This window comes from Erinaceus europaeus, chromosome 1, assembly GCF_950295315.1.
Source record: "Erinaceus europaeus chromosome 1, mEriEur2.1, whole genome shotgun sequence".
NCBI classification, from domain to species: Eukaryota; Metazoa; Chordata; class Mammalia; order Eulipotyphla; family Erinaceidae; genus Erinaceus; species Erinaceus europaeus.
This window is the reverse complement of record NC_080162.1, coordinates 176,050,955-176,195,133: the sequence shown is the minus strand read 5'-3', so window position 1 is coordinate 176,195,133 and position 144,179 is coordinate 176,050,955. Positions and strand designations below refer to the sequence as shown.

The window sequence follows — 144,179 nt, the reverse complement described above, 5'->3', positions numbered from 1 at the left end:
TTGGAATGTCTTTCTTTACTAGCATTGATATAACTGACAGTTTTAGTAGTACTAACTCACAGCTCTAGAATCCTTTTTAATCAATGTATGCAAAAGCTTCAGGTGTTTAGTAGTTATAACAATGGAGTCCTCAGTGAAATTTTAACTGCATGATATTTAGGGTAATACTGTGAATAATTATATCAGCATGACTTATTTTACTCCTGGTTATTGTCTACTCAATACTCCAATAGTTCCAAGGCTCCTTTGAACCTTCAACTAAAGGCAAGAATAATACAGATGAAGATTTGGTGTCTCCATTTTGGAAAAAGCTATTAGATCTATTTTAGATATATTCCAAAGGACCCATAATTTTACTAGTTTTTGCCTGAGCCTGACAGGTAATATGCAGGCGGACCCAAGTTATTGTCTGGTGAGATGGTGTCATAGTTGGAACAAGGACCAGCAAGCTGGATCAGGGAAGTGAGTAGGTCCCAGATATGGGGAAAGTATATAAATATTGTTAACTGTAAGCCCCATCAATTTCATCTGGGCTCATAATCAGCACAGGAACCTGTGTGACCTCTCCATCCCTGTAGGTGTGAGCTTGCATTCTGTGGTCATGGCTAGAACATCCCAGGCTGCACTAATTTCAGGATCCATCTTCCTTGGATAGTAGGTAGAGCATACTGTCCAACCTCTCTTCAGAGAATGGAATAGTCCCTACCATTGTTGATCCACATTGAGGGCAAGGTCCTGTAGGGGCCCACAAAGAGGTTCATTATGTTGTTCCTTATGGAGATGACCAGTGACAGTGGTGAGAGGGATCTGTTAGAGGTCTAGGCCCATCATGTCTGTGTGGGAATCCTTGACTCCCTGACTAGGGCCCCAGGTGATGGGATGGCCTGGTAGTGACCAAAGAGTTGTCATTAAAGTACAGCGGTCTTGCCCTTATCCTGCTTTTGTAGTTATTACTTTGTCTGACAAGGTTAGCTTTAGAGTGAATGAAGGAAGTGAAATAGTAAGTAGGTGAGTGGCGTATCTAGGTCTAAGTAGAAATTATTTGATTAGGAATTTACTGGCTATACATTTCTGTTGCTTGCAACCAAGAACACTGGTATACTTACAAACTAGATTTAAATCCCTGAGATAAGGGACTACTTATTTCTTCCCTTTTTTGTGATCTAAGAAATGCTTCTTGGGCCAGGCAATGACACAATCATTTTGAGCAAACATGTTATCATGTTTAAAGACCTGGATTCAAATCCCTGGACCTCACATCTATGGGGGGGTTTCAGAGGCAGTGAAGTAGTGGCTCAGATGTCTCTTGTTCTCTCCTTCTTTACATTTCCCTCCTCTCCAAATTTCTCTCTGTCTTGTCAAATAAATTAGAAAAAAAAAGTTGGGGGGGGGGTGGAAGAGAAAATGGCCACTGGGAAAGATAGATTCATTGTTCAGACACAGAGCTCCAGAGATAATCCTGTCAGTAATATTAATTAATTAATTTATTTATTTATTGCTTCTTGCATTCATCCATGGATATAAAAATGTGGTTCATATAGTTTTCTTTTTTTTCTATTTTCTTTTTTTGGTTTGTGTTTCATTTTGTCATTCTCTTATATTTTTCAGTAGAGTGGTTAAATTTACAGACTTGGAAGTCAAAATACATGAATTTTACTACTGGCACTAAATTTTATCTGTGTTTTGACCTTAAGTACAGCACTAAAATTCCATATAGTCATTTTATTTTCATATTTAAGAATTGTGTGATTGTAGTATCTAGTACAAAAAGTACTGAACTTTAATCAGATGACAAAAATAAATGACTTAATTCTCATTCTTAATTAATGACTTAATTCTTAATTGTTGCTGTTCAAACAGTCATTTATAAACAGTCTGCTAGCTTTTTATTTTATTTTTAAAGGGAATTTTTATACCATGTGATTGCACTCCAGTATAATGTCCAGTGTACTATACATCTATAAAACATATTTTGTTTGCACATTGTAATTCTTAAAAATAAATGCACTTGTATAATTTTTGTAAGTAAGAGAATATATTGTTTTCCTGTCTTAGGATGAAATTTTTCTATCTGGGAACAGTATAGCCCAGCTATATGCAGACAATTAGAGAATCTGATGGTCTCATTATATGTTTGTCTTTATTACATTTTGCAACAGCTGTTTACAGGTTTAATGTTTAAAGTTATCCATAAAGCACTTAGATGGGAACTAATAAAGACAACTTATACAAACAAATAAGATACTTGAAAAGACCCTAAAATTAAATATGACCACTGCTAAAATAATCTAATGCAGGAGCATAAAATGTGTATGAAATTATGTAAATAGGTTGGAAAAAGTTTTCTTACTAAAGCTGACTATTATTTTTCTGAAGTTCTGCCAAATTCCAAATAAAGGGTTCATTGAAAAGAATGTTTAGACATCTGGATACTTTTTCTTTAAATTCCAGGAAAATTTTCTGCATTTGGTTTGAAATGTGGCTACCTAAGTTGCTATTTCCACTACAGTCAAAATAGTTATTCTTTGTAATTTCCTGTTTGTCATATTACTTCTTTTCAACCAGCTGATGATCAAAGATACTCACAATATTTTTTTTAGACTGTTTTTCCTGCCTAGTTTTCTAGTTAGTGTTTTAACAGGCTTGCATTGGCAAGCCAAATTTTCCTTTGACCTGTTCAGGCTTTCAATCTTGAGACTTCACTCTGCTGCCAGAGCTATGCAATTTATTAAAATTAAATTGAACACTGCAAAAACTATTAACAAAGTTCAGCAGTTCACCAAACTTAATGCTAAAAATTATTTTTCCAGTCATGTTCATGTCACAGGAAATTCTTTGAATACTGAATCTGTCTTGGGCAATTTTATTCTATAATAAAACCAGGAAGTAGGCTTTATACCATTATGTGACTTTCTTCTTTAAAATCCAGTATACTGACCTCTGGGAAACTAAACATGTTTAGTTTAGTTTAGTTGTTACATGAACCACATTTAGTACCCTTATTATTTTGCTAAATTCTCTCCAGTCTGAGCCCTAGCTTATGCAACATTTACTTAATCACATATTAATAAAATACAGACAGGACAGTATTCAAGACAAGGATTTACATAGTTAATCCAACTCTAGAATAAAGAAAGTAGAATTCACACAAGTTAAACATATGTTCAGTGGAAAACAAAGTGTCTTCACAATGTGTTCTAAGTGATATTTCTCACTTGCTTTCAAATGGCAGTAAAAATACACAAAAACTAGCATATAAAAGAATGCTCCATCTAAAAACAAAAAATTCTTGCTCATCTTAAAACTGTTGAATTACCTATGTCTGGTGGTACATAAAGAATATGTTTGTACTTTATTATATCACATAGTGTTTTCCGAATGTAGTCTTTACGGGAAATATTAATATTAAGCCCATGGATTTTTTTTCTTTGGTCACAATAACATATCACTACCAGAAATCTCTGAGGTGTTTATTATTTTGGTAGAGAACTAACTATGCACTTAAGAAGCAGTAAGTGTTTCAATAAATGGCACATACATAAAAATACTCAGAAAAATTACGTGAGTACTACTGCCATATAAGCATGTTCCTTATTCTTTGTAGAATATATCACTTAAGAAATCAAATAAATGAAAGTACTGAGCAAAACAATAAATCTATCGTATTTTAGCAGACACAAGAACAATAGAATGGGAGATGAAAGGAGAGTTAGAGAGACATTAGGGTATAAAGTTCTATAGTAAAGGGACATGACACATCGGTATTGGGTGAGGTATGCTGATACATAGTTATTATAAAATTATACTCCTATAACAACAGTCTTATAAAAGATAGTTTTTGAAATAAATCAAAAATACAAACCAGGGAAAAAAGTGAAATTTAAAGAAATAAACTTGGTGTTTCATAATTTTGCTCCTTAATATTGGATAAATTATTAAACAAAATAGAAAAAAATTCTTGAACATTTGATTTTGAATCTCCTTAGAAGAAAATTGTAAATTAGTACAGTCTTCTATTTCTAAACAGTAAAGACAAAAAATAAAAACTTAGGACCTGCTAAAGAAGAAAGGCCTTAGTCAGTTGTCATCCTCATATGTGGAACCCTTAGAGCACACACATTGATTTTTAAAAATCTTATTAGTGATTTAATATTTGTTTACAAAATTATAAGATAATAGGGGAATAATTCCATAAAATTCCACCACCAGAATTCTGTGTCTCATTCCTTCTATTGGAAACTGCATAAGAGTTCCCAAGATCATCAATATGGGCTGATTCTATAACTGTGTGTGTGTGTGTGTGTGTGTGTGTGTGTGTGTTTGTGTGTGTGTGTGTGTGTGTGTATTTTCCTTCATTTCTTTTTTTCATCTAAGATGATTTTTATTTATTTTTCTTTTAATTTTTTTTTAATTTATAAAAAGGAAACATTGACAAAACCATAGGATAAGAGGGGTACAACTCCACACAGTTCCCACCATCAGAACTCTGTATCCCATCCCCTACCTTGATAGCTTTCCTATTCTTAATCCATCTGGGAGTATGAACCCAGGGTCATTATGGGTGCAGGAGGTGGAAGGTCTGGCTTCTGTGATTGCTTCCTGATGAACATGGGTGTTGTCAGGTCTATCCATACTCCCAGCCTGTCTCTCTCTAGTGGGGCGGCTCTCTGGGGAAGCAGGGTTCCAGAACATATTGGTGGAGTTGTCTGTCCACGGAAGTCTGGCTGGCATCACAATAGCATAAGGAACCTAGTGGCTGAAAAGAGAGTAAACATATAAAGCCAAACAATTTCTTGATTAATCATGAACCTAAAGGCTGGAGTAGTGCAGATGAAAAGTTGGGACAGTCTCCATTTTGTAGTTAGTTAATAGGCCTATATTCCCGTGACTATGTTTTATTTTTGTTGTTATCATTGTTGTTGATATTTTCCCTGAGTCTAAAATTTGATATGCCAATGGATCCAAGTTATTGTCTGGGGAGATGATATCATGGCTGGAAAAAGGACCAGAAAGCTGGATCAGGGAAGAGAGTAGCTCCCTAATATGGGAAAGGTGTATAAATATTGTTGACTGTAAACCCCATTGATTTGATGTGCTCTGGGGCCCATAGTAATTTTTGTAGCCTATGTTACCTCTGCATCCCTGTAGATCTGAGCTCACATTCTGTGGCCATGAGTAGAAACGTTCCAAGCTGCCCCAACTTCAGGACCCATCTTCCTCAGGTGTAGCATAGAGTATGTCGTCCATTCTCCCTTCAGAGGATGAAACATTCTCTACTGTTGTTGATCCAAGTTGAGGGCAAGGTACTATGGGAGCCCACAAAAGGGTTGTTGTGTTGTTTCTGAAAGTGATGACTGGTAATATTGGGGAGAGAGACTTATTTGAGGTCTAGGCCTTTTAAGTCTATTTGGGAATCTCAGGAAATCCTGAATAGGGCCCTAGCTAATAGCCTGATAGTGAAGGAAGTGTAATTGGAAGTAGGTGAGGAGGGTATCTAAGTCTAAGTAGACACTACTTCATTATGAACTTTATTCTCACTCACTGCAGATAATTGTGTACTTTTGTTCTCAGGTATATATTTTGCCCTAACTTATGGATACATGTGAACATATGCTCTATCTTATGGGGACTGGTCTATATCTAGGCTTTGGGACTTTGTTAGGAAGTGAACCACCTGGAATGGAGTTAGAGAATACTATGAAAGGTAAGGTCTCACTGGAGTAATGAGGCTAAAGGATTAACATTCCATACATGAAGTCTCTGGACACAGTCTGAAGTGAAGCATGCTGAGGTGGTACTCATTCCACTGGTTAGGGTAGGATCAACAGATGCAGTATCATTTGGTATGAATTGAGAGAAGCATGCAGGAAAGTGATCCCCACCCTATAAATTCCAGGACTGGAGGAAATATAGGCTCTATAGAGGAAGTGGGAGGTTCCTTCTGTCTTAGGGTTTAAGATACAATAAATAGTTATTGTTATAATCATATTATTTGTCAATTGGTTTAACTTTGAAAAATTCATTTTTTAGGATTTGCTGGATCATACACATCACCATAATTTATGTCTTTTGTCGTTATTTGTACATAGCGGTGCCACAGATTGCTTCTGTTCTCCCTGGACTAAGCTTTTAAGAGAGTCAACATATCAAAGACTCAGCCTATGATCTGTGCATTAAAAAGTGTGAAACATTCAATTTTCCCCTATCATATTAATCAAATAGTGATTTGTATGACTACAGACTAGTAGAAGTGTACATAAACACCATTCCTACCAAAAAAGACTATGTCCCATCCCATTCCACCCCACTCCCCAACCAGTGAAGACTAACTTCCACCTGTATCATCAACCCAGATATTTTTACTTTGGTGCTCTACTACAAATGCATTGAAATCCTGCTTTGAGTTTCCCTCTCTGTTCTTCTTTCTCAACTTATGTTTATGAGAGTGATCGTCCCATACTCTTCGTTGTCTTTCTGACTTAGGTCACTTATTACAATTCCTGGGATAAATTCTACTTGTTCATCATGATTTTGTTCATGATTGTTCATCATGAACAAAAGATTGTTCATGATGAACAATCTTTTTGATATACTGCTGTATCTGGTTGACCAGGATCTTGTTTAGTATTTTGGCATCTTTATTCATCAGAGATACTGGTCTGTAGTTTTCCTTTTTTGTTGTGTCACTATCTGCCTTTGGTTTTAGGGTGATGTTGGCTTCATAAAAGGTTGAAGAGAGTGTTCCTGTTTCTTAGATCTTGTGGAAGAGCTTTAGAAGTATAGGTAGTAACTGTTTCCTGAAGGTTTTGTAGATTTTGTTTGTTAATCTGTCTGTTTCAGAACATTTGTTGTCAGGTCTTTCATTTTTTTTCAAAGGTCCTGCCTTCAATCACTTTCTAGCTATCCCCTATGCCTATCACTACTTGCAGGTATCATTCCTTTTGTGCTTTTCTCTCTCAGATAAGCAAAACTGTGACTGACTTCCTCTGGTGTATTCTGGATTCTCTCCCCTTTCCTTGGTGATGACAACTGCTTCAGGTCCTGATGGAATGGGAGTACAGAGCCCTTTATCATTTACCCCTCTGGAAATATGAACCAAAATTATTTTATGGATTGCAGATGGAGTTCTGACTTCTGCAATTGCTTCTTTTCTATACAAAGCAATGGCAGTTTTATCCATAGCCCCAGCCAGTCTTTTTCTATCTTTCCCTATTGGTGTAGGGCTCTGGAGAGTGAGTTTCTAGGAAGCTTTGGTGAAGTCATCTGCCCAAGGAAATCAGGATGGAATCATAGCAGCATCTGCAAGTTGGTGGCTGGAAATCCACACAAATGTTTAATAATAACCAGAAAGTAGAAATAGGGGAGTCGGGCTGTAGCGCAGCAGGTTAAGCGCAGGTGGCGCAAAGCACAAGGACCAGCATAAGGATCCCTGTTCGAAACCTGGCTCCCCACCTGCAGGGGAGTCACTTCACAGGCGGTGAAGCAGGTCTGCAGGTGTCTATCTTTCTCTCCTCCTCTCTGTCTTCCCTCCTCTCTCCATTTCTCTCTGTCCTATCCAACAACAACAACAACAATAATAACTACAACAATAAAACAACAAGGGCAACAAAAGGGAATAAATAAATAAAATAAATATTAAAAAAAAAGAAAAGAAAGTAGAAATAGAGCAGATGAAAGTAGGGACCTTGGGGTAGAAGGAAGCTAGGAGGTCTATTTGAAAATGATTTTAGGAGCCTATATCTTAATTTTTGCATGAGCTTCCTAGTTAACATGGAAGTGGACTAGAAATATTGCCTGGGAAGATGGTGTCTGAATAGAGAATAGAATGAGGAAACTTTATTAGGGCATAAAGTTGCTCACAAAATTGAAGAAAATATCTAAATTCAATTAATTGTTTACCACAGTGACCTAACTAGTGGCCATATCCATATTCAGTACTGGAAACTATACAACCTCCAAGTCCAGGTAAGAATAAGCTCACAGTCCATAGTCACAACTAAGAACATTTTAGGCTGCACTTATTTCAGGACCAGTATTCCTTTAGTAGCAAAGTCAGATGACCTAGACTCCCTTTAGAAAGTGAAACAGTCTCTACTAGTGTTACTTCATAGTGAGGGAGAGTAAGATACTAAAGATGCCCACAACAGGACTTTATAATTTTCACAATGGATGTGTCCAGTGATGGTAAAAGAATAAATTATTGGAGCTCCAGGCCCATATTATTTATGAGGAAATACAGGATTCTGTTTGGGATTCTTGATGGGATTGCCTGATAGTGACCAAAAAGGTCATCATTAGGGAGTCAGGTGGTAGCACAGCTTGTTAAGTACATGTGGTCCAAAGCACAAGGACTGGCATAAGGATCCCGGTTTGAGCCCCTGGCTCCCCACCTGCAAGGGGGTTGCTTTACAAGTGGTGAAGCAGGTCTGCAGGTGTCTATTTTTCTCTCCCCATCTCTGTATTCCCCTCCTTTCCTTATTTCTCTCTGCCCTATCCAAGAATGACATAAATAACAACAATAATAACTACAACAATAAAACAACAAGGGCAACAAAAGGGAATAAAAAAAGATCATCAAGTGAGCCAGTCTCTTGACCTTAGCCAGCCTTTGTAGTCACGTCTTCTGATGAGTTTAGACTTTCTCCCAGTTGTTAAAGAATTGAGTGCCATCTGTTGTATCCAAACCAGTATTAGGTTTATGGGATTTGGCCTCAAGTTAGGGAGGGAATAGACCTTGGATTTTAGTGGGGTCTTAGCTTCAAGTTTTTAAGCATTTACTTATTTGATAATTCTAATAAATGTTGTGATATTGACAAAGATTTTTAGTATTTATTTTTTTTACAATTTTTGTTACCTTTATTTACTTATTAGAGACAACCAGAAATTGAGAGAGAGGGGGGTGATAGGGAGAGACAGAGCACATGCAGCCCTGCTTCACCACTCATGAAGCTTCCCCCTGCAGGTGGGAATCAGGGGCTTGAACCCAGGTCCTCAAACACTGTAATGTATGCACACAACTAAGTATACCATCACCCAACCTCCAGTGTTTTTTTCTAAAGCTTTTCAGTGGTAACAATACTGCTGATGCTATGTCAGAAGAGATTAAAAATTATGGAAGAATATTTCTTGCTTGCTTTCTTTTGTCTAGATACTTCCTTTTCAGTAGATAGAATTATTGAGGAAAGTGAAGTAAGGGGAAGGAGAGGAGGGTGTCTGAGGTTAAGTAATATTTAAATATTTTAAAAATAGAATTTATGAGGGGCTAGGTGATGGTGCACTTGGTTAAACATACGCATTACAATCCACAGGGACCCAGGTTCAAGCCCAAGTCCCACCTGCAGGGGGAAGGCTTCACAAGTGGTTAAGCAATGCTACAGGTGTCTCACTGTCTCTCTCCCTATATATCTCTCCCTTCCTCTCGATTTCTCTCTCTCTCTCTCTCTCCATATATATATATATATATATATATATATATATATATATATTAAAAACTTTTTTTAAAAAAGAGAATTTATGATGTCTTCTTTAGGTCATACTGGAATTGCAGGCTCTTTTTGTCTACGTATAATCACAGAGAGCTATCAATCACTCTCACTAGAGGTATATAATTGCCATTTTCTTATGAATACATGTATACATGTACTCTAGGCCATAGCTTGTGCCTAGCATTTGTAACTTTATTAGAAAGCGTGCCGTCTGAAATGCAGCTTGATAGTCCTGTGTGTTAGGAAAGATCTCACCATATTAGAGGAATTGAGAGGCTGACATATCAGACTTGGTGTCTGCAATAACAAGTCAATAGCAGCATAATATGGCATGGTGTTACTGGTAACATTGATTTAGTTGAAGTCATTAGACGCAGGTGGTATTTATTTATTTATTTATTTATTTATTTATTTATTTATTTATAAAAAGGAAACAGTGACAAAACCATAGGATAAGAGAGGTACAACTCCACACAATTCCCATCTCCAGAACTCCAAATCCCATCCCCAACCTTGATAGCTTTCCTATTCTTTAGCCCTCTGTGAGTATGGACCTAAGGTCATTGTGGGATGCAGAAGGTGGAAGGTCCGGCTTCTATAATTGTTTCCCCAATGATGAACATGGGCACTGACAGGTCAATTCATACTCCCAGCTTGCCTCTCTCTTTTCCTAGTAGGGTGGGGTTCTGGGGACTCAGAGCTTCAGGACACATTAGTGGGATTGTCTGTCCAGGAAAGTCTGGTTGGCATCATGCTAGCTTCTGGAACCTGATGGCTGAAAAGAGAGTTAACATATAAAGCCAAATAAGTTGTTGGCTAATCATAAACCTAAAGGCTGGAATGGTGCAGATGAAGAGTCAGGGGCATCTCTGTTTTGTAGATAGCTAGCAGGCATATTTTAGTTATATTCCAAAGGGCCTGTGACTATACTAGTTTTTTTTTTTTTTTTTCTGAGTCTGAAATCTGATATGCAGGTGGATCCAAGTTATTGTCTGGGGAGATAAAATCATGGCTGGACAAAGGACCAGAAAGCGGCATCAGGGAAGAGAGTAGCTCCCAAATATGGGAAAGTTGTATAAATGTTGTTGACTATAAACCCTATCAATTTGATCTGATCTGGGGCCCATATTCAGCTTTGGAGCCTGTGTGACCTCTGCATCCCTGTAGATCCGACTTCACATTCTGTAGTCATCAGTAGGAACATCCCATATTTGTATGCTGAAAACTATGAGCCACTACTCAAGGAAATAGGAAATGATACCATGAAATGGAAAGACATCCCATGTTCATGGACTGGAAGAATTAATAACGGTTTTTTAATTTGTAGTTTTTTTAATTGTGCTTTTTAAAATTTGTGTAATACTCCAAACTCAAAGTCTTCTTTGCATTTCCCTTTCTGTTCTTCTTTCTTAATTTCTGTTTATGAGTGGGGTTATCCCATACTCATATTTCTCTTTCTGGCTTATGTCACTTAACATAAATCCTTCTAGCTTTATCCAAGATGGGTCAAAAAAGTTGGATTCATTATTCTTATTAGCTAAGTAGTATTCCACTGTGTATATAAATCACAACATTCTCAGCCATTCATCTCTTGTTGGACACCTGGATTGTTTCCAGGTTTTGGCTATTACAAACTGTGCTGCTATGAACATAGGTATAGACAAATCTTTTTTGGATGGGTGTGTTTGGTTCATTAGGATAATCCCTAATACAAGAAATACTGGGTCATCAGGAAAGTCCATTTCTAGCCTTGTGAGGGTTCTCTAGACTGCTCTCCCACAGAGGCTATACCAATTTACATTCCCACCAGCAGTGCAGAAGGGTTCCTTTCTTCCCATAACCTTTCCAGAATTTGTTGCTGCTGTTGTTTTTGATGTGTGACATTTTCACAGGGTTGAGGTGGTTTCTCATTGCTGTCTTAATATGCATTTCTTTGACAATAAATGACTTGGAACAATTTTTCATATGGTTATTGGCCTTTTATATCTTTTTTTTAGTAAATATTCTGCCCATATCCTCCCCCTACTTTTGAATTGGGTCATTTGCTATTTTGCTGCTAAGTTTGGTGAGATTTTTATATATTCTGGTTATTAGCCTCTTGTCTGATGTATGGCATGCAAATATTATCTCCCATTCTGTGAGGAGTTTCTTTGTTTGGGTGATGGTTTCTTATGCTGTGCAGAAGTCCAATTGGTTTATTTTTCTTTTAGTCCTTGCAATTGGGTATGTATCATCAAAGATGCCCTTGAGATTTAGAGGGGAAAGAATTCCACCAATAAAGTCCTGTAAGTATTTGATAGTTTTTGTTCTAAAATACAGGTCCTTGATCCATTTGGATTTGAATTTTGTTTCTAGTGATATAAAGTGGTTCAATTTCATTCTTCTGCACGTTTCAACCCAGTTTTCCTAGCACCATTTATTGAAGAGATCCTCCATTTAATAGTTTTGGCCCCTTTTCAAAAATTAGATGTTCTTAGGTGTGGGGTTTTATTTCTGGGCTTTCATCTTTTCAATTCTGTTCACTGATCTGTATTTCTATTTTTTTGTTCCAGTACCAGGCTTTTTTTTTTTTTTTTAGATTTTATTTATTTAGTAATGAGAAAAATAGGAGGACAAAGAGAAAGTACCAGCTATCACTCTGGTACATGTGCTGCAGGGATTGAACTGGGGACCTCATGCTTGAGAGTCCAGTGCCCCATTCATTGTGCCACCTCCTGGACAACCAATACCAGGCAATTTGATTATGATGGCCTTATAATATGGTTTGAGATCTGGGATTGTGATGCCTCCATTATTATTTCTTTCTTCAAGGTTTTTTTTTGCAATTCTAGGTGTTTTCTGGTTCGAGACAAACATTTGCAATTTTTGTTCCATTTTCTTAAAACAAATTAGTGAGGGATTCGAGCCCCTGCATCCCCCCTGTAGGGGGGACGTTTCATGAGCAATGAAGTGGGGCTGCAGGTATCTCTGTCTCGCTATCTCTCCATCCTCTCTCAATTTCTCTCTGTCTCTATCCAATAATAAATAAATAAAAATGTTTAAAAAAAGAAAATTGGTGAGACCTTGATGGGTATCACATTAAATTTGTATATGGCTCTGGGTAGAATATTTATTTTGATGATATTAATTTTTTCAGTCCATGAGCATGGGATATCTTGACTTCATTGTTTGTTTGTTTGTTTTGAGATGGCACACATTTATTTTCTTCACACCCACACATAGTAAATCACCACACTCCATCATAGTTCTGTACCCCTCCCTCATGGTCTCCATAAGTTCTCATAAAGTCCAAGAGATTTTTTTTTGCAAGCTTATTTGGCATATTCCTCTATATTCCACATAGAAGTAAAGCCATTGGTTACTGTCCTTCACATCTTTACCTATTTCTTTAATTATTATTATTATTTTAATTTATTTATAAAAAGTAAACATTGACAAAACCATAGGATAAGAGGGGTACAACTCCACACAATTCCCACCACCAGAACTCCATATCCCATCCCCTCCTGATAGCTTTCCTATTCTTTAGCCCTCTGGGAGTATGGACCCAAGATCATTATGGGATGCAGAAGGTGGAAGGTCTGGCTTCTATAATTGCTTCCCCACTGAACATGGACATTGACAGGTCAATCCATACTCCCAGCCTGCCTCTCTTTTTCCCTAGTAGGGTGGGGCTCTGGGGAAGCAGAGCTCCAGGACATATTGGTGGGCTTGTCTGTCCAGGGAAGTCTGGTTGCATCCTGATAGCATCTGAAACATGGTGGCTATAAAGTGAGTTAACATACAAAGCCAAACAAATTGTTGAACAGTCATGGACCTAAAGGCTGGAATAGTGCAAATGAAGAGTTGGGGGGGTCCTCAATTTTTTAAGTAGCTAGTAGGCATATTTTAGGTATATTCCAAAGGACCTGTGGCTATACTAATGTTTTTCTTTTTTTTCTCTCTCTCTCTCTTTTTTTTTTCTTTTTCCGTGAGCCTGAAATTTGATATGCAGGTGAAGCCAAATTATTGTCTGGGGAGATGATGTCAATATTCGCTACCATTGTTGATCCAAGTTGAGGGCAAGGTCTTATAGGAGGCCCACAAAGTGGTCTATTTTATTGTTCCTCATAGAGATGACCAGTAACAATGGAGAGAGGGATTTGTTTGAGGTCTAGGCCCATCATGTCTGTTCAGGAATCTGAGGACTCCCCAAACAGGGCCCCAGCTGATGGGGTGGCCTTATAGTGACTAAAGAGTCATAATTAAAGAATAGCATGGGATATCTTTCTATGTATCATTTTCTGTTTCCTTGAATTGCAACTCATAGTTTTCAGTATATAAGTCTTTTACTTATTTGGTTAGGTTTATTCCTAGATATTTTATGATTTTGCTGCTATAGTGAATGAGAGTGACTTCTGGATATCTTTCTCTTCTGACTTACTGTTTGGTAAAGGAATGCCACTGATTTTTGTATTTTAATTTTGTAGCTTGACACCTTACTATACTGACTAAAATTTTCCAGAAGCTTTCTCCTAGATTCTTTATGTTTTTCTATGTATACTATCATGTAATCTGCAAATAGTGAGAGTTTGACTTTTTCCCTTCCAATCTGCATTCCTTTGATTCCTTTCTCTTGCTGATTGCAATGGTTGAACTTCCAATACTATGTTGAAGAGTAATGGTGATAGTGGGCAATCCTGTCTAATACTTGGTCTCAGTGGGAATACTTTCATCTTCTGTCCATTGGATATGATGTTGGCTGTAGTTTTGCTGTATATGGACTCCACTATCTTAAATATTTTTCTATCTTCTCCCAAATTTTATACTGTTTTGATCATGAACAGATGTTGGGTTTTGTCAAATGCATTCTCTGCATCTATTGAGATAATCATAAGGCTTTTCATTTTGCTTTTACTGATATGGTTAATCATATTGAAAGATTTATGTATATTGAACCAGTCTTATATTCCTGAGATAAGTCCCACCTGAGTGTCTGTTTTTGGAAGATGAGATGAAGTGTCTCTTGTGTTAAATTTAAGTGGGAGGTTTATGATTGGAACTCCAAAACCACACAAACAAAACACCACACCAAACCAAACTCTTCTCACAAATGATATCACAAAGAAATTACAACCAATACAACAACAACAAAAGGAAAGACTGATCAAACCAGAAAGAAGGAAAAGAAAGAAAGAGATAAAAGAGGGGAGTAAAATCACAGGTACACCCTCCCTCAAAAGAAGTCACAAGGAAGTTCCAGTAAAAACAATCAAAGATTGATCAAATCTGACATAAGGGGAAAAGCAGAAACTGAAACAGATAAACAAATGGAAAAATAAAACCTAATGTCAAGCAACTTGTAAACAGTCAATACAACAACAATAAAAGCAAAGACTAATCAAACCTGAGAGAAAGGGAAAAGCAGAAACAGAAACAGATAAATAAATAGAAAAACAAAACCTAATACCAAGCAACTTGTAAATTAAACCAATCAAAAAGACTCATCCCCCCCCCCAACCTAAACTAGGACTTGTGGGCTTGTGAGTGTCTCTAGTACTAGGAGGGTTAAAACCATAGGACGTCAAACTTCTCCCCCAGAAGAAATCACTAAGAAATTCTTGCCAATACATCACCAAGCAACTTTCAAATTAAACCAAGTGAAAAGATTTCACCCCCTACCCCCAGTTTAAACTGAGGCTTGTAGTAGTTTCTAGTAATGTAGGTTCAAATGGCTCCTCACTGAGCTCTGACAAATGGTTCCGTTTTGTAATCTTACTTGATGAGTTTAACTCTGGGTGGGGGGGACTTAATCTCCAGTGGCTTTTCTTTAACCTGTAAACCACCTCTGAACTGAGTTGGAGGGTGTTCAGGGGGAATACTAATCACCTGCTCACTCCATTTGTCCTATTCAGCACATGTTTGTCAATTTATAATTTTTATAATATTCCACTGTGGCTGACAGCTAATATGCAGGTGGACCCAGGTTATTGTCTGGGGAGATGGTGTCATAGTTGGAAAAAGGACTAGAAAGCAGGATTAGGGAAGTGAGTAGATCCCAAATATGGGGAAAGTATATAATTACTGTTAACTGTAAGCCCCATTCATTTGATCTGGGGCCCATATTCAGCACAAGAGTCTCTGTAACCTCTATATCTCTGTAGGTCTGAGCTTGCATTCTGTGGTTATGGCTAGGAACATCCCAGGCTGCACTAATTTCAGGATCCATCTTCCTCAGGTCACAGGTAGAATATGTTGTCTAACCTTCTTTGGAGAATGGAACATTCCCTACCATTGTTGATTCATATTGAGGGCAAAGTCCTGTAGGGGGCCACAAAGGGGTGCATTATGTTGTTCCTGATGGAGATGTCCAGTGATAGTGGAGAGTGGGATCTATTAGAGGTCTAGGCCCATCATGTCTGTGTGGGAATCCCTGACTCCCTGACTAGGGCCCCAGGTGGTGGGGTGACCTGGTAGTGACTAAAGAGTCAACATTAAAATATGCCAATCTCTTGCCCTTTATTCAGCTTTTGTAGCATTTTCTTTAACAAGGTTAGCTTTGAAGTGATTAAGGGGCATGTAATAGGAAGTAGGGGAAGAGGGTATCTCGGTTTAAGTAAAATTTATTTCATTAGGTTCTTTATGGTGTATTTTTAGGTCTTTCTACTTGCTTGCTTCATGTATTGACTGCAAACTGTAGTGCACTTTTGCTTTACAGTATGTATTTTACCCTGACTTATGGATGGATGCATGTGCACGAATGCCCTATCTCATGGGATCTTGTCTATATCTAGGTCTTGAGGCTTTGTTAGGGAGTAGACCACCCAAAATGGAATTAAGGAGTCCTATGAGCTAGGAAAGATCTCACCAGAGTAATGCAGATGAAGGGTTGACATTCCAAGTCTGACTTCTCTGGACACAGTTCAAAGTGAAACAGTTGCATTGCTTAGGTTGGGATGAGCAGATGAAGTATTTGTTGGTATGAACTGAGAGAAGCTTGTGGGAAAGTGAGCCCCAACCTAGGGCTTCCAGGCCTGGGATAAATATGGGCTTTATAGAGAAAAGAGAAAGCAATAGATAGTTATTTCTATAACCAAATGATTTGGCAATTGGGTTAACATTGAAAATCCCATTGTTATGATTTTCTGTATCATAAAAAGACTTCACCATAATTATGTCCTTTTATGCTATTTACTTATAGTTGTATCTTATAAAGTAATGCCACCACTTGCTTCTGTTCTCCCTGGTCTATGCTTTTAGGAGATTCAACATTTCAAAGAACAAGTCATTATTAGAAAATATTAACAATTTGAGCCCACTGTTAAAATTCAATATGATTACCAGTCTGAAGTATTAAGTGTTTAGACTGAAGAAGCATATATTCAGAGCTATGTTCTATGAATCAAAAAGTTTGAGACACTCGATCCATTTTTCAACTATCATATTAATTAAATAGTGATTTATAAGACTATAAGTTAATAACAGTGTACATTAACACCATTCCCACCACCAATGGCCATAATGTTTTTAAGGTCCTGTGATGGTGATATGATTGTAAAACTGATAATAAAGACAAAAAAAATTAACGGGATGTTCATTAATTTTCTCAGTACATCAACATGTATTATGTGCCATCCTGTATGTCAGGGATATGGATATATAACAATAAAACAGTTAGATGAACTCTTTGAAAGTTAAGACACATTTTATGTCACTGAAGTAGGGAAAGAATAAATAGATATGAGGACTTTTTGTGTAACACTGTTTTAGTTCAAATGATGATAAATAGATTGTGTGAGTCTCTCTATTCATAATTTTATTAGTATTCACAACAGAATATACAATAAGACCTGCTGCCAATCAGTCATTAGAGCATAAATGATTACTAATATTGAAGAAACATAGGAGTTACTCTACTTAGCTTCATAATGTGTAAGAGGAAGAATTTCAAAATAATATTATCTAACCCTGACTTGGTTCACAACAGATAGTAAGAATCAAGGAGTTCTGTATACAGGAGTTTATCATTTAAAAACATAACAGATTCATACATGGATTTAAGAAAAGGAATTAATTCAAGAGTGATGGATGGGAATGCTATGATAAGATTTTAAAAGATAATCTTTCCTTTCTAAGTTGATGAACTGCCAAAAATTAGATTTTTAGTTAAATTAATATTTTTTATTCTGAAAAAAACTATTTCTCTCAATTTCTATCTACTCCTTCCCTCTCAATATTTCTATCTCTATCCAATAAATAAATACTTACTTATTTATTCATTAGACAGAAAGAATGAGAAAAAAACCAAAGCACACTGGCAATAAGATAATTTAACACTCTCCATATAATTATACTAAATGTAGAAAATGGCCAACAGGTATGAATTCTAATTGTGTTTAAATGGAGGGACAAAAATGCCATTGTCATATCAAAAGGTACAGGAAATAAATTTGACAAGATTCAACATCCTTTTATGATGAAACTATAACCCTAACAAAATAGGCACAGAAGGAATATATCTCAATATAAATAAACTCACAAACTCACATTCATTAGGAAAGGAAATCTTTTCTAAGATATAGAATAATTGCTATTGAGTCAGTGTTGGTAGTAAAAAGAGAGACTGGAAAATACAAAGATATATGAAGCATCCAAACTGGAAAAGACTAAAATTATCATCACGTGTTGATGATATAATAATGAGCATGTATAGAAATTCCCGAAAACTACAGCAAAAAAAAAAATCATTAGAAAATATTAAAGCACCAGAGTGCAAAATATGTTATGTCAGAATGAATCCAATGTGTGATCTATAATCATATTAAATAATTAAATAACTTGGCATAAATTTAACCAAGGAAGCTAAATACTTACACTTAAAAAATTAAGACACTGGGAGTCGGGCTGTAGCGCAGCGGGTTAAGCGCAGGTGGCGCAAAGCACAAGGACCGGCATAAGGATCCCGGTTCGAACCCCGGCTCCCCACCTGCAGGGGAGTCGCTTCACAGGCGGTGAAGCAGGTCTGCAGGTGTCTATCTTTCTCTTCCCCTCTCTGTCTTCCCCTCCTCTCTCCATTTCTCTCTGTCCTATCCAACAATGACGACAACAACAATAATAACTACAACAATAATAAAAAAACAAGGGTAACAAAAGGGAATAAATAAATAAAATAAAATATAAAAAAATTAAGACACTGTTGAAATAGAACAAATAGAGATGAAAAGAACATTTTTCACCATAGAATGAAAAAAATAACATCATAATACAAGTCTTTAAACCTGCTTCTTTAAAATAATTGCAAGGTATTTAATTATTTTTGGCATGATTGTGGATGGCATTACCTTGTTGATTTCCTTCTATTTTGGTTCATTGTCTGTACACAAAAATGCAATAGAGTTTTGTATATTGATTCTCTCTCATGTCCCTTTACTGTACTAACGTACTGTTTCTAGCAGATTTTCAGTACAATTTTTAGGGTTGTCCGTTTTTTTCTTTCTTGTTTTTTAATATTTTAAATATTTTCTTTGTTTTTTGCTCTTGTTTTTATTGTTGTAGTAGTTATTATTGTCGCCGTTGTTAGATAGGACAGAGAGAAATGGAGAGAGGAGGGAAAGAGAGGGGGAGAGAAAGATAGACACCTACAGACCTGCTTTACTGCCTGTGAAGCGATTCCCCTGCAGGTGGGGAGCTTGGAGGCTCTAACCTGGATCCTTACATTGGTCCTTGTGCTTTGCGCCACATGCATTTAAATCGCTGCACTACCGCTCAACTCCCTTCTTCCTTGTTTTTAAAATCAATGGTCTTATATGTGTGCTTAGCTGATTTCCAGAGCCGTGGCTATAGCGCAGCAGCAACTGCAGTTTTGCTCTCCCAGATCAACTAAGAAAAGCAATGAAAATCATCTGAAAACTCAACAAAATACAAACAGAATCTCTTAAAAAAATCTCACCAACCGGGAGTTGGGCATTATCGCAGCGGATTAAGCACACATGGAGCAAAGCTCAAGGGCAGGCATAAGGATCCTGGTTCGAGCACCCGGCTCCCCACCTGCAGGGGAGTAGCTTCACAGAAGGTGAAGTAGGTCTTCAGGTGCCTTTCTCTCCCCCTCTCTGTCTTCCCCTCCTCTTTCCATTTCTCTCTGTCCTATCCAACAACAACAGCAGCTATGGCAACAATAACAACTACAACAAGTACAACAAGGGCAACAAAATGGGAAAAAACAGCCTCCCCGACCAGTGGATTCGTAGTGCAGGCACCCAGCCCCAGCAATAACCCTGGAGGCAAAAAAAAAAAAAAAAAACTCACCCGCCCACAGGTGAGAACAGACACCTGTGGCTTGTGGGCAAAAAAAAAAACGGTTAGGGAGCAATCCAGGGGATAAACTTTACTCAGGAACAGCTAGGCCCGGACTGGGAGTTTGGCAACTGAAGTGCACTACTTCCGGTCTGAGTTCAAGAAAAGACTATGAAAGAAAGAAAGAGAGAGAGAGAGAGAGAGAGAGAGTGAGAGAGAAAGAGAGGAGGGGAGAGAGGGAGGTGGAGGTGGAGGTGGAGGTGGAGGTGGAGGTGGAGGTGGAGGTGGAGGGGAGGGGAGGGGAGGGGAGGGGAGGGGAGGGGAGGGGAGGGGAGGGGAGGGGAGGGGAGAGGAGAGGAGAGGAGAGGAGAGGAGAGGAGAGGAGAGGAGAGGAGAGGAGAGGAGAGGAGAGGAGAGGAGAGGAGAGGAGAGGAGAGGAGAGGAGAGGAAGACAGAGAGAAAGAGAGAGAGAGAGGAGAGAGAGAGGGAGAGAGAATCACTAAACCTAAACCAAAGATAAGGACACTTGTTAGGAGTCCTGAGGTAGTGCAGCTGGTTAAGTGCATGTGGCTCAAAGCGCAAGGGCAGGCATAAGGATCCCAGTTCCAGCCCCTGGCTCCCCACCTGCAGGAGAGTCAATTCATAGGCGGTGAAGCAGGTCTGCAGGTGTCTATCTTTCTCTCCCCGTCTCTGTCTTCTCCTCCTCTCTCCATTTCTCTCTGTCCTAGCCAACAACAACATCAATAATAACTACAACAATAAACAAGATAAACTACAACAAGAACAATAAAGGGAATAAATAAGTATAAAAAAATGAAAAAAATCTTTAAAAAAATAAAAGAACAGACACTTGTGACTTGCAGACTGAAAGAAGGCAATTCCCAAGACCAAAACCACTGTTCAGAGTTGGCAGGTGAGACACACCATTTCCGAGTTTGAGTTTTAGCAACAAAAAGACTATTTAAAAAGCCTCACCAATTTACAATTCTGACGTTCTCCATTGCTATTGTCCCACAGAAGCTAGAACAGCAGCAGAATAACTCTATATTGAGGTCAAGATCACAGATTTGGTCAGGTGAAACAAGATAAAGCTTCCTTTCTCCCACCAAGATATACAGGCAATGAAATCAAGCACCTTAGCCACAAAAATAACACTAAATGAAGAAACTAAGAAATACAAAGACAGAAATGAGAAAACCCCAAATGACCAAACAAATTCAGACCTAGAAATCATTAATGGCCTGGTGTATGCATGATTTCAACTCTCCTGGGTAGCTTTTAAATTTAGAGATAAAGAAAGATACACAGAAGAGAGACGCTGCAGTGCCAGAGCTGTCTTCAGTGCCATGACACTCTCATGTGGTGTGAGGACTTAAATCATGGTTACATGTACGGAAAATCAGGCTCCCTACTTATCAAAATACTCCTCTGATCTTTAGCATTTTATGTGCCTATTACAATGTCATCTGAAAATAAGAAGAATGTTCTTACTTTGCACTATTTTTATTTTTATACTCTATTGGTTTTCCTAGGATTTGCAACACTACACTTAATGAGGCTTATGGGTTTTGTTTGTCTGTTTTTTTGCTAGTCTGTTTTCCCACTGAGTATTATGCTAGCTGTGAGTTTATGGCCTTCACTATGTTGAGGTAAGTTCCCTTTAGTCCATATTCTTGAAGGTTTTATCATAAATGGCTGTTACATCGAAGGTTTTTCTTGCATCTATAAGAAGCAGCAACTACACAGAAGTGGAAACATGTTACATGGACTTGGGTTGGGAGAATTAATATTGTTAAAATGATTGTCCTACTCAAAACATGATACAGATTCAATGCAATCCCTATCAAAATCCCAGTGGCAATTTTTAAGGCAATGAATCAAAAATATTTACTTCTGTTTTAACTACAAAAGACCCTCAGTTGCCAAAGCAATCCTGATAAGAGTGATAAAAAATGGAGGTATTATATCCCTAGAGTTCATAAATATGCCACAAAGCTGTACCAATAAAAACAGTATAATTCCCACAATTCCCACCACCAGAAGTCCATATCCCATCCCCTCCCCTGACAGCTTTCCTATTCTTTAGCCCTCTGAGATTATGGACCCAAGGTCATTGTGGGCTGCAGAAGGTGGAAGGTCTGTCTTCTGTAATTGCTTCTCCGCTGAACATGGACATTGACAGGTCAATCCATACTCCCAGGCTGCCTCTCTTTTTCCCTAGTAGGGTGGGGCTCTGGGGAAGCAGAGCTCCAGGACATATTGATGGGGTTATCTGTGCGGGAAGTCTGTCTGGCATCATGGTAGCATCTGCAACCTGGTGGCTGTAAAGTGACTTAACATACAAAGCCAAACAAATTGTTGAACAGTCATGGACCTAAAGGCTGGAATAGTGCTGTTGAAGAGTTGGGGGGGTCCTCCATTTTGTAAGTAGCTAGTAGGCATATTTTAGGTATATTCCAAAGGGCCTGTGGCTATACTTGTTTTTCTTTTTTTTTTTTTTCCCTAGACTGAAATCTGGTATGCAGGTGGATCCAAGTTATTGTCTGGGGAGATGATGTCATGGCTAGAAAAGGACCAGAAAGCTGGATCAGGGAAGAGAGTAGCTCCCTAATATGGGAAAGGGGTATAAATATTGTTGAATGTAAACCCCATAGATTTGCTGTGGTGTGGGGCCCATATTCACCTTAGGAGCCTATGTGACCTCTGCATCCCTATAGATCTGAACTCACATTCTGTGGTCATGAGTTGGAACATTCCAAGCTGCCCCAATATCAAGACCCATCTTCCTCAAGTGTAGCATACAATATGTTGTCCATCCTCCCTTGGGAATATGGAACATTCGCTACCATTGTTGATCCAAGTTGAGGGCAAGGTCCTATGGGGGGTCCACAGAGAGGTCTATTTTGTTGTTCCTGATAGAGATGACCAGTAACAATGAAGAGAGGGATTCATTTGAGGTCTAGGCCCATCATGTCTGTTCGGGAGTCTCAGGACTCCCCAAACAGGGCCCCAGCTGATGGGGGGTGGCCTGATAGTGACTAAAGAGTCATCTTTAAGGTATGCCAGTCTTTTCACAGGCAAGCTATTCTATTATAGTGGCTCCAGAGATGTCTTTAGTGATTTGATTTCACTGATAAAATAAAATAAGCACATGATACTACATCAGACTAAAAAGGTAATGCATGACCAAATAAACTATAAGGCATCCTAGTTAATGAAATAAATTTTTCTTATGTTATATATCTGACAAAATGTTATATACCCAAGATATATAAAGAACACATAAAACTCAATAACAAATATTATAAACTAAACAATCACATCAAAAATTGAAGAGTACCGCTGAATGTATCCATTATCAAAAATATGTACAGAGGCACATTAAGCAGATTTTAAAAACCCATATCACTAATCAAGAAATTGTAAATCAAAACAATAATGACTTTCAACTTTACACCTGTGAAAATGTCCTACATCAAAAGGGCTAGAGACACAACTGATTACCTTTATGAAGAAAAAGAACTCACTCTAATTGTTGGTTTTGTGAATGAATTCAGCCCCTATGAAACAGCATGCAGGTTTCTCAGAAAATTAGACATATTATTACCATAAGATTTAGCAATTCCATTCCTAATTATCTATCCAAGAAACCCATAAACACTTACCCCAAAAGATATATGCTCATCTATGTTCTCTGAATCATTATTAACAGTAGCCAGAGTATGGAATCCACATAAGGGCACAATGACAAAGGAGTAGATTAAGATGATGTGATGTAGCCTCTTGAATAGGGTGCTCATTTGTCAAGTGCAGGACCCATATTTGAGTCTGGCCCCTACAGCATCAAAGGAAGCTTTGGTGATGCAGTCTCTTTCACTCATCATATATGTAATAAATACTGAACAGCTATGAGAAAAGATTATATCTTGTCCTTTGCAATAACATAGATGGAAGTAGAGCATATTATCTTTAGTTAAATAAACTAGAAAGGCAAATACCAGATCTTACTTATATGTGGGACAGAAAAGCAAAACAAGGGGAAAAAAGACAAAGGAAACAGGCACTTAAAAATCTTCTACAGAATTGATATCTCCAAAGGACTTATAGAATAAATAAGTAAAGGAAATCCAATAACTTTAGTAGATGATAGTATTTTGATATTGGGCAGGGTATGGTAACATACATCTGGAATTAATGTGAAACTGTACCCCTAAAACATATAGACATATAAAAAAACATTGCTTCATACCCTCCTCCTATTACATGTACCTATTACATATACCTATTACATATACCTCCTATTACATGTCCCTCAATCATTCCACAGCTAAACTTGTCAAAGTAAGGACTATAAAAACTGAATAAGGGCAAGAGACCGGCATACTTTAATGATGACTTTTTAGTCACTACCAAGTCACCCCTAGGGGCCCTAGTCAGGTAATCCTGGGATTCCCATACAGATATGATGGGCCTAGACCTCTAATAGATCTCTCTCGCCACTGTCACTAGTCATCTCCATAAGGAACAACATAATGGACCCCTTTGTAGTTGGCTATGAGGACCTTGCCTTCAATGCAGATCAACAATGGTTAGGGAATGTTCCATTTTCTGAAGGGAAGTTGGACAACATATTCTACCTACCACCTGAGGAAGATGGATCCTGAAATTAGTGCAGCCTGGAATATTCCTAGCCGTGACCACAGAATGCAAGCTCAGACCTACAGGGATGTAGCAGCACAATTACTGATACATTGCATATGCCATACACATTATATGTCTCAGTTAAAGAGAAATATGCAGAAAAAGTATATATTTTGAGTTAAAAGACAATGAAACTTCAACTTATTAGAATGTTGGGGATCTATAATAGTATGATGAGAAGGAAATGCATAGCATTAAATGGATGTATTTGAAAAGTGGACATGTGGTCCAGGAGGTGGCATAGCAGATAAAATGTTGAACTCTCAAGTATGAGGTCCTGAGTTAGATTCCTGGCAATACATGTATCAGAGTGATGTCTAGTTCTCTCTTTCTCTCTCTCTCTCACTCACTCTTTCTCTCTATCCTCCTATCCCTTTCATGAATAAATAAATAAAATATTAAAAAAAGAAAAGACATTTCTAAAATTGATAATGTAAGTTGTTATCACAGGAAACTGGAAAAACGTGAAAATTTCATCCAAAGTAAACAGAAATAAATATATAATCAAACAGAGCATAAAATTATTGACTATAGATACTAAAAAAAATGCTGAAATGAAATTAGGCCAGAAGTATGAGATAAAATAGTCAAGCATACAGAAAACATTGTGAGTAGATTCACAGGGACCTTGGACAATATCAGTGTAGAGCACTGAGTCATATTTTATAAAGTCTTACTTTCTTGCAGACAAGCAAGCCTTTTCAACCTCATGAACAAAAGCATAGATCTGGTTGTAAAATTCTATCTTAGTGTTCATAAGTAACACCTCATGACAACAAAGAACAAAATGACAAAAGTAACTAGAAAAATGATAAAAATCAAAGCCTGGCTCTGAAGTCCCAGGTTCAACCCTCCTCCCCACCCCACCACCCGCCCACAGCACTACCATAAGCCAGAGCTGCACAGTGCTCTGGTGTTTCTCTCTGTGTCTTTCTTTCTCTGCGTCTCTCTCAAAAATAAGAAAAATAAATAAATAACTTAAAAATAATTAAAGCCTGGGCCTTCTAAGTCATCGTCAAGATCATTCCAAAAGAGTCCACCATAGAGGGAAATGTTCAACAGCAGGACTGCTAGATAGAAATGATACTATTAACACACTAAAGTATAGCATGCCTGGCGGAAAGCAGCAATGGGTAAAACGAGGCTTAAATTCTCTGGAAACACTCATTTATACTCATTTTGTATGATTTTGCTTATAAAGTAAGCACCCAATAAATCCTTTTAAAATGAAATTAGCTATAGGAACAGATAATTAAGAGATGTTTTGTTTTTTAATAATGTAATTTGTATTCTTATTCAACAGTTATCAAGGCTATAAGTTCAATTTTGACTTTTTATTTAGCTTATTGCAGTTGTACATTCAGAACTCTTTGTTTATCCATTTGTGTAATTATTCATTTACTCATTCTTTATTAAACAAATTATGAAACATTTCTCATGAAGCAAGAATTGATTTGGGTTTTGATTATGTCATAGTGAATACAAAGTGACATTTCTCTAGATTTTTAAAAATGTTTTTAGTCTGGCCATTTATTGCTTGCATATTTTCTATATGGTTGTAAAGATATATATATATATATATATATATATATATATATATATAATTAGTAGCAATTAAACTGATTTCTCTAAAGTTGGTAAAGAATATAATCCTAAATAAAATTTTATCAGCCCATGCAAGGAATAAAGCTAGGTAGTTTTTCCTATTTCTTATTAGTATCATTACAGTGTGTTAAAATGCCAATGGGGAAAAACAGGAAGTTTTCCCCCTAAAGTCTAGAACCAGACAAGGATGTCTACTATCACCATTATTATTCTGGAAGCCCTTGCCATTATAATCAGGCAAGAAAGTAATATCAAATGTATACAGATTGTAAATATAGAAATAAAGCTAGCATTATTCACTAATGACATAATAATACACCTAGAACATCCTAAAGACTCCAGTTTAAATTTAAAAAATTAAAAAAAAAAACTACCCAAAAAAATTTCACTGAATTTGGAGTATTGCACCAAAGTAAAAAAAATAACTCTGGGGGTTTGGGGGGGAGGGAGAGGTTAGATTTTTCAGCTTCACTATAGAAAGGAAGGGAAAAGGACACAAACCTTTAGTGGTGGGAATAGTATTAATATGCACTCCTACAAATGTATAATATTATAAAATCACTATATAATCAATATGAGAGGTGAAACAAATTGAATGTATGACAATTTTTAATGCATAACCCCCAGTTCAGAGTATTTATTCCTTCAGTTTAAATATTTAAGGTTTCAAATTAGTAAGCTGGTTGAATTTTAACACTTGGCTGAAACTGTTAGTTCATTTCTAATAATGACTTTAAAAAATAATATCAAGTCACCTATAATCTTAGACCAGGGAGACCAGAAGCAACTGCTTGTGTCACAATATAAGATACAGTTAGATGTAAATAACATTAAATTACATAAATCATGGTAAGGTCTTGTATGGTACAGTAAATAACAACCAGGGTATTTTCAAAGTAAACCAAATTCCTAAATAACTAGGTTACAATAATAACTATTGATTGCCTTATTAAGCTCTACATCAGCAAGGAAGCTTCCTCATTCTCTATAAAACCCATATTTTGCCCAGTTCTGGAACCTCTGCAGCTTTGCTTGTTTTCCTTCATGCTTCTCTTGATCCATACCATTTGCTATTGCACCTGCTAATACTAACCAAATCAATGCAACCAGTGCCACCTGGATATATTTCACTTCAGAAGGTGTCCAGAGAGGCCAGATGTGGGATGTCAACCTTTTAACTCCATTACTCCGTTGACAACTTTCCTAGCTCATAGGACCCCTTAATTCCATTTCGTGTGGTGCACTTCCTAACAAAGCCACAGAACCTTGATATAGACCAGGGCCCATGAGATAGGGCACATGAGCACATGTATCCATAAGTTAGGGAAAATATACACCTTAAAGTAAAGGTGTACAATAGTTTCCAGTGACTCAATAGGTGCAACTAGCAAGTAGAAAGACCTAAAAAAGATACCACAAAGTACAAAATCAAATAGTTTCTACTTAGACCTAGATACCATCCTTACATACTTTGTAGTTCACTTCCCTTAATCACTCTAATTTAAACCATATCAGATAAAGTAAGGACTACAAAATTTGGATATGGGCAAGAAACCAGCAGACTTAAATGATGGCTCTTTTGGTCACTGCCAGGCCGCCCCATTATTCAGGGCCCTAGTCAGGGAATTCAGGGATTCCCACATAGATATGATGGGCCTAGAACTCAAAGATCACTCTCTCCACCACCACTGTCATCCCCATCAGGAACAGCGTTGTGGACCCTCTGTGGTCCTCTACAGGACCTTGCCCTCAGTGTGCAACAATGTTAGGGACTGCCTCACTTTCTGAAGGGAGGCTAGGTTAACATTCTTTTTCACTCTGGAAGATGGATCCTGAAATGAGTTCAGCCTAGAATATTCCTACCTATAATCACAAAATGTGGACTCAGCTTTACAGGGATGCAGAGGTTACAGTCTCCTGTGCTGAATGTGAATAGACATGGTCCCCAGATCAGATCGATGACATTTACAGTTAATGGTATTTATAAGATTTTCCCATATTTGAGAGCTACTCTATGCCCTGATCCAGCTATATAGTTTTATTTCATACTCTGACATAATCTCCCCAGACAATACCATTGGTCCACCTGCATGTTGGCTGTTGGGCTGAGGCAAAAATTGGTAAAGCCATGGGACCCTTGGAATATTCCTAAAGTAGACTTCCTAACTTTTTCCAAAACGGAGGCCCCAAATTTCATCTATTATATACTTACTTTTAGGTTCCCGATTATTAAACAATTTGTTCTGCTTTATATCTTAATGCTTTTTAGCCACCACGTTGCAGATGCCAACCTGACTTCCCTGGGCAGATGACCTCACCAATGTACCCTGGAACCCAGCCTCTCCAGAGCCCTGCCTCACTACAGAAAGATAGAAATGGGAGTATGGATTGACCTGCCAATGCCCATGTCCAGTGGAGAAGCAATTACAGAAATCATACTCCTCACTTTGGCACTCCATAACAACTGTGGGTCTGTACTCCCAGAGGGATAAAGAATAGGAAAACTTCCAATAAAGGGATGGAATATGGAGCTCCAGTGGTGGGAACTGCATGGATTTGTACCCCTTTTATACTACAGTTTTGTTGATCATTATTAAATCAATAAAAATGCACTCTAAATAATTAATAAATTCAATGAACTAGTGTGGTGACGCAATATGACCCTGGACAGAAGCCCCGACACAGTGCTGATGTCAGCCTTAGTGACAGGAGGCTGACAGAGTATGCAATGATCTGTGCAGGGGCATGATGGACTGTAGGTGGATCTAGACTGTGCTGGTGTGCAAAGCACTGTGGGTAGGCAGAATAGACTTAAAAGGACAGCCAGTCTGAACTCTCACTCTCTTTGGCTGTGGCTTCTTCTTCTGGTCAGATGCCTCTCAGCAGAGGTGCTCCAGGCATCCATCCACCATGTCCACTTCTCCTGGAAACTGAACATGTGTGACGCTGCTAGCTGGTAAAGTTTTAGACCCCTCTACAGCCATCAGCAACCTTTACCAGAGCTTATAATTGTTTATCTTATAGGACTAAACTTTGATAACCATATTCAGACTTTATAGACCTAGCGTACACTTAACCCTTGATGATAATTGCTTATTTTGCCTTTTACCTGTTTCACCCTAATAAACCGTGTATTGATTAAATCAGTTCCCAGCTCCCACAGTGAATTCCTTTATGCGCCTCAACAGCAGCTCCCCACCTAACCCCATTATCTTTTAATATTTTACAACAAACTAGAATACAAAATTAACATTCATAAATCTGTGATATTTGTATATGCAAATGATCAGTTAAAAAAAAGAGAATCAAAGAACTTAATCTCATTATAATCAACCCCCTCAAAAAATTTATAACTCAGGATGAACTTCACAAAGGAGGTGAATTACCTTTACAAGGTAAAATATTAAGGCATAGCTAAAAGACATAGAGAAGGACACACAGAAATGGAATAATATTCCTTATTCCTGAATTGGAAGAATAAAGACTTTTTAAATAGCCATTCTACCAAAGGCAGTCTAAATTTCAAAGCAATTCCTATCAAGATCCTAAGAGTATTTTTCAAGTAAATTGAATAACTTATCCAAAACATTGTGTGGAACAACAAAAGCAACAACAACAACAACAACAATATATATATATATATATATATATATATATATATATATATATATAGCATTTTTGACAAAATAAGAAACAAAGTTAAAGGCATCATGCACCCCAACTTCAGCTTATATTACAAAACTGTAGTAATTAAAACAGCATGGTGCTAGAATAAAAATGGACACCAAGATCAATGAAACAAAATTGAAAACCCAGAAATAAGCCCATACAAATATTATCACCTAATATATAATAAAGGGGAGAAAACCATTCAACGGGGACAAGAATGTCTCTTCAAAAAATGATGCTAAAATAAATGGATGACCATGTGTAGAAAAATAAAACTAGATTACTATCTAACACCATACACCAAAATCAGATAAAAAGAGATCAGAGATCTATCTAGACATTAGGCCAGAAACTTTAAAATATAAAGAAGAAAATATTAAGGAAACACTGGAGGATCTTAACATCAAAGACATATTTGTTAACTCAAGATCGTGGGCATGTCAAATGAAAATACGTATTAAAATGGGACTATATCAAACTAAAAGGCTTTACTACATCAAAAGCAAACTACCCAAGGATAACCAGGCAACTCAGTAACTGGAGAAAGTTATTTACACAACACATACCAAAGGATTGATATCTAACATCTATAAAGAACTGGTATAGCTTAACAGTGACAATAAAATTAATAATAACCCAATAAAAATGTGGGTCAAATAACGTGACCTACAGACATATGAAGAAATGCTTCACCTTATTTACTGTTAGAGAAATGCAAATTAAAATTAAACTGAAATTCTACCTCATACCTGAAAGAATGACCAACATCAACAAAATAGGAAATGACAGTTGCTGGATAGGTTGTAGAGAAAAAAAAAAGGGGGGGAGTCGGGCTGTAGCGCAGCGGGTTAAGCACAGGTGGCGCAAAGCACAAGGACCGGCACAAGGATCCCGGTTCGAACCCCGGCTCCCCACCTGCAGGGGAGTTGCTTCACAGGCGGTGAAGCAGGTCTGCAGGTGTCTATCTTTTCTCCCCCTCTCTGTCTTCCCCTCCTCTCTCCATTTCTCTCTGTCCTATCCAACAACGACAACAACAATAATAACTACAACAATAAAACAACAAGGGCAACAAAAGGGAATAAATAAATAAAATAAAGATTAAAAAAAAAAACTCTTCTACCCTGCTGCCTGCTGGTAGCAATGAAAACTGGTACAGCTCCTTTGCAAGATAGTATGGAGAGTCCTTAAAAAAATAAAAATGAAATTACCATATGACCTGGCAAACTACTTTTGGACATTTATTCAACTGACACGCAAACATTCATGCAAAAGGATTTATGTATCCCAATAGTCATAGCTGCATTGTTCACAGTGCCCAAAGAGTAGAAGCAGCCTAAATATCCATTGAGAGATGACTGGGTAAAAGCTATATGATATGCATTCCACAGAATAATACTCAACAACATTTTTTTAAAGATGATATTTTTTGCTTTTCAGGACAAAATGGATGGAACTGGAAGTGATTATTTCTAGAGAAATAAGTAAAGAGATGAAAGACACTATATTGGTTTCACTCATGTGGAATCTGCAGAAATGATACACATGTCCTTACAATACACACACAGAGAAGCAAGAAAATTATTTCTAAGACTGGTGAAAACTGTGGTGGTTCTCTTCTGAAGATGAGAGGATGGGAACACAAAACTTTGGTTGTGGGTGTATTGTGGAACTGTACCCTGTTATTCCATAATTACATAACCCACTATAATCACAAATAAATAAACAGCAAAAAAAAATGTTAGGTCAGTAAGATCTTTTCTTTCTTATATTTATTTATTTATTTCCCCTTTTGTTGCCCATGTTATTTTTTATTGTTGTTGTAGTTATTATTGTTGTTGTTGATATCGTCGTTGTTGTTGATATCGTCATCGTTGTTGGATAAGACAGAGAGAAATGGAGAGAGGAGGGGAAGAAAGAGAGAGGGAGAGAAAGATAGACACCTACAGACCTGCTTCACCGCCTGAGAAGTGACTCCCCTGCAGGTGGGAAGCCTGGGGCTGGAACTGGGATCCTTATGCTGGTCCTTGCGATTCACACCACTTGCGTTTAACCCAGTATGCTACCACCCAACTACCAGATCATTTACTTCTTAATGATAGTTTTTATAACAATTTTTAAAGAATTTTTAAAAATATTTTTTACTTATTTTCCCTTTTGTTGCCCTTGTTGTTTTTTCATTGTTGTTGTAGTTGTTGTTGTTATTGATGTCATCGTTTTTTGATAGGACAGAGAGAAATGGAGAGAGGAAGGGAAGATAGAGAGGGGGAGAGAAAGATAGACACCTGAAGACCTGCTTCACCACTTGTGAAGCTACCCACCTGCAGGTGGGGAGACGGAGGCTTGAACCGGGATCCTTACGCCGGTCCTTGCGCTTTGCTCTATGTGCACTTAACCCGCTGTGCTAGCGCCAGACTCCCTATATGTCAATATTTTCTAGTGACTATTTACTAATGCTGTTTAAGCAACCAAATGTGTATAGGTTAAATAAGAATTTTTGTGTTGCTTCTGTGACAATATATACAAATACTTAGTACTTTTTATCCAACCCCTTAATTCATTCTTGTCAGATAAAAAGTGACAAAGGAGCAAACAACCTTATATCTGAAGAATCCTAGAGACAAAAATATAAATAGTTAGGGCCTCGGGCGGTGGCGCAGAGGGTTAAGGGCACGTGGCGCGAAGCACAAGGACCTGCATAAGGATCCGGGTTCAAGCCTCTGGCTCCCCACCTGCAGGGAAGTTGCTTCACAGACGGTGAAGCAATTCTGTAGGTGTTTTTCTCTCCTTCTCTCTGTCTTCCCTTCCTCTCTCCATTTCTCTCTGTCCTATCCAACAGCAACGACATCAGTAATAACTACAACAATAAAACAACAAGGGCAACAAAAGGGAATAAACAAATAAATATTAAAATATATATATAGTTATAACTTCTTCAGAAGATATATTTAAACATATGTAGAAGACAAAAGGCCAAAACTCAAGGAAAACTTTTATTACTATCACATATGAGGAAACAAATAGCAATATCAAAATAAGCAAAACAACAGACCTATTTAGAATTTGACTTCCTAGTGATAATAAACATTAGTTTATTTTCCCCAAACTAAGCAAGAACACAGACTACACGATTGCTTTTTCATAATCATTAGTTTGTATATGTTTAATTTTATGGGATAATCAAAATGATTTTCATCTCTGAATTTCTTGTATATTTTAATTTTCTAGAAAAATTTTAAAAGCCACAGCTTTTCTGTGTCTTATTCAGAGAAGCTTTGCCTGGCAATTAATTGCAGGTATAGTTTACTGAAATTACTTCACCAGATGACTAACCACCTCCTGCTTTTCATTTGGAGGGTACACATACCAGATGTGGTTAAACTGTGTCTCTAGTACATGGGATTGAAAATTGAAAGCCAACCCAAAAGAAAATTCTGAGACTCAATTTATAGTTCAGCTTTAAATAATATGGCTGTTTTTAAGATTAAACTTCTCAGTGTTTTCCCAAAGGATTTAGGACTATTTGAGATTGTCTAATACAAGGTGTCCAAGCAAAGCATGCCTTTTATCATGGGTGATGTATCATATGGGGACAAATTGTGCTACCTCTCATGAGAAAAGACACTTTCTTTAAAGTCAGTCTGCTGCACATAAACCAATAATGCAGGGAAAAGTATCAATCTCAAGTACATGAGAAAGAGATCGTGTATAAATTATCATTGGTATTTTTTTTTAATTTTGGGATTGCCAAGACAATGTTATAAGTACATTACATATCAAAAACATCCTAATCACATTTGTATCTTTAGTTTTAAAGCTTCTAAGTCATCATTTGTTATTATACTTGTTGCACTGTCAAAGGACCACTTATGATTAAGATGGCATTGACAATCAAATTCAGAAGCTGTGGTTAATTAAGAGAAATGGAACTAGAAAGTAGAAAATACTCAAGGTCTTAGTCTTGGTATTGTGAAAATGGCATTATCCTAGTATGTGTGGCCAATATTCATGGTACTGCAAGTATACAACTCTATTCACAGTTTGTTTGTGAAAAAAATATGAAATTTTGGACTGAGTGGAACTTAATTATCTCTGGAAGGTCTGTCACTTTCACCTGTATGCAAGACTACCATGTTTTTTTTTTTTTTTCTTTTTAAGCAGTAAGAGGGAGAGAAAAGAAAAATCAGCCATAAGTATTTGTTGGCAAGATACTTCAATGTCCATTTCAAAAGTTACAGATTCTAGTTTAAAATGGAATCCCCCTTTTGAACAAAGAAGGGATGGTTATGAGAAAATACAGTTCGCCGTTATCGTTGTACAAAGCCAGTTCTGATTGCCTCTGTCCTGCAGCTCCCCCACATGCAGCACTTGGATATTGCCTAAATCTCTGGATTGAAAGAGAGATGCTTCAGTCATAACTCTTCCCACTGCTGCTATGAGCTCTCAGCTTGAGGAGCATCACATCCAAATTCTGTTTTTCTCATTTAATGTACTTTATGAACTGCTTGTCAGGTGGTCTCTGTGTGGTTTGCTCAGCTAATCCCAGAAACATGCAAAAACCATACAATCTATAATTTAAGAAAGAAAATAAAGTCAATTGACCATTGATTGTTCATTCCCTTTTTATACTACTACTAGTAAGAGCAGCCAAGTGTAATGATTGTGAACTCAAAAAGTTTCTGTTTTACTGCCCTTTAACTTTACTGGTTATAAAGTTAGTGGTTTCACCTTTGTTTCTCTTGTCCTTCTTTTCCTCCTCCTTTAGCTTTCCCTTTCCCTTCCCCCTTTCCATTTCTAAAAACCACTGCCATATGAGACAAGTAGTGATTACACAGTTCTAGTAGTAAGGGTTCCCTTCCTTCAGTCCTTATCCTTTAGCAAATGAGGGAAGGGGTTACAGAAATAGCAGTGGATTTCTTGCAGGGCTAAGTATATAATTTTATCTGAAAAAAGTCATATAAAGAGCATACTGATAGTAGCACTGACTTTTTCCTGATTAGCTATAACTATTAAGAGTACTGCTTATATTTTACATTGTAGTTTTTCCATTTTTTAAATTTTTTATTTATAAAATGGAAATATTGTCAAGACTATAGTATAAGAGGAGTACATTTCCACATAAATCCTAACTTCACCATTATCTGTGCAACAAAATAATATTAACTTGTTTGAGATTTCTTTATTTTAGATTGTGAAGGGACATGAACAACTTCCATGAGTATGCTGTGCTGAATACTAAAACTGATGACTTAAAGAAAAAAAAAAACTTTGCATTTGCACCCAATTTTCCATCCCTCTTTTCTGGGTGTCACTATTGATTTCTAAGCATATTTATCTGAATTTTGTTAATTGCAATTTAAAATTCCATTTTAAAAGATGTACATTGATACTATAGTAATTTTAAAAGCAACCAGTTTTTTCATTGGGTTGTCACTCTTTCCAGAAATCAAACCCTCCCTGTCACATATAAATAGATTGCTTGATATACATGCAATATCCTGTCGGTGTCATGTGCTCTTTTCTTTAATCTGACTGACATGTCACATAATAAAATGCTCACTTCAATATATGTCTGTTGCATTTTGTCTAATTCTAGGCTTAGTTTAATACTAGTCATGAATATTTCCTCCAAGTAGACATGAATTTGAATATATATAAGGCACAGTTTATGTTCACACTAAAGCACAAGCTCTAGCATTGTTTTTTTTTTTATATTGTTTTGCCTTATTTGTGGTGAATTAAGTTATCTCAAGGAAAAAATGGAAAGCAACAGGGACGAGAACTGTTATCTTTATCTGCAGGTCAGGTAGAGTGTGAGTGGGTGAAATCCAGCTGCTGTGCTTTACTTTCCCAAAGCATCAGAGCTGAAAGTTGGAGTGAACTGTTCACTGGGATAAAAATGAAAAATAAAACCACATTATTTCTGGATTTTTTTATAGGCTAAAAAAAGTCACAGTTGTATTGAATGCTTCTAACAATAGTATCTTTATTTTATACTATATGCTTTTTATCATTGATAGTTTCAATGGTATTTACTACTACTATTTTTTAATCTTCTCAGATAAAATTAATTTACCAGGAAAATAATTAGAGTGACAGTTATGTGAGTACATAAATGAATACCAATGCTTTCAAATACCTATAACACATTTGCACACGTACATTAATAGGTGCTTATGTATATTAATCTAAATCCCAATAATGAGCAAATTTCCTCAAATGAAATAATTAATAATAGCTCATGCACCCTTTTTCTGTTACCTACCATTATTGTTTTCAGTGTTATTGTTTCAGTCATTATTGTTTTAAGTCCCAGAATAGTGGATTGGTAGATCTTAGTTGTACACACTTTGTAATGTCTATAAGACTGCAATGTTCCATTTAAAATGAGAAATTTACATATTGTGATTTGTATTTGCGAGTATGATATTGCTACCTAGTGTACTAAATAGAGTCATACTCAGCAAATGTTTCATTTTAGGGTTCCAGCAGTAGTACAACTGATAGAGGACACATCTCACCATAAGCAACCTATCTTTCAGGGGAGATACTTTACTAGTGGTGAAGTACTGCTGCAGGTGTCTCTCTTTTTTCTAACCCCCTCTGGCACACCCTACTCCATTCTCAACTTTTCTCTGTCTCTATACAGAAATGGCTACCATAGGAGTTGAATTCCTTCAGTCAGCACTGAGTCTGAGTCCCAGAGATAACCCTGGTGGAAATTAAAAGACAAATGCCTCTATGTTATGGTGTCTTACTATCCAATGTGTTAAAAAAAAAAAAGCCTTAGTGTATCTTGCAAAGCATATCAGATACATTTCTACAAATAACAAAGATTAAACTAGTACTATTCATCAACCTCTAAATTTACAATAAAATTTCATGCGTGTCATAGATCTTATGTGTGTGCACATATGTATATGTCGTGCTTCTGGGGATACTTTTCTCCTTAGAGATTCTTCGGTGCCATATTTATTTCCCATGACTATTTGAAATAATATATTTCATACTTGAGGCAAAATTTTACACATTTCTACAAAGAAATAGAGCACATGTTGTTTATACAATGGGCTGATTGAACTCCCAATGGAGACAGACAATAGATAAAATGAACTAGTGGCTAAAACAGATTAGATGCCAAACTCAATTAGTTCTTGCCTAATTCTATAAAAGTATGTCAGTTAGGGACTTACTTGACCTAAGGAAAAATCAAATCTCAAAACAATATCTAAGCTGATTACTTATTCAGACTTATTTTGCTGCAGTCTCGGCTCTTTGGAACAAAATACCACCATGCAAACTAGGCCATCCTTTGGCCAGTCTGCATAGAGGAACTGCCATTCCAAGGTATATTGTGTAATGATATCAGCAGCATAGAGTCAATTTATTATAAAAACAAACTGGTGAAACAAATTATATCCTAGTTACACACATTTCTGTAAAAAATTTTCATTGTTGTTGTTGAATGCATTTTATATGCTTGAAGAGTTTCACAACATCATTGTTCTAAAAAATCTTAAGATCATCAATAGTTATTAGCTTAATGTCATGAGTGTTATTAGATAATTATGTATGACACCTAAATGTGAGGATGCTTAGAAGAACTGGAAAAACCAAATATTTTGGAAAATATATACCTACCAGTCTGAATATCTAAGCCCTGTGTGGGAAATTATTGTATATGCATATAGGGATTACTGTTCTATGGGTAGGTATTCTAGCCATCAAATTAGATAATCTAAAGGGGATGAGAAGAGAGTTAAAAATTGAAAATGTTATTTCAGGAAATAATGCTGGGTCAAGTACTATAAGAGAACTAACAAGAGTATGAAATATATTATAGCAACTTTTTTTTTTTTTGAAAAGCTGGGCATGGTCTCAGGTAAGCCTATTGTTCCCCAAAGGCCATTCACAGTTACTGTTAACACACTGCTGTGCTTTCACCACAGTCTTCAGTGCTTGCAAATTTGATGCTCATGACAAGTCTGTCTGCTTTTAAAGCATGTTAAGAAAACTGAGCACTATTAATGATACTAATGGAGAGATTACCTTTAGCTCTGATTTTTTTTCCTCCTTTGAAAATAGAAGCGGGTTAGTTTCAACACCCTGCCATTTTCATAAAGGTTGAGGAAGCAATTGAACCTTTCTGCAAATGTCTTCCATTTCAAGTTTTCTTCTTAATTAAAGCACTGCATTTACTTGGTTAAAAGTGAAGTTTTCCTTAGTGTGATTTTATAATATAAAACACAATAGTAATAAAATTAGCAGTAATCCTTCTTCAGAATACCTTAACTATTAGACTGTATAGACAAAGGAACATCTATATTACTTTAAAAGTACCCATTAAAGAGGCAACATTGTGTCAGAGCATTCTTATTACCGCTGTTTCTTCTGCAAGGATATCATAAAGGCCACATAGTAGTCAATTAGATAGAATTAATGTGCAAATTCTTGCAGAAAAATATGTAAGCAAAATATTTAAAGAACATTCAGAATAAGCAAAAGCAGAAATTGTTAAGAAAAAAAATGCTGTAGCTTTGATAATGCCAGTAGGTATTGTTTCAAACCTTATAGATAATACTTAATATAGACATGTTAATTATTTGACAAAAAGATACAATACTTTTTAAATGGTCTTTTAAAAATAAGATCCCTAAGTTCTCCATACTAATTACAATTAACTCTCAAATAAAGAAATATCTTTCATAGTTTAAAGAAATATGGTATACATAGTTCAAGAATGTCACAATTCTTTGGCAGTACTACCTCTTTGAAAATTAAGAATAAAACTCACATTCTCCATTGCACAAGAGGTTTTTTGTGTCCTATCTCTATTTATGTTTTTCTAAAGCTAAAAGTTGAACAATCATTTTATAAGACAAAAGCAGGAAGGTTAAATTGTTTTCCCTTTATCTGAAATGGTCACTGAACCCTGGCGTTTGTCTTCTACATGTGTTGGCATTCTGCCTGCTTTTTTCTTTTGTCGTGGGTTTTAGCTATAAAGTCTGTTCGTCTTTAAAACTAAGCCTCACTGTGTCATATGTTCAACCCTGCTCCATATAACCCAACACAACTTATCACACGCTGACAGCTAATATTTAAAAGAGAACACACACATATTTTGAGGTTTGATAACTGCTATCAATCTCGATAATGGGTATCCAATCCAAAATTGTGACAGATATCAAGTGGATTGAACATCTACCACGAGCAGCTAATGTTGAAGTGAATGAATCAGTGAGGCAGCTATTTCACATCTATAATTAAAAATAAAACAGCACAAAAATAACAAAGCTCTGAGAGTTCTGTCATAGCAGCAAAAAACACCACAGGATAGAACTTAGACACAATTTTCAAATTTAGCTTTTTAAAAAAATATATTAATATATAAAATTATCATTTTTTTCAAAAGGCTTCTTCTTAATGGCTGAAATATCAGGATTTTCAGTTCCATTTGTCATTGCACTTTTTTTTTTTTTCCACAGAAGCTGCCAGCAGAGATATAGTGGACTCTGAAACAACATGACTTTCATGCTTAGAAAATGCTCTCTTAGCAAAGTAAATCAAGGTACAGTGACCTCCAAAAGCTGAATTGTAAAGCAGTGTGTAATGGGTAATGCTATGTAAATTGCCATGGATGCAATTGGGGTGTTATTATAGCACGACCAAGTAGTAGTAGTAAATGACCTGGACATTTGATTTCTAGGTGATTTTATTTTATTTTTCCTTGATTTTAAAATATATCTATCACAAAGAGTGGCTGTAGCACACTGATGAGCTTGAATAAAATGTGACTTTTTCTTTAGTGATTATTGTGACTTAAATCAACCAAATGTGAAGACTGTTACTGGATAGTAAATCACTCTAAAGTTTTTATATATCTATCTGCATATATCTGCACACACATAGATATGTAAATAGATGCATGTAAATTCTATATAAAATACTATGCTGGTATATATGTATATTAGTAAAATATTAAATTTTTATTTTTAATTTAAAGATAAATTTGAATACACAATTATTCCTGTAAGGATACTATGATGCCTGGATATGTGTTCTTGACCTTTAAATTATATAGACACAGAAAAGAAAAGGAAGATAGACAGAAATATGTTTGTTCTCATCTTAAAGTAGCCATTCCACACTGAGTAGTAAATTATCTCTGGATGGAAAAGACTGCACTGTGTATTCTTAATAGCCATTCATTCTAGGAAGTTCAGTTATTGAACATTGTGGAATCATTTTTGTAGTTGAAATGAGTTTCACTACATAGCTGGTACATTTTTGTTGAGGTGAAAATAAAATGAAAATGTTTCACTATGAAATCTTCCCGTAACTCCAGTTAGAATTTTAAAAATAAATCATCACAAGAACTCCAAGAAAATATTTATTGTTCTTCCCAAGCTTTAGAAGAAATGCTTGCTTTGGACCTGTCATTCAGAATACATCAAAGTACTGCTGTTCATACAACAACAAAAGAAACATTAAAGCATTGTCAAGAGTAAAAAAATGTTTCATTTATAATAATTATAATGAAATTAATAAATTTTAAATTCATTTAACATTCAGGATATTTGAAACTGATTGTACAAGTAATTATGTATAATTTCATTTGTGCTGAATCCTATGTGAGTTCAAAATAGTTTTAAAGGATTTTATTGTAGATTATATGATATTGTATAGGTCACACTTGACTACATCCCTAAAAATGCCATGGAGTTTGTACTGGTTACTCAAGTGTGTGTGTGTGTGTGTGTGTGTGTGTGTGTGTGTGTGTGTGTGTTATAACTACATGTTCAGAATAATTCTCCAATTCTCCAAAAGTTGGTATTAGGGGATATATGCATATATACATATTCACTATCAAGTTGCCTTGCTTCCATTAAAAAACTTAAAAGTAATTACATTGTTCGTGAGTTCAACAGACACTACATTTTTAGTATTATTGAATTGTCATTATATCAAATACTTTCTACTTTAATAATTGCAATCCATAATGTAATTTTATATCTAGAAGGAATGTTCTTGTCCTATGCTTGCTTCTATGTCTCATATATGCTCACTTGGATTTGCTTTATATCTTATTATTGGTTTAGTTCAAGACAAAATAAATTAAACAATGAATAAGCTACAGATATTTCCCATGGGGTAACAGCAGTTGATTTTATTTTTCCTTCCTCCTACATAATATTGCAATAAATGTCATTTGAATTGTGTTGCTGTCTATGTGCTTCTCTTTTCTTTTATTCTGAAATATAGTATATGTATAAGTAGTATTGGACACGAAGACTTTTTCATTAGACATGTTTGCACATTAAAATTACTTGGGTAAAATTTTAAATACATTTTGGTTAACATAACCCTTGTGTATTCCTGTAACACAAGATAATCCCCCCTGCACACATTCTCAGAGAGACTGTAACAAAGGAGCAGCAATACAAACCAGAGAACAATTCTACTTGATTTTCCTTTGCAGTCATTTTATCAGGGACAAGGAATATTCCACAGTGGTACCCAGATGAAGGCTGCTTGCAATCCCAACATTGCATTGTAGAGAAAATGAAAAACCTAATAGCATTTTGATGTATTCCAGTTAGGTTTTCCATTAAGAGAAAAAGGTGATATGTTCACACCATTTGTCAGGAAAAGAAGAAATGAAGAAAATGTTGACAATTTCATTACACTCTGGTTACAGGGTGATCTGAACTTACCTATTACAAGATAAAAAAAAAAACTATTCCAGATATTATTAGTTGAAAACATTATTGTTCATAGTTACTTTAATATTTTCTATAACTACAGAGTTGATATAACTATATAAGCTCAGATTTAAAAGGAGATATTTTATATTATTTACAATGTTGCTCAAAAATTTGTTTCCCTTTGCATGCTATAACATCACACCAAGTCATGTATTGCTGGATATTTCCCTGATAAATCCAACTCTAAAAGAAAATATACTGATACTATAAAAAGTGCTTCAAACTTTATCATTTTTCCTTGACCTATGTATTTATTCAGAATACTTTTTTCCCATTTCTCATATTTTTCTTTTATTATTGACTATAGAACTCTTGGATTTTCTGCGGAGAATATTTCCCTAGGGAACACAATCTTTGTCCACATAAACTTAAAGTTAAAGAAAAAAAAACAAAAAAAAACACTGAACATTTTATCCTGAGTGCCAGAGATAAGTGGTGGATTCAATCTGTTTAACTGGAAATTGAGAATAACCCACACAGGCTTATTTATGCTTCTTTTAGAAATTATTATTAACTTCAATATAAGGACTTTTTGAATTAAAGCACTTGCTGTATATTTACTATAGCACATTTGCTAAAATCCTATTTGATTTTATACTTTTTTGGAAAGAAAATTCATTGAAAGTGTATCAAATGCTTACCTTGAAATATAAGGAGCATGTGCAACTGATAAAGAGACATAATATATGTTTGTCTGTGTTTATTAAAATGTCTAGCTCTTTTTTAAAATCATTTAATAGCTTTTTAGTTGCTTGTTAGCTAAGGATAGGTGTGCATATTAATCATGCCACACACATATGTTAACAAATATTACTGCATATTTGCAAGAAGCCTGGAACACTAATCAGTTCAGAAAGCATAAAATGATGTACTTGTATAACAATTAAGAAAGTTTCCAGGTAAATAGAAACATAGGGTATGAAAGTAGTCAGCAGAGAATGAAGAATGACAGAAGAACTAGTTTGACCATGAACCGGTTTCCCTATCAGGGTGGAAATCAGATAGGTTAATACTAATGTTATCTTTTTACAACCTCATACTATTTGTGCTGTGTTTCTGGCTAGTATATTTGAATTCTATGTGGTGCTCATTTTATAAGGCCGATTATCAGACTCACAGATTTCAAATCAAGAGGGGGAACCCAGAAGGGCATCTATTAAAACTAGTTTACCCACAGCATCTACATGAGTTCTGTAAGTCTCATTCAGAAATAAAGTACTGGGCCTGAAGAGGGTACTGAGAAATAAACTATCAGTTTAGTTTTCCAACAATGGTGCAATAAAACCTAGAGGCAGCACGAAATGTGATTATTTTAGGTAAAATCCAATTTCAATCTATATGTTATACTGACTTAAAAAGATATGAGCATAATATAAAAATGGGAATTGGGGGAAGGAAATGTGACAACAACGATTCATCTATGCAAATTAAGCTACTCATTTAGCATCATAAAAGTGTTACTATTGAAGTGCTTTGTTTTTAAGTTAATCAAGCAAGTTTTCATATTAATCAGTATGTTCTATTTCCACTCAATCTATATTTTAATTTGTAAAAGTTTAAATAAGCTTAGAAATATAACTATTTTCTTATAAGCAACTATAATAAAGCAAACATGTCAAAATGTAATCAAAAATTAATTTTATAAATGCACCCATTATCTATCTATAGCATTACTTTTCTCTTTTTTCCTGCTTTATTGACAAACTGAGTCTGAGCATCAAGTGAAGCAGTTAAAAGGAGATAAAAACAAACGAACAAACAAAACAAAAACCAAAACTAAACAAGAAAAAAAAAGGCCGGGCGGAGTTGCACCCAGTTAAACACACATAGTAGGAGGGCTAAACCGGGAACAGCTGCTGGCTATGATAACATCACCCCAGAACTCATTCTTAACCTGGGTCCCACGGCAAAGAAGTGGCTCACTTCATTCCTGTCCCACATCTTGGAATCTGAGTCTATGCCCAAAGTTTGGCGTCGTGCGAAGATAATAGCGGTTTTGAAACCAAAGAAAGACCCAACACTGGCCACCAGCTATAGACCAATTTCTCTCCTTTCCATGTGTTACAAACTCCTTGAGAGGCTGCTTCTGTCACGTATTTCTCATCTTACAGAGAAATTCCTATCACCCGCCCAAGCTGGTTTCCGCCCAGGAAGATCTACCTGCGAACAAGCCCTGGCCCTCTCAACTTACATTGAAAATGGATTCCAGAAGAATTTAAAGATGGGTGCTGTCTTTGTTGATCTCACAGCAGCCTATGACACGGTCTGGCACCGTGGTCTCCTAGTCAAGATCTCAAGATGCCTGCCTCCATGTGTGGCCAACACTATATCGTTTCTTCTCCAAAACAGAAGATTCCGGGTGCATCTGGGTGACAAGTCTAGCAGATGGAGACTTGTCTCAAGTGGCCTCCCCCAGGGCTCTGTTCTGGCTCCTACGCTATTTAATATTTACATCAATGACCTCCCAGAAACTTCTTCAAGGAAGTTCATGTATGCCGATGACATCTGCTGTGCAACTCAGGCATCCAAGTTCGACATCCTCGAGGAAACACTCACGAAAGACATGTCTCTGATATCTGATTACTATAAAAAAATGGCGACTAATCCCTAGCACTGCAAAAACGGTATCATCTGTTTTCCATCTACACCATGCCTTGGCCTCGAGTGAGCTTAATGTGCAGCTTGGCGATACGAGAATCCGGCATGAAGCCCAGCCAGTCTATCTTGGCGTTACTCTTGATCACACTCTGTCATTTCACAAACATTTCATAAAAACTGCAGCAAAGGTGGGCGCGAGGAATAACATCATTGCAAGACTGGCCAGCTCTTCATGGGGCGCGAGCGCTTCCACACTACGATCATCATCTCTGGCATTATGCTATTCCACTGCAGAATACTGTGCCCCAGTATGGTTCCGTAGCCCCCATGTCCACTTGGTCGATTCCAAATTATATTCCTCCATGAGGATAATTTCTGGAACCATCTGTTCCACCCCGGTTCCATGGCTGCCAGTTCTTAGCAACATCACCCCACCAGATATTCGTCGGGATGCGGCATCATCTAAGTTCATTTCCCAAGTCTAAGCTCTACCGGACCTGCCAATATACGCAGATATCTTCGCCCACCCTGTCTCGTCACCCAATCTGGTCCCCTACGCCTACACTGAACTTCTCTGTTCCAGACTCTTGGAAACAGAGTTGGCAGTCAGCTGAGGTAAAGAACAAACACCTCATCACAGACCCCTGCAAGCGTCAACCCGGCTTTGACCTAGCACGTTATGATTGGGCCCTCCTCAATCGCTATGGAACAGGCCATGGCCGGTGCACCGCTATGTTCCATCGCTGGGGAGCCAGAGACGACCTGAACTGCCCCTGCGGCTACAGACAGACTATGACCCACATAGTCAACGACTGCCACCTCTCCAGATTCAAAGGAGGTCTCGAAACTTTACATCAGGCTCAACCTGACGCTGTTGACTGGCTATGGAAGAAGGGCAAACACTAGAAGAAGAAGAACTGTGCTAAGCTCTTGCACAGTTTATCTCCTGTTGCTACTGCCAGTAGATGTAGCTGGGAAATCATGTAAACAAGATGATATTTATTCAAGCAAAATCATCCAATTCTCTATGTAGAAAAAAAATTAGAGACCCATGGGAAGCAGTACCTTAAACATACTGAAAAACTGAATGTACAATACTTTGGGACTTGGACAGAGGTAGATAGCATAATGGTTATGCAAAGAGATTCTCATTCCTGAGGATCCAAAATCCCAAGTTTAATCCTATGCACTACCATAAGCCAAAGCTTAGCAGTGCTCTCATAAGGAAAAAAATAATAATAATAAATAATAAAATCAACTCTGTGAAATCATATGAACTTTCTTCTTGGTCAACTAAACAATGAAGTTATAGCCAGCACTAATTAATGTACTACATTAATTTCTAGGTCTTTGTTAATATAAGTGAAACTTTAACTAAAAATAGAAATGGGGGATTTTTGTGAATGGTCTTGACTAAATTATATATGTATTTATTTACTGATTCTGGATCATTATCAGTAATAAAAAAGCTAAAGTTTTAAGAAGAAGCAGTGTTCCTAATAAAAAATTCTGTACGGATAAAGTAAGAGTCAGTATGTTCTATCACAGATGACAAAGAAATATGTATAAAGTATAAAATACTGATACTTATCATTTATTATCACATTAGCCCACGGTGGTGAGAGGCAGAAACATACAAGTTAGCAAAATGGACTACATAGGAAAAACTATGAGGATAATGGACTCATCTTTGTACTTCTGTTTATATATAAAATCAATCATGTATCATAATAAATTAGAGATATGCAACTTTACATAAAAACAGATACTACAAAATGAATAATAGGATTTGGAGTTTTCCATTAATCTGTATATACAGTATGGCTCTTCACAGCTAGGAGACACTAGATGTGTGTACTGTTCCTGTGTCCTGTCAGAGGCTCTTCTTACTTTCTCAAAACTGTCACAGATCAGACAGAGTAATATATACACACCTTCTTTGGGGAGGCTAAGGAAAAATATTTATCAAGTTGATTGTGAGTTTGTTTGAAGTAGAACATCAAGTTTAGTGCAAATAATTAGTCACTCAAGTTAGTATAGAAACAAGTTATAAATAAAAGTTTGAAATTCATATAGACTAAGACAGACCACTGCTGGTGAGTTTCTTCAGTATGCAAATATAATAGACAACTCACCACAGGGAGAAGTTTTGAGTTGTCATACCCCATATAGAAATGTTTAAGGGAAGGAGTGTGTGGGGGGTGGGGTGGTACATTTTTAAGCAAGGAACTGAATCTAGCAACATAACTATGTAAAGCAGTGAAATGTTTGATCAAATTAGTAGATACAGGCCAAATTTCTCTCAATAATGACCAGAACATCTAAAAATTGTGTGTGGGTCAGTGGTTTAGATCAACAGATAATTGATTAACAGCTGTGTTTTACTGAATCAATAGCAAACAGAACTTTTGGTAGCATATACATATTTGGATATACAAATAACAAATTACTTTTAACAGCAAAATTGAATTTCACAAGTACTTGGATATTGAAATTTACTTTGAAAAGTACTTTGTATTGAAATTTATAGTAGCTGACTATCTGCCTAACATGCCCCCAATCTGTCCATGATATAAATTCTTGAAATCTTGATACCAAGAAGTATATCATCCTATTAAGGCAGAATTGCAATTATAGACTGATGAAATCTGAAAGTTGAACTGAGATATAGGTTGCCTAAAATAATTTCTCAGAATAAAAAAAGAAAATATGATTAAAATGTAGCTTGCAAATGTATAAACTCAAAAGTATCTGGCATTTAAAACAGTGCCACAGTTGGGCCTGGAGAAACAACTCAACTGTGCCAAATCACTATCCTAATATACAAGACACCCCAAGGTATTAGCTGTTCTCAGATTTTAGAATGAGAGAGGATACTTCCTAACCTTCAACTTCACCTTCAAGTTAACTCATATTTAAAAGTTTATAATGGGGATCCAGGTGGTGGTGCACCTGGTTGACCACATGTAACAACTGCAAGGACCTGGGTTCAAGATCCTGGTGGGTACCTGCAGGTGGAAGCTTTGTAAGTAGTGAAGCAGGGATGAAGGTGTCTCTCTTTTTCTCTCCCTCTCTATCTCCCCATACCTTCTTGATTTCTGGTTGTAACTATCTAATCATTAAAGCTAATAAAACTATTTAAAAAGTTACAAAAGTAAGAAAGCTACAGGCAAGTGACAAGGGAGATGACACAGTGGGCAAAGTGCTGGACTCTTTTCCTTTACTGTTGTTATCTTTATATTGGCATCATATGGAATTGATATTACAATGTTAGTACTGGTGATTTTCCTTTTTTTAACTTTTATTGGGAGGTTAATGGTTTATACTATAGTCTTTAAAACATAGGTAAAACCTCTCTTCTCACCTTAATAGGTGTCTAGGAGACAAAACAAAATCTCAATGTCCCTTCATCCTGTCCCTTTACCTTCTTCCCCAGAATCCTTTGCTTTGTTGCAATATACCACATCCAGCCCCAGTCTCACCATATATCTTTCCTTACTGTTCTTCATTTTTTTTTACTGAGAAGGAAAAAAAATATGTATCTAATATTTGTATAAGGAAAGGTGCCTAAGGCAAGTACTTACACTCCTGACCTTGGCCCCACACACTCAAGTCTTATAAAGCTATAGACAGAGCAGTTGGAGCTGAAAAGAAAGGTAGAATAGAAGTGGAAAAGGGTCTGGAGTATGAAGATAGAACAATAACTCCCATGCTTTAATTCCCTGCAGCAAATCAGAATGATGCCAACCAAGTCTGCAATGGTTGTTGAGCCTGTTATTGAAGCAGGAGAAAGAGTTCAGCACTAAGGGAATGAGTAACAGTGAAGAAGACTGGGCCAGAGCCAATGTTGGAATACCAGATTTTGCTGCTTGCATCACACAAGCTAGAGAAATCCTACTTTTTGCACTGGCTCCTCCACCACCTTGACATCCTCACCACACTGTATCCTCTCAGGGATTGGAGATCCCAGCTGGACACGCCACTCAAGGGTAATGCTTGGCAGTTGTAGTTCTCTACACTGTCTTTTTTTTTTTTTTTAATAATGATTGGGTTAGGATAGGAGAGATCTGTAAAAAAAATTTTAAAGTAGAGAAAATAGCAAAGCTGCTGCCATAATAGCAGCAGCAACCAGTTCTTGGACTTTTTTCTTCACTGTCAAAGTAGTCAGTCCTCTCTGTGGACATAGGGGAGCTGTCCCAGAGAAGTCTCTGCTGGTGCCAAGAATCACCTGGGTGGTGGGGAGTGTCTTTCTTGGGCTGGCTATGCAAGAAGATTCCTTAGGTCTCCTTGAGGACATTCATCTTGGTATAGATCTTGAGTGCGGTGCCCAGTGATTGATGTCCATGGTACTCATGAGATGTTCTTCTTTAAATAACAAAAAGGGCCTGTCCATCAATTTCCTATGAGTGAAACTCTTCTGAAATGTCTTGTCAGACTTGTCAGGAAGCAATAAACTCATACAACTCCTCTACATCCCAATGGCTGGGATTACTGGAAAGGAACACAGATTGATCCCATGTAATTCTGGTGTCGGTGGAGTTGTGTTGGGGTTCCCCAGGGCCCTATCTCCATGCCCAGCTCTTACTGACAAAGCCCCAGATGTTAGAGAGTGTGCTTCATTGTAACTGGAAACCTGGCTCAAGTCCTCTTGACCTCTTGACCCTGGTGGCATTTGCCCTGGATCTTGGCATGGGCAATGTCTCAGGAGCTGTGGTGAGGTCCATGCTGGCAAACTCGGGCATAACTGGCTTCCTGAAACTCTTTTTTTTCTTTTCTTTCTTTTTTTTCTTTTTTTTTTTTAACCTCTTCAGTCGGAACTAGTGGCTACAGCTCACATTACACCTTTTAGTCACAAGTCATCTCTTGGAACCATGAAATTGCTCTGCAGGGCCATACTTGCCTCAGCATTCACACTTCAGGAGGTTGGCCTTCTTTACTTCTGCAGGTGGGCTGTGCCCTTGACCACCTGACTGATTCTCAGTCCTGTGAAGAGGCCCATAGGGACTTCTCAGACTGAGTATCTGAGAGCAACCCACAGGGAACATTTCCACTCCCACCTGGATAACAAAGCCTTCAGTGATGTGGGTAAGGGTTTGGAGCTTCACAATGGCCTATAGGGATTTGGAGTCACCTGTCTACCTGGAAATCATGGTGAGCCTGGGAAGCGGGACTCGTGGAGCTGGGGCCAAGATCACTGCTTTGAGTATTTTTTACACTGGTTCAGCTTTCTCTCCAAGACTGCTCTTTGGGCTCTCTGCCAAAATGAAGATACTTTGGCAGGGAGCATTGGCCCCAAAATCGAGACATCGTCTCTCACCTCCTCAGACTCTTCAGCTTCGCATTTGACAGCTAACATCTGGGGTTTGCCCGGCAGGGGCAAGTGCACAGACTGCATATAGAAAGCTACAGGGACCTGGGCAACTACGGCGAGGAGGTGGTAGCCCCACTCTTCTTTACCACATGGGCTGTCCCCTGCACCAGCCCAAGGGTCATCCCTGTGGCCATTCTGGGGGAGGGAGGTGGGAGCACTTCTGCAGTGCGCCTGGAGCCTAGGACAATGGTGGCGAGGAGACCAAATGGGCCTGGCCAGGCTGTTGAGCTGGGCAGCCCACGTGGTGGCTAGATTGATTGAGGCCTGCATAGTGATGGTCTGCTGCTAGACTGTGCTGGTTTTTAGGGAGCTGGCCTGCCAAATGGCAGCAACTACAGCCTGCTGAACGGCTGCTAGGCTGCGCAGTTGGGCATTGCTGAGCTACCGCTAGTTGGTGGAGATACTGAACTGTGCTGGCCTGAAGCTGTATGGCCTGCAAAGCCTGCACCGCCTGGCGCTCATACAGGGACTGCTGTGGTAACTGGGGCTGAGTGTTGCCTCCAGAGCAGAAACCCCCCGCTGGTGGAGCCAGAGTTAATCTCGCTCTCATTCTCCTTGGGAATGGTCTAGGTCTCTAAGGTTGGTGCTCTGACTCAAAACCTTCGCGCTAGGCTCCGGGCCCAACGGTTCCCAGGAGGCATCCACCTCATGAGTCGGGGTCCCTCCCACCCCAAGTCGCCAGGCTGGGAAGGGGCTCTCTCTTGTCTGTTGGCCTCTGCCGCGGCCTGGCACCCCGCCTCCTCCGGTTCCTGGAGGGGCAGGGGCGCCCAGGGAGGGTTGGGAGCTGCCTTGGGGGTGCGATCGTGGCCACTGTTCTTTATTCTTAAGTTCCACTTATAAGTGAGATCTTTTTGTATTAGTCTTTCTCTTTCTGGCTGTCTCACACAACATAATGCCTTCAAGTTTTGACCAAGATCTTGTAAAAGAGATGACTTCATTATTTTTATAGCTGCACAGTACTTCTTTGTGTAAATGTACCACAACTTTCTTAGCCATTTACTTGACATTGGGCATCTGGGTTGCTTCCAAGTTTGCACTATTACAAACTGTGTGGGAATAGATTTTTGCAGATAGGTGTTTTGATTTCCCTTAGGTATATCCCCAGGAAAGAAATTGCTGGGCCATAAAGTAGGTCCATTTCTAGTGTTTTGATGAAATTCTAGGCTGTTTTCAATAAGGGCTGAACCAAGTTATAATCTCTCCAGTAAAGTCCCATGCCCCATCCCCACAAGCTCTCCAATAGTTGACATTTCTGTCTTTTCTAATGCATGACATATTCACAGGTGTAAAGTGGCATTTAATTGTTGTTTTTATATTCATTTCCCTGATCATCAGTAACTTTGAGCTTTTTTTCCTTGGCCGATGCCTCTTTGGCTCACTTGAAAGTACTGGACTCTTAAGCATAAGGTCCTGAGTTTGATCCTAAGAAATGCATATACTGGTGATTCTCTCTCTTCTAAATAAATAAATAAATAAAATAAATAATCTTACAGATTGATATTACTTATTAATATAGATGTGATAACCATGTTCCATAAATATATGAAAAGAAGAATACATTATGAGGAGAGATTTATTACTAAAATCCAATGTTTCAGATTTGAAAAATAAACAAATATAAAATAGCACTTAATAGAACAAAATACATCAAGTTTGATAAAAATTGCACATTTTTCATGATATAATTTCTCATTTATCTGAGTAATTTTCATTGCTCATAAAACAACTGATAAAAGATATTATAATTCATTGCAATAATTTATTACAACAAGAGTTTGTAAGAAAATTGAGATATTGGAGCCATAGTACATTGATGATAGATTTTAAAATGAAGCAAATCTGGGAGATACCATAATGCTTATGCAAAACTATTCCCATGCTTGAGACCCCACAGTCTCAAATTCAACCCCCCACACCATCATAAGCCAGAACTAAACAGTGCTCAGGTAAAAACAATCAAACAAACAAAAAGGTAGCAGTTATAAAACATAGATTTACATATGAGTATAAATTTGGGGGTAGTTATATACGAAAGATAAATGGAGACATATATCAAAAGAAAACTTATAAAAATAATATTCACAGTACCATTATTCAAAATAGTTAAAAATGAAAATAAACACATTTTATAAACTGATGAATAAGTAAAAAAAAAGTGCTAGATCCATATACTAGAACATTAGCTGGTGTTTATTTACAAAATGAAGTATGGTTATGAGTATAGTATTGATGAATCCTAAAAATGCAGTGTCAAGTCAACATGAATTTGAAGCATTTCAGTGCTGAGCAAAGAAGAAGATATGATTCTTAGATGACAATGGCACATAAAAACTTTTATCTTGACAACACTGACAGGGTTGAATGCGAGTGTGGGAAGGGAGTAGTATACCTTTACAATATTGAATTTTCTACAGTATTAAATTTTGGTATGGGAACTATCATATGAAAAAATGGCAGAAGAGAAAGAAAAGGGACCTCACAGAAGAGAGAAGTGACACTTGAGAATGTGATGTTTCTCAGCAGCATGTTGAGAAATTCCTAAATCAGAGATTACACAACAGGAAACTGAAAGTGGCATGGTCTTGCAGTTCAGGGATTTATTTTATCTCTGACTAACAGGTGTTGCCCATGATTTCTTTGAGTATGCAAAGCAGACATATTCTAAATAGCCAAAGATCTGCTTACTTGGCTGGATTTACATATAATAGTTTGAAACTGATGTCAGCGAGTATTCGAGCTAACCACTATACTGTAATGAAGAAGTAAACACCGTAGGCCAGAGGGTTTGCAAAATATTTGTAAAATATAAGTTAAAAAGTGAGTGATAAAAAAGTTATATAGTCAAATTTGTTTAAAATGTTTGGAATAGGCCAATACATAGACAAAGAAAGCAAATTAGCTGTTCCTTTTGTCATAAACTGAATGCAGAATAAAGTGGATTTGATTGCTAATGAGTACAGGGTTTAAAACCACTCTAAAGCAGGTGATTTTGATGGTCATACTACTGAAATTTACACATTAAAAGGATAAATTACAGGGGCTGAGTGTTGGTATACCTGGTTGAGTGCACATGTGACAGTGTTCAAGGACCTGGGTTCAAGCCCCTTGTTCCCACCTGCAGTGGTAAAGTGTCATGAATGGTGAAGCAGGGCTACAGTTATATCTCTGTCTCTCTAAGTATCTCTGTAGAACTCTTGATTTCTAGATGTCTCTTTCCAATAAATAAATAAAAATAATAAAATAAGTATAAATTGCCTGATATATTAGTTATATATCATTTAAACAGTTATTTCAAAACATGTAATAGTCTTCAGAGTTGCCACTCTATCTTAATGTGGCATCTTCTATACTTTCCAGTGTCCATATAACCTTGTTCTCTTTTTTTAATTTACTTATTTAAAAAAGGAGACATTAACAAAACCGTATGATAGGAGGGGTACAACCCCACACAATTCCCATCACCAGATCTCTATATATAGAACCAAGGTCATTGTGGGATGCAGAAGGTAGAAGGTCTGGATTCTGTTATTGCTTCTCCTCTGAACATGGGCGTTGACTGGTCAATCCATACTCCCAGCCTGCCTCTCTCTTTCCGTAGTAGATCTCTGAGGAAGCTGAGCTCCAGGACACATTGGTGGGGTCATCTGTCCAGGGAAGTCTGGTTGGCATCATGCTGGCCTCTGGGACCTGGTGGCTGAAAAGATAGTTAATGTACAACGCCAAACAAATTGTTGAACAATTAAAGCTAGAATAGTGCAGGTGAAGTGTTGGGGGGTAACCACTGCAGACTATTGTGTACTTTTGCTTTCAGGTATATATTTTGCCCTAGTTAATGGATATGTGTGAACATACGCTCTATCTCATAGGACCTGGTCTATATCTCTTATTTTCTATGTTATTTCTGCTCTAATTTTAGTGATATCTGTCCTTCTAGTTGCTTTAGGGTTCCTTTGTTCCTCTTCCTCTAAAGCCTTAAGGTGTGCAGTAAGTTCGTTTATTTGTGGTTTTTCTTGTTCTTTAATATGTGATTGTATGGCTATGAGTTTCCCTCTCAATACTGCTTTAGATGTGTCCCAAATATTTTGATAGATTGTGTCTTCATTTTCATTTGTTTCCAGGAACATTTGAATTTCTTGCTTGAGTGTCTCTCTGACCCAGTGGTTTTTAAGCAGTATGTTGTTTAGTTTCCAAATTCTGTGTCTTTTAGTAATTTTCTGTTTGTTTTTAAATGTTAGCTTTACTCCACTGTGGTCTGAGAAGATACTTGGGATGATTTCAATACTCTTGAATTTGTTGATGCTGTGTTTGTGGCCTAGCATGTGGTCTATTGCCAGGTGAGCATGGGGGTGTCTCTACCGGAGACAGCCTGGACTGCTACTCACTCAGGGACGTGACGGAGATGACTCAGGAACCAAACACATGGCAAAAAGACAATGAAATATCTTTATTGATAAGGGAGCACAGGCTTTTAAAGGGCAGACCCAGAAGTGGCAAAGTCTGAAACAGAAATCTCTAGGAAAGGGGCGGTGGGGGCAGAGAAAAGCAAAATGGAGCTGGGAAGGTAGAAACTTCCTTAGCAACTGTTGTGAGGGTTTTAACTGGTAGGATTAATATTACCCTGCAGGCAGGGAGGGTCTCCAGGGTAGAAAGAAGATAGATCAAAGGAATGGATTAGGTGGGGATCTTTCAGGCAAAACAATGATTATATAGATATGCCATAGTATCAGGAATGCAGGGTGCTTTGTGAGGCTCATCACAATTTCCCGACAGTCTATCCTTGAGTATGTATTGTGTGGATTTGAAAAGAATGTGTATTCTAGTTTTTGAGGGTGAAGAACTCTGAAAATGTCCAGGAGGTGTAGTTCATCCATCTCTTCATTTAATTCTCTTGTTTCTTTGTTGATTTTCTGCTTTGTTGATCTAAGTGTGAGAATGGGGTGTTAAAATATCCCACTATTTTTGTATTACTACTGATATATTTTTGTAGTTTTTTCAGTAGATGTTTGATGTATTTAGATGTTACCTCATTGGGTGCATAGATGTTAATAATTGTTTAGTCTTCTTGGCTGATTGATCCTCTAATCATTATGTAATAGCCTTGTCTATCTTTTATTACTTTGTTTAATTTAAAATCTATTGTGTCAGATATGAAAACAGCTGTTCTGGCCTTTTTTGTGTGTGTGTGGTCCATTAGCCTGTATGGTAGTTTTCCATCCTTTCAGTTTAATTCTGTTGTTATATTGTTGGGTCACATGGGATTCTTACAAGAAGCATATGGTTGGGTTATGTTTTCTGATCCATCCTTCCACTCTGTGCCTTTTGATGGGTGAGTTTAAGCCGTTGACATTTATTGATATTATGGATTTAATGTATTGTAATGCCAGTAATCAACATTTTTTAAAATTTTCTCTGATATATTGCAAATATTATGGTGATGTTCTTGTTTATATGAGGTCTTTTAAAACCTCTTTCAGGGCAGGCTTGGTGATGGTTGCCTCCTTTAAGTGTTGTCTGACTGAGAAGGTTTTGATCCCTCCATCTACTTTGAATGAAAGTCTAGCAGGATATATTATCCTTGGTTGAAACCCTTTTTCATTCAGGGCTTGATAGATATCGTGCCATTCTCTTCTGGCTTTTCGAGTCTGAGTGGAGAAGTCTGTTGATAGTCTTATGGGTTTTGCCCTTTATGTGACTTTTTGTTTTTCTCTTGCAGCCTTTAGGATCCTTTCTTTATCCTTACTTCTTTTCATTGTGACTATGATGTGTCTTGGTATCTTCAGGTCTGGATTGATTCTGTTTGGAACTCTCTAGGCCTCTTGAAACTTAATCTCCTTTCTGTTGTTTAGGTCTGGGACATTTTCTTCTATAATTTCCTCTAGAATGTTTACTTCCCCTTCCTCTCTTTCTTACCTTGGCAGGCCAATTATACAAATGCTACTTCTTTTGAGACCATCCCATATGTCTCTGCTGTTGTTTCAGTGTCTCTCAATCTCTTTTTGAGCTCTTTTACCTCTTTCTTAGTTTTCTCTAGTTCATCCTCTGTCTGGCTAATTCTGTTTTCAGCTTCTGTTATTCTGCTTTCCCTTTCCTCAGCTTCTTTCTTCACTTCAGCTATTTCAGCTTTTAGTTCTCTAATTACCTCAAGGTAGCTAGTATTTTCCTTAAGGGTCTCATCTGTTGTTTCTAGTTCTGCTAGCCCTTTCCTTCATAGTTGTTTTCATTTCTGTAATTAAGTTTACTATTGCTTCATACCTTTCTTATCTATAGTTACTTCTGACTGATTTGTAGTTTCTTCTGGACTCTTGTCTTCATTCATTGTGGTAGCACTTTTCTTTGCTCTTGATTTAACCAATTTTTATGTGTTTTTTTATTTTTCTCTTCTGTCATTCTTCAGTTGTGTTTTAAATACAAGCCACGCTATACTAAATGCCTTTTTGACAAATGCAGTCACTAATCTAAGAAATCACAATAGTAACTAAAGTAAGGATTGAAGCAGTTTAACCAATACTAGATAGCCAAACAATGCCTCCATTCCAAGAAAAAATAGCAACCAAATCCAAATGAAAAAGAAAGAGAAAGAAAAATAGGGATAGCAACAATAGACAATTATGCAAATCTACTATCCATTGTAAATTCTAGGGGTATCAAGAGGAGAAAGGGAAGTAGAGAAGAGACACACCCAAAGAGAATCCACTCTGAGTCAGATTTCTTCCCCAAAAAAATTCACAAACGAGTATCAGTTAATTCAGAAAGCAGAAGGAGGAAGTAAGAAAGGAAGACAAGAGTGAGAAAAAAAAAAGAAAAGAAAAGAAAAAAAGAGCCGTGAAAGGAAAGTTGTTTTTTTTTTTTAATTAGCTAGGAGGAGGGAGAAGGGGGAGAGTGAATAGAGGAGGTAGGTAGAGTGAAGCAAGTTCCTCTCACAATGGATAGGACACCTGGTCACCCAGCAATGGAAAATACATTAAGAGTTAATTTTGGTCAACCTGAAGGGGGGGGGGGGGAAATAGACATGCATATATATAATAGTAATGATAAAATAGAACAGTGTAAAAAAGCCCTAACAGTCAGACTGAAGCTTGGATGGCTCCTGATTGGCTCAAGCTGCCTGAGCAAAGACAGTCAATTGTAAAAAAAAAAAAAAAAAAAACTTCCAGGTAGTCTTTCCCTGGTGGGGTGAGGCTCTGATTGGTCAGATATTTGTCACTCCAATTCAGCTTAAACCACTTAGAAAGAGGAAAAAAAAAAAAAAGAAAAAGAAGAAAGAAAACAAAGCAAATGGAATCAGAAAGGAAAAGGTTTGGAATCACATCCCTGGTGAGCCAGGTCTCTTGGTAAAGAAAAAAGCTCAGTGTTGAGCCTGCTTGTAGCAGCTCTCCAACCCCTGGGGTCTGGTTATAGGGTACTAGGGTACAGTAGAGGGGTAAGTTTCAGAAAATCAAAAAAATTTCTTTCTTTTTTCTCTGTTTTCTAACCCAAATGGAACTATAGTCACCTGCTTGGTGTCACACTTAGGACCCCTTATTCACCTTCCTGCTGTTGGCCAGGTATCCCACCCTTTCCAGCAGTTGTTGTTGGAGCTCTCACCAGCAGCTGCCTCCAAGTCACCATCTTGGCTCTGTCTCCATAACTTTGTTCTCTACATTCAAATGTTTTGTCTGGAGTCTACACATAATTTGAATTTGTATTTCTTAGTCTATATACTCAAAATGTCTCATTTATTCTTGTCTTAAAACCATGTTTAATTAATACTTTCCTCTACTAATGCCTCATGTTGTTTTGGTTTTTCTCTCCCATATTATAACTTAATTTTACCAACATTCTAACAAAAAAAGTCTAAAAGCCCTGCATATTTAAACTAGTGTCCTTATTCTGTAAATCACCTCAGTAGTTCTTTTAAAATGACAAAGAGTCCTGCAGAAAAAAAAAAAAAAACCTTGACTTTAATATCATTATGGTGAACTTTTACAGTTATAAGCTGGATTTCTTTGGGCTTATTGTTAATTCAAACCTATTCATCTTTAAAACACATAGAGGACACAAATATAGAAGAAATAAAATAAAGAAACTAAAAAAATAATAGAAACTAAAAAATAAAATAAAGAAACTAAAGAACTAAAACTAAAAAAAAATGAATTTAAATGTATTTGATTAAAAAGAAACTTGAAATTGACAGTGTGAAATACATAAATTCACATGTCAAAAATTTTATCATCATTATTAATCAATCAAGGTGTTCCAATGTTGACCAAAAAAAAGTTTATTCTTACTGAGTGATTCATAACATATTTGGCCAGCTCTAAAATAAGAACACTTTATTGTACCTCATTACTACACAGAGTGAATTACTTTTCATCTTGTGTACTTGTTATCATACTTTAGTTGCAATTAACATCCAAATATAACAAGAAACAATATAAACTATATTGTAACTAAAAAATAAAATAGTCCAGCTAATTTAAAATATAAGATATTGGATTGGGTTAAACATTATCAAGGATTTCTTTTACTTATGGTTACCAAATTTCATGATATTTCAATGATATTAATTTTATCTTGAAATGATGAATGACCTCTTTATATTTAAAAGCACCAATTAAGGCACTAGTATTTATTATCTAGCTTCTACATTAAGTTTAAGTTTACTGACTGTAAATTTCTTAAAGTAGTGTTTACTTTACTACTTCTTACAATAAATGGAAGATATCCAGAAGGTGCTATGTTGGATAAGATACTGAATTTTCAAGCATGAGGTACAAAGTTCAGTCCACAAAATCACATATTCTATGGTGATTCTCTGAAGTTTCTCTTTCTATTTTTTCACTCATTAATTAACAAATACATCTTTAATATACATTAAATTTAAGAGATAAACTCAAGGGGCTGGATAGTGGCACACTTGGTAGAGCACGCATGTTACAATGCACAAGGACTCAGGTTCCAGTCTGATTTTTTCTATCCAATACATAAAAAAGATTAAAAATTTTTAAAAGGAGAAGAAAATGTAAAAAGAAAGAGAGAGAGAGAGGAACTCAATAGTTTTGTAAATAAACAAAAGAGGACAATACAAATAAGTATTTGTGGTCATATGATAAAAATGTGACTGACTTTATATTCAGACCTTAGCACACAGCTTCCAAATAGATATCATGCAAATGATACATATATCTTATGTTTCAACATTTCTATTTTTATTTTTGTTTTAGATATTCATATATTTTAGCCTGATTTTCTCCATGTCTGAACAAACTCTCAGTTCTGACATCTCTATCAACACAACAATTAGAATTTAGAAAATAAATCTTCCAGTTTCCTAAGTTTAACTTCACAAAGATCACTATTGTCCTTTTAAATGAGAATATATATTTAGCTTGCTTTCTCTCCTTTCTTTGTTATCATTATTGTAGAAGTCAAGCTATCCCGATAGCTATTATTTCTGTTTCATTAGAAATTAATATTATTATTTGGAAGTGAGGCTTTCTTTCATTGTCATGGAGATACCAGTTTATCAAGATCCACTGACGATGAAAGCTCTGAAACCTGTCACCAGTAAGATAAGAAATAGATTATCTCTAATTTAGTCTTAGCTAGATTCTTTTTGAAAAGATCATTCTGTTTAATATTCATAGTTTTCAGTCCTCCCCAAAGAACAAAATAAAAAAATACTGAACCCACTTCACTAAGAATTATGTACAGATATGTAAAGGTTAGAGATTTTTCATGACTTCCATTAAATTAAAATATTATTATAAACTATAATGTAGGTATTATGAAAAACAATACAACTGAAAAAAGATAAATTAATAGCACTTCAGGATGTATCAGGTAGATAATTAAAAGTTAATAATACTAAATAATAATAACAAAAATAATAATAATAATAATAATATTTAAGCTAGACTTAGCTTAATTACATGTTGGCTGTTAAAACCATAAAAATGTCATTAGACATAATTTTCAACAATTTTCTTCCATATTTAGTATTGGCTTAGAGATTCAAATTTATTATTTATGTTTAATAGGCACTTTATTAAATATGAAAATAGTAAAAAAATGTTAGCAAAAAAGAAAAGTAATTTGAAGAGTGAAGCAATGCTGCAGGTGTCTCATTCCCTCTTTAGCACCCCTCCCCTCTCAATTTCTCTCTTTATCCAGTAAATAATAAATGAATAAAATTTAAAAGAATAGATTAAAAACAACTTTAAAATTAAAAATAACAATTAGTAAATATTTTCACATTCAGAAACTGAGAGTTCTATAGATAAGGCCATGTGAGCAATATCTCATTTGTTACAAATATCTCTTCACAGAATGAAATGAGAGAACAATGCATACTTTGTCATTTTTTTTGCTGGATCATAGATAGTATCTTACTTTCTTATTAGTGATTAAATATTGATTTACATAATTATGACATAACAGGAGTATATGATTCCACCATGCACCCACTAACAGTTCTGTGTCCCCATTCACTGGAAACTGTAGTAGCTCTCCTAAGGTGACAGGTGTCAATTGACTATTATTTCTATATATTTATAAATATATTTTCCCTTTTTTTTCCTATGGTCCTGCTGTCTCTTATATCCTACGTCACACCTACACCTATCACTACTTGAAAATGCCCTTTCTTTTTCCCCTCTTCTCTCTCCAGGTCTTGCTGGAATTGGATTTCAGAATACTCTGTTCATCTTCTCCTAACATTCCCCTCCTCTGGGGGTATAGATCAAAATTATTTATAGGTTACAGAAGGTGGGAGTTTTGGCTTCTTTAATTGCTTCTCCACTGGACATGGGCATTGGTAGGTTGATTTATACCCCCGGCCTGTTTCTGTTTTTTCCTAGTCGGTTAGGGCTCTGGAGATGTAAGGTTCTAGCACACACTGGTGAGGTCATCAGCCCAGGTAGTTTAGGTTGGAATCCTATTAGCATATTCAACTTGGTGGCTGAAAGGCTGTAAGATATAAAGCACAGCAAAATGTTTAGTAAACAGGAAGCAATAAGTAAAAATAGAGCAGATGAGAATAGGGATTTTTAGGGTGTAAAGAACCTTCTGCAACCCTCAATGACCCTGGGTCCATGCTCCCAGAGGGATAGAGAATGGGAAAGCTATCGGGGGAGGGGGTGGGATATGGAGATTGGGCGGTGGGAATTGTGTGGAGTTGTACCCCTCCTACCCTATGGTTTTGTTAATTAATCCTTTCTTAAATAAAAAAAAAAAAAAAAAGAACCTATGAGGTCTATTTTAAGTATTTTCCTAGAGGTCATGACTAGTAATTTTTACTTAAGCTTGCTAGCTAACATGCAAGTGAACTAAAAGTATTGTTTGGGAAGATGGTGTCAGAGTTAAAAATAGGGCTAGAAATTTGTACTAGGGCAGAGAGTAACTCCAAAACTTGAATAAAATAGTACAATTAAGTATTTATCCCATTGATCTGACCCAAGGCTCCTACACATTCACAGTTAGCAAAAAAGCCTGTATAATCTCTGAGTTCCTGTCAGTCTGAGTTCACAGTCCATGGTTCCACAACTGGGAACATTCTAGGCTGCACTCATTTTCTGACCAGTTTTCCTCTACTGGCCAAGTAGGCTTACCCAGCCTCCATTTGAAGAGTGGGGAAATCTCTACCATTGCTGATTTATAGTCTTGAAGAGGCCCACAAGAGATCTTACTATGACATTCCTGATGAAAGTGGCCAGTGATGGTAGAAAGAAGTATCTATTTGAGATCTAGGTTGATAATATCTATGTGGGAATCCAAGGATTTCTTGACTAGGGCTCTACATGATGCAGTGGGCTGCTATTGAGATATAATGTCAATGGCATCAATTTCCTGCTGGTATATATATTTTGTAGCCCTTTCTTTATCTGATGACTTCAGACTTTTTCCCAGTCATTAAAATGTTAACTGTCATTTGTTGTATCCAAACTTGTATTACATTTATGAGCTCTGACTTCAAGTTAGGAAGGAAAAGCATTTAGGATTTTAGTGGGATCTAAGTGAACCTTAAATTTTACTATATTTACTTCTTTTATAATTCTAATTAAGGGTGTCATAGAGGCAATAATTTTTCTTTACTTAATATATATTTTTGCTAGTATATATCTTAGCCAACTATACATGGTGTTTCTTCTGAAGCTTATAAAAGGGTGACAATAATGCTGATGCTGTCAGAAGATATTAGGAGTTATATCTAAATTTCTTTTCTGTAGTTATTTGAGCAGCTAGAGTGATTGAGGGAAGTGATTATCAGGGGTAGGAGAGGAGATTATCTAGGCCTAAGTAATAAATATTTGATTAGACAATTTATGGTGCCACCTTTAGGCCTTTATACTTCCTTGCCAAGTTTATTAGGTCTAAATCTAATCACAGCAGACTGCTCAGCAATTTTACTTTGAATTATACAGTTGCCCCTAATTTATAGGTATATGTATGCTTGTACCCAGTCCCCCTAGGTCCCAACCTATATCTAGGGTCTGTAACTGTTAGAGAGTGTGTCACCGGAAATGGAGCTAAGTAATCCTATGTGTTAGGAAAGGTTTCACAAGATTATTGGAACTGGAAGGTTGACATCTCAGTCTTGGTGTCCTTAATACAATACAAAATGAAAAGGCAGTGTCAGTTTAATGTGGATTAGGGGAAGTGGTTGCACTGATTTAATTGAGGTCAACAGAAATAGTATAACAAGGTAGGGGATTAAAAGAAAAAGCATGAAGAAATAAAACCAAAGTACCAGAGGTTCCAGGACTGTCTTATGTGTTGTAGTGTATGTAGGTCTGAGTTGATTCTGTTTGGGGCTCTCTGGGATTCCTGAATCATTATAACCTTTCAGTTGTTTAGAATATGGAAGTTTTCTTCTGTTATCTCCCCTAGTATGCTTTCCTCCCTTTCCTCTTTATACCATTGGTAAATCAATAATGTGTACATTACTTCTTTTGAGATCATCCCAAGTATCTCTGTTGTTGTTTTCAGTGTCTCTTAATCTCGTTTTTATTCCTCTTACTTCTTTCTTGGTTTTTTTCTAGTGTATCTTCAATCTTGCTAATTCCATTTTCTGCTTCTATTATTCTTCATTCACGTCCCTCATTCTTTAGTTCAGTTATTTTGTCATCATATTCAGTTTTATCATATTCAGCATTATCTTGTTCAGCTAGCTAGGCTCTTAGCTATTTCATCTTTCATCTCTCTAATTACCTCAAGATAGTTTGTGTTTTCTTTCAGACTCATTTGATGTTTCTCCATTTCTAACAATATTTCCTTCAAAAGCTCATTCACTCCTATGATTATAATATCAATTAATGTCCAAACACAATATTTTCCTCATTCTTAGTTGCTTCTAGATTGTTGGGATTGTTTTCTGGGCTTCTGCCTTGGCTCATTGCTGCCATGGTTTTTTTTTTTGTTTGTTAGTTTTGTTTGCTTTTTTAACCATTATATTTGGCATCTGTTGTAATTTGTGTCCTAGGTGTTGCTGTTCATGTATGATGTGAGGTGAACTCTGATCTACTGTTTCCTGAACTCCTGAATCCAGTCATGTTGTGGTCTGTCTCAGAAGTGGGTAGAGCTACTGTTATAATGGTGACACTACTGCCACTGCCTTTGGAAGATGAAAGGAAGGGTCTCATCTTTAAATTGAAGTGATGAATAGGTGACTAAAACAGCTACCAAAAAAATAATAATAAAAAACAAATAGCCTACAAACCAAATTAAAAAAAAAAAAAACTGTCCCCAAAACAAAACAAACAACAGCAACAAAACCAAAAAAAAAAAAAAAATTGGACAACCGCAGCCAAAAGAAGGAATATACACACACCAAAAAAAAAAAAAAAAAACAAGGAGGGAATTAACAAACAGAGCATATATTTGCTCACAATGGGGGGGGGTGTTGGTTTGATGAGGCTTTGCCTGATTGTTTCAGTGGACAGACATGTCAGCTTGTCAGATTGCTTGAGACTATCTGTAGTTCAGATCCAATCAAATAAGGTCACATGGATTCCCCCCTGCATGATGACAAAAGTTTAGTCCTAGAATTTGGCCTAAAGAGGTAAACTCCATAGAGGTTTCTCTTTCTCTCTGGATGCTCCTGTTTCCCAAATAATCTGCCTCTTTCCTGGGGTGTGGGGTTGGGAATGCAATGAGTGACTCACTGCTTGGCTCTCCTTTGGCCTTTTCAGTACCCTTTAGCCAATTTACAAATGTTTTTCACCAATGTTTTTCTTTTTGTCCCTTGCTCTGTGGATTCTCTCCCACTGGCCTGGAAATTCTGTTTCCATTCAGAGATGCCAGGATCTGAGGAGATTTCTTGAGGAGAGTTGGCTTGGTGTTGTCTTCATGCAGCCATGTTGACTGTCTCCTATAGATAGTTGTTTTATACATTTATTATACATATTTATTTATTTACTTATTTATTAGTGGTCACTCTAAATTGATGCTTTCAGATATATAGAAAGATACAGAGGCAGAAGGAAAGAAGAAAAGCTCCCCCCCCCCATATTGGGAGATTAATGTTTTGTATTCAGTAGTAAATACAATAATTTTTACATGCATAACATTTATCAGTTTTCCAGGACCACTAGGTCCTCTGTCATTCCTTTTCCAGGACCTGTACTCCCCCCCCCCCACCCACCCCAGAGTCTTTTACTTTGGTGCAATACACCAACTCTTTACCAGGTTCTGCTTAGTGTTTTTCTTTTCTGATCTTGTTTTATAACTTCTGCCTATGAATGAGACCAGCCCATATTCAGCCTGCTGTTTCTGACTTATTTCACTTAACATGATTTAGAAGAAAGGTTCTATTGTAATAATCTTCCTTCAGTGAGGTGGTGACCCACAGGACAAATTAAAGATACTATCCAGGTGAACTATTTTGCTGCCCATCCTAGCCATAAAATTGTATATGACCTTGTCAGAGAAGACATTAACTAAAGTAGAGTTCCTGGGGTCAACTAAAATAATATTAACAAAACTCCTTGGATTAACACAAATTTGATGTCATCATTCACACAGTTATTTGTTCATAGTTGTGTATCTTAGTAAGCATGGTAAATTTTAGTTCGTTTTATAATTTACATGTTTTCAAAAATGTTTCCAATTAGAAAACACACTGTAATATTATGATTACTGATACTGATATTGCTTATATAGTTTTAACAAATCTTAGGAAATCTCATTCCTGCCTAGATAACATAGAAAACCATCACACTTGAATATATATGGCCTGTTATATCCAACTGTTTGTTTATTGTCACCACAAAAACAGTAAAAAAAATTTGTACATTTTAAAAAATATTTTTATTATTGTATAGGGACAGAGAGAAATTGATAAGGGAGTTAGACATAGAAAGAGAAATAGATGATGTCATGACATCATCTCCCCAGACATAAATTGGATCCACCTGCATATCAGATGCCAGGCTCAATGAAAAAAAAAAAACTAGTATAGTCATGGGCCCTTTGGAATATAACTAAAATAGGCCTACTAACTATCTACAAAATGGAGTCCCCTAAATCTTCATCTGCATTATTCTATCTGTTAGGTTCATGATTAGTCAGCAACTTGTTTGGCTTTATATGTTAAATCTTCTTCAGCCACCAGGTTCCAGATGCTACCATGATGCCAAACAGACTTCCCTGGGCAGACAATCCCACCAATGTGTCCTGGAGCCCCGCTTCCCCAGAACCCCACCTCACTAGGGAAAAAGAGAGAGACAGGCTGGGAGTATGGATCGACCTGTCAACATCATTGTTCAGCAGGGAAGCAATTACAGAAGCCAGACCTTCCACCTTCTACACCTAGTAGTGACCATGGGTCCATACTCCCAGGAAAGCTCCATACTCCTAGGAAAGCTATCAGGGGAGGGGATGGGATACAGAGTTCTGATGGTGGGAATTGTATGGAGTTGTACCCCTCTTATCCTATAGTTTTTGTTAATGTTTCTTTTTGATAAATAAAAATTAAAAAGAGAGAGAGAAAAAACACAGAGACATTTGTAGCTCTGCTTCACCACTCGTGAATCTTTTCCCCTACAGGTGGGAATCAGGTGCTTGAAAGGAATCCTTGAGCATGATAGTGTTTGCACTTAACCAGGTGCACCACCATTTGGCCCCTGTACGGTTGCTCTTCAGTGCATCTTAGATACTAGAGTCTCTTGAAAATATGTAAAATACTATGAAGTATTCCCTCAGAGATCTCTATGCTGGGCTAGCTTCATGGGAGAGAGACCAGGAACTGGTGGCTCCATGGTAATACAATTCTTTATTTATGCAGACACCCCAGAGTAGGGTGTTAGCTCAGCAGGTTAAGCTATGTGACGCCAAACTGCAATGGCCGCCTCCCGCTCTGCACACCAGCCCTTCTCCAGGTCAGGACGTGGGAGAGAAAAGAGAGTAAAACCAGAACAGAAGTGCGCTTTATAGGGTTAAACCTGAAGTGGCAAGTTGGAATGGAGATGGCTGAGAAAGGAGGTGGAGAAAAAAAAGAGCAGGAAGGGAGAAAACTTCTGTAGCAATGGTTGCTAGGGTTTTAACTGGCAGGATTAATGTACCCTGCAGGCAGGGTGGGTCTCCAGGTAGAAAGAATGTAGATCAATGGGTAGGGATCTTTCAGGCAAAACAATGATCATGCAAATAGGCCATAGTATCAGCAATGGAGCATGGAACAGGGAGAGCTGTTTAATGTCCAACATCTCTGTGTACATAAACATGCATATATAGTTTCCTTTTGTTAAGAGGCTGCTTCCTATAACCAATTCATCTCCCCTTCTCTCCCACTTATTTTTTTCCTCCACGGTTAATGCCAGCACTAGGAACCCACAAATCCACTGCACCTAGGAGTCTTTTCTTTTTTTCTTAATTTGGAAAATAAAAGAATGAAATTGAGAGGGGAGAGAAGACAGAGAAGAAGAAAGAAAGAAAGACAGAAGCAGACCTGCTTCATGGCTTGTGACATGTCCTTCATAGAGGTGGGGAGCCCGTGCTCAAATAAGGACTTTTGCACTGGCCCTTGAGCTTAGTGCTACATGTGCATAACCCAGTGTACCATCATCCATACCCCTAACCAATATATCTCTATGCTTCATTCTGATTGGATCATCCTGGCTCCATGGATTTCATCACTGAAATACCATAAACTATTACATGCACAAGAGTTACACATTTCAAGTGTCAAATAATTACTATAGGTAGATATATAATTTAGTGTTCTTGGTAAAAGACATATATAGAGTATTACTAGTATATTAATCACGGATCCTTGACTTCACTCATCAATCCCATATTCTAATGTATTATATCAATTTTATCTAAATATTCCAGTGTGCTAGTTAGTGTATGTGAGTGTGATAGAGAGAGATAGAGAGAGAAAACTTGGCTATAACTTGGTACTCAGTATTCAATAAATAGATTGATGCCACTATTATAATCATATTTAAATTCACACTTTCAGGTATGATCAATCTAGCTTTCTTTTTTAATATTTATTTATTCTCTTCTGTTGTTGTAAATTAACTTAAAAACAGGTTTGGGGGTAGGGGCTGCTGCCTGTGGCGTGTAGAAGGATTCACAGCGGGAGCTGGGAACTGGTTTAATCAATACACGGTTTATTAGGGTAAACAGGTAAAAGGCAAAATAAGCAGTTATCATCAAGGGTTAAGCGTACACTAGGTCTATAAAGTCTGAATATGGTTATCAAAGTTTAGTCCCATAAGATAAACAATTATAAGCTCTGTTAAAGGTTGCTCATGGCTGTAAAGGGGTCTAAAACTTTACTGGCTAGCAGAGTCACACGTGTTCAGTTCTCAGGAGAAGTAGACATGGCAGATGGATGCCTGGAGCACCTCCACTACAGCCAAATAGAGACAGAGTTCCAGCTGCTGTCCTTTTAAGTCTATTCAAGCTACCCACAATGCTTTGCACACTAGCACAGTCTGGACTCACCTACAGTAAACCATGCACCTGCATAGATCATTGCATACTGTCAGCCTTCTGTCGCCAAGACTGACATCACTAATGTGTCTGGTCTTCCATCCATGGTCACTGGCATATAGCGTCACCACATTCTGTTACCCTTGCTGTTTTATTATTGTAGTTATTCATGTCGTTGTTGTTGCATAAGACAGAAAGAAACGGAGGAGAGGAAGACAGAGGAGGAGAGAAAGACACCTGCAGATGTGCTTCACCACTTGTGAAGCAATGCCCCTGCAGGTGGGGAGCTGGGGGCTCGAATCAGGATCCTTATGCTGAACCTTACGCTTTGTGCCATCTGCGATTAACCTGCTGCACTACTGCCCGACTCCTGATCAATCTATTTTTCATAAAATGTCTACTTCTGTATATTCAAATCTTTGTCAAACATAGCAATTCCTTCCAGAAAAAAAAATTATCTACTAATTAAGTAGTGAAGAAGTGGGATTCTGTGTTGCTGATTTTAATAATCAACAAAAGATGAGAGTCCTTCAGAAATGTTTATTTTAAGACTAAACATTTAAATGTTGGGTTATTTTTATTCTCTGGATTATTTTAATTATCAAATAATACTCAATTTGATTTGACATATTTTGTTTTTGGTGTTTCAGACATCTGTTATAACAAGTAGGAGTAGCACTTGTTGAGGATCCAAAGAAGGATGTATAAAAATAAGCTACTTGGGAGTCGGGCGGTAGCGCAGTGGGTTAAGCGCAGGTGGCGCAAAGCACAAGGACAGGCATAAGGATCCCGGTTTGAAGCCCAACTCCCCACCTGCAGGGGAGTCGCTTCACAGGTGGTGAAGCAGGTCTGCAGGTGTCTATCTTTCTCTCCTCCTCTCTGTCTTCCCCTCCTCTCTCCATTTCTCTCTGTCCTATTTAACAATGACAACAACAATAATAACTACAACAATAAAACAACATGGGCAAGAAAAGGGAATAAATAAATAAAATAAATATTAAAAAAAATTTTTTTTTAAATAAGCTACTTAATCTCAACTTGCAAGGTTTGTTGTTGTTTTTTGTCACCAGCATTATTGCTGGAGCTCAGTGCCTTCAAGGTGAATCCACTGATCCTAGTAGTCTTTATTTCCTTATTCTTTTTTTTTTCTATTTTACTTTCTATTTTACTGGATAAGACAGAAAGAAATTGAAAGGAAAAGAGGAGGAGACAGAGAGGGATGGAGGAATAGAGAAATAAATATCTGCAGACCTGCTTCACTGATACTGAAAGTGAAGCATCCCCCTCTACAGGTGGGGAGCAGGGACTTGAACACCTTCTTGACTGGGTGTGCCACTGTCCAAGCTGAAAGTTCTTAATTATACTTTGGTATTAAATTTATGCAAAACATTTATTATAGAATCTTTGTGTCAAATAACACCAATGTATTATAAGTAAGCATTCTATGTTCACAATAATATATTATAAAGAAACATAACTAGTGGAGTCTCAATATTGCTTTTTTTTGTTAAACTTTACCTAATAAATGTCATATCACTCTGAGTTTTTAAATATTAGATTTAATTATCCACAGAAGCAAAATTTCCCAACAAATAATATTCTCAAGTATCTAACTTTTAATAGTCAGCTTCTTATCTCAAAGGGTGTATCATTTGTCTTTTTCAGCATACTTTATACATAGCTACTTTCCATTAAAATAAGTGCACTTAAGTAGATGTGTAGCTTCCCAACCTATAATAGAAATAGTATTCATCCATTCCTATTAATTTGCTTACTGAAAAAAAATCAGCAGTGTGTTTAATAGACTTTAATGTACTGAGGTCATATATTGACCCCTAAAACATTAGATAGACACACAATAATGTACTATTACAACTAAGAAGCTCCAGGAATTTTAATTGCCTTCATTATAATTGTGAATTTCAGTTTTAAATGCCACTGCTGATCAGGGTTGGCAATATCATTTTTATCCTGGTTATTAGCCAAGCCAGTCAAAGTTTAACATCACAATGCCCCTACACAAAATTAAAAAAATACTAATAATAAATAGATAAGGCCTAATGAATGAAGAGGAGGGATAGAGTGGTATCACTATGAGCATTGCTGCAGTCTTCCTGATTTTCTCATTTAGAAAGTTTTTGTCAAGCAGTAAGTACAGATTCACTATTATTTATGAAACTAAAATATCTAGTTACAAATATTTGAGAAACAGCTCTGTCAGAAATCTTTTGAAGTCACAGTAGACAAGAGTGACAAGGAACTATGTGTAGTGGAAATTACATTCTAGGCCTTTGGACTAAGGTACTGTTTCATTAAATGCCTGGCAAAATAAAGAGAAAAAATTTCAGTAAGCAGTATAATTTAGAATAGATAGGTGTTTAAAAATAAATAAATAAATAAGGCTTGGGAAATAACATTATGGCTATGCAAGCAGACTCTCATGCCTGAGGCTTTCAGGTCCCAAGTTCAATCTCCTGCAATGCCATAAACCAGAACTGAGCAATGCTCAGTTAAATAAATGAATAAATAAATAAGAAATAACTATTTGATATACTTCTGAAGTATATTGTTGGTTTGATGGTTCAAGAAAAACTTGAAGAGATATTAGATGCTATTTGAATTATACAATTCATTATATGTTACTTGTTCACATAACTAGTTAAGAACAGAGCATTATAGGAAATGAAGTGCAAGGGCCAGGCTATAGCACAGCAGATTAAGTGTACATGGTGGTGGTTTCACTTGAGGTGCAGAAGTTTTACAAATTGATGTAGTCCCATTGGTTTTTTACTGTTTTTGTTTTCATTTCAGATGGATTTGGGTCATTGAAGAAGTCTTTAAAATTTATATCTGAAAGATTTCTATCAATGTTTTCCTCCAAATATTTGATGGTTTCTGGTTTAACATCCAAATCAATGATCCATTTGGAGTTTACTTTTGTGTGTAGTGGTTCAGTTTCTCCGCTGTTTCATTCCTCTGGTCAGTTTCATTTTTCTGTTTCATTCCCATTTTTTCCAACACCATTTGTTGAAGAAGCTTTCTCTATTGAGCATTTTGGACCTTCTCAAAAATTAAATCCTATAGGTGAGGCATCTGAATCATGAATTCTCAGTTCTAGTCCATTAGTCACTGTGCCTATTTTTTTCCAGTACTAGGTAGTTTTGATTATAATAGCTCTATATAAACAGCTATTATAGGAGCATGATGCCTTGAGTCTAGTCCTTTTATTTTTTCAAGATTGCCTTGATGATTCTAGATATTTTCTGGTTCCACATAAATTTTTATAGCTTTTTAAAAATTTTCCCTTTTGTTGCCCTTGTTTAACATTGTTGTGTTTTTTTTCTTTTTTATATTATAATTTTTATAGCTTTTGTTTTATTCTATTTAAGAAACTTGGTGAGGCTTTTATGGGATTGTGTTATATCTGTATATAATTCTAGCTAGAATAGTCAATTTGAGGATGTTAAACCTTTTGTCCCATGAACATGGTATATCTTTCTAATTCTTTGTATCTTTTTCTATTTCCTTGAATAGTGACTCACAATTTTTAGTATGCAAATCTTTCACTTCTTTTTTTTTAAGTTTACTCCCACATATTTGATTGTTTTTACTGCTATACTAAATGGGATCAGTTTCTGAATTTCGTTTTATGACTTAGTGTTTGTGTAGTGTTTTGTAACCTGGTGCTTGACTATATTGGTTAGTATTTTCCAGGAAAATCCTGCTGGACTATTTAGGATTTTCTATTTGTATTATCATATCATCCATGAATAATGACAGTTTGCTTCTTTTCTTCCACTGAATCCCTGTGATTCCTTTCTCTTGCCTACTTTCTATGGCTAGGGATTCCAATACTAGTTGAATGATAGGATTGGTTGTGGGCAGCCATATGTAGTACCTGATCTAAGTAGAATTATTTTCAGTCTCTCATCATTGAGTATGATGCTGAGGTTTTTGGTACATAGATTCAAGTATATTCAAAGAAATTTTCTATCTCTTCCCATTTTTTGTAGTGTTTTGATCATAACTGTGTGTTGGATCTTGTTAAAAACTATCTACATCTATGGAAATACTCATGTGGTTTTTGGTACTTCTTTTGTTGATGTGGTAGATCACATTTATTGATTTGCATATATTGAACCAGCCTTCCATCTGTGGGATAAATCCCACTTGGTCGTGATGTAAAATATTTTTAATGTATTGTTGTATCTAGTTAGTTATACTTTTGTCCAGTACCTTATAGCATCATCAGCAACATTGGACTGTAGTTTCCATTATTTGTTGTGCTGTCTGATTTTGGTGTCAGATTATTAGCTTCACAGGGAGTCTTTCTATATCCTTGATAGCTTGAAAGAGCTTGAAAGTATGGGTACTAGCTCTTCTTTAGTGGTTTTGTAAAATTCATTTGTAAAACAATCCAGCTTGGACTTTTACTTTTGGGAAGGCTGTTGATTACTATTTCAATTTCTTTGGATATAATTGGTCTACTCATGTTTTCTGGTTCTTTCTAGTTCAGTTTTGGAAGGTTATATCTTCTTTGGACTTTTTCCACCTCTTCCAGTTTCTCTAGCATTGCTGTAAATAGTTTTTCATAGAAAACTTGCATACTATTTCTGCAATATCGATTGTGATACTTTTTTATTTATAATTGTGTATATTTGTTTATTACTATTTGTTATAATATTCTTCCCTCTTTTAGTGAGTGTTACCAATGGGAGTTTGTCAATTTTCTTATGTTTTCAAAGACCTGTCACTTAGTTTCCTTGATCTTTTGTATGACTCTTTTATTTTTCAATGCTATTTATTTCTTCCCAAATTTTAATTATTCCATGATTTCTTGTTTTGTGTTTCCCTTTTTTTTCTTCTTCTAACACATTGAGTTGTACAGTCAGGTTGTTTATGTGAACATTTTCTTTTTTCCTAGTGCATGTTTCTTTGGCTATGCATTTTCCTCTTAGTACTGTCTTAGCTATGTCCCAAATATTCTGATAGCTCATAGCTCAATTTTCATTACATTTTCAAGACATTTTAATTTCTTCCTTAATCTATTTTGACCCAGTTGTCATTAAACAGTGTATTATTTAATTTCCAAAGTTTGGGAACTTTTCTTATTTCCTGTTTGTTGTTGAATGTTAGTTTAATTCCACTGTGGTCTGAGAAGATGCCCGGGATTATTTCAGTGCTCTTGAATTTGCTTACATGGTTTTTGTGGTCTAACATATGATCTATCCTTTTAAATGTTCCATGTGCACTTGAAAATAATGTGTATTTTATTTCAAACCTGGGATGAAGGGTTCTTATGATGCCAATAGCTTTATTCTACCCACATATTTGTTTAGTTCTCTTTTGTCTTTTTTAATTATCTGACTGAATGATCTATTTGAATGAGTGTGGTGTTAAAGTCTCTTACTACTACTATATTGCTTTTGATGTATTTTTATAGCTCTTTTAGCATAAATTTGATGTATTTTGATGGTCCCTCATTGGGTGAATAGATGTTAATTAGTGTTATGTTCTCTTGATTGATTGATCCTCTGAACATTGTGTAATATCACCCCTATCATTTATTGCTTTATTTACTTTAAAGTCTATCATGTCAGATATAAACATAACTGCTCCTTCCCCTTTTTTGTGGACTATTAATTTGTATGATGGTGTTCCATCCTTTCACTTTTATTCTGTTTTTGTCCTGTTGAGTTAACTGGAATTCCTGCAGACAATATATGGTTGGGTTGAGCTGTGTTTTCTTATCCCACTTCCTACTCTGTTCCTTTTAACAGTGAGATCAGACCATGGACATTATATATTTAAGATATTTTAATGTCCTTATTGTAAACTTGTGTTCTTATATAAGACGTTTTTTATTTGTGTTATTCTTTTTATCTATAGGAATCCTTTGAGAACTTCCTATAGAGCAAGTTTGCTGATAATTCAGCTATTGCTTGTCTGAGAAGGTCTTTATCTGTCCATTTATTCTGAATGATTGTCTAAAAGGGTAAAGTATTCTTGGCTAAAGACTTTTCTCACAGAGCACTTGATAAATATCTTGCAATTTCCTTCTGAAAATTCTGTGTGGGTAAATCTGCTTATAATCTTATGGAGGTTTCCTCTGCATATTGCTATGTCTTTCTCTTGTAGCCTTCAGAATCCTTTTTATCTTTAGACTATGCCATTTTAATTACGATGTATATTGGTTTACATAGATCTCTGTCAATTCTACTTGGACCTCTTTGAGCTTCTTGAATCTTTATACCATTCCTATTGTTTAGTGTGGGCAAATTTTCTTCTATTATCTTATCTATTATGTTTTTACCTTCCTCTTTTTTTCTGGCAGAGCAATAATTCATATATTACATCTTTTGGAGTCTTCCAATATGTATCTGAATCTCTCTTTAGATATCTTTTAAAAAACATTTATTTATTTATTTGTTCCCTTTTGTTGCCCTTGTTGTTTTATTGTTATAGTTATTATTGTTGTCAGATAGGACAGAGAGAAATGGAGAGAAGAGGGGAGACAGAAAGAAGGAGAGAAAGATAGACACCTGCATACCTGCTTCGCCTGTGAAGTGACTCCCCTGCAGGTGGGGAGTAGGGGCTCAAACTGGGATCCTAATGCTGGTCCTTGTGCTTTACACTACCTGTGCTTAACCCGCTGCACTAAAGCCTGACTTCCATCTTTTTAGTTCTTATTTTTTAGTTTCCTCTAATTTATTCTTGACCTGACTAGTTCTGTTTTCTTCCTCAGTTGTTCTGCTCTCAGTTCCCTCAGTTTCATTTCTTAGTTAAGCTATTATGATACTTTGTTCAATTATTGTATTAATTGGTTAAGCTAGTTTGGCTCCTAACTCATCTATTTTATCTTTGAGATCTGTAATTACCTCAAGATGGCTCTTGATTTCTCTTCCAGTCTCATATGTGTTTTCCTCATTTATGTTAATATTTCCATCAAAGGCTTTCATCTTGTAATTATTGTGTCAGTTAATGCTTGGGTATTTTCATAATTTTTATTTGCTTCTGGATCATTGAGATTTTTTTTTCTGGGCTTCTGTCCTGGTTCATTGTTGTAGAAGTTCTCTTTCTTTCTTTCTATCTTTTTGTCTTCTCATTATATCTGTTATCTTTTAAAATGTGTGTCCTGGATGTTTACCTATGTAACTTTTATATAGATATCCCCTGGAATGTCTTTATTTTTGTACATTGCTTGTGGAGCTTGTTTCTTCTTCAGATGCAACAGATTCCTAGAAAAGATAACTGTAGGAAACTTACAAAGATAGTCTACTAGGGCTATAGTTTACTTCTGATGAAGGTGGGGTACACCTGAATCCCTGTACAGAAGTAGGTTAGTTAAAGAGAGAAGTTACTAATTAACAAAACAATAACTTCAGTCCACAAATTTATTTGACAATGATATAGCAGTCAGGATGAGTTTGTTACTAAAGCTTTGGTCAGATTTTTAGATTCCCTGTTAGGAGAAGTATGGAGTAGCTTCAAGAGTCTCTGACCTCCCACTACAAATGTAGACCATGTTATGGTATAGATGCTGGCTATGGCTGAAACTTGGCAAAAAGGTCCTTGTAGCCCAGTGCATAGCTGCTTAAAACTCCAGAAAAATCAGGAAAGGAACACTGTAGTCTTTTGCAGGGGCAGTATTATTTATTTTATTTGACTTAAAATAAATAAAATTTTGAAAAGTAGTGATAGACATTACTTAATGCTCAGAGATCAGTCAATCAAGAAGACTTAAAAATTATTAAAATCTATGCACCCAATGATAAGCCGTCTAAATATATCAGACATCTACTGAAAGAGCTACAGCAATATATTAACAGCAACATATCATAGTAGAGGAATTCAACACCCCACTCTGTCAACTTGACAGATCATACAGGCAGAAAATCAATAAAGACATGAGGGTGCTAAATGAGGAGATGGATAAACTAGAATTATTGGACATTTTCTGAGTCATTCATCCCAAGAAACTGGAATACACATTCTACTCAAGTCCACATGGCTCATTCTCAAGGATAGACCATATGTTAAGCCACAAAGACAGCATCAGCAAATTCAAGAGCATTAAAATCATCCCAAGCATCTTCTCCAGACCACAGTGGAATTAAATGAACACTGAACAATCAACAAAAGACTAGTAATAGTCCCAAAATGTGGAAGTTCAACAGTACACTACTTAACAACCACTGGGTCAAAGAGGAAATCAAGGAAGAAATCAAAATGTTTTGAGAGTTCAGTGAAAATGAAGACACAAGCTATCAAAATATTTGGGACACAACTAAGGCAGTACTGAGAGGGAAGTTTATAGCCATACAAGCACACATTAGGAAACAAGAAAAAGCACAAATAAACAGCCTAATTGCACATCTTAAAGACCTAGAAGAAGAAGAACAAAGGAACCCTAAAGCAACCAGAAGGACAGAAATCACTAAAGTTAGGACAGAAATAAATAACATTGAAAATTAAAAAAAAAAAACAACATGCAAAAGATCAACAAAAGTAAATGTTGGTTCTTCGAAAGAGTGAACAAAATCAACAAACCTTTAGCCAGACTCACAAAACAAAAAAGGGAGAAGACCCAAATAAAACGGATAGTAAATAAAAGAGGAGATATCACAACAGATACCATAGAAATTCAAAATATCTTAAGAGATTTATGTGAACAACTATGCCACCACAGCATAGAAAAACTGGAAAAAGCTAGAGAAATTGGAAGAAATGGAAAATTTCCTAGATACCTAAGAGCTTCCAAAATTAAGTAAAGAGGAACTAGATAACATGAACAGGTCCATCACAGCTAATGAAATTGAAACAGTTATCAAAAACCTTCTCCAAAATAAAAGTCCTGGACCAGATGATTTTACAAATGAATTCTACAAAATCTTCAAAGAAGAATTAATACGTCTCTTTCTAAAAGTCTTCCAGAAGTTTGAAAACACTGGGATACTCCCTTCTGGTGTCTATGAAGCCAACATCACTGTGGTACCAAAAGCAGACAGGAGCACAACCAAAAAAGAAAACTACAAACCAATGTCTCTGATGAACATAGATGCTAAAATATTGAACACAATTCTAGCCAATCAGATAAAGCAGTCTATTAAAAACATTGTTAATCATGACCAAGTGAAGTTTATCTCAGGTATACAAGCTTGGTTTAATATACATAAATAAATCAATGTGATCCACCACATCAATAAAGGCAAGAACAAAAACCACATGATCATATAAATAGATGCAGAGAAAGCCTTTCACAAAATACAACATCCCTTTATAATCAAAACAGTACAAAAAAATGGGAATAGATGGAAAATTCCTCAAGATAAAGGAGTCTATATATAGCAAACTGACGGTCAACATCATACTCAATGGTGAAAAACTGGAAGCATTTCCCCTCGGATCAGGTACTAGACAAGACTGACCACTATCATCATTATTATTCAATGTAGTGTTGGAAGTTCTTGCCATAGTAATCAAGCAGGAGCAAGGAATTAAAGGGGTACAGATTGGAAGAGAAGAAATCAAACTCTCCCTATTTGCAGATGACATAATAGTATACATAGAAAAACCTAAGGAATCCAGCAAGAAGCTTTTGGAAATCATCAGGCAATACAGTAAGGTGTCAGGCTACAAAATTAACATTCAAAAGTCAGTGGCATTCTCTATGCAAACACTAAGTTAGAAGAAGTTGAAATCCAGAAATCAATTCCTTTTACTATAGCGACAACAACAAAAAAATATCTAGGAATAAACCTAACCAAAGAAGAAAGACTTGTATACTGAAAGTATGAGTCACTACAGGTCCAAGAAGGATGACAAGGACCTAGTGGGGGTTGTACCGTTATATGGAAAAATGGGAAATGTTATGCATGTACAAACTATTATATTTACTGTCAAATGTAAAACATTAATTCCCCAATAAAGAAATTAAAAAAGAGAAAAAAAACTAATAAAAGTAAAATGGACACATAGAGAAGGTATAAACAGACTAATAATACATATACAGATTCTTAAAAGGAGGTAAAAAGATGAATAGAAAGCATAAGGAAAGAAAAGGGGAGAAAGCAAATATGAATGTACAAACATGCACACACTCAACGTTGGGAGTTGTACTAGTGTGTAAAGGCTTAAAGGAGGCAGGCAGTTAGTTCCCTTATTGCAAACTGGGAACACTGTTTATCTAATGGATCTTCTCCAAGTTCCTAAAGTACCTATCTTCCCAAGACTCAGCTACAGTGATAAGTGGGTAGAACTACAGAACTGGGTTTGGCTATGTGATTATTGCAGGAGATATACCAACATCTGTCAAGTTGACTCTGGCCCACTTTGCAGTTCAGGACCAGTAATGGGAAGGCCAAACACACTTGCACTATGCTCTGATCCAACAGGAAGACTGGCCTGAAGGCAGGCTGTCCCTTTAGAGGTTTCCTTATCAGGGTTATAATCCATTATTTTCCCACTGTCACTGCCCCTGTTCTGTGTAGTCTGTAGTTCCTATTGTTCTTATTTTCTTTGAAGACTCACTCTAGGCAAAATACTACAGGTAGGATAGGCTTGAAAGAACACTGCACTCTCTGGGAGGTTTAATTCTCTGGTCTCAGGTAGCCAAGGAATTAATTTTCTAATGTTATGAAAATACATTGATGTAGTATTTTATGTACTTAAGCAAGGAGTAAAAATAAGTGTACAGCAGAAATGAAAATGTTTTTCTTTGGTTAGAGTGTGTAACTTGCTATGTACCATCTAGGTTCAAGGCCCTGAAGCAAATGGGAATGCTATTGTATAAGGGGAAACTACTGTATATTGTTTTGCAACACCTCATCCTCCCAAATTCACATCCTAGCTGTCCCTCTCTCTTTTTCACTGGCTGAATGAAATGTGATCCTGGGAATGATGCAAACACATATGTTCAAGGCCTTTGCTCTGCCAGAAAAATTTTAAAAAATAATATGTGCAATGAAATTGAAAAAAATGAGCTCTTTTTGAATCTAATATTCTTAATATCACTATAATAAAATTTATGAATTTGAATGTCCTGCTTATTTCAAGACAATTCAGCAACAGTAAATTAATGCAGTCTCCAATTTCTAAGAACTCCATGTATTTTAAAACTGAATTCCTACTTTCTCTTGAACAAACTACAGTGCTTTTTTTCTCAAAGATTATAATTCAGCAGGTTTAAGCATTTTATTTCACAAGTAAGTAAGCATAATGTCCTTGATCAAAGAAAACAGCTAAGTAAATATCAGTTGGTTTCCAAAATCTAGCCACCTGACATATTAAAATAAACTCAGTGGCCATCCTCTGTTTCATCATAATACAAATATTCCACAAATTGCCAATGGATAAAGTTACAGTTACAGAAATATTACAGAAGAAGCTTTATAGTATCTTCCATGATCTCTTGAAGTAGATCTGACTTGTAAACAAATCCATTGATAAAATCCTGCCTTCTGAACTGGAAAAAAAAAGTATTAAAATACATATATCTAAATAATTCTGTTTACTTGTGGCAAATAAATTAAGCTTATTCCTATTCACACGAATCATTCAATTTCTTTCCTGTCAAGTAAGTAGTTTCTAGTAGTAGAAAAGTAATCTAAAATATGTAGACAGTGTGGCTTGCATGTTGGAGCCCCTTGCTTCAAGGACTTTATTAAGTCAGAAGAAGCAAGTAGCTGGAAATATGAATCCAAATTACTACACATCAAAGATAAAATGGACAAATAAAAGAAAAATGTACTGTTACAGCTTTCTTCCTCATCTAGAAGGACTTGACGTTGATCATATCCTCAATCTCTTAAAATATATACTGTCACCCTGTCCTTTCACTTATTCAGTACTTTCATCCAATTACATTTCAAATTTTTTGTAATTAAAATCATGGATAGGTCATTCAATTTCTAAAGTTGTTTAGAGAAAATGAGACATAAGAATATTAAGGACTTTAGGAACGAAACACACATTTCTACTTGCCATAATATTTTAATATTCATTCTGCATGCAGCTATACATACCCCTTCCCAGCTTTAAATTGTATACATATTTGCCAAAGTGTCTTACAATTTTCCTCACACATTGCTTATACAGTGAACAGAATAGAAGATAAAACTCTATGGCTTACAATTGTATTCCTCTTTCTAGATTGCTTAGACTTAACAACTTTGGACAATGTCATTTTTACTGTTCCCAGTCTGTCAAAGTGATAAGCATGTAGTCAAGGGTTTTTTTTATCACAAGAAATCAAAAAATCACAAAGCAAATCACATCATTATGTTACTGAACCTCAGTCTTTTCATCTATATTAAACTCTATAGAAAAAAAGAAGTTTGCCAAGAAATTATTATTTTTAGTGCAGTCATGATCGTTTCTAGTTATCATTTTCTTTCTGAGATGCAAAGAATGATGCTAATTTTTCAACGTCATTTTAAGAGACTACCTGTGATTCTTTTTAAAAGTTTTCTTTAATCTGTGTTAACTATAAGAAGACATTTTTAAAATATTTATTCTCTTTTGTTACCCTTGTTCTAGTGTGTAGTTATTATGTTGTTCTTACTGATGTCATCATTTAGGGCAGAGAGAAATGGAGAGAGGAGGAGAAGACAGAGACAGGAGGAGAACGCTAGAAGAAGAAGGAAGAGGAGAAGGATAAACACCTGCAGACCTGCTTTATCGTCTGTGAAGTGACCTCCCTGCAGGTGGGGAGCCCGGGCTCCAACTGGATCCGTATGTTGGTCCTTGCACTTCGCTCCATGTGCGCTTAACTTGCTGTGCTACCACCCGACTCCCTAAAAAGACGTTTTTTAAAAAGACATATCTAAATTTTCTACTGCCTATTTCTCTAAATCAAGTCTTCACTGCTGTGGAAGAAGTAGAATTTTTTCCTTAGAACCCCACTCTTCACTCTTGCGTCTTGTACCTACCATTTTCCTTATATTATTATGAGAGCAAGTATGACTGAAGCAGAATTAGATATTAGTAAGAAATCAATTGGATGGACAGGACAATGCTAAAATCCAAAATAAGATACCTTAAATGGTATGCGATGACTTACAAAGTAATAAAGTAAGTGACGACATAATCTGATTCTACTTGATTGAACAAGAAAAATAAATTCACTTAGTCGAAGGATTCCAGGATTCTATTTTTGGGTTTGTTTTTATGAAATTATATGACAAGTGGTGGTTGCAGGAGAAATGTTGAACTCAAAAGACTTATGAGGGTCTTCAATAATGCTTGTATCTGAAACTTAGTCAATGAAGATTTTAAACGTATGCTTCATTCTGCACCATCTTTATTTCAAAACTGCTTTGTATCCTGCATGATATTAAATATGTGCATTGCTTTCACAGAAAGGGAAACTAATAGGAAACAAATTTGGACTATAGAAACTGTACTGGAGCACATCCTTCTAATGCAGTCATCTGTCTCATCTGGCCCCAAGAGAGGATTCTAATAATGTTATCATTTGAGTCCCATTTCAAGCACTTTGCATTTTTATGTATGCTAAAGAATTCAGCTAGTCATCCAACTGGCATAAGCAACAGGAAAACTTCCTTTAGAGAACAGGTGTACAAGCAAACAAATTCTTTATGTGCTTGAAAATTGATCCTTTAATGCAGAAAACTCAGCGGTATTGAATTGGCAAGTGGAGGTGGAAGAGATCACATCTGCCAGGTAGAGGAAACAGATGTGATGTCCTACCCCTACGCCCCCTTCCTACCTTCTAACAGACTCAGAAATCAACATTGCACACTGAATAAAGTCACTGAAAATTCGGGCTTGTTAAAATCAAAGATAAGTCACTGCGTTTTTAAGGAAGTGAGGTGTGGAGAAAGAAGAAGTAATGAAGAAAAGAGAGAGAGAGAGAGAGAGAGAGAGAGAAGATCAGGTAGCAGAATGTTAACCTCTGGTATTAGATATAAATAAGTATAACTAGTATGTCAGTTTGGGATGCCTCAGGGAGGTAGTCTTATAACAGAGACTGTATAAAATTAGTGTGCTACAAGAATCTTCTGAAAGCATAAAAGTGCAATGACTATATATAAATATACATGCAAAATACTAAAATCAAGTACAATGAGATAGTCAAATTCAGACTCCAAAATTCTCCACTGTAACCTAGATGGAAACCTGACAGTATTGAAAGACTTGTGAGATCAACTTCAGGCATGATTATGCTTTGTTATGTCACTGAGTCACAAAAGCTAAGAACCAGTAATTAGAAATCAGGTTACTATCTAGCTTCCAACACACACATTTTTAAATATTTTTAACATTTGAATTATAAGTGAGTTACATAAAAACAGAGGATAACAATCCCATATTGCATTAATGGAATAGATTATTCAACATCAAAGTGTTCAACCTACTGTTCTCTAGAGTATATCTCTGTATACAAAGCCATAGATCCTTTAAAAGAATACCTTTCAGATCTTCTTACTCAACTTCTGTTGATGAGTGGGATCATCCCATACTCATTTTCATCTTTCTGACTTAGCTCACTTAACATAATTCCTTCTAGCTCTGTCCAAGATGGGTCAGAGAAGGTGGGTTCATTGTTCTTGATAGCTGCATAGTATTCCATTGTGAATATATACCACAGCTTTCTCAGACACTCATCTGTTGTTGGGCACCTGGGTTGCTTCCAGGTTTTAGCTATTATGAATTGTGCTGCTATGAACATAGGAGTACACACCTCTTTTTGGTTGGGTGTTATGGAGTCCTTGGGGTATAACCCCAGGAGAGGAATTACTGGATCATATGGAAGGTCCATGTCTAGCCTTCTGAGAGTTTTCCAGACTGCTCTCCACAGAGGCTGTACCAATTTACATTCCCACCAGCAATGTAAAAGGGTTCCTCTGTCCCCACAAACTCTCCAGCATTTGTTGCTGCTGTCCTTTTTGATATATGCCATTCTTACAGGAGTGAGGTGGTATCTTAGTGTTGTCTTAATTTGCATTTCTCTGACAATCAGTGACCTAGAGCAGTTTTTCATATGTTTGTTAGCCTTTTGGATCTCCTCTGCAGTGAATGTTTTGTTCATATCTTCTGCCCATTTTTGGATGGGGTCATTTGCTTTTTTGGTGCTAAGTTTGCTGAGCTCTTTTTATATTTTGGTGATTAGTTTCTTGTTTGATGTATGGCATGTGAAGATCTTCTCTCATTCTGTGAGGGATCTCTTTGTGTGATAGTTTCTTTGGCTGTGCAGAAGCTTTTCAATTTGATGTAGTCCCATTGGTTTGTTGTCCTATCAGGGGAGGGGGTGGGATATGGAGATTGGGTAGTGGGAATTGTGTGGAATTGTACCCCTCCTACCCTATGGTTTTGTTAATCCTTTCTTAAATAAAAAAAAAAAGAAAAAAATTCTAAAGCTATAAAATGGCAATTAACAAAATCATAAATGTAAAATATAAATGTAACATGTTGTTATAAAAATGTGTAGTTCAGAAAAAGAAAACTGTCACTCCCAAAATAAATTTTTAGCAAAAGAAAAATAATAATAATAAAATAAAATAAAATAAAAGAATACCTACAGAAAGACTATCACTTTAAGATTTATATATCAGTTTTTATTGACACTTCTTTCTTGAGTCAAATGTCAGAGGGGAAAACTGTGATTTGAAGAAATGTAGTCACTTTACTTTTCTCACTAATGTTGATATTGCATACATGAACCAAGCAAACAAGTCCACACAAGTTTCCGGGTTGTATATTTTGCCTCGGATTCCTTCTTTTGTGATCCATGTTATTTCAGCGTACTTCTTAAATGTGACTAGTCAAAAAATTACCCAAGTCCCTACCCCTACCGTACACATAGACAGTTCTTTCAAGCTGAGATTTCTTTAGGGGCTGGTGGTGATAAATTTAAAACATCCTAAGCTTCAATCAACATTTTTTTTTAATCCCTCAACTAAGAGCCCCATGTGTTAAACACTATTTCACATTAGGCTTCTCTTAGTAGTTTCTAACTGGTCTTGAAAGATGAAATACAGTACTTGCTCTTACAACACAACCAAATTAAATTTTGTGTTGACAATAGCTAACATGTTATCATTTTAAAACCCTCTTCATTGCCTACATTTCTATCTAAACTTAGAGTGAACATACCTGCCAAGTCCAGTTTATTCTAACCTCACAGCATTCTGTAAATGGAGTTTATGCATGCTTGCAATTCTTATCAAACTTGATCTTCTGTTCTCCTGTTTTTTGTGTTGTTTTTTTTTTATGTCCACCATTTAAAGAAAAGATAGTGAATTCTTTAAAATGAGTTTTTGGCTAAGCAATATTTTAGGTGTAAATAGAAATTGTTTCTCTTACAGGCAATGTACATTAAAGTAAATTCTGACTCACTTGAAAACCTGTCAGCTTTATTTTGTACTGGTATTCAGGATCCTTTCCCTTTTTGACAAATATTATATAAAGTTCCTCTGGGAAGATAATGTGCATGATTGCAGGCTTGCCTTGTTAAAATCCATTGCTTTTTATGCAGTCGGTTTTCACCCATGAATTATGCATGAAAGAGTATCTCATTACATTTCATTTTCTTTACAGCAGCTTCCTCTCTTCCAGATGAACCCGGGTCCCCAATAGCTGAGCTCCCCTCACTCTGCAGCTTGGCTCCATCTTGATGCTTTTGTAGCATTTTAGACAAAATGGGTGTGTTTAACTTGTCACCTCATGCCTGGTATAAATTATTCACTGAAACTTTGCACAGATTTGTGAGATAACCAGCATGGACCAGGGTAAACTTTACAGGCTGTGTGTGAGAATATGATAGACATGGAAGGCCATTTCTTTAGCAGTTGTCCAAGTCAAAAGAGAAAATTGCCTTCACTCCAAAGCTTAGCCTAAAAATATCTCAAGCTTCATCATAAAGTAGAAATTAGCTATAAATGTTTTCAAGTTGGGTGAGTGTGTTTTAGTATTTTTGTGTTTCACACAGAGCTAAACCTCAAAGAACAAAGCCCCGTGATTTTTTTTTCTTTTGAAATGAAGCCATTGGTCTTCCATACCTGACATGATAAATTAAATGTGGAGAATAGATCACAAAATTTAATCAGCACAGTCATTCAGTGTATGTGTTCATGAACAATCACTCAAAGAAGCACATGAAAACTAGGTTAGTATGTTTGTGTGAGCATGTATTATGGTAATTCATAAGTATATATCACAGATACCAACATTTGCTTATAAGAATCCACTTAGAAAAAGTAGTAAATTTAACTTTCTTGTCATAAAATACACTATAGAAATCACCTTATGGAAAAATAGCCAAAAAATAATTCATAATGAATCAAAGCTAATATAAAAATGTGATTGGGTGGGAGAGATAGCATAATGGTTCTTCAAAAGACTTTCATGCCTGAGGCTCCTGAAGTCCCAGGTTCAATTCCAGCACCACCATAAGCCATAGCTGAGCAGTGATCTGGGAGGAAAAAAAAATGTGATCAACACATCAGTTTACTATTTTCCTCTGCAATTAGCTATTTTATTGAGATCAATTAAAATTATAAGAGTTACAGAAGGTATCCTTGTAAGAATATATAAAAGTAAATGGTTCATAGAAGTTTATTTCTAGACTAATAAAACTTCCTTAACTTTTATTAGTTCTTGCAAGAATGTGGTCATGATGACACATACACACACACAAACACACACACACACAAAAAAAATCTTTCCTATTCTATCATACATCTTATATATTATTTCTGGCTAGAAATTAAAACCAATGGAAATGACTTATAAGTTCATTTCTCTTAGAGTAAAGGCAGTAGGGTTTATAATTCTGACACTATGCTTTCAAACTATAATCGCTACATAGGGAATTTTCTTAAAAATGAGTTCATTATAAATATTTTACACTTTGTAAAACAAATAATATCTTCACTAGTTTTCCTTTTATTCTTAATAACTATTTGTGTAATATATTTTCTAAGTTCATGATTATGCATAATTATACAAAAAATTATATATTTCTATAGATTTTTGTACCTGCAACTTATAGTCTAGACACTTAATGCTTAAATATATTACTGAAAGATTATTCTATAACATAAACAATGCAAGTAAATATATCAAAGATTCTGATTTTATCACCTCTATCAATTGTTAAACATTAGGAAATCGCAGCTATTTCTAAGAATTTCTCTTTTTCCCTTTCTGACTTCAAAAAAATCCTCATGGTGATCATTTGTTAGTAATGTAAGAAGGTACTTTTGCATTTTTAAAGTATTTCATTAAATAATTACATGTTTTTATAGCAAATACAATATTTATTTCTAACTTTGCAATTATTTTTTGTTTGGTAACCATTCAGCCTTAATTTAGCTATAGACATAATGGGTCTGAACCTCAGTATATATTTATATAAGTATGAACAAATATATTCACAATTGCAAAGGACTGCCATTTTCTTTGAAACCTTATATTTGGCATAGTGGTTGGTCTTTAAAAAATATTACTGTAAACTGTTGCAGCCTTTGGGGAAATCAGTTTGGAAACTCCTCAAAACACTAAAACTAGAACATAAAACATCGCCTGGGGATCCTATTCTAGGTATATATTCACGGAACAAAAAAAATACTTACCCAAGTAGATCTACACATACCTACATTCATGTCAGTGCTATATGCAATATCTGGAAATGGCCCAAGTGTTCAACAATAGATGAGTAGTTATAAAAGCTAGGGTCTGTATATGCAGTGGACTACTACACAGTTCTAGTAAACAAGAAATCTTCTCTTCCTACACACATGTATATACAGACCTGGAAGAGCTCATCTTGAAGAACACAAGTAAGAAGGAGAAACATGGATAATAAATAATCTCAAAGATCTATGGTATAGTAGATGCTCTATAGTGAAGTAGAAGCTCTCTGGTGAAGTAGGGTTATTTGGTGGAGAGTGAGGTATATTGACATCTACCTTGTGGAAATGTGAAAATGTACCCTAGTGACAATAACAAGCTGATAGATCAATACTCCCTAAATTAATAAATACTGAATTTGAAAAAAATAGTTTGGGAGTCGGGCGTTACTGCAGCGGGTTAAGCACACGTGGCACAAAACTCTAGGACAGGCGTAAGGATCTTAGTTCAAGCCCCTGGCTCCCCTCCTGCAGGGGAGTCGCTTCACAAGTGGTGAAGCAGGTCTGCAGGTGTCTATCTTTCTCTTCCCCTCTCTGTCTTCCCCTCCTCTCTCCATTTTTCTCTGTCCTATCCAACAACGACTACAACAATAAAACAACAATGGCAACAAAAGAGAATGAATAAATGAATAAATATTTTTAAAAAAGAAAAAAGTTTATAATATAAAAACAAAATATTATTTAACTATTCATTAAATGAATGGAAGGCCTACTATATATAACACATTATGTTAATATGATATAAATTAGGATATATATTTTACAAATTGTAAGCACTATACTGTTACCTAGTTTAAATTCCTTCCTGTTTCTCTGTACTCTCATTCACTTTCAAATGTTATTAAACCATTCAAGATAATCTGATAGAAATAAAATATTATTTGGGATGTTCAGTGGCACATCCAATAGAGCACTGTCATTGCAGTGACAAGGAATTGGGTTCAGTCTTCCAGATCCCACCGGCAGGGGACAGCCTTATAAATGGAGAAGCACTGATGCAGGTATCTCTTTTATTCTCTCCCTCTCTCTTCCTCTGTCCTTCCAATTTCTCTTTGTAGCTATCAAACAAACAAATAAAATGATTTTTTCCCTAAAAATCAATACTCTATTTGCCTATTTTTGCTACCATTTGTATAAATGCCTTATATTCTTCACATTTTCCTCAGGAAAATATTGTATTTCCTATTGTTACAAAGTACATCAGTTGTGAGTGTGGAACACATAGGATTAATGGCTTCACACGGTTTTTTTTGGTTTGTGTTTGTTTGTCTGTTTTTACCACCAGAGTCATCACTGGGGTTCTGTGCTGACACTAAGAATCCACAGCTTCTAGTGGCCATTTTTTTTATTTATTTATTTATTTATTTATTTATTTATTTATTTTAATTTGACAGGACAGAGAGAAATTGAAAAGGAAGAGGAGATAGAGAGGGAGAGAAAGAGAGACTCCTGAAGACCTGCTTCATCACTCATGAAGCGTCCTCCTTGTAGGTAGGGAGTAGGGGCTCAAACTCAGATTCTTGTCATGGTTATATGTGCACTTAACCAAGTGTGCCAGTGCCCGGCCTCACTTCACTGTTATTTGTATCTTACCAGGTGTCTTCTTTCTTTGTGAAAGGCAAAAACATGTAAACATGAATGAAGCTTCGGTTAGAGAAAGACGTTTTCAGTCTTTCATCCTTGTGTATGTATGCCCTGACAGAAATTTTTTCTTAGTATATTTATCTAGGAAAGAAAAATAAAAGAAAGCTACAGAATATTTGGTTATATTACAAGAATATCATTTTATAAAAACTAATTAGAGAAGTAGAAAAAGAATAGACATTTCATATCTACCAGTCATGAATAAAATGTTATACATTACTGAGTCTGTAGGTGTCTCACCACTAGAAAACAATATCTCAAATTGGTTCAAGAGAATTTCTGGGAGTTGGGTGATAGGGCAGAGGGTTAAGCTCACATGGCGCAAAGCACAAGGACCAGTAAGGATCCTGGTTTGAGCCCCCAGCTCCCCACCTGCAGGGCAGTCGCTTCACAGGTGGTGAAGCAGGTCTGCAGGTGTCTATCTTTCCCTCTCCCTCTCTGTCTTCCCCTTCTCTCTCCATTTCTCTCTGTCCTATCCAACAACGATGACATCAATAATAACTACAACAATAAAAAAAAAACAACTAGGGCAACAAAAGGGAATAAATAAATGTTAAAAAAAAGAGAATTTCTTCCAGATTTGTGCATACTATATAAAAGAACATTTAAAATTGGAAATTTCTACTACAGTGTAGTTTCTAATATTTGCTTCCTGCACCATTTACTTATTTCTTTTCCTGATCCAACCATGTGTATCTTCAGAAATTCAGACTGAAAAACGAAAATTTAAGAGGGCATTCTACTTAGAATCGTATAGTCTAGAAATGGAATTGATTAATTAAAGGAATGATTTATCAATTACAGGGCAAAGTGAAATAATAAGGCCAAGGGAAACTATACATTGTATATACACTGTGCTTTTGTTTGAGTAAAATATGAGGTGCTGGTACTCTTATCTTGATTAATTCCAAAATGCCTCTTTCACTTATTTCAGTACCTTACCCTCTTTTCTAATCATATTGACATGTGAACTTTTTGTCCCTGCCAACTGAATTATTTGCAATGGCAATATTAATGCATTTGAGCAGAATTGAATCAAGTTGCTTTCAAAAAAGATATAGTTATGGGGTCAAAGCACATATTATTTCAAGAAAGCACTGCATATATTTGAGATGAGAAAGGCTTACCTATACTGAAATAAGACTGAAACTGATTTGGAAATCATAAAGAAGGTGTCAGCGTAGATTTAGCTATGCTATATATTCATAGGAGATAAAATATAACCATTCTAGTAGTTTAAAGTACACATATTGCAAATTTGATGAAAACATAATTATCAATGAGTGTAGATTATTTGACAGATACTCAATGGAGACTTAAGGAGTAAGTTTGAATGAAATCTTACAAGCCATGAGTAATGTCTGACATAAGAATTAAAAAAGGGCATTTGCAACTTGCCAGTTCTACTGATCACAAAAGACTAAGTCAAATGAAATTGACTTTATTTGCAGCCAGAGACAATTCTTATTGAATGTCAAGATATATTTCTCCCTTCTATGAACTCTAATATGTTTTCCTTGAATGAGTCATTTGATTATAAATTGATACTACTTTAGGCCTTTGCTATTGCTCCATTAAAATGTTATTTTGTATCTTTTTTCCCTATTCTTTGATTGTGAATTTGAGATCCAGTGTTAGGTATTATAGTTTTTTAAATTTTCATAGCACATATTAATTTCTATTTTATGTCTGTCTTCCAGAAAATTCTCACTTAAATGTATTTTGAATTATTTGATTTTCACACCTGATGTCTTGAAAAATTAGTGAGGTCTGTGTAGTTTTAAATCAAATAAGGATGCCATACTCAGAATCAGAGAACTAGACTACATAATCTCTTTGATGACCTAAGTGTTCTTTATAATATATAAGGTACGGTTACCAGCCCCTATAATAGCCAATAAAAGAATAAAAATTGAGGGTTAAAAGTGTAATGAAATGCAAATGAAACTGCCCTGGAAACAGAACAGCACATTTTATTTGTTTCTTACAGAATCTAGGACATGAAGAGTGTTAATATTAAATACTATCAAGAGTATCCCAGTTTAAAAATAATGGTGAAAATAATTCATAGTTGAATTGCAGCTACTAGCTTCAAATTAATGCTGCCAAATGTTTTGCAAACTAAACATGACCGTAGCAATTCTATGCTAGGAAGAGTTCTAAGTATCTTATGTCCTCTTTTTATTTGATGCATCTCCTAGTTCTGTCAACAGGCTGGATAAAATCTAAGTCCATAAATAGTCTTACATACTTGGCTCATACTTAATTTAAAATCAAATATAACTAAGTTTCAAAATTTGCAATGAATACTTTCCCCACCTTTTATTTTATTTTTGTGTCCTAATGAGGTAGAAATAAAACATATTAAACTATGATTTGTAAAGTCCTTTTGATGTTTATTCCTTTCAGGTAGACATTTTAAATAAAAATTTTAAGAAAAGCATATTTTGGGTTGTACTTAATTAAACAAAAGGCAGTCTAAATATCATTGGACTTAAGGAGCTCTAATTTTGCTGTATCTACTCATTATCTCCAGGAGCTTCAGAAGTCACCTAACCTCTGTGATTGGTGATTTTTTCAATTATAAGTAAAGCACTGGATTATATCATCTTCCAGGTATTTATCAATACTTAACTTGTATTTATCAGTGCTTAACGTGTAAAACTATCAGTTTCATAATTACTTTCAATAACAGTTTCCTCATGTAAGCATGGCTTTTTTTTTTTTTTAGGCTTATTTTTAGGATCACATCAATTTTGAGAAAATCATGTATCACTGATATAAGATGTTGTTGTTCACATAAGTATTAGTAATCTTAGGAAGACACAAAGCTATCTTGATAATGGAAACCAAGAAACAAGAAATAACCAGTGAGATCTGGCCTCTTAAAACCTTTCTTCCAGATGAATTAGTACTTCAGCATTTTTGTCTATTTGTTTTTGTTTGTTTGTTGTTAATTTGTTTTGAAAAAGTATTCAACAAACTAATAATCAATCTTAAAGGTGTATATAAGACATGAGCAATGTAATCAGATAAAATGCTCTGTGGGCTTAACAATATCTATATCTCATTTATTGAAAGGTATCCTGTCATTTGTAATTAATGTTTGACTAATTTGTTCACTGAATAAAACCTGAAGAGACTGTTCCATTAAGCTGATATATGGTTTAGACGTTTTTCTCACAGAATGAGTGAGACAGGGATTAACAAGTTTAATGGAAAAATAGACTTTCAGAGAAAAGAAATTATACATATATAAGTAATGTATCACAAGATCTGAAAATTCAGTGGACTATAGAATCATAGTTCCATAAAGTAAAAGAAGCCAAAAGCCTAAGGAAGGGATTTAAAAGAATTTAAATTTCTGTTAAGATATAAAATTAATGTCTACCATTTGCTAGAATGTACATCATTGGAGAAACAGAGACTGTATTTATCTAAAACCTTAATTTTCTTCAAATAATATATAACATTCTTTTTCTTACAATAAAAAAAAATCATACATATGGGCTAACAAAATTACTCACCTAGGTCCCAGGTTTTAGCCTGGGTCTTTCCATACTAGAAGTTGCTTCAATTCCTCTCTCACTCTCTAATTTTGTCTCTCTGTCTCTGACTCTTTAAAAAAGTCAGTTCTATACAAGGAAGTGCACAAAAAATAACAGAATAATACATAATAATTTATTGACACTATTGTTGGTCTTTCCCTTTTCAAAATCTTTTCTTCACTTGGTTTCCATGAGAGAACTGTCTAGTTTCCTCTTAAATTGATTTGTTTGACTGAATTGCTTTCACAAAATACTGCAAACAACAAAGCCCCTCCATATCCCCTCCTTTTCCTGACTCCAAATTCACATTTTCTTCTTTCTCACCGGCACAAACTGTTACTGGTATACCTAAAACCCAAAAGTCCTCACACTTTACTGCTGGTCCAAAGCAAGCCAATTTGCCTGCATACAGAATTGAAGCTCTCTCACAAACTTGCCCTTTTTTGCATATCAAATAAACTGATTTACCAGAGAATGGGGCCAAAACAGCCCATAGCCATATTGCTTCATTGCCCCACATGCCACACCATTTCCACTCACTGCCCCAGCCTGTAACCTCTCACCCAAGGAAATTCATATTCTCTCTCTCCCTCTCCCTCTCTCTCTCTCCCTCTCCCTCTCCCTCTCCCTCTCTCTCTCTCCCTCCTTCTCTCTCTCTCTCTCTTTTTCTCTCCCTCCTTCTCTCTCCCTCTCTCTCTCTCCCTCCTTCTCTCTCTCTCTCTCTCTCTCTCCCTCCTTCTCTCTCTCTCTCTTAGTTCTATTATTGACTTAATATTTATTTACAAAGTTATAAGATAACAGGAGCATAATTCTACACTGTTCCCATCACCAGAGTTCTATATCTCCATTTCCTCCATTGAAAGCTATAGTAGTTCTCCCAAAGTTGCAGATATGGGTTAACCATTATTTCTATAATTACTTTTTCTTTCTATAATCCTGCCTGCCTTATCTTCCTTTGTAAGTCACACTTAACACCTGTTAAAATTTTAGAGTGTCCTCCCTTTTTTCCTCTTCTCTCTTTGGGTGCTAATGGAGTTAGAGTTCAGAGTTCTCTGGTCATCTTTCCCTATCATTTTTACCTCTCTAGAAGTATGGACCACAGTTCTTTATGAAGTACAAAAGGTGAGAGTTCTAGCTTCTGTAATTATTTCTTCCCTGGACATGCACATTGGTAGGTCAGTCCATACTCCCAGTCTCTTTGTATATTCTCCAAGTTGGGTAGAGCTCTAGAGAGGTGAGGTTCAAGGGCACACAGGTGAGGATGTCTGCCCAGGGAAGTAAGGATAGAGTCATGACAGCACCTGCAAGTTGGTAGCTGAATGGCAATACGATATAAAGCAGGACAAGATAAAGGATGAACAGTAACCAAAAGAGAAGGAATATAGCAGTTGAGAGGGAATCTTAGTGTGGATGGAAGCTGTGAAGTCTATTTTAGAAATGTTCCTAGGGGCCCATGAATTTAGTAATTTTTGCTTGAGTTTGATAAATAACATGGATGTGGACAAATTTGTTGTTTAGGAAGATTATGTCAGAGTTGAGAATAGGGCTAGAAAGATGGATTAGGGCAGAGAGTAGCTCCCAAACTTAAAGAAAATTTGTGAATAAAATTGTTTACCTATCAACCTGACCCAGGGCATATATATATGCTGAGTCTATTTAACCTCTGACTCCCTCGCAGTTCACAGTCACAGCTATGAATATTCTAGATTGCACTCATTTCAGGACAAGTGTTCCTCCAGGGGCAGGGTAGGATGATTCAGCATCCCTTTGGAGAGTGGTACAGCCCTTACCATTGCTTCTTGATAGGGAGAATAAGTTCCTAGAATGGCCCACAAGAGGGCTTAGGTTGACATTCTTGATAAAAAGTGACCAGTGATGATGGAGAAAGGGATCTAGGAAATCCTTTGTCTATCCTTTCCCTTGCTTCTTTACTTCTTCCACAGCTTCTTCTGTCTCCTCTTCCTGAGATGTGAGACTCCTCTTTGACATTCACCCCTCAAACTTCTATCCCATATGGCACTGCTTCATTCAGCCCTTTTCTACTTTCTCTCCCACTTTCTCCACTACATCTATAGACCCAGACTTTTGTGCTGCCAGTGAGAAATTAAGACTTCTTTCAAAAATTCTGTTGAACACCATTTTGAAGAAGGGCTTAAAGAAGGTTTGTCATATGACATACATGCTTTTCCTGATTTCACTGAAGGTGAATGAAGGGACTGAAATGAATCTTTGCCCTATCAGTTTCCTAGAGATAACCTATGTAGTCAGTTAATGGGTGAAGGTAACTTAATTTCTCCTAGTGAGCAAATGAATTTGGAAACAAAGCAATGTGTCTTGCTGTGCAAGCTGCATCCTGAACATAGAATAAAATGGCAGATCCTGGTACCTGGTGAGGTCCTTTAGCTCTATTTTTCAAAAAGCCATAGAATCTTACATGGACTTTGTGTGCAGGTTGCAGGGATACACAAATAGACAATAAAGAGGTAGCCAAAATCCTCATCAAGCACGTAGCCAATAATAATGCAAACCAAGATTGCAAAGGAGTCTTGGACCATTTAGAAGTCAACATTTAGCTACTGTTCACATGATAAAAGTATGTAATAAGGTAGGGACTCAAACTCATAGGCACGTGTAATGCCTGCAGTAAGTCAGGCCTGTTTCAGTATTTGTGGGACCTTTCTGTGACAAGCAGGAGTCAAGGCTCAAAACCCAGGTCCTTGTACATTGTACTCTGTGTGCTTAACTGGATGTACCACCAGCTAGCCCTCATTTAGAGTACTTTTTAATTAAAGGAATAAAATATATATTGTACTTACCACTGTCTGGATCCTCTCCCTAAAGATTTTACTGGTCTTTTGCTAGGGTGTTCTAGTTTAACCTCTTTATCAATGCATAACAAATTGTGGAATGCTATAATGCACTCTTAAAACAGGACATTCTTGGGAGTCCAGTGGTAGCGCGGCAGGTTAAATGCAGGTGTTGCAAAATGCAAGGACTGGCGTAAGGATCCCAGTTTGATCCTCAGGTTCCCCACCTGCAGGGGAGTTGCTTCACAAGCGGTGAAGCAGGTCTGCAGGTGTCTATCTTTCTCTCCCCCTCTCTGCCTTCCTCTCCTTCCTCCATTTCTCTCTGTCTTATCCAACATCGACGACATCAACAACAATAACTACAACAATTTTTAAAAAAGCAACAAAAAAGAGAATAAATAAATAAACCAGGACATTCTTAAACAGAGACAGGGGAATAACTAAACTGAATATACTTAAAATTTTTTTAATTGCAACTCTTCTAATCAGACAGCTGCAAAATGTCACTTTTCCTTACAGGGCTGCTTTTCTCTTTCCAGAAAGTGCACTACCTACTTTTAGTGAAACCTTTCAATGAGATTGACAGAGGGAAACCATAAAAAATTGTTATCTGGACTTACTTTATTTTTTTTTAAGTTCTCCATGTTTTTTCTAGCTTCTTTGTGACTGAAGTCAATAAAATTACTAATTTAAGGCCAAGTGTATGATTTGTTGTTTTTATTTTTATTGTGTTTTGTTTAGTTTAATCACCCACAGGTCTTATGTGGACCCATGCCAAAGAATCTGAAAATTTCCTTTGAAAACTCTTCAAAAGAACTTGGTGACTGAAGCTTCGATTGCAGTACTTCAATACTCTAGACATGCCATGATCACCACCCAGAGACCACTTAAATTTGGGACCTCCTCTGCTGGTTCTAAGCATCTAGAGATCTTTGGTCATATCTGGATTATACACAGATAAACAAACCAACAGGTCTCCAGGCTAACAGTGAGCCTTCATCTGATACCTAGGCATTGTGCTTGCAGTCCTGGGGTTGGGTCAGAGCTTGCAAAGTAAACCCTAGTGACATAGACAATTTGCCTTTTTCTTTGATACCCATAAAGACTCAGTATCTTGGTTTATTTTTTATACTGAAAATGAGAAAGTGTTGGGGATACTTTGACCATAAGCAAAAGAAATTTGGGCTATGTACATAGTTAGCATATGGCTGATGTCATGACCTATAGCAAAGGATGTAAATTCACAAGGGATTGTAGGTATGAGAGGTAACTTAAATAAGAGTCTGAAATAAGTTCAACCCTTTTCCCATTTCTTCCTTTAATGTGATCATCTCCCTCTTTTACTGGGATCTGCATAATGCTTTTCACCCAGGACCTGAATGTGTTATAGCTAAACACTGGTAAACAATGCTTAAGGACTATAGCCCACATAACATAGATATTTCTCTCTTTACTACAGCAGTTTTATGTACCTAATAAACCTGACACTTTGATAAACCCCAAACAAAAGCCCCCAGTGGTTTTATTTTTAAAAATCAGGTGACTTAAATAAGTGAAATTTGTTACTATTCTGGAAACTTGAAGACTAAAATTAGCATCATGCCAACAGCATCAATATCTGGTGAATATTCTGTTGTTGGGATGAAGATGGTAACTGCCTCATTATGTCCTTATATTTCAGAGAAAGCAAAATTTCTTTCTGATTTCTTCCTCTTAATGTAGGGCACTATCCCTAAGGAATTATAAATCATCCTTAAGACTATTTTTTTATCACGACCTACTTCTAAATATTATTACATTAGGAGTTAAAGTTTCTATGAATTTTCGAAAATTATACAATATAGTTTATAGCAGTCCATAGTATCTTCAAGTCAGTTCAACTTAAATATTTTTCCATACTTTCACTTAGTTTTCCTCTGAGCTCTGGTAGCCAGTTTCCAAGATGTCATCTTCCCAAGATGACCCCTTATTTCTGGTGTCTACATGTTGTTTGTAACCTCTTCCCATTCGTACCATGGATTATATGTATGACTAGTAGAGTAGGAAATAAATAATGCTATATCATTTCCAAGATTGGGGTAGAGAACACATTATTATATTTTCTATCCTAATACTCTCTTGAAACACTTATTCTAAGGGAAATCAATTGTCATATAAAGAGAAACTTTGAAAGAAAAAACATGAAGAACTGAGATCTTCTGCCAGCAGCCAGCAGAGAACAAATGCCTACAGTCAGAGAGTATGTGAGTAGGTCTTCTAAGAAGCTGATACTCCAGTTCCTATTAAACTTTCAAAGGACTACAGCTCTGAATGACAAATTAACTGCAACTTCATAAAAGATACTGAGCTATAATTGCCTAGCTCAGTTGCTGTTGGGTTCCTGATATTCAGAAAACAGTAAAGAATATAGTCCATAATAATATTGGTGATTCTTGGCATAAATTTTAGCAAATATATTACATCTTTCTATTTAAAGTAGCTCATTGTTTTAATTTAGATTATTCAAAGTATGTACTTATATTAAAGCAAAACATGACAAGCAAAGAACCCTTATAAGTCTGGTGTTTTCCTATCTATTCAAAATCATCTCTTAACTACTTTTCCCTATTCAACAACACTTTACTTCTTCTGCAGAATGAAACTGACAAGAAAAAATGCCAGAAATACTTTGATTCTTAGAACTCAAAATTTTGCAAAACCAACTTCTCTCCATTCATAAAGTTTACCTCTTTCTTTTCTAGTTAAATCCTGTTAGTCTTTCAAAACCGAAGTCCAAAGGTATTGGTTTTATGAATCTCCCCTATTGTCAAAAATTGCAAGGCCCCCTTCCTTTTTATGATTGAATAAAAGTAAAATTTATATTTTATTTTTGAAAAGATTTATCTCTTATTATATAAAACATGAATAAAATACAAATCTTACAGATTTTTTTATTCCAAATTTATTGCATGTTGGTGTTCTACATTAAAACTGACAACTCCCAAGTTCGGTGGTAGCATACCTGGTTAAGCCCGGTGGCACAAACTGCAATGGCCGGTGTCAGCCTCCCAGTCTGTCCACACAGGCTTCCCCAGCCTGTAAAAGGGAAAAGGCAAGTCAGATCAGAAGTGGCTTGACAATACTATATATAGTTAGGAAAGGAGTGGAGAAAGGTGAAAAAGGTAGGGACTTCCTTAGCAACTGTTGCTAGGTGTTTAACTGGTAGGATTAATAATACCTTGTGGTCTTGAGGGTAGAAAAAGAATATATTAAATGAGCAGAATGGGTGGGGGAATAGGGTGGAGGCCTTAAGTCATTTGTTAGAGAAAGCAGAAGATTGATATGTAGTTAATAACCATAGCCATGGTATCAAGGAATGCAGGTGGAGCAGGGGGAGCTGGCTTAAGGAATGCCGGGCTCCTGGAGGCAGAAAAATGCAGGGTGCTTTGTGAGGCAGGGAGTCTGATAAGACGAGGCAAACCTTTGGGGTTCTCCTGTCCCTCCTTGCTCAACCTCTCAGTACAGAAAGAGACTGACAGGATAGATGCACCCCTCAGGTCAAGCCCTGCCAGGCTCTACCACATCCTCACAATTTCCCTACATCATCCTGTTAACCATACATATTATAAAGTTTGAGGACCAGCACAAAGGATCTGGTTGAGCCCTTGGCTCCTCATTTGCAGGTAGAAAGCATCACGAGTGGCAAAGCTGGTCTATGGGTATCTTTCTTTCTTTCTTTCTTTCTTTCTTTCTTTCTTTCTTTCTTTCTTTCTTTCTCTGTCTTCCCCCTCTGATCTCAATTTCTCTCTGTCCTATCCAATAAAATAGGGGGAAAAATGGCCACCAGGAGCAGTGGATTTATAGTGTTAGCACTGAGCATTGATGATAACCCTGGAAGGAAAAAAAGACTTTATGTTTTCCTCAAGTTTGGGAGCTACTTTCTTCTCTCATTACGTTTTCTAATTCTATTCTTAACTCTGATGCCATCTTCTCAGACAGTGTTAGTCCACCTCCATGTTAAATACCAACTTATACAAAGATTGTAAAAGTCAGAGGTCCCCAGGAACATGCCTAAAACAGACTTCTTATCACCTTTGCAACTTAAGGTCTGTATTTTCATCTGTTCTATCCCTACTTGTTGGTTCCCACTTGTTGGTTCCTGCATATTAAACATTTTTCCTGCCTTTCAGCCACCAAGTTGCAGATGCTGTTGGGATGCCTTCCTGACCTCCCTGGGCAGATGACCTCACCAGTGTGTCCTGGAATCTCACCTTTCCAGAGCCCTACCTCACTAGTTCTTCTTCTAGCGTTTTCCCTTCTTCCGTAGCCAGTCAACAATGTCAGGTTGAGCCTGATGTAAAGTTTCGAGACCTCCTTTGAATCTGGAGAGGTGGCAGTCGTTGACTATGTGGGTCATAGTCTGTCTGTAGCTGCAGGGGCAGTTCGGGTCGTCTCTGGCTCCCCAGTGATGGAACATAGCGGCGCACCGGCCATGGCTTGTTCGATAGCGATTGAGGAGGGCCCAATCATAACGTGCTAGGTCAAAGCCAGGTTGACACTTGCAGGGGTCTGTGGTGAGGTGTTTGTTCTTTACCTCAGCTGACTGCCAACTCTGTTTCCAGGAGTCTGGAACAGAGAAGTTCAGTGTAGGCATAGGAGACCAGATTGGATGACGAGACGTCAAGCGTTGAACAGGGTGGGCAAAGATAATGCGTTTGGCAAAGGACAGCCCCTCAACATTAAGTTGGAGGACTCGAAGAGCAGGACTAACAGCTTGAAAGCTGTCAGGAGCTGCTTGTTGCTGGCTTTGAAAGTGACTGGGATCCATGTGGATTCAGTCGGCTAGGAAGGATCATCAGTTTCCCCAATGAATAGGTACTCACAGGATGCACCACGGGAAGGTCGATCCAATGCATCCCTCACTAGTGAAACAAATAAACAGGCCAGGAGTATGGATTGACATGGCAAAGTCCATGTTCAGCAGAGAAGCAATTACAGAAGCCAAAGCTCCCATCATCTGCATTCCAAAAGAAACTTTGTTCTGTTTCTCTGTTAATGCAGGTATCTCTCTGTCTCTCCCTTTTCTTTCTTTTTTTTTTAATATTTTAACTTATTTATTATTGGATAGAGACAGAGAGAAATTGAGGAGGAGTAGAGATGAGAAAAATGACAAAGATACCTGCAACACTGTTTCACCACTTGCAAAGATTTTTTTCCCCTGCAGGTGGGAACCCAGGGTTTGAAAACTGGTCCTTGTACACTGTGATGTGTGCTCTTAACCAAGTGTGCCACTACTTGGCCCTCCCTCTTCCTTTCTAACACCTCCTTTTCTCTCAATTTATGGCTGTCTCTATCCAATAAATAAAGATAACTTAAAAAATGAAATATTTCTGAAAATGTTAAAAATCAACCTACCATATGACCAAGTAATTCTTCTCCTAGGCATATATCCAAAAAAACATACAAACTATGCAGGCCAGGCAGTAGTGCAACAGGTTAAATGCACAGCACACAGTGCAAAGCGCAAGGACTGGCATAAGGATACCTGTTCAAGCCCCCAGCGCACCATCTGCAGGGGGTTACTTTACAAGTGGTGAAGCAGGTCTGCAGGTGTCTATCTTTCTCTCCCCCTCCGTTTACCCCACTGCTCTCCATTTCTCTCTGTCTTATCCAACAACAGCATCAATGACAACAATAATGATAACCACAACAGCTATAAAACAACAAGGGAAAAAGTATCTTCCAGGAGGAGTGCAGGAACAGAGCCCCAGCAATAACCTGGAGGCAAAAACAAACAAAAACAAAAACACCTATTTGGAAGGATTTCTATACACTCATGTTTGTAGTTGAGCTACTTGCAATTGCCAGCATTTAGAAACAACCCAAGTGACCAGCAGATAAATATTTAAGGAAGTTGTGGCATATATGCACAATGGGATATGACAAGAAATGATAAGAAATGATAACATGTTCCTCTTTGATATAACCTGTATAAAAATAAAAGAGAATCAGACAGGGGTAGAGAGCATAATGGTTATGAAAACAGACTATAGTGCCTGAGGCTTCAAAGTCCCAGGTTCATTCCCCTGCACCAACATAAACCAGAGCTGATCAGTGCTCTGCTAAAAAAAAAAAAAAAAAAAAAAAAAAGAAGAAGAAGAAGAAGAAAAGAAAGAAAGAAAAAAGAGAGAATCATGTTGAGCTAAATAAGCCAGGAAAACGAAAATAATGAATATCAGATGATCTCACTCACAGATGAGCTCTAGGAAAAAATGCAAAAAAATTTTAAAAAGTACAGGTTATATCAACTATAGTCCATTAAAACAAATTCAGGGACTCCAAAAGTGAAAAGGAGAAAGGAGGTTTGAAATCTACCAGGTTCCTAAGAAACAAGATTATGGATTGTTTCGTTGAGGGTGACTGGTACTGATACTTATTTAGAGAAGTAAAGTTGCACCCTTGTAAAAATAGCTATCATGAAAATAAACTTTTTGTCAATAAAGCGATACTGAAGTTAGGAAAAAAAATAAAAGAAGTATAAGTTTCCAGTTTAATGATAAATTTTGAGGAGAAATATACAGCATAGTAACTATAGTTAACAAAACAGAATCCTATGCTTGAGAGTTCTTAAGTATTCCGATTACAGAAAAGATAATTTTGTGAGTTATGGAGACACTAAGCAAACCTATCATGGTCATACTTTCAGTAGAATAGATATTACATTGAATATGGCGACGGCCTGAGAAGTCGCTAACAGCGAGTGCTCTGATAGCATCGTCAGCAAAGGTAGGATTTTCTGCCTTTAGCAGGCCAGTCAATAAGGGGGGGGGGGCACCAAAGAAGTTATTACAGTTTAATTTGGGTTAACAATTAGAGCAAAGGTGACACGGACTAGCGGGGCGCCAGAATTCCCAGGCGGCGCCAGGCAAGGCGAGTGCGCCGGGCATTGTCCTCCGCCCGCCCGGGAAGGCGGCTCCTCCGCCAGTTGCAGAGCGCGGCGGGCAGAGGACCTGGAGAGAGCACTTTAGCTCGGGGGCTGCCTCTTGGGAGTTGCCAGGGACCACCGCGACCCTGAGGGTGGATCCAAAGACTTCTTGAGTATAGCTCTCATTGGATCAAAGGACTTGGAGCTAGTTTTCATTTTTGAGAAATCCTTTAAAAAAGTCTGGAGGGCGGGGTTTCCCGGAAAATGGCGCCCGGAGAAGCAGAAGCGGCCAGCCTTTGAGCTCCGGACACATCTCGTGTAAACAATAGGATTTTCTGCCTTTAGCAGGCCATCCAATAAGGGGCCATAACGGTCATACCAAGGATGTTTCTATAACTTAATTTGGATTAAGAATTAGAGTAGGGGAAAAAAATTCTTTTTTCTTCCTTTTAATTTTCAAGCATACATCCTTCCCGCCGCCCCCCCTCCCCCCATAAGCAGTGCCTGGGACCAGCTACTAGCAGGATACCCCATACCACCAAACAGGGTTTTTTTTTGTGTGTTTTTTTTTTTTTTTTTTTTTTTTTTTGTTAATTCACTGATACACATTTGGGAAGTTCCTCGCACTGCTCTTTAATTACAACTCTTCTTCCTATCTTCTCCCTTTTCTCTCTCTTATCTCTCTCAATCTCTCTCTCTCTTTTTTTTTTTTTTTTTTTTTTAATCTTGTCATACACTTCTTTCTTCTTTGACTTTCTGAATTTGTGAATTACTTTGGGGAAGAAATCTGACCCAGAGTGGACTCTCTATGTGTCTATCTCTGCTCTAGTTCCCTTTACACTCTTGTTACCCTTAGAATATACACTGGATAGTAAATTTGCATAACTGTCTATTCTTGCTATCCTCTCTTCCTTTTCTCTTTCTTCACTGGGATTTGGTTACTATTTTTTCACGGACTGGAGAAATTGTTTGGCTAACTGGTAACGATTAAACTCCTTCAATACTTACTTCAGTTGCTACGGTTATTCCGGAGGTTGGTGAGTGCAATTGTCATAAAGGTATTTAGTACAGTGTTACTTGTGCTCAAAACACAACAACTGAGGAACAACAGAGCATTAAAAAAAAAAAAAAAAGAGAGAGAAACACATAAATTTAAAAAAATGGGTAGATTAAAAACAAATAAAACTGCTACCCCAATGAATGAAGACAAGAGCCCAGAAGAAACCACAAATCAGTCAGAAGTAACCATAGATAAGAAAAGTATGCAAGCAATAATAAACTTATTAATCACAGAAATGAAAACAACATTGGAGGAAAGAAATGGCAGTATTAGGGAAACAACAGTTGAGACCCCCAAGGAAAATACTGATTATCTTGAGACAATTAGAGAACTGAAAGCTGAAATAGCTGTAATGAAGAAAGAAGCTGAGGCAAGGGAAAGCAGACTAACAGAAGCAGAAAACAGAATTAGTCAGACAGAGGATGAGTTAGAGAAAACTAAGAAAGAGGTGAAAGAGCTTAAAAAGAGATTGAGAGACACTGAAAACAACAACAGAGACATATGGGATGATCTCAAAAGAAGTAACATTCGTATAATTGGCCTGCCAGAGGAAGAAAGAGAGGAAGGGGAAGCAAACATCCTAGAGGAAATAATACAAGAAAATTTCCCAGACCTGAATAACAGAAAGGATATCAAGGTGCAAGAGGCCCAGAGAGTACCAAACAGAATCAACCCAGACCTGAAAACACCAAGACACATCATAGTCACAATGAGAAGAAGTAAGGATAAAGAAAGGATCCTAAAGGCTGCAAGAGAGAAACAAAAAGTCACATACAGGGGAAAACCCATAAGACTTTCTGCAGATTTTTCAACTCAAACTCTAAAAGCCAGAAGGGAGTGGCAAGATATCTATCGAGCCCTGAATGAAAAAGGGTTTCAACCAAGGATTATATATCCTGCTAGACTTTCATTCAAGCTAGATGGAGGGATCAAAACCTTCTTAGACAAACAACAGTTAAAGGAGGCAACTATCACCAAGCCGGCCCTGAAAGAGGTATTAAAAGACCTCTTATAAACAAGAACATCACTATAATACTTGTAATATATCAGAGCAAACAAATTGTTTTTTAGAACAATGGCACTACAATACATTAAATCCATAATATCAATAAATGTCAATGGCTTAAACTCACCCATCAAAAGGCACAGGGTGGGGGGATGGATCAGAAAACATAACCCAACCATATGCTGCTTGCAAGAATCCCATCTGTCACAACAAGATAAACACAGACTTAAAGTGAAAGGATGGAAAACTATCATACAGGCTAACGGTCCACAAAAAAGGGCAGGAACAGCCATTCTCATCTCAGACACGATAGATTTTAAATTAAATAAAGTAATAAAAGATAGGCAAGGACATTACATAATGATAAGAGGATCAATCAGCCAAGAAGACTTAACAATTATTAACATCTATGCACCCAACGAGGGACCATCTAAATACATTAAACACCTATTGAAAGAATTTCAAAAATACATCAATAGTAATACAATAATAGTGGGAGACTTCAATACCCCACTCTCACACTTAGACAGATCAACAAAGAAGAGAACCAATAAAGATATAAGAGAATTGAATGAAGAGATTGACAGACTAGACCTCTTGGACATTTTCAGACTCCTCCACCCCAAAAAACTGGAATACACCTTCTTTTCAAATCCACACAACACATACTCAAGGATAGACCACATGTTAGGTCACAAAGACAGCATCAATAAATTCAAGAGCATTGAAATCATCCCAAGTATCTTCTCAGACCACAGTGGAGTAAAACTAACTTTTAACAACAAACAGAAAATTATTAAAAGACATAGAATTTGGAAACTAAACAACATGCTCCTTAAGAACCACTGGGTCAGACACTCACTCAAACAGGAAATTCAAATGTTCCTGGAAACTAATGAAAATGAAGACACAACCTATCAAAATATTTGGGACACAGCTAAAGCAGTACTGAGAGGGAAACTTATAGCTATACAATCACATATTAAACACCAAGAAGAAGCCCAAATGAACGAACTTACTACACACCTCAAGGACTTAGAGGAAGAGGAACAAAGGAACCCTAAAGCAACCAGAAGGACAGAAATCACTAAAGTTAGAGCAGAAATAAACAACATCGAAAATAAAAGAACCATACAAAAGATCAATGAAGCCAAATGTTGGTTCTTTGAAAGATTAAACAAAATTGACAAACCCCTAGCCAGACTCACCAAACAAAAAAGAGAGAAGACTCAAATTAATAGAATTGTCAACGATACAGGAGATACCACAACTGACACCACAAAAATCCAGAGAATTCTGCGAAACTTCTATAAAGAACTATATGCCACCAAGCTAGAGAATCTGGAAGAAATGGAACAATTCCTAGAAACCTATGCACTTCCAAAACTGAACCAAGAAGAACTACAAAATCTAAATGCACCAATCACAGACAAAGAAATTGAAACCGTTATTAAGAATCTCCCCAACAACAAAAGTCCTGGACCAGATGGCTTCACAAACGAATTCTACAAAACTTTCAGGAAACAGTTAATACCCATACTTCTTAAGCTATTCCATAAGATTGAAGAAACAGGAATACTCCCTTCCACCTTTTATGAAGCCAACATCACCCTGATACCAAAAGCTGATAGGGACAGAACAAAAAAGGAAAACTACAGACCAATATCTCTGATGAACATAGATGCCAAAATATTAAACAAGATCTTGGCCAACCGGATACAGCAACACATCAAAAAGATTGTTCATCATGACCAAGTGGGATTCATGCCAGGAATGCAAGGCTGGTTCAACATCCGTAAATCAATCAATGTCATTCATCACATCAATAAAAGCAAAGCCAAAAACCACATGATTATCTCAATAGATGCAGAGAAAGCCTTTGACAAAATCCAACACCCATTCATGCTCAAAACTCTACAAAAAATGGGAATAGATGGGAAATTCCTCAAGATAGTGGAGTCTATATATAGCAAACCTACAGCCAACATCATACTCAATGGAGAGAAGCTGAAAGCATTCCCCCTCAGATCAGGGACTAGACAGGGCTGCCCACTGTCACCGTTACTCTTCAACATAGTATTGGAAGTTCTTGCCATAGCAATCAGGCAAGAGAAAGAAATCAAAGGGATACAGATTGGAAGGGAAGAAGTCAAGCTCTCACTATTTGCAGATGATATGATAGTATACATAGAAAGACCTAAAGAATCCAGTAGAAAATTACTGGAAGTTGTTAGGCAATATAGCAAGGTATCAGGCTACAAAATCAATGTACAAAAATCAGTGGCATTTCTTTATGCAAACACTAAATCTGAAGAAGAAGACATCCAGAAATCACTCCCATTCACTGTTTCAGCAAAATCAATCAAATACCTAGGAATAAAGTTGACCAAAGAAGTGAAAGACTTGTATGCTGAAAACTATGAGTCGCTACTCAAGGAGATAGAAACTGATACCAAGAAATGGAAAGATATCCCATGCTCATGGATTGGAAGAATAAATATCATCAAAATGAACATTCTCCCCAGAGCCATATACAAATTTAATGCAATACCCATCAAAGTTCCACCAAGCTTCTTTAAGAGAATAGAACAAACACTACAATCATTTATCTGGAACCTGAAAACACCTAGAATTGCCAAAACCATCTTGAGGAAAAGAAACAGAAATGGAGGCATCACACTCCCAGACCTTAAACTATATTATAAAGCCATCATCATCAAAACAGCATGGTACTGGAACAAAAATAGGCACACAGACCAGTGGAACAGAATTGAAAGCCCAGAAGTAAATCCCAACACCTATGGGCATCTAATCTTTGATAAGGGGGCCCAAAGGATTAAATGGAAGAAGGAGGCTCTCTTCAATAAATGGTGCTGGGAAAACTGGGTTGAAACATGCAGAAGAATGAAATTGAACCACTTTATCTCACCAGAAACAAAAATCAACTCCAAATGGATCAAAGACCTAGATGTCAGACCAGAAACAATCAAATACTTAGAGGAAAACATTGGTAAAACACTTTCCCATCTACACCTCAAGGATATCTTTGATGAATCAAACCCAATTGCAAGGAAGACCAAAGTAGAAACAAACCAATGGGACTACATCAAATTGAAAAGCTTCTGCACATCCAAAGAAACAATTAAACAAACAGAGAGACCCCTCACAGAATGGGAGAAGATCTTCACATGCCAGACATCAGACAAGAAACTAATCACCAAAATATATAAAGAGCTCAGCAAACTTAGCCGCAAAAAAGCAAATGACCCCATCCAAAAATGGGCAGAGGAAATGAACAAAACACTCACCACAGAGGAGATCCAAAAGGCTAACAAACATATGAAAAACTGCTCTAGGTCACTGATTGTCAGAGAAATGCAAATTAAGACAACACTAAGATACCACCTCACTCCTGTAAGAATGGCATACATCAAAAAGGACAGCAGCAACAAATGCTGGAGAGGATGTGGGGACAGAGGAACCCTTTTACATTGCTGGTGGGAATGTAAATTGGTACAGCCTCTGTGGAGAGCAGTCTGGAAAACCCTCAGAAGGCTAGACATGGACCTTCCATATGACCCAATAATTCCTCTCCTGGGGTTATACCCCAAGGACTCCATAACACCCAACCAAAAAGAGGTGTGTACTCCTATGTTCATAGCAGCACAATTCATAATAGCTAAAACCTGGAAGCAACCCAGGTGCCCAACAACAGATGAATGGCTGAGAAAGCTGTGGTATATATACACAATGGAATACTATGCAGCTATCAAGAACAATGAACCCACCTTCTCTGACCCATCTTGGACAGAGCTAGAAGGAATTATGTTAAGTGAACTGAGTCAGAAAGTTAAAGATGAGTATGGGATGATCCCACTCATCAACAGAAGCTGACTTAGAAGATCTGAAAGGGAAACTAAAAGCAGGACCTGATCAAATTGTAAGTAGGGCACCAAAGAAAAAACCCAGTGGTGAGGGGTAGACATGTAGCTTTCTGGGCCAGTGGGGGGTGGGAATGGGCGGGAGGGATGGGTCACGGTCCTTTGGTGATGGGAATGGTGTTTATGTACACTCCTAGCAAAATGTAGACATATAAATCAGTAGTTAATTAATATGAGAGGGGGAAATCAATTGTATGTCTCAAAGGTTCTCAGGAGACAAACTGAATCTTTTTAATAGATAGGCTACGTATTTGATATGCGGACTCTCTCAAAAGCCTAGACCAAGTAGATTGGAGGCTTCCAATAGCACAGCTATGTACAAGATACTGGGTACTGTACAGCAAACCATAACAAAGGGACTTTTCAAAGTTAACCCAATTAACAAATAATGTGATGATAATATTAACTATTGATTGTCTTTTTGAACCCTAAGACAGCAGGAACCTCACATCCTCACTATAGAGCCCCTACTTCCCCCAGTCCTGGCACCCATGGATAGGGCTCACTTTCCCGTATGCTTCTCCCAATCCATACCAAATAATATTGCATCCGCCGATCACAACCTAACCAAAGCAACGATTGCCATCTCAACATGCTTCACCTCAGAGTGTATCCAGAGACTTCACGTGTGGAATGACAACCCTTCAGCTTCATTGCTCGGGTGAGACCTTTCCTTTTATAGTACACTCTAATTTCATCTCGGGTGGTTCACTTTCTAACAAAGTCCCATAGCCTAGACGTACACCAGTTTCTGTGAGAGAGAGCGTATGCGCACACGTGTCCATAAACTACTGCAGAATATATACCTGAAAGCAGGATTACACTGGAGTTTGCAGTGAGTACCTCCCCAACACTTCCTCTCCACTATTCCAATCTTGGGATCCATGTTTGCTCAACAAATTGTTTGGCTTTGTATGTTAACTCTCTTTTCAATCACCAGGTTCCAGATGCCACCAGGATGCTGGCTAGGCTTCCCTGGATTGAAGACCCCACCAATGTGTCCTGGAGCTCAGCTTCCCCAGAGACACACCTTACTAGGGAAAGAGAGAGGCAGACTGGGAGTATGGACCGACCAGTCAACGCCCATGTTCAGCGGGGAAGCAATTACAGAAGCCAGACCCTCTACCTTCTGCAACCCTCAACGACCCTGGGTCCATGCTCCCAGAGGGCTAGAGAATGGGAAGGCTATCATGGGAGAGGGTGGGTTATGGGGATTGGGTGGTGGGAATTGTGTGGAGTTGTACCCCTCCTACCTTATGCTTTTGTTCACTAATCCTTTCTTAAATTAAAAATTTAAAAAAAAAAAAGATATTACATTAAAGTTACTGTTGTATGTCAACATATGCTATAACTCAATAAAGCTGGTTATTAAAAAATACAGAAGACAATATTACATGATGCCCAAGCATCTCAATTCAAAGTAAATATTTGCTGATAAAATTGCTAGATGATGATCACTGATGCTATCTTACAATTATCTTGTTCATTAATTTTGTTGCATCTACATATAACTAAATAAGTCTAATTAAAGCATGCAGTGAGTATATTACACAATTAATATATCTGGTAGCATGAAATTTTTCTAGATATTGTTATCCTTTACAAATAACTACAAATGATTGCTTTAAATATTTAATTTTAATGGATTATAATTTTAGTACTTAAGGTAAAAAAATACATTATGCATTCCAGAGATAAAAAGGATCAAAAGGTTCAAATTTTATAAGCTTTTTTCCATAAAGCTTCCTGTGACCTTTTTTTTTTTACACAAGTAGTAATCTCAGGATGATAATTACTCTGAAGAAGATCACAGTGTTCTACATTCAGCATAATTGCTGAACATAAATGAATTTTATCTGAGCATATCTGAAAAAGTAATCTATTTAGAATTCTACAAATATAATACAAATAATAGCACAGTGTTGCACTTTGTATATGAAGATCTTCAATGAAAACAACAAAAATATATGTAGAGGTTATAATTATTTCAGTAAGAGATAAATAGAAGCAATGCAATCCAAATGTGTTGACTACATAGGTGGATATGCATTCCAATTGGCCTGTAGGATTTGGATTCATTTCTGTTGTCTCCCCAAATTTCCCTCCTTTTAAGTGTTCTAGTTTGAACATTAGATGACATGGTGACTACATGGTCACATTTTAGTATTTTATAGAAAGGAAGCAATTCTCAGAATAGAAGAATAGAAGTTTATAATTTTGTCCTATTATAGTTGCTTTTAGAATGTGCTTATCATTCAGCATTGGACACATATTTTATTATTTCCCCAAGGTACTTCAAGTAAGCCAGACAAAACCGCACTGAGAGAGCCGTTTCTACAACCCTTGAATTCTTGTGTAAACAGTATGTGAAGTCAACAGAATGGACAAAGTGATTATCTTATGAATTTTCTATTAGATGTTTACTCTGACTTCTCACAAAAGAATCATAACATTGTATCAGCACAAAGTAATCCCCACTATTTCAAGGAAAGCGTTACATGGTATTTTCCTAAAAGGCCATTCAGCTTAATTAAGTTATCCACAGCAGTAAAACCCCCCTAACAAATCTTGACACAGATTTATTAAATGTATATCAACATTCTCTCTACCCCTATAATAAAAAGTTAAACATACTTGGCACATTTAACTCTAATATAAAGTTTAACTTGAACTGCTTTCTTCTTTCCTAACAGATTCATATAATGTAACCAGTAAGGAGAAATACTTTCAGAAAATTAAAAATCTGTTTTAAATGTTTCTGTATAGATTTCATACAATTGATTTATTTATTTACTATTTATTTATTTGCTATTTCATACAATTAACTAATTTATTTACTATTCCTGGTGGATATTTTTTATCTTTTTTTTTCTTTTAATCCAAGTAAAAGATGAGAGGTAGAAAGGAAAGACATAACACCACAGCACAGTTCTATTGCTCATGAAGTTTCTCCTTTGCAAGGTTTTGACCAGTGGTGTCTGGGGAGTTGGAATCCAGATCATTGCATATGGAATGATCTATCCCCTATAATCTGATTTTAATGTTGCTCATTTTAAAGATTTATTCCCATAATTATTCCCATAATTATTTATTCCCATAATTTATTCCCATAATATTTATTCCCATAATTTATTCCCATAATTAAAAATAAATAAATTACCCAATGCTGATATTTTATCATTTTGTTTCTAATGTCATCATGTTGAATTTGTTTTGTTATTATTGCCATTGTTATTTTCCAGCAAGAGCTCAGCATTGATTAAATTTGTGATACTCAGGCCTGAACCTGGGGCCTTCGAGCCTCAGGCAGGAAGAACCATTATGCTATCTCTCTGGCCTGCTTTCTTTCTTTTACTAGGCATACCAGATTAAGGTAAAATAAAATAAAATTAAGTAAAATACTGCATTAAATCTTCTATTACATGCCAACAAAGAATAAAGGTTCTCATTCGGGGATATTGGGGAAAATTCCTTGAAGATGTGTACTTGATTGGCAATAAAGTAACATTTACAATATTTTGCATCCTAAATGATGGCATTTTAAAAATTATATCAGGATTAATTTTATTACTTATCTTGATGAATTTTCAGTTTGATTTTAATATGGGAAGAACATTTTTTTACCAATACAGATTTAAGATTTATTAACCTATGACCTAGGAGAATATAATTGAAAGCTAATTTTCATTTTCATCCTTAATTTGTAGTTACAATAAGGTTTTTTCTTATAATGGACAACTTCATGATGGATTTTTTTCACTATTTTCTTTCAATTAGAAAAACTGGATAAATTACTTTATATGTAAAGCACATTATGGACAGGGATCTCAATTTTTAGGTCTCATAATATTGACAATAACCTCTTAGTCACAAGATGTGTAGTGAATTCTACAAGGGACAATTGTGCCAAATATATCTCTCTGCAGCAGGAAAGTGTTCCTATATACAGCACACCATCAGTGTGCTGCCTAAATAATTTATGAAGCTAATAGATAAATTAATATATTTCATTAAACTAAAGGGAGAGTTATTAATAAACTATCAAGGATTCTTTCTATATTATAAGTTCTGCTGATAATACCTTACTATATAAAAGTCCCTCCTGTATGTTTAGCCATATTCAGTTCTACCTTAAAGTTCTGCATACCACATAATTAGCATAAGAATTGTCTCAGAAAGAACAGAAAATACAAGCAGGGAGGAAATGAAAAAGAATTGCTATTTCTCAAGAGGCTTAGAATCTCCTTAGGGAGACAACACAGTGAACAAAATAAAATTATATGGATTTGTAAGTAATATAAAATAAAATTTACGAGGAAGGTTACTAAAGAAAAACACTTGTGATGCTTATAATGGCAAATGTGTGCTTACTGTTTGCAAAGTCCTTTCACACAAATTATTTTATTTAATATAGCTCACCTGCTATCCTGAAAAACAATGTGAGAGAACATGAGATATGTGTTATTATCAGCTTATGATGTTTGTGAGTTATTTTAAAGGTCAAAATAAAATGAAATTACACAGAAAAGTGTTCTCTAAGTAGCTATTAAACTTAGGATTTTCCAATTAAACTTATAATTTTCCAATTTTATCTTAATTTTACCTACTTCTGGTTTGTGTGTCTTATCTTTTTTTCTGTTTATATAACAGTGAATTATACCATAATTTTTTAAAACCACCTAAAATTTCTTATTAAATAAAATTATATAAATATAGATAACTATGCAGCTATCAAGAACAATGAACCCACCTTCTCTGACCCATCTTGGACAGAGCTAGAAGGAATGATGTTAAGTGAACTAAGTCAGAAAGATAAAGATGAGTATGGGATGATCCCACTCATCAACAGAAGTTGACTAAGAAAATCTGAAAGGGAAACTAAAAGCAGGACCTGATCAAATTGTAAGTAGGGCACCAAAGTAAAAACCCAGTGGTGAGGGGTAGACATGCAGCTTCCTGGGCCAGTGGGGGGTGGGAGTGGGCAGGAGGGATGGGTCACAGTCCTTTGGTGGTGGGAATGGTGTTTATGTACACTCCTAGCAAAATGTAGACATATAAATCAGTAGTTAATTAATATGAGAGGGGGAAAATCAATTGTATGTCTCAAAGTTTCTCAAAAAACAAACTGAATCTTTTTAATATATAGGCTATGTATTTGATATGCGGACTCTCTCAAAAGCCTAGACCAAGTAGATTAGAAGCATCCAATAGCACAGCTATATACAAGATACTGGATACTGTACAGCAAACCATAACAAAAGGACTTTTCAAAGTTAACCCAATTACCAAATAATGTGATGATAATATTAACTATCGATTGTCTTTTTGAACTCTAAGACAGCAGGAACCTCACATCTCCACTATAGAGCCCCTACTTCCCCCAGTCCTGGAACCCTTCGATAGGGCCCACTTTCCCGTATGCATCTCCCAATCCAAACCAAATAATATTACGTCCGCCGATCACAACCTAACCAACGCAACGATTGCCACCTCAACATGCTTCACCTCAGACTGTGTCCAGAGACTTCACGTGTGGAATGACAACCCTTCAGCTTCATTACTCGGGTGAGACCTTTCCTTTAATAGTACACTCTAATTTCATCTCAGGTAGTTCACTTTCTAACAAAGTCCCATAACCTAGATATACACCAGTTTCTGTGAGAGAGAGCTTATGTGCACACGTATCCATAAACTACTGCAAAATATATACCTGAAAGCAGAAGTACACTAGAGTTTGCAGTGAGTACCTCCCTAACACTTCCTCTCCACTATTCCAAGCTTGGGATCCATGATTGCTCAACAAATTGTTTGGCTTCGTATGTTAACTCTCTTTTCAATCACCAGGTTCCAGATGCCACCAGGATGCTAGCCTGGCTTCCCTGGATTGAAGACCCCACCAATGTGTCCTGGAGCTCAGCTTCCCCAGAGGCACACATTACTAGGGAAAGAGAGAGGCAGACTGGGAGTATGGACCGACCAGTCAACGCCCATGTTCAGCGGGGAAGCAATTACAGAAGCCAGACCTTCTACCTTCTGCAACCCTCAATGACCCTGGGTCCATGCTCCCAGAGGGATAGAGAATGGGAAAGCTATCATGGGAGGGGGTGGGTTATGGAGATTGGGTGGTGGGAATTGTGTGGAGTTGTACCCCTCCTACCTTATGTTTTTGTTCATTAATCCTTTCTTAAATAAAAAATTTTAAAAATATATATAGATAGATAGATAGATAACTTAATATAATTATATTTTACAGATTAAGGAACTGGGAATTTGAGAGTTAATAATAATTACAAATAAATAACTTCTATTTTACTTACCAGCTGCATAGGAAGGCACTCTTCTTCCCTTAAAATCATACTGCAATTCAGAATATCAATAATTGTAAACAATATTTATTTAGTTAGCAACTACTTATTGAGCAAATATAACATATATTGCTTAGATATGGAGGAACCATTGATGAAAAATATATAAATATCTCATGAAACTTAAATGTTACTTGAGTGCTTGGGTTCAAAAAAGAAACAGAATCAACAGAAAATTAACACTGAACATGAAGCAGTATTTTTCCAGTTAGAAGTGAGATTATAATAATCGATACATGCTGCACATTCCTAAGTATATGAAATCAGTCAGTGGACTCCATTATTTTTAAAGAAAAGCAATAACAAAATTGTCATGTAATATTTGAGCATAGTACTTTCTGTAAGTTATTTATTTATTTATTTATTTATTTATTTATTATAAAAAGGAAACACTGACAAAACCATAGGATAAGAGGGGTATAACTCCACACAATCCCCACCACCAGAACTCCTTATTCCATCCCTTCCCTTGATAGCTTTCCTATTCTCTATCCCTCTGGGAGTATGGACCCAAGGGTATTGTGGGATGCAGAAGGTGGAAAGTCTGGCTTGTGTAATTGCTTCCCTGCTGAACATGGGCATTGACAGGTCCATCCATATTCCCAACCTGCCTCTCTCTTTCCCTAGTAGGACAGGGTTCTGGGAAAGCAGAGCTCTAGGACATATTGGTGGGGTTGTCTGTCCAGGGAAGTCTGGCTGGCATTGTGGTAGCATCTGGAACCTGGTGGCTGAAAAGAGAGTTAAGATATAAAGCCAAACAAATTTTTGACTAATCATGAACCTAAAGGCTGTAATAGTGCAGATGAAGACCGGGGGGGGGGGGGGGGGGGGTTTCGCTTTTGTAAATAGCTAGTAGGCATATTTTAGTTATATTCCAAAGGGCCTTGGCTATACTAGTTTTTTTGTTTGCTTGCTTGTTTTTTCTTTTTTCTTTTTTCCCCCCTGAGCCTGAAATCTGTGGATGCAAATTATTTTCTGGGGATCTAATGTCATGGCTGGCAAAAGGTCCAGAAGCTGAATCAGGGAAGAGAGTATCTCCCAAATAAAAGAAAAGCAATAGCAAAATTTTCATGTAATATTTGAGCACAGTATTTTCCACACTTTCCACAAGTTATATATATAGATTTTAGAGCAATTCCTGGAACTGTGTAGATGTATGACACACATTTATTGGATAAATGAATATTTTTTAAACTTTAAAAAATATTTTATTATCTTTATTTATTGGGTAGAGACAGCCAGAAATTGAGAGGGAAGGGGGTGACAGAGAGGGAGAGAGAGAGACGGGCAGAGGAGAGGTCTGTATCCCTGCTTCACCACTCACAAAGCTTTCCCCCTGCAGTTGTGTTGGTATGCTTAACACTATTCTATTTACATAACTACTGTATTCTATTTACATAACCAGTGCAGAGCATTGGTTCAATTCCCACTGGTTCATGACATGTTTTTGCTCTGCCCCCTCTCCTTGTCACACTCTGATTTTCACCAGTCACTTTTCTCTCCACCCTCTCTATGTCACATCCTGTTTCCACCCTACTGGGCTAGTATATTTATAAGGACAAGATTATTTGTAGTTTTGAGTTTAGCTTAGCTTGGTATAGATTGTGTTGCATCCTACATGAGTAAAGAGATACTGCGTACAACTCAACCATGAGTCCCTGGTCGTCTGTTACCCGCCCGTGAAGCCAGCCCGGCGAAAACAACACAGTTGGTGACTGAGTTGATTTGAACCTGGGTCCTTGTGCATTGTAATAAGTGCACTCAACCAGGTGCATCACCACCCAGCCCCTGAATGAATATTTGTATATACTTCAGTGTCCAGTTACCTTCTATCATTTCTGCAACATCGTCCAACTGTATAGTCTGTGAAAGTAGTAGTTCCACCATCTTCTATTAAAAAATTGGTTCCTTCCTTCCTCTCATTCAATATCCAACATCATTCTGCTGAATCTAAAGTTCAAAACCTTGAAAGCATCCCAAACTAACACACCTTATGGTGAGTAGTAGGAGCAATGAGACATGTGAGCAGCAAGCAGAAGGAAGAAAAACACACAGAACATGGTGATCATAATAAACAGGTTAGTTTGGTCATGATAGTAGGTTTTCCATAAAGATGCCTGTTAATAACTTGATCACATTTATTGGGAACAGAAGTGCTCCTAATATGTGTAATACCATGGTTAGTAGCCTCAACAGATAATGGTAAACACACTCAAGAAATAAAAATAAGATCTTATTTCACTTGAACAAATGGCATATGTATATTCTGTCATTTCCTATGAAGAATAAGGAAAAGACAATGTCCACTTCAAATAGTGCTTGAGAATTAAGTAAAATGAGAGTTTTAGCAGTCTCTGATATTTAGAGAATACTCAGCACATAATTTTTCAACAAGCAGATGAACCCTTATTACATATACAAATTCTGCTGAGTGATAGAAAAGCAGAGACAAGTGAGGATACTGCTGGATTTAATTTACTTACAAAAGAGAAAATTAAGGCACAATTTGGGTTGGAAGGGGGAGGAGAGTCCATGCACTTTTTCCCTGTTTTCGAGCTCTTAATTTTCAGTGGATTTGCCAGTGTAGCTTGCATTTCCAGACCCTGAGCCCTAATATCCCTTCTGATTTCTTCTCCCTTACTGAGTGACAGCCTAGATTTCTCTCTTATCTGCACAATACAAGGAAGCTTAGAGCTATCTTTCCAACAACAGGGAGTCTGCCATTTTCTAGGGGATGAAGAAGCAGTAGACTGCTAATTTTCATATTGATAGTTTCTTCGTGTTGTATATTATGTATGATTCTGTGACTGAATTCACTAAATTTCTTGTCAGATGCTGTCCTAGACACTGTAGATACAAAATTCTGCCCATACTAGAAATGGTCCCAATGTTAGCTTATCGATAAAGAATCACAATACAGTAATGTGTACAATCATGTATAATATGTGAAGTTCTTTTGGGCACTGGAATCAGAGACAAGATCCTGGGAGGTTCATAAAGAGTCGCACAGTAAGCTAAATATGAGTTGGACTTCTCGGATTGGTTCAGGAAAAGTAAACAAACATGGTTCTGCTAGATGACTGAATGCTTACTGTGTAGACAATGTCATGGTACCAAAAAAAAAAAAAAAAACAATGATAATAATAAGTAATAAAGTCAGTATCTTGAGAAAATGCGTTTTTCCTTTGTGGATAAGACAAAATTTAAGTAATACTTTGTAAATGAAAAGTGATATGATTAAATATGTATTTCACACATGTATCTAGGAGTTATATACAGGATAAATATGTTGAAAGTATAATGGGAGATACTATGACACAGAGGAATCACTCTCTTTATCTCTCTGAATGAAAAGAGTGGTGATATAATGTATACACTAAATGTTGATCACATACACACACACACACACAGACACATCGCACATACACATGTCAGTAGTGGAGGAAATGACATAAATGACCTAGCAATGCAATCTAGGATTTGCATGCAATTGCATGAGGTCCTGCATTCAGTCTCTAGCACTGTATATTCCAAAATTATGCTATGGTGTTATCTTGTCTCAATCATGTCTTTATAAATCCAAAATAAAAGAGATATTTCTAGTTTCCTAAAAACATCTAACAGCCTATCTTAACAGCCTATAACAGTCGCAGTCTTGGACTTTGTGAGAATATTAGTTTATCATTGATGGTTTCAGTAGTTTGAAATAAGGGTTCTGGCAGGTTCTTTCTGGCAGAAAGAGTTTTAAGTAACTGAATACAAATTTGAGTAAATGTGCTTAATTTAGAGAGTTTAATCAGTATTGTCAACACTCTGCATGCCAGTGTTGGTGGGCAGCATGGTAATGTGACCTCATTAAATTAATACTTCTGACGAGAATGAAAATGACCACTGATTATCAGAATAAATAATGCATTGTCTTGTGTTCCTTTGCTACTGCTGCCTTAGGCATCAGGGGAAATTAGTAAGGGTTACTTGTGTCAATCAGGCAAATCAGACGTAAAAAGAAATCTTCAATTAATCATGGTATTTTACAACAATCCCTTTGGAAAAAAAGAAAGAGTCCTATTAATAAAAAAGCATTATGCCGTCTGTTGCAGTTGACAAACAGTGATAAGCTTCTCAGGGGACACTGTGTATGAGAGATTCATAATGAAGTTTTCCTTGTAAATTTCTCTAAAATCATTCCAACTGCAAAATCTTAGCAGTTCTGAAGCATGAAACCCTTGGGGGCTTCATCTAAAGAGGTTTTCCCTTTGGCCTTCACAGAGTGAGCTGGTGATTACAGCACAGGTTCTTTGTAGCATGCTGCCAGCTGCTGTCACAGTTAAAAAGCTGAAGCATGCCCCTTGTACAGCAAATTTGGTTAATCAGGAAACTTCCCAGGAACCATGCAGGGATTAACCAGTAACTCTCCCACACGTTACCAGCCTTGAGATACTTGAACAGCTTTTACTGACTATCAACAGTCTATTAAATGAAATTTCTTATTTACTAATTTGGGATTTATTCTTATGAATTACAAACTAATTAGTAATCAAGATGAGTTAGTATGAGAAGCTCAAGAGGAAAAATTCTATCTCCATTAATATATTCTTACACTGACCAATTCTTTTGGAATGCTATTTATAAGTCTTGTAAACAAACAAACAAACAAGCAACAAACACATTTGCATGTTCTCCTTGGTGAGAATTTGCTACCATTTGGCTATCTCGGTAAATCTGCATTTCCCCACTCCGTCAGTTTTTAATTTCATCACTAAAGTGGAAAATAAACTATTATTATATTCTTGACCCCCAAATCAAATATCAATAAAATAAAATCAGGTATTTATCACTGAAATAATAAGCTTGGGGACAAAAGAGGCAAACTAGAAGAGATGAGTGATTCATAAAGGGTACTAGACTACCCTAACTTGAAAAGGGTCATTCAGTATTCATTCCTGGTTCATTTTTAAAAAATACTAAGAACTGGTTATTTGCTTGTCCCATATTTTATCAGGCTGTAGGAGACAACAAATATTTAATATGGCACATAATGAAGCCTTGATTTTGTAGGTATGGTCATTTTAAAGTATCAAGAAAACAATCTATAATTCATATATATAGATAATCATCTCCAGAATTATTGCTTAACTTAATATCTTAGTTGTCCTTCTAGCAAGCACATTCAATTCAGATATATTATAATATTCTTGTACTTTTTACAATGATATGTCTTGTTTATTCTATGTGAATGTTGTAGAAAATTTTGCATATGCTATAAATATTTATATTTGTAGAGAGCAAGGTATGTGCCATAAAATTACAGTATTTTTATAAAATTTCATCTTCTGCTTTGAGGTGTTTTTAAGCTTCAATAGAAAAAGGCATATGTTCCAATTTTTAATTACTTAGGAATGCATTGGATCGACCTTCTCGTGGTGCATCCCGTGAGTACCCATTCATTGGGGAAACTGACGATCCTTCCTAGCCACTGAATCCACATGGATCCCAGTCACTTTCAAAGCCAGCAACAAGCAGCTCCTGACAGCTTTCAACATGACGCTGTTGATTGGCTACGGAAGAAGGGCAAATGCTAGAAGAAGAAGAAGAAGAAGAAGAAGAAGAAGAAGAAGAAGAAGAAGAAGAAGAAGAAGAAGAAGAAGAAGAAGAAGAAGAAGAAGAAGAAGAAGAAGAAGAAGAAGAAGAAGAAGGAGAAGAAGGAGAAGAAAGAAGAAGAAGAAGGAGAAGGAGAAGGAGAAGGAGAAGGAGAAGGAGAAGGAGAAGGAGAAGAAGAAGAAGAAGAAGAAGAAGAAGAAGAAGAAGAAGAAGAAGAAGAAGAAGAAGAAGAAGAAGGAATATACTTAAACATAAAATTCAACTATAAAAACTCACATACACACACACACACACACAAAAAAAAAAAAAAAACCATACTCCTCAGCATGCATATAAAGTAATCATAGTGAAAATTTTAAAAAATATAGAGCATGTAAGTTAATATTTTATTGTCACAAAATTTATGTTTTATTATAAAAATAAAGTAACAATACTGTGTATTATATATTACACATATATATATTATAAGGTTATGACCTTAGAAACTCATTTAAAGCTTCTTTTTCATAAGTTACAAGATGTAATTGCCAGTATAGTAATAAATTATATGACACAATGCTATTATTTCTTTTATTTATCTCTGGTGCTCCCTATCTCTTTACCTACCTAAAGCAATTTGGGGGTTACAGTGAGGTATAAAAGCAGACTGATTCATTATTAATAGAATTCTTTTTGTGTAAAATAGCTTTTAAGGATGCCAAGTAGAAAATGCATCTGAGATTTCAATATAAGAGCAGAAATTAAATGTTGATCTTAATTCAAACTGCAAATTTCTTAAGGTATAAAACAGAAGTAATGTTTATGAATCTACTGTGAGTTTCTAGTTGTCAATGTACAAGGATATACATAGTAATAGCATTTGTCCTTGTCCTTTGTTAAATGTAATTGTTTCTCTTCAAGAAGTAGGTCTTGTAGAAGAAAGGCTCCCCAGAGAGAAAGAAAAAAGGAGATTAAGATAGAGATTCAGGTAGAGACTTCTTTAGAAATTCATGGAAAGGCCATCAGACAGTCATTTTTTTTCTCATCCACAAATCAGGAGTATACTAAAAAAAAAGAAAATCTGCAAAGAAAGTATTGCATCCTAAGTTAACAATATTGTTTCTTTAAAATTACTTTCAGTCGTTTCATGATTCAAGAAGTTAGCCATTAGTTTGTTTTGACAACGAGACAATAATGTTTTTATTAATTCATTCTTATGTATTCATGTCAAGGGCTAGTGAAAAGAATTATTGAATGTTTTAGTGTAAAGCACTACATTATATTTTGATTTTCATGTTGAGTTGCATTTAGACATTTATGGCTGCCAGAAGACCCAAGACTTTTTTAAATTTAGGTTTGGAAGATGGAAGACACAATGGATTATTTGCTACATGCTCAACAATAGCCCTTATCAAACAATGCTTATTGTGTTCCAAAATTCACTTTCCATCTTACATTGACAACCACCTCTTTTGTTCCTTTATCACTTGAGAAAGCTAATCATATCAGTCAATTGTGCTAAATCTTCAGATTACAAAAGAGGTGAAGGGATAATTAAAGAAGATGAGTGTGTTTAAATTTGCTTAAATTCCATTGAGAATTTACATACAAACAATTGTGATGCAATACAATTATAGACTTGAAAGAATGTCTAGGGTGTATAGGTACAAGCTATAGTCCTGTTGAATGGGGATGAAGACCCAGAAATCTCTCCTTCATAGTGTCTGATATATCATGGTGTTTTTTTTTTTTTATTTTTATGTTGTATTTTTTTTTCCACAATGAATTGAGGAGAAGACCTTGGCCTCAGGCATCATAGACTTATCTAGGAAAATAAAAAATATGTGCATAATTGGCGTATTGCACCAAAGTAAAAGACTCTGGGATGGGTGGGTGGGGGAGAATACAGGTCCTTCAGAGGACCTAGTGGGGGTTGTATATGGAAAACTGAGAAATATTATGCATCTACAAACTATTGTATTTACTGTCGAATGTAAAACATTAATTCCCCAATAAAGAAATTTAAAAACAAATATATGTGCATAGAGATAGGTAGGTTATTCAGACAAAAATCACAGACTTGAAGAAACTGGAGCTCTTTTTTATGCGTTGAAATGCTCTAATCCCCCTTCAGCCCCTTTTTAAGTACTTTCTAGAGCCCCATCCAATCTCCCTTCTCTGTCTTTCTAAGTCAGCCTACACTTATTATTACTTCAGGGTGTTCTTCCAGATAAAGGAAACAAAGGGCCTGACTTCCTTCTCAAGTATTCTCCAGATTCTCTTCCTCCTCAGTAATAGAACCAAAAATAAGAGTTCCTGGTTACAAAAGTTCTAGGTCCTGGTGGAAATGGAGTTTAGGGCACTTTGGTCCAAACCTTTCTTTTTCTTTTTTTCTTTCTTCTTTTTCTTTTTTTTATTATCGTTATGTGTTTATTGGATAGAGACAGTCAGAAACTGAGAGGGAAGGGGGTGGTAGAGAAGGAGAGAGACAGAGAGACAACTGCAGACCTGCTTTACCATTCGTAAAGCCTCCTCCTGCAAGTGGGGGCCAGGGGTTTGAACCTAGGTCCTTGTGCTTTGTAACATGTGTGTTCAACCAGGTCCTAACGTGAATGTTCTCAATTTCCCTTAATAAAACTTAAAATTCCTTAAACTCATGCTCTCTCCTCACTTTAGTTGGTAGAATTCACGTCACCATGCACAAGGACCTGAATTCAAGTCCTTGATTTCCATCTTCATGGAGGAAGCTTCAAAAGCTGGGAAGAATTGTTGTAGGTGTATCTATTTCTCTCTTCCTCTTTATCTACCTCTTCCTTCTAAGTTTTTTTATTTCTAGAAGAAAGGAAGGGAGGAATGAAAGAAGGAACAAAGGAATGAAGGAAAGGAGAAGGAAAGAAAGAAAAAGATAGCTGCCAAGAGTTTTATACTTCATGTGCAGGCACTGAGCTCCAATGATAGCCTTTGTGGGGAAAAAAATCTCCTTACTTTAATATGTGACAAAATACAAATATTTTCCCTCACATTATCAAAATCATAACCTTCTCTCTAGTTAGCTCATAATATACATTTGCTAGAGATGAGGATAATGATCACATATAGATAATGTGAGAAAGAAAAGAAAGAAAGAAAGAAAGAAAGAAAGAAAGAAAGAAAGAAAGAAAGAAAGAAAGAAGGAAAGAAAGGGGAAGAAAGAGAGAAAGAAACAGGACCAAAATTGATTTCTGGCTGTCTCTATTGAATAAATAAATAAAGATAATTATTTTTTAAAAAAGAAAGAAAGACTGTTATTGATGTAATACTTAATAAAAGTGATGTGGAAATGGAAGTTCTATTCTACCTAGCTACAACCTCCATGAATGTTTTGAAACCAATGATGCACCAACTTGACTCTCCTAGAAGAAGTTGTCTGCACATTAGTGCCAGGTTCAAATTTTTGTTCTATTTCAGATCAGATGGTAAAAAACGTTGCCATAAAGGAATAAGACATGAAGACAGACTAAAGTTTAATAACTTACCCTTAAAGGAGAAAAATGACCTTTCTGTCTTATCCTTTAATAATGACATTGACTCAGTGAGTAGAGATCAAATGATTAAACAAAGGACCAAACCAGAAAACTTTAATCTGGATGCTGACCTTTGATAGCATCACAGCCCTCTTCACTGAAATTTTTCTGCCCTCACAAAGACCAATATATATTTCTATTTATGAAGATTTTTCCATCAATTCCTCAAGTTATTTTGGTCTAAAAAACTCATTCACCAAAACTTTATAATGTCTGCAGTAAGATTTTTTGTGAATTGTTTTCTGGAGTGTCTTTGTGGATGGGGGTGAAAACTCAGTCAGTGCCACAACCTTCTGGCTAGATAATTAAAAGTGTTCATCAGTCTCTTCAACCAACAGTGTAGTTAGTTTTCAGTTATCTCTGGACAACTCCCTGACAAGTATTTCACTGAAGAGAATCTGTAATAAAGCACTATGACCCTTCCCTTCTCAGTGGTCTGCTCTAGATCTCATGAGACTGCCTAAGGGACTGACACTGCCTGTTCTTTATGGATCCTCCCCTTCTTCCTGGAGAATACTAACTTAACTCACTTTAACAGAACCCTTCTTTCTTTATTCCAGACTCAGCGCTACTAAAAACCTCTTTTGGTCAATACCTAAGACACTATCATGTCACAATTCCTGTCTCATTATACTGTGAGTGTTAAGATGTGTGTGTGTGTGTGTGTGTGTGTGTGTGTGTGTGTGTGTGTGTGTGTGTGTGTATGTGTACTATTAATATATTTTTCATTACTTCCTCTAGATTAATCTATTCAACACTTGTTTGTAAGTAGGTCAAGTCACACACCTTCCTCCCCCCAGAACCCTAGCAGACAGTTCAAACCTGTCCATTTTTAGTTCTTATAATCATCTGAAATCATATGGTCCACTACTTTTAAGGTTCTGTTTAACCTAGAGCCTTTCTAGTCAATTCTACTTCTCTGGCATCAACTCAGTAGGATTCCTAAGGGCAGTTTCCAGTAGGGATATACTTGAGGTTTCTCCACTACAAGTAATTTTCAGAAACCCTACCTCATACACATACCCATTAGAAATTTGTCTCAGCACTTCTATACAAACACAGTAAATGCCTTTACCTTTACAGTGTCTGTTCCAAAAATCATATCATAGAAATGCTCTTCTGAAAAGTTCATCTTTCACTACTTTTCTTATTTCCCTTGGATTTACATTTAATAAGTACATAAAATATACTGGGTAAAATGTTTACTTTGGTATGCATTAGTCCAAGTTGGAACTCAGGGCCAGGGGCACCATCTGGGAGTATTATGGTGTCAAAGGAAGACTCAGTACTGTGGTGCTTGAATCTCTTTCTGATTGCAAAAAAAGAGTTGATCCAGTAAGTTTTCCATAAATTAATTTATTTGTAATCTCTTTTTGTGAATCAACACACTGTAATTGTTTGAACTTTTATTTAAATCTCAGGACTGACTTAGTATTCATCAATTAAGATGTGCAGTTGGATGATGGTGGACCCAGTGAAGTATACACCATCATGTATATACTTCATGTACAAGGACCTGAGTTCACACATTCATTGGGAAAGCTTCATGTGTGGTGAAGCAGTCTTTCTTGATTCCTTTCTATCTCCCCTCTCCCTCTCAATTTCTCTCTGCCTATATCAAATAAGCAAAGAAAAATTAATGGCCACTAGGATGGCCACACAATTCATCATATAGATACCAAATGTCATTGATAACACTGGTGGCAATAATAATAATAACAACTGTGAAAGGGGGTTGTTGAGAAAATAGTAATAATTAAGGGCTGTGTGGTGGTGCACCTGGTTGAGCGCATATGTTAACAATATGCAAGGACCCAGGTTAAAAACCCTGGTCCCCACCTGCAAGGGGAAAGCTTCACAAGTGATGAAGCAGTGTTGCAGGTTTCTCTCTGACTTACCCTCTCTGTCACCCCCTTCTGTCTCAATTTCTCGCTGTCTATATCTAATAAATAAACAAAGATTTAAAAAAATAAAGAAGTCCAAATACCCCTTTGAAAAAAAAAAAGAAAGAAAATAATAATAATTGCAAAAATAGAACTAGTTTTTTTCAGAGTTGGCAGTTTGGTCTTTGTAGCTCTCATCTCTAAAAATGTATAATCATCAGCACAATTTGTTACTTCCAAAAATTGTTAGTATTACTGAGACAACAAGTTGTTTATCTTGTGCACAGTGCCTGATATAATAAGGATTAAATGTCTGTAAGTGAGTAACTAGTACATTATTTACATAATAATTTTTCTAGCATGATATTTCTCACAAAAATAAACCTTAAAGCAGGTCAATTATTTAACAGATAGCCCCTGAGAACAACAGAGGCTCTGTCCTGAGATTCTATCCATAATCAAGTTGAACAAGCTTTAGAATACTCCCACCAAGTCTTATTTTTCATTGGTTGAAAATTGTCCTTGGTTTCAGGATGGAGCCAAGAGATCCCCAAAACAGAATCAAACTGATAAATTAGTATGTAAGTTGGAAAGTCATTTACATGAATGGGAATTGTCAGCTGTAACTGCGGATAAACTCAAAGATCATTTGAAGATATATGTAGCATGGTATCTAATAATAATTCATACTATGAATACTTTTGCAGACATTTAGAGAAATTCTTAATTGGTGTGACTTGTACAAACACATCATGAACACAACAAGTTTCAAGGGAAATCAATTATGAATTTAAGATTATTACCAATAGTAAAACTTCCCTCTATAGGACTCTTACTTATTATTTTAGTTTTAAAATGGGAAAACAGTTTATACGCAAATGGATGCTGTTAAAAGAAATGAATACTCATTGCTGTATCCAATCCCACTACTGAATTACCATTTAAATTATTACTTCAACTTTGATTAATGGGGTCTAACACTATTTCTAGTCACAGCATATTTATTTGAACTCAAATTAAAGAAGATCTTGGAATTTACAATGTTAATTTCTATAGCCAAGAAAAGTGGTTAAGATATTTCTGACCACTTCTAATAATATATTGTGAATTCCTTTATAATTTGATTAACAATTATAATAGATTTTCTAGCACTAAAAAATTCAAAGGCAAATTTGTAATACCAGTGAACTATTAGATGAGACATGTAATTTGCATTTGGTTTAACTATTTATAAGAAATAACTCTATGTGTTTAGTACTATAAACACCTGTTTAGAAATTTTAGATTTCTTTAAACTAAAGTAGGAAAAAAAACTATGATAAAATTAAATAATTAGGAAAAAGACAAAAAGAAACAGGAAGTTAGTATTTGTTCATGGATTGGAAAAATTAAAATTGTTAAATATTGTTAAATATTTTAGATAAATATTATCTTAAAAATGTATAGGTTTGATATAATCCCTATGAAAATTCCAATGACATTCTTCACAGAACTAGAATACAAATTCATGAATTTTATTTGAAACTATAGACTTCATATTGGAAACAAGAACAAAAAAAGGAGGCACTACTTTCTCAGACTTCAAATAGTATAATTCCAAGGGAGCAGCAGTTAAAATATTATGGTATTATGGAGTCGGGTGGTAGTGCAGCAGTTAAGCGCACATGGCACAAAGCACAAGGACCGACATGAGGATCTCGGTTTGAGCCCCCGGCTCCCCACCTGCAAGGGAGTCGCTTCACAAGCAGTGAAGTAGGTCTGCATGTGTCTATCTTTCTCTCCCCTTCTCTGTCTCCTATCCTCTCTCCATTTCTCTCTGTCCTATCCAACAACGACGACATCAATAATAACTACAACAATAAAAGAACAAGAGCAACAAAAGGGAATAAATAAATATTTTAAAAAATATATTACGGTATTAGAATAAAAGGACACACATATGTAACAGAATTGAGAGCTCTGAAGTAAAATCACACATGTATGAACAGTTAATTTTTTACAATAAGAGCTTACAATGGAGCAAGGAAAGTCTCTTAACTGGAAGTTAGAAAAATTGCATAAACCCATGCAAAAGTGTAACACTACACTACCACCTAACCTAAACCATACATTAAAATTAATCTCAAATGTGCTAAAGACTTGAGTATAGGAACATAAATCATAAAATATATAGACAAAGCATAAGCAATATACTCCTTGACTTTGGCCTTAGATATTTGTTTGGTAAAACTATCTCCACTGGAAAGGGAAACAAATGCCATAGCAAGGGAAATAAAAACTAAAATAAACAAATGGTACTATACCTATCGCATGTGCACGCACACACACACACACACACACACACACACACACAATTGAGCTTGCATCAAAATGAAAAGTCATCCCATTCTATGGGAGAAGGTATTTGTACAGAATATATCCAACTCAGAATTAATATACAAAAAAATACAAAAAAATTATAGAAGTCCACAGTAAATGAACATCTTACTAAAAATTTTACATAGCATCTGACTTTACACTTCTCCAAAGAAAATATACAGATGACCAACAGATACATGTAAATATCTTCATCATCTTTTGTTATTATAGAAAGTTTAGACGCTATTAGTGTTAATATAAATCAGTGCATTACCGAAAGCAGTGTGGAGATTTCTCAAAAAATTAAAAGCAGAGAGTTCATGAGGTTCAATGATCCCATTTCAGAGTGATAAACTGAAAATGTGCATGAACATATTTGAAGAGATACATGCACTCTGCCAGGGCTTCTGCAACATTATTTATAGTAGCATAAAGAAAAATCATAACAAGTTGTTATTAACTGATAAAAAGATAAAAAGATTACATATATGAGTACTATTCAGCTATAAAATATGTAATTGCCATTTCCACATATGTCTAGAAGCTATTATGCTTAGTACAATAAGCTAGAAGAAGAAATAAATGCACTGTGTGATATTTCTACTATGTGATATGTAAAGAAAGCAACAAACAGATTAATTAAATTAGAAAATGGATCATGACGCCAATTAATGATTATCAAAAGGGAAGAGAACAGAGGATGGATGGATAAATCAGATCAAAGAGGAAAATATTTGGTGAGGGAATGAACTTGAACATCAGAAGACAGTGGTTGACATATATTATATATACATTTAGATGTTCAGTGAGATACATATTAGACATATATAATGCAATGTTACTTGAGCAAAAACTAATGATGCAAGAAATAAATAAAATAACCTTTCATATAAAAATAATCCACATATTGGAACAACTATAACTTGTTAATTCCTAACAAGTGTAAAAAATGCTAACAAATGTGTTAATGATGTCAATCTTATGTTTAACTTATAAGATGGATATTGCTCTTCTAGGAGATTACACTAATGAAATGAAAATCTAGACTTACAAAAATTGTTCTATTCCCTGGTTATACTAGTTTAATTATATATCTATAACTCCAAAACTTGGAAACAAACCAATTATCTGCTGTTGCCAGAAAGGAAAGCACAGTATTTTCATACAATAAAACACTACTCAGAAATATAAAAATAACGAACTAATGATGTCTCAGTCAAAATGAATAAAACTCACAGACACCAAACTGAATAAGCAAAGCCACACACAAGAGAACCTTGAACCTGGGTTTCTGAGCATTGTAACTTGTCTTCCCTACCAAATGCTCAGTTGCCTGGCTTCTATTTATTTATTTTTAACAAGAGAAGTACACACACACACACACACACACACACACACACACACACACGGAAAGAAAGAGAGAGAAAAATGGACCAGAGCATTGCTCAGTTGGGGTTTGAATTTGATATTTTAGAGCCTAAAGCACGAAAGTGTTTTGTATGATCATTATGCTATCTCCCCAAGCTATGTGGCAACTTCTTATTCTATTCTACAGCTATCCCTTCATTCCCTTAACCAGAAACACACTAACAATAAAGATAATAAAATTAAATTAGTGTTCATGCGCATGCTCGTGACAAATTCTTTACTAAGAAAATTTATTTTAATATTATTCTGTGGGTCAGCAGGTGGTGCACCTGGTTAAGCACATATAGTACTATGTGCAAATACCCAGGTTGGGGGTCCCCATTCTCCACCAGAAACAGTGAAGCTGGTCTGCAGGTGTCTTCCTCCCTCCTTATTTCTCCTCGTCCCTAAATTGCTCTCCGTTTTATCAAATATAATAGAAAGATAGAAGGAAAAAAATATGGCCTCTGGGAGTAGTGTATTTGCAGTGTTGCCACCAAGTCCCAGTGATAAACCCTGGTAGTAATAAAATAAATAAATAAACAAATAAACAAACATTCTGATTGTAAATGCTTGTGATTTTAAAAAAATCACAAAATTTTTGATACTTCAAGCTGCATTTCCGTTGCCTGTTCTCCAAACTCTTTTATTTTATCTCACTAGCTTTCTATGTACTGTTGAGGCATGGTTTTAACATCTCTACACTGCTGATTCAGACATACATGTTTAGTCTTGCCCTTTAACTGAGTTGAGCTTTACAAAGAACAAATAGGCTATACAAAATTAGAAATCTGGCATTCCAAAAGATGAATCTTTGATTTTATATACAACTCTGCTTCGCTGACAGTTCACCTTATCACTAAAAGTAAATACGCATTTTAACTTTTTTTTTTTTAACTTTTCAGTATCTCGGAGAAGTATATTTGAAATCAGCATCTAATCTTTTATATTCCATATCTAATTCATCAAATAGACCTAGAGATTATGTCAACACTCTGACATCAATTTAGACTTTGAATCTACCTGTTATTACCATCTCTGGCTTGCTACTCTAGTCAGACTGAGATAGAATAAGGATAGTTTGCTCTTGTTCCTCTTTACCACCCATGCACTCTGGGTCAAGATAATCAAATCTCTGCTTTACTAATCCCCTTGAAGGCAAACTCAGGACTTCCTCTGGGGTGTCAGTGCATAAACACTGTTCCTGACCTTTGTTTGACCTTCCGGAGTGTTGATGAGTCACACTACCATTTTGGGCATGCCATTTTGGGCATGCACTCTCAAGTGCCATCTTAGTCTGATAAGATGTTTATCCTATACAACTGACCATCTCTGATTGGAAGACACTAGCTGATCACACACACTGCCTTAGAGCTGATTGGAAGGCCATATCTAATCACAGGCTGCCCATATACTTCTGCCCTTTAATATTATGATTTAGATCCATTTTGGAGAATCAGTCCTAAGTCCTGCTGGTTCTCTCATGTATGAACATAAGCCCAAATGAAAACCTTGTCTAAGAGAAGAATACCTTTGTGTCAATTTCTGTTACAGGAGGGTAACAGAACCTAATGTCAGTAATAATACTGCTTTCCATTAATATAGAGGTAATTGAAATCACTTCCTGATTTTTTTTCTTTATTTTTGTTTTAAGTCTATTTTAGAGGCAAGAGCCTATGCCATATTTTTAAGTCATAAATTCATTTTTAGCATCTTCTTTTTAGCTTATTATTTTCTAGATTACTTACAAAAAAAATCCAAATTCTTGTATACCTCACAAAGCCCTACATTACAGCTTATTACTTATTATACTCGTTTCACCTTTTAATGGCATTTCGTTGTTGTTACTAGGGTGTCACCAGAGCTTCATTTTATCAGGCCAACTTCTTCAAAGAGAAAAAGTAATAGAGAACAGCAGAGGCAGAGAACAACAGAGGCACTCTCTCAAGAGAGAGTGAGTCAGTGAGAGAGGAAGAAAGGCCATAGCACTGAATCTTCCTAATCTTCCTTCACCGTGTTGAGGATATGGCTGAAGTTTGCATAAAACAGATGGCAAAGCAGCACATCATACAAGTGAGATATTTTTTTTCTGGTTGCTCTTCTCAGTTACTATGCTCATTCCTTGCTTTCTGATCTTCCTGTTCATTGAACAATCTAAGTAACTGACCAAAGATTTATTTTGTTTGGAAATTTTGCTTCAGAAAAACTTGCACTCATTCCCTCAAACCACGACATACCCTAAAGTCTATTCAAATTTTGCAAAATCAGAGTCAAACCATTTTATTTGCCTAAAAAATACATCATAGAATAATGTTCTCAAGGCCAGCACTATTAGAGTCCCATCTTTACTAAACTTTATTTTCCTGTGGAAATAATTCCTATGTGTGAAATCGCATATGTACGCATTTATATGCATATGCTATATTTATGCTCATGTGTATGTATAATAAATTTATTTATTGTACACAGGAATATATACAAGCTGATTTTGCAATATTTTATCAATTTTTGTGTACACAAATACTGAATTAAAACACTATTATTTATACTATGTATACATGTGTAAACATATTCTATGTATATTATATTCATTCAATTAGTTAATGATATTTTGAAAATGATTTTACTAATTGCAACTGTTTCAGGACAAATTACATTTTACTAAAAAAACTCAGAGTGGTAAATGAAGAATAAAATAATAAACACTTGCTAAACTTTCTATTTAATTTCAGTATGTGATCTTGGATATCTATGTCCAGGTTGCTAGTTTTCAAATATGCACAAATATCAAAATTAGGTATCTAGAAAGTGTTCACTCTCACATTCATATTTGTTATTCATAAAATGATCCGTGCTATGCTTTCTTAAGTGTAGAAATTTCCAGCAGCATGAAATTTAGTATAGCTAGTGAAGGAATAAAAGAAGTATGCCCATATCATTTTAGTAACTTTCTGAATTGTTAGTTTTGATAACAAATAAAACATCTGCCATTGATAACTGATTTGGAGTGATTCACTAAACACAGAGACATTACACATGACTACAGTGTTTGAAAACTAAGACTAGTGAAGTTAGTCGTATATGGAATAATGTCTACATTTAAAATTGTATTATGCTCCAACGGCTGCTTGTTTCAGCTATAAAAATTCAGCCTATTTATAAATTTTGAGTTTAATGTATGTTTTTGAAATTTATTATTGGCAAAATATTTCTCAGATCCAGTTATTGGGTAGAAATTATTTTGTCTAAATGGATAACTGTGCTAAAACAGTATAAACGTTCAAAAGTCAATTTTATACATGTATTAGCTTTTGAGAAATTTAATCCAAACTAATTTTACCAGAGTTCGGAATGTAGAAATGCCAAGTACAAAAGTAAAGTGCTATTCTAAAGCTTACAGATAAAAATAAGAAACCCTAAATTACAGACTGTTAAGGAAACTGTCCTGATTTATAGTTCATAGAGATTATTGAAAAAATACATATATAGAGAATAAAAGGAACATTGAATATGTTTTCTGGCTAAGAAAGAGAGTCTGAATAAGCATAGGATAATAACAGAATAATGAGATAAAATACAGCTAAATAAATTGTGCATGTGAAAGTTTTGTTGTACATGAAATGTTAAAAGGGGGACTTTGTAGTTAAGACAAATAATAGCATATTCTGTGGACAAAATTAAGTTTGTCTTTAGAGATTTAGTATTTTTAAGTTAAACACCAAGAGAAATTTCAAAATGGATATGGGCTCAAGGTTTCTTTTAATATTGACTCAAATTATAGTGAATTTACTTTTCTCAAATACAGAGTATACACAGAATACTTAATTTTATTTTGCATTTATGTAATGTTTAGGAAGCACCTAACAATTCAAATCTAGAGTAGAGTTCTTAATAAGTCACGTCATGAGATCCTCCCTTCAAGAAAAAAAAAGCTAGCAAATTTTTGTTATCAACAATTTTTTTTATATTAAATAAAATTGAGCAAGAAGAACAGAAAGGGAAACTCAAAGCAGAATCTGACTGAGTTTGGAGTATGACACCAAAGAAAAAAAATCTCTCAGGGGAGGGTATGTGTTCAGCTTTGCAGAGGAAAGGGAAGGAGGGATACAGTTTGGTGGTGGGAATGGTATTAATATAAATAAAAACAACAATTTTTAATTGTTATAAGATTTACATATGTAAATAATTTGCTTTTAGTGCTACTTAACTAATCAAAATTTTGACTCTATGTAGTCAGGCACATGGGCAGCAGGGAAAGCATCTGACTTACAGTCATGATATCACAAGTTTAATTCCTGGCATCACCTGTTCCAGAGTGATGCTCTGATTTTCTCAGTAATGATTAAAGAAGCTCTAGTAAATGTATAAGTAAAAATGTTGTAGACATATTAACATTTAAGTTATAGGTTACATTGGCTTTATAATTCTATTACAGAAGTAGTGATACAAAACTTATTATAGAAAAAAAATACATTAAGTTAAGAAAATAATTCACTTAAAATTTTCATTTGTAACTATATTAATGAGAAAATTTAAAAATTCTAATTGTGTTCAGGAATAAGAGAAGGATATACCTTCTCACTATCTCTCCTCAAAATCATACTAGCTAATGAATTAGAAATAATTAGAAAATAAAATAAAGGTATGAAAACTGAGAAGAAAAAAATTTCTCTGATCACATTTCTCATGATTATAAATAATGTAGTAATCCAAAAGAATAAGCAATCAAAAATAAATAAGTAATAAAAATAAAATAAATAGTCCTCCTAAAACTAACAGCAATTTTATCAAGATATAAAATATAAAAAAGTATATAAAAGTTAATCATTTTTCTTCAAATCAGCAATGAGTTATTGGGATTTGAAATACAGTAACATTTACACTAGTATCTTTTCCAAATAAGTTTATAGGCATAAATCTAATAAAATAAATATAAGATAAAAAACTAGGTGGCCGCCCATACTCCCAGAGGGTTAAAGAATAGGAAAGCTATCAAGGGAGGGGAGGGGATACAGAGTTCTGGTGGTGGGAATTGTGCAAAGCTGTACCTCTCTTATCCTGTGGTTTTGTCAATGTTTCCTTTTTATAATTTTTTTTTAAATGAGGTAACCCTGTAAGCAGAAGTACACTAGAGTTTGCAGTGAGTACCCCCCTAACACTTCCTCTCCACTATTCCAGGCTCTGGGTCCATGATTGCTCAACAATTTGTTTGGCTTTGTATGTTAACTCTCTTTTCAATCACCAGGTTCCAGATGTCATCAGGACGCTGGCCAGGCTTCCCTGGACTGAAGACCCCACCAATGTGTCCTGGAGCTGCGCTTCCCCAGAGACCCACCCTACTAGGGAAAGAGAGAGGCAGACTGGGAGTATGGACCGACCAGTCAACGTCCATGTTCAGGGGGGAAGCAATTACAGAAGCCAGACCTTCTACCTTCTGCAACCCTCAATGAACCTGGGTCCATGCTCCCAGAGGGCTAGAGAATGGGAAAGCTATCAAGGGATGGGATGGGATAGATATGGAGATTGGATGGTGGGAATTGTGTGGAGTTGTACCCCTCTTACCCTATGGTTTTGTTAATTTATCCTTTCTTAAATAAAAAAATATATATATTTAAAAAATGAGGTAACCATGGATATGCCGATGACATTTTAGAAACAGTATCACTGGCACAATTTAAAGAAAGTGGTAAGGGGCGGGGAGGGGGAACAGCGGGTTAAGTGCATGTGGTGCAAAGCTCAAGGACCAGCCTAAGGAAGCCCATTGGAGCCCCGGCTCCCCACCTGCAGGGGAGTCGCTTCAGAAGTGGTGAAGTAGGTCTGCAGGTGTCTGTCTTTCTCTCCTGCTGTTTTCCCCTTCTCTTTCCATTTCTCACTGTCCTATCCAACAATAATGACATCAATAACCACAACAATGTTAAACAACAAGGGCAACAAAAAGGGAAAATAAATAAATAAGAAAGTAGTAACCAGTGACCTACAGTAGAAATGTTTTGTTCTGAGAGAGACATTATGAAGAGAATGAAAAGATAAAAGTCAGGGGTAGGTGGTGGCATACCTGGTAGAATGCCCATACTGTAGGGTTGCGTTCAAGCCCTTAACCCCCACCCGTAGAGGAGAAACTTCACAATTGGTGAAGTAGTACTGATGTTTCTTTCTCTCTCCTTCTCTATCACTTCCCCTCCCCCTCATGCAACAGACTCAGAGGATATATTTGGCAAAGATATATGCAATAAAACTAGTATCCATAATGTATAAATTACAATTAAAAGTTAGCAATAAAAAACAAGTAGTTAATACCAGTGGCGGGAATTGTGTGGAATTTCACCCCTCTTATCCTATGGTCTTGTCAGTGCTTCCATTTTATGAATAAATAAATAAAAAGAAAACAAGTAATTAAATTTAAAATAGTCACAAGTATCTGGCAACATAGTTTCCTTGAATAATGAGTCTACTTTGTCTTGCACATGATCCAGGTTTGAGCCCTGACACAACCTCAGTGGAAAAGGCTTCTTTACTGGCAGTCTTTCCCCCTATCTTTCTCAGTTTTTAAAATATTTTATTCATTTAATGGAGAATTAGAGAAATCAAGAGGTGACAAAAAGATAGAGAGGTAGAGAGACACTCACAGTACTACTTTACTGTATCAACGTTTCCTCCATGCAGGTGGGACCTCTGAGCTTGAACCTATATATCCTTATAGCACGTGTGTTCAGTTGGGTCTGACCCCTATTTTCCTCATTCTATTCAAACAATTTGCTCAGAAAATGTGAAGTCTTGAAGGTGATAATAAGTAAACAGATTAATAGATGGATAAATGTTTTGGTCACTACCAGGCTACCCCATCAACCAAGGTCTTGGTCAGGGAATCTTCGGATTCCCATATAGGCATGATGGGCCTAGACCTCTAACAAATCTGTCTCTCCACTGTTGTTGGTCACCTCCATTAAGAACAACATAGTGGACCCACTTGTGGACCTTTACAGGACCTTGGCCTCAATGTGGGTCAACATTGGTAGGGTCTGCCCCATTTTCCGAAGGGAGGTTGGGTCAGTATACTCTGCCACTAAAGGAAGATGGTTCCTGCAATGAGTGCAGCCTAGAATGTTCTTAGCTATGACTACAGAATGCAAGCTCAGACATACAGGGATGTAGAAGTTACAAAGGCTCCTGTGCTAAACATGGGCCCCAGATCAAATCTATAAGGTTTACAGTTAACAATATTTATATACTTTTCCCATAAGTGGGAGCTACCCTCTTCCCTGATCCAATTTTCTAGTCCTATTCCCAACTCTGACACTATCTCCCCTAACAATATCTTTAGCCCACCTGCATGCTAGCTGTCAGGCTCAGGCAAAAATTAGTAAAGTCAGGGGCCCTTTGAAATATACCTAAAATAGACTTTAGCATTTTTCAAAATGGGGACCCCAAATCCCATCTGCTCTATTCTTACTTTTAGGTTCCTGATTATTAAACAATTTGTTATGCTTTATATCTTCTTTTTATTATTATTTATTTATTTATTTATTTATTTTGAGTGAGAGAACTGTAATAGGAAGTAGGTGAAGAGGGTGTCTAAGTCTAATTAGACACTATTTCATTATGAACTTGATACTGACTCACTACAGACAACTGTGTATTTTTGCTTTCAGGTATATATTTTACCCTAATTTACGGATACATGTAAATATAAACTCTATCTCATGGGACCTGGTCTATATCTAGATTTTGGAATTTGCTTAGGAAGTGAACCTCCTGGAATGGAATTTGAGAATACTATGTAAGAAAATGTCCCACCCAAGTACTGAGGGTGAGTGATTGAAATTCTTTGCCTGATGTCTCTGGACACAGTCTGAAGTGAAGCATGCTGAGGTGGCACTCATTGCATTGATTAGGTTGGGATAGGCAGATGAGATATCATTTGGTATGAATTGAGAGAAGCATGCAGGAAAGTGAGCCCCACCCTAGAGGTTCCAGGACTGGGGGAAATACAGGCTCTATAGAGGAAGCAGGGGGTTCCTGCTGTCTTAGGGTTTAAGAAGACAATAGATAGTTATTGTTATAATCACATTATTTGGCAACTGGGTTAACTTTGAAATATCCCTTTGTTAGGATTTGCTGTGTAATACCCAACATCACCATAATTTATGTCCTTTGACATTATTTGTATATAGCTGTCCACTGGTTGCTTCTGTTCATCCTGATCTAAGCTTTTAAAAGAGTCAACATAACAACGACTCAATCTATGTATTAAAAAGACTTAGTCTGTGATATAAAAGGTTTGAGATATTCAATCAATTTTTCCCTCTCATATTAATTAAATAGTAATTTATATGACTACAAATTGAGAGGAGTGTACATAAACACCATTCCCACCACCACAAGACTGTTTCCCACCTCACTCCCCCACCCCCCGCCCTGTGAAGCTGAACATCTGCCCTCACCTTCAACCCAGGGTTTTTGCTTTGGTGCCTTATTCCAAATTCAGTCTGCTTTATATCTTAATGCTTTTCAGCCACCAAGCTGCAGATGCTGCCATGACACCAATCTGACTTCCCTGGACAAATGACTTCACCAATGGACCCTGGAGCCCCACTTCTCCAGAGCCCTGCCCCACTAGGGAAAGAGAGAAACAGACTGAGTGCATGGATCGGACTGCCAATGCCCATGTCCATGGAGAAGCAATTATAGAAGCAAGACCTTCCACCTTCTGCACTCCATATAGATGCTAGGTCCATGATCCCAGAGTGATGAAGAAAAGGAAAACTCCCAATGGAGGGGATGAAATACAGAACTCTGTTGGTGTGAATTGTGTGCAATTGTACCCCTCTTATCCTATGGTCTTGTCAATCATTATTAAATCAATTTAAAAAAATGTCAGAAATCTCTAATCATCCACCTCACAGATGATACACATGGGGAAAAAAATAAAACCTACAGGAAGTTTTTATTAGCATCATGTATTTATAAGGAATTATTAAAAATTTATTTTCATGTGACACGAAGCACAAGAATCGGTATAAGGATCCTGGTTGGAGCTTGTGGCTCCCCACCTGCAGGGGAGTCGCTTCACAGGCGGTAAAGCAGGTCTGCAGGTGTCTGTCTTTCTCTCCCCCTCTCTGTCTTCCCCTCCTCTCTCCATTTCTCTCTGTCCTCCTATCTAACAACATCTAACAATGACAACATCAATAACAACAATAGTAAATAAATACAACAATAAAAAACAAAGACAACAAAAGGGAAATAAATAAATATAATTTCTTTAAAGTTTTATTTTCCCTCACAACTATTGGAATGGCTAAAATCTAAAACACCAACACTACCAGATACTTGCAAGTGGAACAACAGAAACTTTTTTTTTTTTGCTGACAAGAATACAAAGTGAACAATAGCTTCATCTGATAATTTGTACAAAACCAAACATATTTTTTCATACTACCCAACAATTGTGCTTTTTTTGGTGCATAGCCTAGTGAACTGAAAACTTGTCTCTATAAAAACTTGTACATGGATATTTATAGTAGCTTTATTCATAATTAACAAAACTTGAAAGCAATCAAGAGAGTCTCAATTGTATGACTAGATATTGAAATATCATTCTGTGCAAACAAATGAGCTATCAATTAAAAAAAAGAGAGATCATAAAAATTAGTGACTGCTAGAGTCTAGTGTGGGGAGAGGACCTAGGAGGAGTGGAAAGGATTTATATAGTGTTCTATATACCACTGTCATCGTGGATTCATGATGTTATATATTTATCAAAACCAGTAGATAATGCAACACCAAGAGTTGACACTAATATAAACTATGCCATATGGGTGGTGATCATATTCCATGTAGCTTAAAGTATTACAAAATGTACACTTCCGTGGTGTAGACACATACAGAGGGAATGTAGTTTGTATGTGGAATCAAGTGTATGAAGGAATCTCTTGTACACTCTGATCAATATTATTATGAATCTAAGACTGCTCTTAAAAGTTTATTTATAGGAAAGGATAATAAGAAACTAGGTGTCCCAGAAAAAAATTCCTGAAATCAGTTTGATATCCAGTCCTTTATATTAAATAATTTATTTTAAGACTGGAACTGTTATTTCCTTTGTTAATTTTTTTAATCCATCATTTTGGTCTGTTACTTTCTCTGATATTTAAGGCAATAAAAAATTATTGCTTCTCATGTGCACATAGAAAGTTGTGTATAATAACAGAATTCTGCTACTATGAAAATCTGTATATTCATTTTCTAAGACTGCCAAAACAAATCACAATGAAATTGATAATTTAAAACCACAGAAATTTATTTTTTTATTGCTCCAGAGACCATAAGGCTTAAATCAAGGTGTTGACAAAGTTGATTCCTTCTGTAAGAATGAAAGAACATTAATTTCTCTCTCTCTCTCTCTTTCTCTCTCCTGTCTTCTGGTGACAGTCTTCAGAATTTTTTCACTTATATATAAATCGATCTAATCTCTGTCTACAATTTCACTAGGACTTCTCCCTGTGTTTCTCAGTTTCTGCTCTTGAGAGATTGTCACCTAACTCAATATAATTCACAATGTGATGTCAATATGTTATTCTTTTCAGTCAGTTTGCTCACACCTAATATTTACGGGAGGAACAAAATTTGAAATTTAATCCTTTCTTTTTCCCCGGCCATCTTGGTGGCTGCTCTTGGTTGGGGGCCGGTCTTCATCTAAGGCAGGAAGGTGGTGGCTGCAAAGAAGATGGAAAAGTCGCTGGCTCCCACAAGTTATGAAAAGTGGGAAGTGCATGCTGAGATACAAGCAGACTCTGAAGATGACTAGACAAGGCAAACCCAAGTTGGTCATCCCTGCCAACAACTGCCCTGCCTTTAGTAAATCAGAAATTAAGTACTGCTCCATGTTGGCCAAAACTGGTGTCTGTCACTAAAGTGGCAATAATATTTAATTGGGCACAGCATGTGGAAAATACTAGTCTTCACACTGGCCATCATTGATTGATCTAGGTGACTCTGATATCATTAGAAGCATGCCAGAACAGACTGGTGAAAAGTAAATAATTCAAGGTTTTTCTGTAATAAAGTGTGGAGAGATTGAAAACAAAAATTGAAACTGAAAAGTTCTAAGAATGTTTGGCTTCCTTTGCTTTCCTTTAAAGAATCTAGACCTATAACCAGAAATAACAATAAATATATTTATACAGATGACATGAGTTAAATATACAAAATAGCTAGCCTCAGTATTTGTTTGGAATCTTCTGTATTTTGCTCTGTGCTCATACCAAATAGTGTGCAATTTATTAGACATTGTCAAGTATTCATTTGTTAGACACCAGGTTTATCACTAGGGCTCAATGTCTGTAGAGTAAAAACACTGCTACACTGCTCCCTGTAATCTTTTTTTTTTTTTCTGACAGAAACAGACAGTAGTGGTGGAGGAAAAGGGAAAAAGAAGAAGAGATAGCTGTAATATTTCTCCACCAGTTCTGAAGTCTCACCCCTTTTCAGGTGGGAGTGGGATTTTTTTTTTAATTTTTTTATATTTATTTATTTCCCTTCTGTTGCCCTTGTTGTTTTTTATTGTTGTTATTGATGCCGTCGTCGTTGGATAGGACAGACAGACATGGAGAGAGGAGAGGAAGACAAGGAGAAAAGAATGGATGCCTACAGACCTGCTTCACCACATGTGAGGTGAACCAGGGGCTTTAACTGGGATCCTTGCACCACTCCTTGTGTTTTGAGCCACGTAGGCTTAACTCGATGCACTACCAAGGGAGTGGGGTCTTTAACCAGGGTTATTGCTCACTATGCTTTATTGGCTACATCTCTGCCCTAGACCATGATTATTAGAGTTTTTTAAATAACTACAAATAAACTTAAAATTTCAGGCTTGTATAAAAAATAAACTTAAAGGTCAGTTCTTCAGGCTAGATTATCTACCTTTATTTGCTATTTTTTTTATTCATTATGTATACAATTTAACAATGGAGTTCCATTAATGTCAGTGGTAATATTGTAATTTATTGTATTATAATTAGAAGACAAGAGTTTTTCTGTATAAAAATGATCAATAAAATAAAAATATATTATTAAATATTCTTTAACTCAAATAGTGCTTATAAAGGTTGTTTGTAAGTTAATATACCAGCACAGTACCATAAGAAAGGGTTAGGTTATGGTTTTGAGTTTTAAAAATCTATATATTTTTTTGGATTATACTTTTCAGCACTGTTACTGTAGAACAGAGCAGAAAAAAATATTAAATTCACTGTAGGAAATGAGCCTTCATTTTGTTCTTTTAAATAATGGGCTTATCACTATGCAGGGCAAACCCTCCCTGACATTGACAACTTTAAAGTATCTTTCTCTCCATCTTCAGCTGAAGGAAGTAAAAGCCATTGTTATTGATGTATGTGAAATTCTGGGAAAGATGCAGAGCTGGGGAAAACATGTATTCTCCCTAATCCCAGTTAGGGGACCAATTTGCAGTTTACCAATTTCCATACAGATGGTTGTATTCATTCCTCTGCTTTGATTATTTGCCCAGTTGCAAACCACCTCCTCTCCCCAAACACACACATTGCTTAGATTTAGTTGATGATGAGGTCTGAATATTGCTGGAATGAAGAATGGAAGTGTTTGAATATTTGTCAGTGAGCTATTTGGGAGAACTAAGTTAGCTATGACTCTTCTTTCTCAGCTTAAAAAAAATCTCTACTCTGAGTATGTCACTGTGTGATGGAATTGGCATACAAAATTAGAGAAGAGAAGGTTACTCGTGATTGATAATAATCTACTCTATAAAAAAAACTTGCACATTTTCTCTGTTTACTAATATGTGCAGCACAACACATCAGCTATTATTTGCATTTAGAAATTCTGGAAAATATAAAAAATTCAATGTAGAGAAAAGTACATTAAAGGACAAGAATCATAGTGAATAAGGTACAAAGATAATCTAAACCCCAAACAGAATCTTCTTAGACTAAAGTTAAGGAAAATTTCTTATACTAACTGCAGAATTCTACAGTGACATTTAGTGAGCTTTGCAAAACATACAAGACAACTGTTTAAATTAAAAGTGAATTCCAAGTATTTCTGCATAGTGTATCTAGATATATTCTGTGATAATTCAAAATTTTATTATTACAAGGTGATACAGGTGATATAATGTGTTTTGCTTGATAGTGAGTGTCAAACATATATATATGGCAAAAAATGTCCTTTCCTTCTGTTACCAAATATTTGACTCAGTAATTGTTATTCAGTCTTTAAGAAAGGAAGAATTGTTTTTTCCTAAGCAAAATTTCCCTTGATTTTGTTTTCCACTACCGTGTATCTATTTTCTGCTTTTTAATTTTATATAAAATTAAATGTGTCTCTTTACACATCTTTTTTCATTAGTGATCTATAAGTTATTTTAAGTTTAAAACTATAGCACATATCAATATGAAGTCAAAATATTTTGTGTTAAAATAGTATAGTAAGTAGATGATAGATAGATGATATAGATAAATATAGACAGACAGACAGATGGATAACAGATAAGCAATAGACTAGAACAAGAGAAAGTAAAAAAGCATGCTTCCTTTTGTGAGAAAATTGACAAACTATAGAACACTCAGAAGAAAGGACTTAACAGGTGTCTAGAAATCAAATTGTATGGCAAAAACTTGATGAAAATACTTTTATTTTCATGATGATGCTGGAGGATGACATTGATATTTAGAATGTTTTATTTAAGAGAAAAGCTAGAATAAATGAGTAGAAAAAAACAGAATGATCTTTGTGAAAAATATTTCCTTCTGTGAATAATAAGTTTCCTATGAAGTTGAAGAGTGGGCTCTCAATATTTTTAATATTCTCAAAATGAAGGTTAATAACTCCATCCAGAAAAATCTGAGTCCATAAATTTTGGTTTTGGGAGATGAATAGAAGCTTTCAAAATTCCTCCTGATATTTCTCATCTACTGAATCTATATTCCTGCACCAATTATCTTCCCTGTCAACATTTCTTCCTTTCCTGCCATCAAAGATCATGGCAGGCAATTCATTTATTTTATTGATTTTAAGTTGTTTGTAGTAAAAATTAAAATTCTCAAAGGATATTCAACATTTATGTGTGTTCAATAAATTGCAAAGAAAGATAAGAATGTTGATCCTGTCATATCAATTATATGTAAAATTTAGAATATGAGAGATGGTCGTAAGATGATAAATGAAACAAGAGTCGAGGCATAACAGGAGGCACTGGCATGCAGAATATGGGATCTGACGTTTACTTACATCAGTTAGAATAAAACTTTTTAAATATAGGAAAAAAGTCAACAGAGATTCTAATGAACAAAACTTTTCTCAAGGATTCATAAATTCAAGTTTTTCCAAAATATGAGTAGACACACAGACATAAATTGTAGGATTTTAAAAATATTTTATCATAGGTGATCCATATTCCAAGGGTCCAAATGACTTAGAAACATGTGCATATTTAGTTACTTTACTTTACTATATATTTTTATTCCTCATTACTAAAACAACATATGGTGTTAATATAAGCCATTTTTGCTTGGTTTCTATTTAAAATATGAAACAGTACTCTGAAAAATAATTGTATATATGCATATTGGCTATATGCTATAGCCTCTCTGGTCAACTACTTACAACTGTCTAAATTAGAAAATGAATCAGGTTTTAGATAAAACCTAAGCTTGATGGATGGTCTCTATAAACTATTTTAGAAATTTAGGGGAAATGTCATTAATTTGGTATAGCCAAGTTGATAATTTCATTAATTAATACATATTACATAATCCCTGTAAGACCAATAAAGGGTGAAAGTTTACACCATTATATCTTTCTGTGTCATTTTCCAACACTTGTATTTGACGTGGTTTTGGTGATCAGAAACCATGCATAGATGCATGCCTCTTGTGGCTTTTAAGATTCACTCCTTAAAGTGAAAGAACATGGGATTCAACAGCAATTAGGAAATCCTCTCCCACCCTGTGACTGTTGCCTCTCTGCCTAGCTAGAAATAGGCTTCAGATTTTCCCATGTTTCACTTTAATTGGGTTTTCTTCAGGAAGATTAGGTTCACAGTCTTTGCCCAGTGTGATTAAGTCTTTAGTGCAGATCTGAAACATATTTTCCAAGCGGAAAAAAAAAAAAGGAAAGAAAGAAAGAAAAGATATCTGGAGAACTGCAAAATGAAAACATAAGAACAATCACCTCTGAAAAGAGGATAAGTAGCGATTAATGAATTTAAAATGTTGATTGAAAACGTTGGTGTATATCTGTACAGGCTACCTCACCAAAAAGGTAAAATGAAAAGCCCAGCAAAATGTATACAAGTCAGATATTTGAAAATGTTAAGACATTATTAGCATACATCTACGTTTCTCATGACCAGATTTAATGGTGTATCATTAATGGTATCTTTTAGAAAAAGAGGTAATATGCAATTATATTTTATTTTTTTAAAACATTAAAGTATTAGGGTTCATTTTGTTTCTGGACTACTAACTTTTTTTTTCAGTATTTAGATCATAATTCTTAAAGGCTTAGTTATATTTTGACAGGTACTGACACAAAGTGCCATGGAATTATGACTCCATTGTCACCTTTAGAGTACTCAAGCTGAAAAACTCAGGATGAGTGCTAGGTACTAATTAGAACTGTTATATTAGGAAATAAAATACAATGGTGTCTAACATTAAACAAAGCACAGTTCTCCTCAAAAGTGGTTTCTTTTGTGTGTGGGTTAGTCTATAAAACCATTTAGCATATTAATGAAGCACAAACAATTATTGTCAGAGTAACTAGTTTCATGTAATTAGAAAAATCACATAAAGGCCCTATTGTTTGTTGTCTTATGATTTTTAATGCTAATTTTTGCACTTGATAATCCTAAATTGCATTTGTACAACTGTGCACAATTAAGTTTTTATATCTGTGAATGTGAAGGATGGTAAAAGGAAAAAATAACTCCTCGTGTAAAAAAGCAAAGGAAGCAGCTACTTCCAGATTGAGACAGCCACAAAAGTTGGAAAAAGAAATGAGATGAATATTTATCAATTGCAAATACAATATTTGTGTTACAGTA

At 36.1% G+C, this 144,179-nt stretch overlaps 2 pseudogenes; one reads left to right on the top strand and one right to left on the bottom strand.

Moving 5' to 3' along the window:
• Positions 1 to 48,369: 48,369 nt before the first annotated feature.
• On the bottom strand, positions 48,370 to 50,013 carry LOC103121363 (polyhomeotic-like protein 1; annotated as a pseudogene).
• Positions 50,014 to 58,951: 8,938 nt separating this feature from the next.
• Positions 58,952 to 139,134, top strand: LOC107522980 (large ribosomal subunit protein eL30-like; annotated as a pseudogene).
• Positions 139,135 to 144,179: the final 5,045 nt, after the last annotated feature.